Here is a 142,754-nt window from a genome sequence, read left to right as displayed (position 1 = left end):
AACATGGTGTTTGACGTGGAAGCCGTCCTTCGATTTCGTCGTCTGGCAATGCACCAGTTCGCTGGGCTGGTAGGAAAGCTCTTAATTATCTCTCCCTAGGGATGTATAAAGTCTTGTGGAATGTCTTGCATGGGATGTCTGCTCCTTTCCTTCGTAATTGCTGTTTCATAGGATATTTCTCCCGTGGGATGCCTAGCCGTGGCTGGACTGACTTTTTTCTGCTCCGGTTCCAGTTCTATGGGGACATTTCACATGATGCATGTTCCCCAGCCCTACTGTACTGGGGCCCAATCAAAAGGCAGGAAAAAAATGTTTCTTGTCTGCTTGGTTTTCTGTTTTTCATATTCTTTCTTTCTAAGGGAATCCCGAAGTCCTTCTCTGCTTTTACACAGAGGCAGCACAAGTCTAGAGCACAGGCATTACTTGAATAAAAGCTGATGTAGATCAAGTGTCAGATACCAAGAATGACCTTGGATTTGTGTTCCTAGCTGGTCAAATTTTCATTAAAAAAAATGTTATTTTGAAAGGCTGAGTACTGAAAACATGGAAATGTTGGCAAAGTATTTCCTAAGGGAACAATGTCACACAAAGAAAATCCTGAAGCAGTATTTTTTCACATTCAAAATCTGTCCCTGCCTTTTCCCTCTTCTCTCTCTCCCTCTCTCTTTTTTTTTTTTTTTGGCAAGAAAACAGTTTGTCAAGTGTAGTCCAAGTCTCTGTGTCAGACCTTTGTTTTGAGGAGGGTGCAAAAAAGGGAACGTATGCTTCCAATGAAAACATCTCTGCCAGCTCTATGTAGAAGGTAATATTTCTACTAAAGTTAGAGAAGATAATCACTGAAGAACAGTCTCCCTTGGTGGAGCAAAGAGAGGAGAGTGTTTCACTGTGGAGATAAGAAGGGCAGGTATCCATGGGTAGGGGGACAGAAGAGGAGGTCTAGAAATGTTCCTAGTCTTTGTGGAGAAAAGACAGACAAAGCAAAGATTTTAGGAAAAATTACCCGTGCGTGGAATGCCTCTATTGCCCATATATACCAAGGTGCTGAGGTTCACATGGGAAGCCATGGAAGGAGTGGATAGGTGTTAGCTTCCCATATCACCCATGGAATACAAAGCCAACTGTGCTGTGAAACAGCACACAGACACATTTCTCAATGTCCATCAGAAACCAAACTGTTAATGCGTTAGAAATTTAGAAAAACACATGCGTAGGAAGGATACTATATAAGACCCAGCTCCATGGCCTTTGGGAAGGACTGAACACAGATGTATTATTCCAAGGTAAGCTCGTGTTTGTTTTTTGAGCCCAACCACCACTTGCAGTGGGCTAAGCTACCCATTATGTATTTTTAGATACTGAAACAGCAGTTTTCCCCCCTCCTAATATAAGGTTTGTTCCTTCTGAAGTTAACTGTGGTCTAGGTTAAGGAAAACTCAGTCTCAAACCAGTGTTTTGGAGATCTAAAACCTCACAAACCTCCTGTCAGATGTCAAACTTACTTCACCAAACTCCTCTGCTGTGAAGAAACTAAGTGGTTTGGGTCTTGACTAAAACCAGGCAAGAATTCGTAATAAATTGCAAGGTGTTTATCAGAAGCCAAATTTCTGCTGGCGTACTCTTTATCTTTCAACATTTGGGACCTCTGATTCAAAGGAAGCAGATGCCTTTGCGGGCTGAGGACCAGCAAGCCAGGTTGCATCTTTACCAGGGGGCATGGGATGCTTCAATGAGTGTCCCAGGCTGCTTCCCACCGGCACAAAATAAGTCTACTCTAGGGGTGGAAGCAAAAAGTAAAGGGAAATAGCTGGGGCCTGGCAGAGGTGTCGCCTGAGATTGCTCCAAGAAGATCACAGGAGTTCGTCTGGTCACCCTTCAGCATTTATGAATACTCCTCAAATCAACAAACAGCATTTCAGGCTCGCAGCCAAAACTAATCTCATGATTAAATGAAGGACTTGTTGTTTTTCAGAAGGCAGTGAAATTGTCAGCTTCAGAGACACCTGAAGTAAATTTGAAAACTTAAATTATTCAGCCAGAAACAGTGAGAGCCATAGCAGAGGCAGAAGTGTTTTCTCCTTTCTCCTCCCAAATGCAGCTCCTCACAGCCCTGTGGCTCACAGAGCCGGCGTGGCAGACCCTTGGGAGCCTTCTCTCCTCGGCCAGGAAAACACACTGGCGTTTCCCTAGCACAGCACAGCTATTCAAGGGAATATGTAGAGACAAACAAAAATAAAAAGTAGTGTGTGTATTTATGCAGGCTGCAATGCTTTATCTCAAGGTTTTGCTTATGAAAAGTGACTTTTTGAAGAGCAGTGACAGCATTTCACACTCAAGAAGTCAAGCTTTCTGAAAACTTCCAGTTTTTAATCTGAATGAAATATATGTCCAATCCTTTGGTCACATGTTTTTTAATGTCAGGGGGCAAGCTCTCGCCCTGCGCAACATTTTCAGGTGTCCATTGACCACATGAGGTTCCTATCAAACAGTTGAACAGTTGAATACCAAGCAGCCTGACATGAAACATAGTCTTCTGCTAACAACCACTTAAAAAAAAGTAAGTCCAAATTTTCCAGATATGTAGGTTTCTGTGTTTGCTTAACTTTTTGAAATAATAGGCATTAAACGCCCCTTTTTGTTGAAAGGGGACTGCAGATCATTTTCGGAGTTTGATAGTCATTAGTTTCAATTCTTTTCCTCCTAGAGCCATATGTTGGTTTGAAGTTGTGGGAATATCTTAAACAGTGCCAGTGAAATATTTAGGATGGTCTAAATAGATTCTGAATAAATTTTCTCTAAAATATGCCCCAAAACAAAACAACAGATGGGTTTCAGTGCCGTGTGTGGTATACTCGAATACAGGAAGCACCCTCTGTCTCTGATAGTCTGTACTTCCTAAAGACGTGCAAAACCACAGCATTTGCTCCTCCTTGCGTGGGTATTTCCTCCTGACCCCCAAATGGTTTGGAGACCTTGCACTCTACTTCATGGTGAGTTTTTCCCCAGCCTGAGGACACATAGTTTTCCTAAGTAGCTATGAATAAATAACAGAGTGGCTCCGTAAGGACTGTAATGCCTGAGCTCTGGTACTGGATGAGTCTGCCTCCTGATTTATCAACAGTAGTATCCAAGCAGCTATGAAAACTGATGGAAAATTTGCCTCCGATTGAGATATTCACAGGAGATACAATGAAAGAGCATTTTTCATCTCTACCTGATCACTCATATTTTACAGTTCTTCCAGGAAGTGAATCATCTTGGAGTTACCTATCCCTTGGCCAACTCCAGTGGGAAACAGCCAGAGGGTTCACAAGTTACCAGACGGAGGAAGAGCCGGCAGGCTGACACACCCACGCACCTGTAGTGGGATTCAGCTGGCCACATTCCTTTAGGAAGCCAGGCTGGAAAATCCTTACGGAGATAAGTCTATGGGGCTAGAGTAACCTGTCGCAGATCTGCTAAAGCTCTGTCACTAGGTGTTCTTGCTATCTACATAAATGTCCAATTCATTTTTGAAGCCCGCCAAGCTTTCAACCTCAGCAAAATCTCCTGGCAATGATTTCCACCAGCTAATTGTGTGAAAAAAAGTATTTCCTTTCATCAATTTTTAATGTGCTGCCTTCGTTCTCAGATTACGAGAACAGAAGTTCCCAATCTGCTTTCTTTATTTCACAGTATATTTTGCATACCAGCGTTACCATGTATGGTATTACGATCCTGTGGAGGCTGTCTTGCATTGTCGGTATGAAAATCTGCAGCAGGTTGAAAACTGAGAATGATAGGAGAATATCAAATAAATGTAAAAGCAAAGCAAACAGCATTGGGACAGCAATACTGATGGGGTTTTCCCTCTGTTGAATTTATTTAACACCTCTATTTCTCATGAAGCTGCCACAGAATTTTTTGTCTGCCGCACGGGCCTGTGCTGGTATCCAGGGACTTGGCTCAAAAACAGAAGACCGGGTAGCTGTGAAGTAAGATGGGCCTCGTGTCTGGCAAATTGTTCTCTCTGTCTTTGTATGACCTTTGCGGGGGGGGGGGGTGGTGGTTCTTGTTAGACTGTTTCCCTCCTTTCACCTCCAACCTCTCTGGATATATCTGTCAAGTGTATTTTACACATGCACCAGTGCAATCTATTTCTCCATTTGTATTCCATCTGCCTTCAACAAATTTTGAAAACCTTGGCTGGGCTGCCTCATTTGTATGCACTTAATCTGGCTTTATCCTGTTTTATGGAGCGTCTTCTTTAAATTGATTCAGGCAAAAGCATAGCAGAGCTTTGCATAGATTTCGCATGCATGACATTTCTGCACAGTTGGTCCCATTATACACCATCCTGAGCACACTCTGCCCATAAAAATACCATATTACACAAGAAAAAAATGTTTCAAAATAAGGGGCGCCATGGTGGGAGGAGGAGGAAGATTGACGAGCAAAGCTAACCATTGTCCGCTTCTCCAGTGTTATTCAGGGGAGTAATTTTCCAGTCTTCAGTGTTAGAGCATACAGTTCATGTGGTGTCAGTTTTTTATGTCCTTCTGTGTCCAGGGCTGTATCTTACTCCGCTGAACCTCACAGAGCAGGATCAGACCCTGCCTGACTCCTAGATTTCCCCCTTCCCTTCCGTGAATCTCTGAGATTCTTGCAAGGGGCATTTTGCCCATCTTCGGTATGGGGAAGACCAGCAAGGTCACGGCCTGTGTCCTCGGGGAGCTCAAGGTGATAGCACGGAGAAGGTGTCAGGTGCGTCCTTGGCCGCACCTCCTCCGCACTCGTAATAAACCTCAGCATCTGCTCAGTTGTCCCCGTTCCACGCCTCACAAGGCGGCAGTGGCTCCAGCTCCCGGGCACACTCTCACCCTGCTCAGCCTGGAGCAGGCAGCTCCAGGGAGCCAGGCTTGGGAGTGGTGCGCGATGACAGAGCTGTTCGCTTCAGTCTGGCTCTCCATCTGCAAAGCCAGACTGATCGCACAGCATTCTACCAAAGACTACTAGTTAATTCATGTCTTTTGGAAGCCCTAGCTCCAGGCTTAAATATTCTTGCTTATGCAGAATTTTTAATGAAGGAAAGAGAAAAACCCTTGTATTAGTAGGAATTCAGCTCTCCTACCCTCTGTGATCTTTGCCTGCTCATACTTGGAATGATTGCTGAAAAGTTTGCATCTCTCTTTCCTTGCTCTGAACATAACTGGAAAATGTACTTATTAAGACTTCTGTGGCTGTAGCATTCATCATATAAAAGCTCTTTTGCTTCACACAGATCTGCATGTATAAGTCCTTATCAGTGTCAATATATGTCCAGTACTTTACCTGTCAGCACCAGGTCTGCCCAGTATAAAACCACAGATCATTGGTATTCCAGTTTTGCCATTCCCAGGTGCTGCAGGCACTTTAGAGACAACACATTCAGATTTCTAGATGTAGTTCACTGCATCTCTCTAGGGAGTGAAAGCAAAAAGGGAAAGGAAGGCTTCCTCAGATCAGATGAGAAGCAGCACTGTCAATACCTCTGTATGCAGAAGACTTGTGGGGGAGAAGTGCTAAGCAGCTGAAATAGCAGCTCTCCTTTGATGTAGTCCTACACTGGGGCAACAGGGTGTGTGCATCAGATCAAATCGTGTGAAAATTGGGGACTAAACAAAATGCGAAATGTAGCAGAAATGTGAGGGCAGGAGGGAGAGGGACAGAACCCCGATAAAATTTCAGCACATCTTAAAAGTCTCAGATCTCAAAGCTAACTAAGGCAAAGTACGCCTCAACTTGAAATACGTAAGCCTATGCTTTCTATTGCTGTAAAATCTAAGTAGTAGCAGGTCTAATCAGGTGAATACTGCTTATTTGATGTGACCAAGCAACAGCAAAGAGCAAAATTAATCAGCATTCTGTTAGGGAGAATTAATATTTTGCTAAAAGACTGCTAATGATTTAACAATATTATTATTATGTTAAGGTTGAGGGAATTAGAGAAAGAGTACTTGTGTTAATACGTCAACTCATTAAAAGCCCAGCTCCTTTTAAGCAGACACTGTTAGGTTAATGTGTTACATATTAAAAAGTCCGATTTCCTTTGCTGGCTACAAATAACAACCTAGATTATTGACACTCAGTGATTTGCAATGCACTGTTTAACTTTTCACGTCTTATATTTTTGCATTCTGCTTGATTTTTAATGATTGGAACTTAGCACCTATAAATTTTCTCTACTTAAAAGATATTAAACCATTTTTATAATACGCATTAAAAGAGAAAAAAAATCCATGCTGCCATGATTGGACATGAGAATGCAAGTGGGATCCGATCTTTTGTAAAACTCGATAAAGCCATTCTCATGACTGCATCAGCATTTCATTACTTCAGCAGGAGCCCACTGGCCCTACCCCATGGGGCCTCCTACACTGCTGACCCATGTTACGCGGAGCAGCTGACCTGCCCCTGCTTGGGATATCTACCCTGAGGAAAATCCATCCGTTCAGAGCCCTTCAGGTAGGACACAACTTACAAAACTGGCACCGTTTCAAGGCCACCATTTTCAGCGTGCCATGTTAACGGCAGGGAAAAGACAGGCCTCTGGGGTCTGGCTAGACGAGAGTGATGCAAGGCCGTGGGCTGGTCCCAGGTCCTCGTTAACCAGCAGTGAGGATCTCTTCATCCCGCTGGGACGATGGGACTCGCAGCCCTCCCTTACTTGCATTACCGTCACGCTCTCAAGCGAACTCTAACTTGCTTTTGGAGAAGCCTCATAAATCATGATCCCGTTGCTTGCTAGGAGTCAGAGAGAAGTCTTGTCATTAGCGGCCTTCTCCTGGTTGAGAGCTGAAGGTAAATCCAATATATTAACCAAATACAAATGGAGGAATCAAAAAAAAAAAAAAACACAAAACCCAAAAAACAGAGGCTGTTGAAGATAAATCATGCATGCGTGCAAGTTTTACAAAAAAGCTAAGGACAGAGTGAGTTTCTGAGTAACAAAAAGCAAACCGCCCCCCAAATCCTCAAGCTAATAAGAAAGGAAAAGAGGAAAAACCTCTCCAGTTTCTCCCATGACACTGGGAGAGTCAGACTCAAGAGTCACCTGGAAAATGGGAGCCATCCATGGCCACTCTCTGACCGTCTCCTTCCTCCAGGTGCACAGAGGGACACTCGTCTATGGGGAGGGCAGGCAAAAACCCAGCTTCACTGTCCCAAACATTGGGACAGGGGGAGACCCAGCTGGGTTTTCTGCCTGTGAATGTGGCTCTGGCAAGTTAGAAAAAAAAAAGAAAATTCTTTCCCAAAAGGAATTTATAAAGATGTGGAGGAAGAATTGCAGGTGACACGGCCGGGCTGAGGACCGGTGCCTGCAGCGCGAGGGAGGAGTGGAGGGCATTGGGCCAGCATGCATCATTCTCATCGTACATCTGCGACTTTGTAGGGCTTCTTGTGATAACAGAGCTGTCTCTGTTGCTTATTTTTAGCCTGCAAAACCATAATGTTGGGACTAAAAATTACTGTTTACATCAGGTAGGGGTGGTATTTTAATGCTGCAGTTTACAGAGTCCACCTGTTTCTGAGAGCAAAGCTAGGGAGAAACTTAGCATTTTGCCCGTATTGAAAAGGTGTTGTGTAATAATCTTATCACTGATTACTGACTTACCACTGATTATTTCTGACTTCCAAACCAGGTAGCAGAGGTTGATAACCTTCCCTGTGACATTCCTGCATCACATTCGGTCCTGGTTGCTAGTCCTCCAGCAGGACTCAGTCCTGCAGGAGACTTGAAGAATTCAAGAGGAACTTTTACATTTAGGTTGTCTTTAAAGTTTATTGATGAGAAGAAATAGATATTTATCTGCATGACTGAACTGTGTTTCAAAGCCTCAATAACTGCATGTACAGTGTAGAGATGAATTCAGTATATATTTCTGAATTGACTTTTTGTATATCCGTCATCAATAAATCCTCAAAGCCACTTGTATCAGAATAAAAAACAGCTATGGAAATCATTGGATCTACAGTCAGTAATTGATAACACGCATTTCAAATGCGGAAATGAATTAGCTTTTAGCTAAGGGGGGATTTCAGACTGTATCTAATTTCATTAGGCAAGAAATTCAAATGATGAAAAATAGCCTTTATTGTTCTACTTTTAAAAGGGAATAGTTTGTTATCTTTTCACCTCCTCCAAAGAGATCTTTTTTGTTGTCTAAAAAGTTTAAAGAGCTGAAAAGTAATTGTATGAATATAATGTGAATTTCTAATTTCACACATCTTCTACCTCTCCAGAGCTCAGGGTTTTCAGATCAGTTTTACTCTTAAACATAGACATGGTGTTCTGCACCTGGTTGTTAGCAGCTAAACTTCCTCTGTCAGTGCCAAGACATTCGAAGACCTCTTTGTCCAAACATTTGAAAGAGCTTTGAGAGGTGTGATATGAGCTGAAACTCTCTCTGCCATCCATGCATGGTAGCTTCTCTCAGAAAGTAACTGCTTAAAGGTCTTCTTTCTGCTCAGAAGCTTTCATACACTTCACAGTTCTTGCTAACTTCAAAATACACACCAAAAAAAAGTTTGCAAGGAAGCAGAGTTTCAAACTTCTGTGGAACTCAAAAGTTGGCCCGGGAGTAACTCTTCCACCCTATGATGAGTTTCAAGATGCAGATTTGCTCTTCTCCTTTCTCCCCCTCCATCTGCACCCCAAGCTGGGACAGCAGGAGGCTGGCTAAGTTTGAGCACACTTCAGTAAGCAGAGAATGTGAAACATTTGTTGTTGGGGTTGCTTAGGCAAGGGGATATGCTTCATCTTGGATTTCGATAGTTAAAAAAGGACACTCCCTCTCAGCATCATTTTATTTTATTTTTGTTCCAGAAGTATGCTGGTCTGAACACAGGAAACAGCGTTTCCATGCTCTGTGTGTCATGATACAACATTTTCACAGTTTGGGCTTGTTTTTCTTTTTTAAAATAAGAAGTGATATATTAGGAAAATCAGAAAATACATAAGCTGGTTTTGCAAAAAGTTTTATTTTTGACCAATATTCCTAAAAATTATTTATTGTTTCTATTGCTTCCCAAATTTTCCTGTTTCACTCAACCACATGTGGAATGGGGATATTTTCTAAATTTCAAAGCAACTTTGGAAGATACTACATTCTATAATATGTATCCCCTCTTCCATCCTATCCTACCCTATGCTCAGAAATTAAATGCAGGTTTTCTGTACGGCATCTAGCTCCCTCACATTCTTGCTTCCCAGAGCAGAGTATCCTGAATTTCTGCAGGATGCAGAAATTTCTGCACAGTGGAATAACTTGCAGCAGCAGCAGCTGCTGGGACTACCAGGCCATGCAGAAAGTCCTGTGTCCTCATGGCAGATTTGTTTTCAGACCCTCCTGGGCAGACTGAAGTGGTTAATCCTAAGGCTTTCTGCTTCCTGACGCTGAGTATCAACTCTGGGGTTATTCTGTAAGAGACAGCACAATTTTTTTCTTTCATCATGTTTGAAGAGTAAAGAGCTCACTCAGGAAAATGTGGGATAACAGAAAGTTAGGGCAGAAGGGAAGCTGACCTCAAAGGTCACCCACTATATCCATATCTCCCCTGGAAGAATCCCAGATTCCTCTACAAAGCCTCCCGTGATGGAGGCTGCACAACCTCTTCCTATGGCTTGGCAGAGATGCCTTTCTCCTTCTTCTCATGATCTCTTACTTTAGTCTGCAGCAGTGGATACTTTCTTGTCTTATCCTCTGTGAATTCAGCAAACAAAATATTCTCTTCCTCTTTGTTGAAGTATGAATTTATTCCCTGGCTGTGTTGTGGTTTCCCTTTAGTATACTCTTCTGTGAACTAAACAGCCCAAATTCTCTCACTTTTCCTTGTATTTTCTAGATCTCTGACCACTCCATTTGCCTCCTTCTGGACTCCCTCCAGCTTATCCACCTCCCTAATGAAATGCTAGATTCAGATGGGGCAGTGTTCTGGTTGGGACCTCTGCCCAGCAAGATTACTTCGTGGTTTTTGCCTCCTTGTTGTACATCTCTGTGGGGGTCTGGCCCCTGCTCATAGCAGTGGGACATTGCTGACCCAGGGCCATGTTATGTGGGATGACAGTCCACCTAGACCTTTCTTGACAGTGCTGGGCAGGAGATGCTCCCCAGGCTATATAAAAGGAATTGCCTTCTCCTGTCTGAGTGTAATGCTTTGCCCTTGTCCTCATTAAATTCTGTTCTGTTTCTATTTTTCAGACCTTTTTATTACATTATCAGCATCATTCTGAGTTCAAACCCTGTCCTCCAGTGCATCCACAGTCCCTCCCAACTCAGAACAATCCTCACATTTTGGAAGGATATTCTCCATCATGCAGAGCATGAACAAAAATGTTCAGCAGGACCAGCTGTAAAACCTCATTTTTAGCTTCTTGGAACACTTCTCAGAGGTAAGGAAATGGCTCATTTTTTACGTGAATATCTGACTCTCAGAGAGATGTGGTGGGATGTATATCAGTCTCAGCCATCTTCAGGGCAGTCACCTAGCTGCTATGGGAGCTAGAGGAAGAGGCAGACCCTTTGACCTCATGACTTATATGATCCTAGTGTATATGTCTTTGATAGATGGAACAAACTGAGCACTGAAAGGACTATCGTTTAGTTTTTTGTAAGCTGTTGGTAGTCTGGAGGAAGAGACAGTCACTCTACTGGAAGGCAGTGCAGCCCAATACTCAGTGTTTTCTTAGCAGCTCTGAGCAAGCTATTTCAGACCTGCAGCCATCTTTAATAGATAGAAAATGTATAAACTGCACTAACATCAATCTGAAATTCCTACAATTTATAGGAAAAAAAGAAAAATGAAAAAAGAAATAAAACCTCACAGCTTCTCTTTTGTTTGCTCTGGGCAACGTCCCAAAATCACACCAAACTGCAGGAGTGATCCTAGCTGGCCTGAAACCTCTTAGGCTATTAGAGAAATTGAATCCAGACCTTCCTAAAAATCATTTAAAATTACAGAGAAACCCATATGCTTACAGAGTATTAAAGTCACAGAGTGAAACACTCAAAAGTTAGGAAGTCTGAGATTTAAGGTTGTCTGCAAATGCATTTTCAATAGGAATGGGAAAAACCAGAACTCAACACAAAAACCACACCTTGCTACATTTAAATACCAGTACATGGGTATTTCTGAAGGAAAGATAATTTCTGAAAGCTTTTCTTTTAACCTGTCTTAGGCAAGATGACATGTTTTCCCATTCCCTTACTCTGAGGTAGAGTTGCATTATTTGTGCTGATTTTTTTTTTCAGAAAAAATATCAGCCTCAGCAATGTATGTGACATGGAAAAAATGAGATTGAACAGTGAAAGGCTAGTACACTCACAAACATCTGAAAATAGGAATTTGCCTTTGGAATTGCAAAATAATTTTGAACCAGTATAACTGCCTCCTTTTGAAATCTGAAATGGGATCGATTATGTTTGTCACTTCTTTTCAAATGAAGTTATGGGTTAATCTGCCTGCCAGCAGAGGAGCAAAGGTAGCTTGTTGTCACCTGCTTTTGTCAATTATTTGATGAAAACATTAACATTTAAAGTACACAAGGAGTATACCTTGCACGGAGGGAAGGCCCCTATGACTGCATTTGGGAGGAATGTCTTGCTCATTGGATTTGTGGGTGCCCCATGCCACCACACTGCTGTACTGCTACAGGATGAACTGCTCAGGCCACAGTGGCAAAGCAAGGTTATTCTGGTGCTACAGATTTTTAGGAGTGTGGGAGATTTTTAGCAATTCTAATTGAAGAAGACCCAGAAACATCAAAAATTCTCTTCAGTTGCTGAGAACCCCCAGGGTCATACCTGTATGCCAAAATCAATAGTACCCGCACTGTATTGATTCTGAAATTTGAGATTAAAGAACATCATTTTCTAGTGCCAGCTGCCATCTAAAACACCAAAGTAGGAATGAAAAATTCTCACCAAAAAAAAAAAAAAAAAAAGCCACAAAACAAAAAGAGAAGGAATTGAGTTATGTTCCTTTATACAAAATAATCAGCTTTAACCAAGATGAGGTTTAGGTCTTAACACACTGACAGCACAAACAGGACTTTTTCATTAACATCCAGCCAATGATTTTGGAATAAAGGATTAACAACATCTTAAACAGATGTTTCCAATGAACTTCCAAAAATATAAGATTTTTTTTCTCTACTAGGGATTAGGAGGATGTACAATAATTAGTTCTGAAATATTTTGGCTGGATTACTGTGTACTGCTGTATTAAGGATATGTAACTATCTCTCACTAGTCCGGATAATACGTTCCATTTTGTATTTCAGATTCATTTATATTGTCTGCGGATTTGCTAAAAGTATAAATAGAACAAAATCCCAATTTTCATTTACTGAGAATATGTCCGTGCACATTCTTTTGAGAACCCTTTATAAAAACCCAATTTTTTTGACTAGAGACTGCAACACTGTGGAGCCAAAGCTATGGCCTACATTTTCTGAAATGGCTCACAGTCTTGCATTTTTCAGTTCTGTGGAGTTCGATCTTGGTCAAGTTCAGAAGACAGCAGTGATTTTCTTGATGAAGCCATCAGGAAACAAGACTTGTAAGACTGCTAGCTATTTTCTGTACCTTGATATTTGCACAGGTGTATTGTTTTTATAAGTAAACCAAACATGAGGTGGGAGCCCTCAACACTTCTCAAGCAAGTCCTTCTTAGAGCTCACCATTTGGATACCTTTGCCTGAGGTATCTGCAATCCAAGATGCCAAGAAAGTGAGTCACATCAAGCCAGAGACTACTCCTAGAATGAGAAGACCTGTCTGAGCTGTAATTACCAACCTTTCTTACTGACTGTTTTTTCTTTATTTGGGATGTGTATGCTCAGCGCAGAAGTAACGACATGGGCTAGAGGCAATCCACCTCTAGACAGCTGTGTTTTCTGTGAAATACTAAAAGGCAAGACAACAGAAAATGACAGGATCCTGTCATACCTGAAGAAGCACCCAGGCTCTTTCCCAAGACTTAGGGAAGAATGGAAGTGCTAGCTGAAGTAGTCAGCTTAAGAAGAATAGTTACAAAATGTTAGCCTTTATTTTTAATGAGATTTTGGAATTCAGCAATATAAGAGAAGGGAAGGAGCATTGCCACCTTCCCATCTGATGAATTTACAAGGCCAGGCAAAACATTTTGTGCCCTTTTTCCCCAGGTTTTTATGGATTCTAGCTATAGGGGAAGAGGCTTAGTGTGAGAGAGCCCCAGGGGAACTGTAGCCCCCATAAAAGCCAATCTCTCTCCATTAGCTAAACCTAGTTGACTGGCTGAGACTAGGCAAGTACAGATGAGACAGACGAATCCCACCTTATGTGCTATGGATACAATGCCAGGCTAGCTGAGCACCAAGTGGAACTGCCACCCTGTCACAGCAACCACCTGGGAAAGAAGTCTAATGGCCAGCTATGATGTGTAGAAATTAGTCAGCAAGTGTTTGGAGCTGCAAGGCTGCATGAGAATATCAGTACAGTGCTCTCAGACATTTTACAAACCAGAAAAGAGGCATTAATTCATCATATAAGTGATTTATAATGAATTCTTAGCTCTTTGCTATTGGCTACTGTGTATCATCAGAATCTAGGAACAGACAGGGTTTCGGGAAGACTGTAAATCTCATTAAAAGTCAGCAGACATATGTTCTCGAGAGAGCGAATGCAGAATATGCCCCTTATTTCCTCTAGCAATGCTTCCATCTTGCCTGGATTGAGGCATCTGACTCCCGTTTGCCTGTCATGCATAGTACTTAACAGAAACATATTGGAACAGTTTAATTTCCATTTATGGAACCTGTCCATCAAAATGCCAACTTCTCAAATGGTAAATACCAGCAAAGCACCACTTGGCTATGTGAAACCCTGGCCCAGCCACCCTGACACTCTTTTGGAGTGACAAATCCCCAAATTTAGCCCTCCCACCCCCTGGGAACAGGACAAGAAGACCAATAGCATGCTATTTGATTTCACATATGATTTACAATTCCACTACAAATCTGGTGTATTTTGTCCTCAGAGAGCATTTGTTTCCAGGGACAAAATCTTCAATTGCTAAGATGCTGAAAAAATGCGCACGTCTTCTACATGGTAGTCACTCTCTGATACTGCCAGTCACCGTATTTCGCTTCACTCCAGCAACAGCAGTTGTTAGTCTTGGCTCCAAAAAGAAAAAGAGTACAAAATATTTACAACAATGCTCCTTTTATTTTCCAGGCCAACATAGTCATTCAGATTTGGAAAGCTTAAAAGAAGATGAAAGCAAAGTATCTTTATCACATAACATATAAGAATTTACAGTCCAAATGAGCCAATTTCAAGGAGCACGAGAAGGGGGCTCTAGAGGTCTTATCTGTTACTTTTCTGCATTCTGCTGTCTTGGAATAAAATGTAATATTTATAAAGAGGAAAACTGTGTACATTTAGACTGACATTTGGAGCCAACCTTCTTGTTTCTAAATATTCATGAAGCAAAGAAACTGCAAGCAGCTCAACAGCGAGAAACACACTTTTTCAATATATTTTTCGCATAATTCTCCTTTGCATTTATTACATTTCCCGTATTTTTGTTGCTTTAACCGTCTTCCCTTCATTACATGGGTTTTGAGATATGGAAATGTGTAAAATTGGCAATCTGCTGTAGCGAAACACAATGTACACTCATCCTGCGTTCAGTTCTCTGCAGCCGATTGCACCGGCTGGCAGCACGCCAAGCACCCGTCTTTCCCTAGCAGTATGTTGCAGTAACATGTGTGTTGTGTTGTTCACATCTGTTGTGCAACATCCTCCTGCTTTCAGTCTGTGTCACACTGAGGATGCAAACTGTTTATGTATTGTCTGAACACACGTGTGTAATCTGCTTACACCCACCCAAGAACTTGCCCTCCTAGGAGATTCAAAGGCTGCTGTCTGTGTGGGTGAAAAGTCAGAGTGGTTTACTCCTTCGGACTCAAATAGGGGTCAGTGAAATTCCAGATAAAAAAAATTATGGGAGGAAGGGAGAGATGTGGAAAGCAGAAGGAAAAGTTCAACGACTTCTTCCGCACCGCTGTGCCCATGACAGCACAGTCCCCAGCAAAACTGGCCTGGGGTCTCAGCAGGAGAAGAGGATGTGACGAACGCTTTCCTAGCCAGGGACGGATCCTGCTGCACCTTCTGGATGTGTGCCAACTGATAACATGACACTGTTTCCAGTCTTGCATGTGTAAAAACACCCGGATTGCCTCAAGCACCCTGTCCAAGAGCCTGGCAACTGAGTGTCCTGCCTCCCATCGTGACCTTCTCTTACCAAAAGTGGTTGAGAACACCATGTATCTATACACCATCCTTCTCTTTCCCAACAGCCTCTTTATACCTGGTCAGCTTAGAGAGTTCCTGAGCCAGAGCACTGTCCGGGCAGTCATGTTTCGTAGCCTCTCACCAACTTGTCTTCCATGAACGTGTCCCATCCCTTTGCTTGTACGTCAAGTACGTCAAGCGGCACAATATCATGTGGCCCGGGGTTTCGCTGCTGATCTGCGGGCTGAGTGAATGTGCTGCCCTGTAATTTCATGAGGTGAATGATCATTCCCTCTGTGCCCTCCTCGACCTACTCAGAATATTAAATGCTGTGGCCCAGCCACGCTCTGGCAGCTCTTTTCCAAACTAAGGAAATACCTTCCACTAAATAGACATGGGCTGGCAAGGATGTTGTTTCACTCCCGCGATTGCCTTTACCACCCTTTCTGAGTCTTTGCTTGTTCTGCTATATCCTCTGAAATAGGGTGACCATCATTGCACTCAATACCCAGATGAAAGCAGACTGTGGACTGATGTGGGAACACTGCACTTTCTATGCTGCCCTCTGTCCCTTCTCTGCTAATTCCTGCCACCATAGCCCCTTTGCTGATTGCTGCTGCATGTTGGGCTGACAGCTTCGGAGAAGCATCTACACCAGCTCTGAGATCTCTTTTCTGTGGTGATAGCTGATTTACTTCCTTTTGTGGTGAATGCAGAGTCAGTTATTTTCCCGTTATGTGCATTTCTTTGCTTTTAACAACAGTGAATGTCATCAGCCATTTTACTGGTCTAACTCAGCACCATGAGTATCTTCTCAGCCTTGACTGCAGCACTTTGCAGTTGGCTGTGGACTTGATTATGCCAAGTAACTCTGTATCACAAGGCGATGGGACATGCAGCCAGCTGAGCTGCGAGGCAGAACTGCTTCCCCTTTTCTTCCAAAGCACCCACCAATGGTTAAAGCTGTATTTAACTGAATGCAAACATAATGCATCTGAGCAAGGTAACTGCACAGAGAGCATGGAGCAGCCAGATGAGACAGATTATGCAAAAAGGTTGGGAAAAGGACTTATCACTCCTTTCCTGGAGGATGGGTCTTTCTCCTGGGTCTTCCCAGGAGCATCTGCATGTGCTGAAGAAACCTCATGAGCTCTCCTCGGCACCTCTAGCAAGTCTCTTGCTTTTCTGTGCTTCTGTGCCTTGGTGGGAAGCCTGAGCTTGGCTACAGTTCTTGCCCTGGTCTTTTGGGTCTTCCACACTTCGCACACCTAGTTGCATTTCTTCTTAGAGGTTTTTAGAGTTTTTTTTTTCCTTACTGTCCCCTTTGGTCAGAGGCAGGGCACAGCTGCTGGGGCATGGCAGACAGGCAATTTCTCTTCCAGCTCAGTGGCACCCTTAAAAATGTGAGTGTGGCCATGCTGGGTCTGATTTTAGGTCCCCTCACTCCATTCCTGGTTTAAGCAGTGGATGCCTTAGAGGAGGGTAAGAGCAAACAGGATTTTGCTCCCTGACACGCCATGCTGGTGGCTCCAACACTTTCTGGGCCAGGGGTTATATCTTCGTGCTTTATGAGTTTGATGGATTTTTGCTATACATATATATGTATGCCTACAGGTGTATTTATTTATATGTGATTGAATCTGCAGTTAATGAAGAAATATCCTGGTCTTTCTCATCAGGCCCATCCTTGTAAAGATGCTTCTTAGCATCTGGCTCCTGTGAGAAATCAGGAATAACTGTTCTGTTCATGCTACGAATGGTTTCACATGCATCTGTCATGTCCCCTCCGCTGTCATCTTTGTTGCAGGCTAATGGAGAAAACCCTGGTGCTCTCCACGCTTCCCATTTCCCTGTCATTTCCACTTCTGCAGAGCCCCTCAGGTTGCAGCAGAGTCCCTCTTTGGGTCATAACTGGCCAAATTCTCCTGCTGCAGGAACTGGTTGTTTCTTCCTACCCTTTTCCTCCTCAGCTCCTAGCCCCCTACTGACTGACCTCTCTCTGTGACAGATGAGGTTTTTTGGTGTAGGATGCAGCCAAAAGCTTTAGGAAATTTCAGGAGCATCCATTAGGCAGCTGCTCTCCTCTGCGTATTTGCACAGATCTGTGAGACATGAGTGCCAGTTATAGAAGATGGGGACCCTTCCCTAGAATATCTCATTTATCCATGGGTGCTAATTCTTTCCTTAATCATGTTTTCCACTGATGAATGCAAAGGCCAGTCTTGCTGGTCTGTGTTTCCACTGATTGTCCTGAGCTTGTTTTAAAGATTTGCCTTTGCCCATCTCCCTGGTACCAAGGCTGAATGAAGCAGCTGGCAACAGCTCAGGGCTAGGGCTTCTGGAGATGTGTTGCTCATGAAACAAAGAATAAAAAAATCTGTTTCTCTTTTTGGTCTTTCTTGATTACCCCTGTTCCTTCTCTGCAGGCTTCCTGTTTCTGCTGTGTTTGGAAAGTTCTGTGGTTTTAGTTTTCATGCTTTTACCATGCCTGCTCCATCTGTCGCAGGGTTTCACGTTTACCCTGGCAGGCTGTTTGCTCGTCTTCATCTTCCATGTTTGGAAACAGCCTCTGCTTTTCTCTTCTTTTTTACTTTTTACCTCTAATAGCCTCCTCATGGCTTGGTAGTGTAGCTTTGTTCCAAGTCAGGATGAAAGCAAAACATTCAGAAACCTCAAAATCCCTCAAAAACACAAAATTGCTGTCCACCCAACACCGTAACGCGCAGCTATTATTTTGCCATATTGAGTTGGTTTATATATACATATATATGATCTTGGATGGATTACAGCAGCAAAAAAAGTAAATAATGCAATAGTGAATTACAACAGTGAATGTCTTAAGATGAAACATTCTTTAGCGGAGCCTTTTCAGAATCATCATTCTGTAATGTGAAAGGCTGTGGCCTTTAATAAAGATATCCTGGTGGAAAAAACGATATACTTGCAGGTAGGCAGGAGAGATGTCACATAGTTTATACATTCTGAACGTTTATTTTGTTACTAGAAACATGTATATAAATGGCTGTTTATCAGAGCTGGGCAGAAAATGAAAATACTTTCTGATAACTTTAACACATTACGTCAATATTGCTGAGAAAGCTTGACTTTCCAGCAAGAAATTTCTGACCATCTTGTAAATATTTTTTCTTTCAAAATGTCTATATTTTTTCCTCTTTTTCTTCTGATACTCACAATAATGATTGCTATGCAATGCAAAATTTATTCTTAATCCATAGCAATGTGTATCAATACTTTTGGAAGATGAAGATGCTGGAGCCTTTAGGACTAGTTGTGATAAATTGAGACGACTGTCTAGGGTGAGATAATTATAAAACAATTATCATTGTTGCTTATTGAAAATCTACAGTAATTTGCATGCAAGACTCCTAGGTTCAGTTTCAAGAAGGTGAACGAGCTGGATTGACAAATTTGTTAAATCTGCTTGAGAAGCACAGTTTAAAATAATAACAATAATTAGTAGTAATATAATTGATCTATTTTGTTCTGTGCATGACAGGAATTCACTTTAAATTGAACCAGCAAATTAAAGCAACATTTAGCATACTAAACAATATTGCTCATGAAAACATCTATTTATATCTGCCAATAATTGCTGTCTAACTATGAAGTATGCAGCGGATTATACAGTAACCTTGTAGTGCATCAGAGGAAAGAGATTTAAATCGCTGAAGAACAGCTGAAATTTTCCGACAAAAAATATCATATCTAGAACATCAAGACAGCTCATTTCCAAGTAAATCACTGAATAATCCACTCCACACTGCATGATAAATCATGTTATCATTATGCACAATAGGTTAAAGGAAATTCAGCTCTGTGGACAAACATGCATTCTCATTGATATTTTCTGTTTTGAAATTAAATGAACTAAATGTGGAATTTTGAGTGGAGGGAAGATTTGCCGTAAATGCCAGTTTTGGGGAAAATGGTCTTCGTAAATGAAAATAATTAAAGTTGCTGCATTTTCCTAGGAAAAGTGAAACTAATCCCTTTTTTCTTACCCTCCTAGAATTCTCTGCAGAAAAGTAGTGGGCTTTTCCAGCCAGCTGTATCAATACGTGTCTATGACTTTGCTGTGTCATTCAGAGTTGAATTATAATAACCTGGAGCTATCAGAGCCAATCTTTGGAAACGATGGCCAAAGTCAGCCCTGGTTAAATGGATGAGACTCAAGACTCAGCTAAGTCTTGCTCAGATCAGGGTTGCACTGTGCCTCTGGTGAGGCAGAGTGGTCTCGTCCCAAAATGTTCATGCCAGAAAGAGCACGTGGGGGCTCAGCTCCTCAGCTCTGCAGGCTCTGCGGGGAACAGCTCTGGGCGGGCGGCGAGCAAATGTTGGCATGTGGAGAAACTCAGACAGTTTCTTCTATCAAAGAGCAAGTTAAGAGGTGACTCACTGAGGATCTAATATGGCCTGACATGGGGAGGTTTCTGGCTGAGAAACAGATCTGTAACTTCACATTAAAAAGCATAATGAGAACCTGGTAATTGGAAGCGGGAAAGAGTTAGAGTAGAAGTACAGCACAACATTTCAGCAGCAAAGGTAACTAACTAGTTGAAATGCTTTGCAATCTGTGGCAAAGCCACCCCATGCCTTGTTGTTTTAGATGAAAAAGCGCATTTTGTGGTCCTCCTGCCTGAAGAGGAAGTTTTGAAGAAATCCCATTATATTCTTTGGCCGGGAGTTCAGCTTGCCCCGTTGAAGCAGCTACTGTGGTGTGAGCAAATTCAAGTTAATCAGCCAAAATGCCCCCAAGAGCTGCTGTCTTGCAGTCCCTCAGCAACCCCTTGTTGTGTGCCACCCCCTTGTTGAGTGGTGTCCTTGTTAACAGAGCGTGTCTTTAATTGTTATTTATGGTTAATTTGATTAAGAATATATTTTTATATTTTGTGAATCAAACTCCTGATGGCATTCTGCAGCCTTGTCCCTTCTAGTTCTCTTGTCTTTGCAGCTCCCCCACCAACTCCCATAGTCAGGAAAGGCACAGATAAACTTCATTTGATCGGACCTTTGTATTGACAGGTTTGAATATCTTATCTTCTCTTTCCAGCAAATCCTGCTGTGATAGTCAGAGTTTCACTGTCCATGGAGGGCAGCTCTTCTCTGTTTTCCTGGTAATCTGCTTTTGATGTCACACACAAACCTCCCATGCAGAGAAACACCTCCCTCCATCCCTGGCTAGCTGGGAGACTTTGCAGGTCATGTTTTGGATGAAGATTAGTTCATCGCATCTAGGTATTTGCCACATCTGGTTAGATGGCAGGACAGACCTCCTTTCCTCCTGCTTTCTTTACATTTATAACTAAGCAGATTTGACCTGGGGTTTCCTAAAAAGTGTTAAAAAAAGGAAATCTTCAGCACCAAGAGCTTCTCAGAATCAAACTGCCCTTAGCACATGGGATCTAGTTGTCTTTCTGACGACTGTTAGGGCCACACTTTCTGCACAGCCCAGATAGCTATGCTGCCAGTATGGTGCTGAAGACTTTAAATTGTGTCAGCTACTGAGTTTGAATGAAATACTAAACCACAGTGGCTAAAACTGAGGACACCATAAGGAGCACAACAGCCCATCCCCTTACCCATAGGGCAAACTGGGGCCCAAAGTCTTTCCAGTCACAAAATAAGTCTCCTAGTGTCAGCTTCATCATACCTGACTTAAATATCTATGATGTAGGTGTCTTCAGGAGAGCTTGTCTCCCTTTCTACTCAGTGGAGTCTAGTCAATAAAGTTAATGGAGCTAGAGAGGGATTTATCCAACCTAATGTAAGTTGAGTTGTTTTTTTTTTTTTTTTTTTTATTTTAGGAAATGATGAATCCCAACGCAGATTTGGCAGATGATATAGCTGTCTGCCAGGACTAGCTCCTGGCAGATGCTTTCCCTGTGGAACCCATGTCCAGCCCATGGGAGGCCAGTCCCAACCCTAGCCCCGCAGTTATGTCTAAGCTGCATTATAGCTCCCAGGCCTGGTCCCCTCTCCATGCTGGGATTAGCCTATGTGCTTACCAAATCTAAAAATATCGTTTCAAGTGATCAGGAATACTGTAGGCTCTTAGGCCTGATTCAAAGCCTATTAATATCAATAAGGGTCTTTCTATAGACTTGTCCAAGCTGTATCTAAGACCTTGGAGGCTCCAGCTAATTCTTGTTTCTCCAGTGTAATATATCATGGAGTGGAAATATCCACTTAACTGAAGAGAAATGCCTGGCTGAAATAGTCTGGATGGTGCCAAAAAGTGAGATCGGAAAGTACTGACAGTTCTTGGTGGAGGCATGTCAGATTCTGCCTGACTGCTTCATTTTCTTAAGTGGCTTGGTTTCTCAGGGATGCATATTAACTGAACAAATGATTTAATTTTACTGATTAATTAACACAGAAAAAAGGTCTGACCTTGCTGTGGAGGTAATAACATTCCTCTTGCACCATCACAGGAGGCTGTTTTAATTTTGTGACCTCAGAACAACTCAGTCATTTCTGCGTGTTCAATATGTTTGTGAAATTAACTTTCCTAATGGGAATGTGGGTGACTGTGGATGAGCAGACCTCTCAGAAATGGAATTATCCGTTCTAATCAGTAGATCAAGAGATAATACAAAAAGTCATGAAGTACATGCCTGTTTCCATGTACAGTAGCGGTCATGTGCTAAGAAGTTAGTATCGGAGTCATCTGGTCTGTCAAAAAACAGAGTTAAAAGCAGAGAAAACTTTGTCTTTTGTTCTTGGATGATCGGACCATAGCAGCTGGGGACACAGGGAAGATACAGTTTTAAAACAACGTGAGGTTGTGGCAGGGCATGGGGTCTGTGCTCTTGCGGTTTTGGAGCCCATCAGAAGTCCTCAGATTGATTTACAGTCCTGACCTCTCCAACCCCACTTATTTCCCTGGGCGCAAAGTACATGTCTGCACTCAGCTCACAGTGCAGTGGAGAAGTTGCAGAAAAGACCAGAGAGAGCTGGGTTGTGTTTTTTTTGCTAACTTGAAATGCCTAGAGATAGAAGTAGAAATTAAGACAGCTCCTCAGCTTTTGGGATGGGTTTTATTAGTGAACCGGGGGGCTTTGGCACCTTCCTCTGAGGGGCATGGTGCTGGCAAGTTTCAGAGAGAGGTCAATGGAGAAGGAAACCTCTGCTCTGAGCAGGTGGGGGCAGTGGCAGGTTTTTAATCACTGAAGAAACTAAACAGTAGGGCTAGTCACTGAAGGATAGGACTTGCTATGATGATCATTATGAGAAATGAAGCCTTTTCACTTTGTCAAAGCTTTTTTGTTCAAACTGAATGGGAAGAAGGATGGATAGAAGGAGAGAGGTGCAGTGAGAGGAGCACTAGCTCCATCTCAGGTCTCAGTGGGCCTGCTCTTAAACCACATCTTTCCCACTGTCAATCTTTCTGGCGCTGGGCATGCACTTGCAGTGTGTCTCCTCAACCCTGGCTACCTGGGAGGTGCTTAGCCACAACGGTGGTGTCAGTGCTGCTGTGACCCGAGGAGACTGGGCAGGCTGATGGGCCAGAGGTCACTCTGTACCATGGCTGGCACCTTCCCCAGCATGGCATGGCTCACTTGCTGGCAGGGGCTGTGGCTCTGCACTGGGTGGTCTGTACAGCCTGGGTAAAAGGAGAGGAATACTTCCAAATCTCTCTGCCAGTCACTTTTCTGTCCCAGGGAGCTCTTCCCTCCCTCCAGGGGTGGTCTGGGATTAAAGCTGAGGTTATAAATCTGGTCACTGCTGTGATACGCTGAACATAAGTTCTTGGAAGTTTATTTCAAATCCTACCATTTAAATTTTGTCTTCTACTTTCCTTCTTCGTTTTCTTTCTTTCCTTAAGGACCTAGAAGACTTTGGTAGTTATTTATTCACTTTCTTTGGTTCCTTCTTTAGTCATTTTCTAATTCAAAGAATCATATATCCATGGGAATTCCTGGTCTGAGGTCCTTTATCCATACAGTGTCATCACATTATCCCTGCACTGAATTCAAGAACTATAGCTTCTGCATGATAGCACTTTTGACCTGATGGTCAAAGAGGCTGAGATGCCACCATCACCCTTGCCACTCTGGCCACTCTCCTATTCTATTGACTACATTGGATGCGTCTTCAGTATCTGATCTGATGGAACCTTCTCTAATCAGGGCTCCAGATCTGCTACAGTGTTCTTACAATCAGTTCAAAACTGGAGATGGTCGAAAACATTTTGGAAGAATGTTTTCTTTTCCCCCATAGGAAAATGCAGTCAGATTGAAATCAAAACATTTTGAAGGAAATGTGTTGATTTTGACTGGAAAGTATCAAAACAGATTGCTTCAACTTTCTCATTTTGTTTTGACAGTATCAAAATGTTTCATTTCCATGAGGTAAAAACATTTGGGTTTGAATTTCTGTCTTAGTTTAGTTCTGACTTTCACTTTACGTGCAAACATTGTATTTTGTCATGAAAAACATGAATAGAAGCTTGTAAGCTTCAAAATACCAAAAAGGAAACATTTCAGTATTTCCCAAATGACTTCTTCTGGGGAAGGTACAGGAGCGGAAGAGAGCCATTGCTCAAAAATGTTGATTTTGTTCTGTCCGAAATAAGAACAAAAACAATTTCAGGAAAAATTGAGAACTTCCTACAGAACTAAAGTTTCCTTCCATGCTGTCTCAGCTGCAGGATTTACTGCCATGGATCCTGCCAGTCCTTAAGTGCCAGGTGAGTGGCTGTTTGCTGTTCAACTGCTCCCCAGGCCTGTCTTTTGGAGCCCTCCTTTCAACTGGCTGGTCCCTGGACTACTCCTACAGGCTTTACAGAAACCATGAAAGCTATGAGGCTAGATCAAAACCACATCCTCATTTTTAACCTTGCTGTGGTTCCCCCACCATTAGCAGGCTTTTGTAACTGGAAGGAAGGAAGAAGTGTTTAGTGTCTGCCAGTGAAACTTGCTGGATAGCAGTGAGACAGGATAAATGAGTAGTGTAAAGAAAACAATTCAAGCAAGCTAGAACATAGAAATTAACCTTTAGAGGATAGAAAAATGTAAAATGAATCCTCTTTCTCAGTCTATCTGTGTCACAAGTTGGTAATTAGTTTCTCTATGCTGCACATTGCCATACTGTTCAGCATGGAGAAAATCAGTAGGTAGCTTGAAAAGTCCCAACGATTAAAAGATTTAATTTTCTGTGTGCATTTCCTGTTTTGCTTTCCCATTTGCTTGTTCATTTCTCATATAAATTTTTCTAGGCACTTGGGGATGTATGTGCTCCTTGAGCATAGTTTTGACTTGAAAAAATGTCAAAAATTTGGCTCAGTGTTTTAACCTCAGCCATGTCTGAATGACCTGCATTGCTTTGGGTCAGATACATGTCTTTTTTCCTCCTATATGTGGATTCTGTGATGTCTAAGATCCTGCCAGCTCAAATTATAGCTCTGCTATCAATGACAGTAGTGCTAGCATGCCTCTTTCTTCCTTCACCCTTGAAAATTTTAGGAGTTTTAGTGTTTTGGAGGCTGCTCACTTCTATGAACTTAGGTTAAAACTGGCCAACAGGCTAACAAGTTCCTAGGTGAAGAAAGATATTGTAAACTTTGCTTCTGCAAAAAGTGGAAGGATTACAGGGATGTGAGTGGTCGTGTGCCTGCCTAAGCTCAGAGAGAGGAGGAATGCCAGGCTCTGGCTGAAAAAATACCCGAGAGCAGAAGACAGCAAGTCAGAGGAGGAGGCCTGTAGAGGGCAGGGAGAGGAGATAAGGGCCTTGAAATGATGCATAGGATCCCTTGCCGCTAGTAAAAATATTCAGCTTCTTCACAGAGACAAAGCAGACCTCTGAGTACCTGGAGGTTTGCCCACTATCAGTTTAATGGGCCCAGTTCAGCACCTCATCCCCACACAGCTGAGATCAATGGGTCATATGGAGTGTAAGTGTTTTATGAATACATTAAGAGCATGATATTGGCTGGAGTCTATTAAACAAGCAAGTGGTCTATTAGTAACACCAGAGTAATAGCTTCTCTCTACTGTAATTAAAAAGTAGGTCCTCAATGTGTAGTTTCAGTCACGCTTTTGGACCTGATCCCTTGGCCATTCTGCTGCCCACCATGGGACTTGATGTCCAAGAGCATTGTACAAATTGTGGTGTAAAACCACATCACTGGGTTAAAATAATAAAAAAGCGTAAGAGAGAAAGAAATGGGGCTGGGGGCAGGAGAGGAAATCAATACCTCATTGTGCTTTTATTTTAGTTCTGGTGAAAGCCCAAGATCATTCCTAGGGGCCCTCACAAGTTCATAAACACCTTTATTTGTAGTTTCCAATTTGACTTTGTTCAAACTGGAGGGTACAAATGTGTTCCTGTCACTAGCTGCTGATTCTGCTACTTCTCCAAAAAGAAATGGCTTTGCCTTTTTTAGTGCGTGCCTCATAAAATAGGGATTAAGAACATTTTTTTAAAACATAGTTTTTGTAATAGTGCAGCCCCAAACCCCTTCAATCAGCAAACTTTAGCACAACTTGACAGACTAAACTGCCATTCCTTAACCCACAGGACAAGAAGCACCATTTGCACATGGTTGAGTGGCGAGCAAGAAAGATTCATGTCGCTTACTAATTGCCTTTGGCTGTACGCCACTGCACAAACGCTTCAGCATTGACTGCATTTCTTTTCATGATTCCATCTTTGTAAATGTCTTTTTCTGTATTTTAATGACTCAGGAATGCATGTAACTAGAATCCTTTTGAAAAGGTGGGCAAAAAAAGGACAAGAAGCTGTTGCTAGAAGGATACTGGTGGGAAAAGTTCTCCAGTAATGTCTGTGAAGACATCAGGAGCCAAGAACAGAGCTCCTGGGCACAAAGCTTGAACTGTACTCTACTCTGTGCGTGGCCACTTTGAGACATACTACAAATATCCACGTACAGAAATGCAGAGCATTGGATTTTCAGCGCAAAAGCAGTGTGGCTTGGTGCAAAAGCAGTGTGGATGGGAAGCTGAGCGCTCATCGCAATCAAAGGAGTTGTGGTAAATACAGCCAGATTAGTCTGGAGAGCAAATCTGCTAATCACATACTTACCTCAGGGGGAACAGAGGGCTTTCTAGACTCCCTGAGTTTTACTGGGTTAGATGTAGTGCCTTCAGCACTGAGATCCGTGACAACACCCTGCCTGACCTCCAGCAGCAGCTCCAGAAGGGCATAGGTTTTCAGAGGTCCTGGGCCATATCTGTCAGCCCATGCTGCCCTTGTGCATCTCATGGGGTGCCAACAGGCAGGCATGTGAGTTGAGACCTCTATCTCCATTGACTTCAGTATGAACTTGGATGCTTTGTTCACATGTGAGCACCTAATGTAAGAGTTTAAATTTGTGAGTTGAACCCTATACCAGGTGTCTTCTCAGACAGAACAGGGTAACAACATATTCCAGTGGGACCTAATAACTGCACTGCAGGTGAAAACACCTGTGTGGTGCGACCAGAGGTTCCGGATTTGAATCCTGCTATAGACATTTGCAGAGGATAGTTCCCATCCCACACAACTTCTTCCTTTGATATTCTACCCTCAGCCACATCTCCCAGTGCTATAGGAGATACCTGAGCATACCTGAGATGTCCACACAGGGTTGGGAAATATGATACAGGACTTATGAAAGACATACGCCCTTCTAGAGTGGCTTTCATCAGCCAGGGTGGATACTCAAGCCAGATACTCTTCAAATGACCCTGGGCATCTCTGTGGGAAACGGAAACCCTCCATCTTAGTTTCTTTGCTGCCTGAAAATGGCATCTCAAATGAGCTCAAAGCTGAGCCGGTTTTCATCTACTTTTTATTCCCTACCTCTAATCCCTCCAGGCTGTGCTAGGACTTGTAGAGATAACTCCAACAGCCCTTGTCCATTGTGAAAACCTCCACAGAAAAGGCCTGGGAAAATGAGTCATTCTGTGTTCACAGTGAGAATCTGCAGCAAATAACACAAAGAAAGATGTAAAATATTCAAAACCACTGACCATCTGTCCTTGAAATCAGCTACTCTGAGGAAAGGCAGGTGGGAGCCAACCTTAACATTCATTCAATGGAGAAATATCTGAAGAAGGAGCTGGCAAAAGGAGGAAGGACACGGTCACTGAGCAAAGATTGTGTTTGGTGAATTCAAGCTGAAGGCCAATGTGAGGCTGCAAGGGGATAGTGAGTTGTGTAATTGCCAAACGCCTGCAGTCCTCAGTGGACAATCCTAATATTTTATGCATATTTTAGCTGTATGAATTACTTTCAAAAGAGAATTGAAGTAGCTGGAATGAGTCTTACTGAAGAATATGTTGCATTTCCGGTTATCTTTAAAATCTCCTTTAAAGCCACATAACAGGCTGTAGCCATTGATAAAGTTTATCTGTTCATTTCTCAAGGGCAGAGTCCTGTAAATCAAAGGGACTTTCTTCTTGCTCTTTCTCATGTTTGTTTTATCATTCTTGTGGAGAGAATGTTTGATTTTGATTTCCTGTGTTTTTCCTTTTCATTGATGGTCTTTTGTAAAGAAATACTACTCACATGGGCTCTCTTTTAATGGCCCTAGTTGAAATGACTGTAAATGTCATGACTTGAAGTGCAGGATATGAAGCATGAATATATCTGTATATATATTCTTCTAACAATACAAGATGTATGATTATCTAACAATAAGTTTATCTGATGATGACTTAACCTTGACTTTAAGTACTGGTTTCAATTTATTGTGTGCTAAGTATCTTGCAGGCAAAACAGTACATAGAGGCCTTAAAGAAGGAGCAATTAGAATTTGGGAAGTTGACTGAAGTTTATAAAGGATTTAATCTTCCGTGAATGTTATGAAGATAATGTCAAAAAGAAAAGCTTTCTGAATCTATGCCAGCATGAGTTACAGTCCAGATGCCAAAAAAAAGAGGCTTCCTGTTGCCAGTGCCCTAGTGACCAAATATACATGTGGATGCTTTGGTAATTCACTCCCTAGATAACCCATCTGGAGCAGTTCAGTTGCAGAGAACTCAGCATGACACAGAGGTGATGAGAGACCTTCATTTAACATCTCTCTGAGTTTTCCAAGTACCATAGTAGTTTTGGAAGGGAAGAGCCTCTGTTTAGCAAATACTTGAGGCAGCAGTCGTTTAAGGCCTTTCACCAGACAGGCCAGTAGGTGCAGCTTAAAAGGCAGAAGTGAGAAAAACATGAAATAGCACCCCGATGCCCAGAACTACGAAGGCCAATGTTGTTAGCTAAGTGATGAGTTAGGCTGGGGAAAATCCATGGTGAGGATTGAACGATGGTTCCCTGTGGAGGATAGGTAAAGCTAAAGCACCATGTGCTGAGTGGACAGAAAGCTGGAGCTGGCCCACAGAAAAAACCTCTGCACTCTTCAGCACAGGACAGTACTTCTACTGGGTGGCGGTGTCAACGTCATGGTAGCTTGCCGTTTCAGAAGTAGCTAATGCTACTGTCTTGGATGGGCAGGGAGAGACTTCTCTATCCTGCAAAGGATTGTGAGAAGGAAGCACATCATCAAAGGCTCCTGGCAGCCTCCTGATTAGGGAGCTGAGCTCAAGGAGGAGTGTGAAATACAGGTTGCTGAAAGAATTTGGCTATGACGTAAATCAAGAAAAGTACTTTGGATTAGAAAGAGTACAGATGGTAGGAAATGGTTTTTTATTTTGTTTGTAAATCATTAGAATGAGCTTCTGTAAAGCTTTCTGAACTACTATTTTGTTTAAGAAGCTTGCGGCTCCACATTGCCATACTCAAACAGTTCCTCTTACTCTGTCAGTGGGATTATGCTTACAGAGAGCTTTGTTCGTGCTCACAGGTTGGAAGGAGATGATCCCAGATCTTCTTGTCCTCCTAGAATGAGTTGATTGCTAGAGCAGAAATCAAGAGACAAACTGTCCTATGACAAGCTCCTTATGTTTTCTTGGACTCTCTGAGGCTCTATTTTTCAGGCACCTGTCAGTGATAAATCTCGCCTACATTACTATTGACAGCTTGAATGTACAAATACTCAGATCTGTGTGGGTCTTCATCTTAGTATAATAACTGGGACCATATAAATAGTTAGACATCCAGAGTGATAGATACCAGTCTTAGAAAAGAGCTTGCTGTGCCTGCAAGATTAAACAGTATTAAGTCTTTCTTCATGTCTTTAACTAATTGTTATTAAATCTAAATAGTTTCCTGAATAGTTCAACCTTTTACATGCACATCCCCTTATTTTCAAAGGGAGCTGTATTTCTCTCTTCTGGAAAAAAAAGCTATTTTATACCAAAAAAAAAAAAAAGAAAAAAAACTACAGATGCTTCAATTTTACTGTAACTATTTAAGAAAGGAGCTTTCTCAATAAGCGTAAGAGGTCCATGCATAAGAGAACACAGATTTGGTCTGTGAATATCTGCTTGAAAATGGTCTTCTAAGGCATACCTGACCTATTTAAATCGGGTATCAAAACAGTATGTACTGTATACGGCACAAGGCTGTGGCTAGAGTAGAGAACAAAATCTGCAGTGGTAGCATTCACTGATAGCTAATGAATGAGTTCTCCAGGAAATCATTTGTATATACAGAAATAAGGGTACAGTTTCATATAACCAATTTTTGCTTTATCTTCCACCGAATAAAACTCCTGAAAGGGCAAACCAAACAGAGCTAGGGCATTTTCGCAACTGGCACTTAAGGGGTCTTCCAGGTGGCACTTTTCTCCAAGCAAAAGACAAAGCACCTAATGCCTTTTACATAGATTTCCACGGAAAACAGAAATCTAGTGAAACCTTCCTAGTGAAACCAGGATTTTTCATTTTAAAATAGTGTTTCCTCAACCATGCTTAAAAATAAGTGCTTTTTACGTCCAGTTTGAAAACTGCGCAGAGACAGTTTCTCACCGTGGTATTTACCTTCTCTATTTTTTAGCAGTTTTGCCATGTCAAAATATGCTGTCAATGACAAAGAAAGACTGAGCACAGTTTGTTCTGAAGTCCTCTTATATAACCAGGCTCGCCCAGAAGTCAGAATAGGCTCAATTTGTGTTTGCAGGTGCATCTGCAAACTCTCAAGTCTTTTCAGGATGTGGAACAAATACATTTATCTGGAAGGGAAACCAAACAAATGAGATAATAGCTTGCTTTATTTGTGGAAATACGAGATAGCATAATTGGCATTAGGAACACAGCTGCTCACCCAGGCAGCAGGCATAATCATTCTTCTTGAGGAGGCATGCCTATGGAGAAGGGCTGGTGCAGAGGGGCTGAGCTAGAGCCTGCCACATTCATGTGCTTGGCCAATTGCAACCACTGCCTGATGCGCGGATTACTTCTGTGAGACTCAGCTTTAGTCACGGGTTGGCAGCAAGGACGAGTCCAACTGAAAGGACAGGAGACAGTGTGAGGGATTATGGACCAACATCTTTATCCTCACAGAGTGGACTGCAGTTGATTAGTTCATTTGCATCAGGTCCTTGAGTTTTAATATCGGACACTGAACACATACAGTGAGTCTCTTTCTCAAAGCTCTTAATGTTGGACATGTCACAAGTAACAAAGAATATCATCCTGCTTCCAAAGGCAGATTTGTCGCACTGTGGATTCCTTTTCCCCTTGGATGCAGGCTCATGTGCTGGCTATTGCAGTTGGGGAGAGGTGAGTATGGCTTTGGGAATGATGTTAGTGTGTTCATTGAATGCTTGCTCACACTTGTAGGTTCTTGGGGTGAGTCTCATTTTTTGTTTGGTGTCTCCTCCAAGGCTTCTGGGACGAAGATTTGCTTTGACTCACTTATCCCTAGCCTTCACAGGCTGTGAAGAAAGTCATATGTAAGTCACAGCAGGAGTGTACCTGAGAGAGTGAATTTTGCACCTGAGATGAGATGCTCTGCACAATGTGTTCATAACGTATTGTGTGGTCCCTCAGATTCTGCCATTAGTCTGTTAACACAGGGGAAGGCTGAGAACCAGCTGCCCTGCACCGGAACAAGCATTAACACCTCCCAGGGATGGGTGGTCCCTGAGAAGCCACACGCACACACACACATACACACACGAAAAGTATGTTTTCATGTTAGAGGTGTAGCTTGTGCTCCTGTTTTCAAAAGCATCATCTGGCTGTTCTAAAAAGCACAGTGTTTTTGGAATGTGAGCAGTTGTTAGGAGGAACTGTAGTATGCAAAATGTCAATCTAGATGATTCAAGTTAAGGTCAGTGAAATCTAGATTTCAGGTTGCAGATCCCATCTGTGCTTGTAGGAATGGTGTAAGAAATGGTCTTTTCCGCTTCCAAGATTGAAGCAGTATCTGGAGCCCTCTTTGCCCATTGCCCATGAATGCATTCACAAAGTTTACTTTGGATATCCAACCTGAAGTGCCTGAGTTGGACCTCTGCTCATTGGAGAGAGATGGAGTCTTCCTGGGAATGGCTCAGAGCTGGAGTCAAAAAGAGACTCCCCTTACTACTGGCTCGAGACGAAGTCTGAAGAGATTCACCTGTCAGTTTGGGCATGAAAAGTTAAATGCTAGATAGTGGCAGTCCCTCATCCAAAGCCTTTATGAAGGATGAGGAAGCATGAGTCATTTATTATCTCCATTATAGAGGAAAAAAAATGGAGGGGCTGTAACTAGATGCTTCAGCCAAGATTGCATGCTGAGAGTTGCATCTTCTCATTCCTGGGTGAAGTGCCAAGTGCCAGAGGGACCTTTTCTGCTGTGAATATTGGGCTTCTCTTTTCCCCATCCTGCCCCAAACATGATAGAATAGGATCATATAGCAGATACATTTTTACTCTACGTGCTTCTATTGTTCGCATAAAAAATTATAAAATGCTAGTTTTGGCAGCTAATTTCTGAAGAGTCCTAGGGCTGCTTTTCCTTCCCAGTTGTATCTATGTACATCTTTTCTTTGGGAGGAAGTGCCTCTGACATCTGCCAACCTTACTGGCCGTGTATTAGAGGAGGAACAAATTGTGGTATGGCTAAGATAAATCGGAAGGTTTGCTTTTCCCTGCTCCTTTTTCCTTTGGTTTTAGAGACTGCTTACATTCTAGAGGCCGTGTTGCAGAATATTGAAATGAGAATGTCCTTCTTGGAGAAAATGAACCACAAAGCACAGCATGGAGCTATAGAACAGAATAACAGGAAAAAAGAAAATTACTCAACAGCCAAAAATTCAGTCCAGGTATGGCTGCATGTATTAGCAGGTGGTAAGAATAAAAGATGATGAATGCAGAGACAATTGTGATGTCTCCTGATATATTGAGAACAAAGCATGCAGTCTATAGAAAAGTCAAGCATTTATGTTTGTCTGTTCCCCTGGAATTTTTGGAAAAATAGTTCTGGTTGTGTTTTGTTGAAAGGGAAGCCAGACTGCATAAAAATAATTAGGAGCTGTTTTTTTATTATCTGTGATTTTTTCTTCATGTAATGGATCCCAGACCATTCTAAACCAAACAATAATAGCTGGGGGGGGGGAGGGGAGAGGGAAGCTGGAGGGATCTCTTCCTTTGCCAATGTTGAGCTGCAGAGCATCTAATCATAACCAGGAGTTGGGAACCAAGCCCAGAGCCCTTCAAAGGCCAGTTCCCAGAAAGAAAGAAAAAAAACATCACGAAATGTCCAAAGGCAGTTTGGATTCAGCCATTTCCAACAGGAATCAAAGATATACACACCTGCGAGACAGCTACCATCAAGATTCCTCCTATTGCATATCTAGAGTAATGAACAAGAGAGTTATGCTGGAGCAGAGAAAAGACTGTGCAAAGTTTTCCACAACAGCTTGAGCCACAAAGTCACTGATTTGCCTGGAAAAGCCCCCGTTGCCATAGAGGAACAAGTAGATACCAAAAGAAGATAGTAGAAGGTGGTTCAGACGAACAGAAGGACATGGTTTCCCCTGCATGTTGTCAGCACCATAGGATATGGTGACTGCTAAGGGTCTGCATGGACTCAAGGACAGGAGGGGCAAGCTTATGGTTGATAAACCCATGAAGGGCTGCTAAATAGAGAGAAATTGTATACAGACCATGAAATTTCTGTAGTTGGAATCTGGGGGAGTGACTGGAGAGAGCATTACCTGGCTCAGAATTTCTCTTTAAAATAGATCCTTCATCCAAACAGACTATAATATGCTAAGATGTAAGGAGAAGATTCTGCCTGTACAGACTTTCTCCCTTTTCCTGTTGGCCCGGGTCCTCACAAAGTCTATTGAAACTCCTGTGGAGATTGGTTAGCTCTTCTCTGGCTGTTATCTTCACAGCTGCGAAAGACCTGCACAACACACAAGTAAATACACGATGATTTCAGCAAAACAAGAGTGATTCTTTTGGGAGAAATGAGTACTTCAGAAAGCCAGATTAGATCCTCTATTAGCGAGGTCCGATGTTATGGAGGTTGTTCAGCACTTGGCACAGGGAGAAGGGGAACGCCTAAGGCGCACATGAGTATTTATGCAGCTGCAGAAAAGATGAAATCTTCCATTTACTGCATCTCAGGCTTCTGGTGAGCCAACTGCTCACAAGCATTGTTTGTATCCCTGTTTATTGACAGTATATTAACCTCTGGGTGAAATGATAGGCCTCAGCAACTTCACAGTGGCCTTTATACTATTTGCAGTGACTGCTAAATACTGCAGCAGATAATGTTATTTATTCAGCACATTGCTAATGTCGGATTACAACGGGACCCCCATCTGGAAATGGAGAGAACCCCCTGCAAGAGGCTGGCATGAATTCGTTTTAAATTAGTGCTGCTAGAATAAAGCATCTATTGAGAATATCTAAGCAGTGACCTTCATACAAAATGTATCACATAACACTTTCTATTAAAATAATCATAAACACAGTCAGTAGTAAACAAAACAATCAAAATGTGTCTTGAAAATAAATGCAGAGAGAGGATGGTAGATGGAAGAAGGATTAGATTTCCATTTAGGTATTAAAGGCAATGAAGGATTTTTTTTTTTTTCCTTTTCAAATAATGTTTCCAAAATCAATAACGGAGGGAGGGAAATGGTGTGATTAGTAACATGGTGAGTAATTGCACCAGTTTGTCACTGCTAGTGTTCAATTTTAGAGCATCTATTAAGAAAGGAGGCTGCTGGAAGCAACCTCAGTCAATATTTGTCCATACCACAAAAAATCCTGCAGTCTGGCTAAATTCTGTATGCTCTTTTGATCAGAGCTGCCTTGCTTCTGCCAACATCTACTTGTCTCATTGTGATTAGGCCAACAGGCTCCAAGATCAAATCACCATGATGCCAGATGACACATGTACACGCAGAGCAAGGCAATACCTTCCTGTGATCTGTGCAGATGAAGTAGTGTTACTCTCCCCTGGAAAGCAGAGCTATGGGCCGATTTGCCAAAGGGCAGCCAAGCTGGATGGCAGAGCTGAGCATTGCATGTAGACCCCCGTCTCCTTGTTGGGGGCCCATGTCAGAGCAGAAGCAGGAGAATAGACCTTTGTTGCCATTCTGAGAAGATACAAATGAAATCCCACTTTAATTTCAGGGGTAAGTTTTGCTATGTTCAGACCCATGCTATTAGAAAAAGTAATGCCCTGGAGGATAAGGCAATTTGCCTGTAAACATAGGAACATGTGGTGTCCTCCCTTACAATGCCAAAGGTATCATGTACTGCATAGAAATGCTAAATCCCAAAATCTAGTGGAAGTCCTTGGCTGCTAGTGACTCACTGCCATGTCAGACACAGCAGGCTGTCATTACAAATGGAGAGTTCAAAAGCAAGCCATGTGTGGGGGTTATGGATAGTCATTGCTGCCACATTATCCAATCTTGTATGCTCTCCTTCATGAGCAGCAACTCCACATGCAGTATTACCTCTAATCTTGCACCAGTGCCCGGCTTACTTTGATCTACTTAGAAAATCCCTTATGTTTAGAAGACATCCTAGCTTGAATAGACTCATGGCTTGATCTTTGTATCCTTGATTTTCCATGTGTTCAAAATCTTCAATTTTTGCTTCCTAACCTGTTCTACAATCTTGCATACAAGTGTGTTCAGAATATCGCGCCTGTAGTTGCAATTTTCTCTTTCTTACACACAGAAACTGTCTTTGCTCTTTAGGTGGATGATACTCCCACCAGGTGGACAGCCAGTCCTTACTGGGAGACCTGCAAAACTGTGGGAAGGATCCAGCAGGATTCAGGCTGGAGACTGTTCCCAGTGTCACAGTCCCCTCTCCCACCTTCACCCACTCAGTCTGAATGAGTTTTGATTCTGCTCCCGTCTCATTTCTGCTCCTGCGTCCCTGTTAGCCATTCTACATTTATCCCAGTCTTCAACATAATCCCTAGAAACACATTCATTTTCATTTTGGTCAAAACTGGATTAGCTACAATCTCCAGCTACACAAGGAAAGAACAAGGAAGAGTTGAGGCTCTAGAGAGAGTCTTTTGTTAGAGGTTTTAATATATTTTCTAAGTTCCAGTTCAGTTTGAATTTCACAGTTTTCATTTTCTCTCTTCATTTCCTGAACTCTACATAATACCTCTCTTTGATGGCCAGTCTTTACTCTATCCCTTATGTATGTTCTCAGCTTATTGCTAATGTATTTTTAGAGATAGTTAGCCATCCTTTCATATTTAAATTTTTTTACAGACATATTTTCCCCTTTTCAGATATCTTTTGACTGCCTTCTAACTTTTAGGCCCCCATAGTTTTCAGCAAGTTGCTAACAAGTTTCCTGGGGTTCCCCAAGTTTGCCCTTGCAAATTTGAGAGATATCTACCTTTATTTTCTTTCCCTTCAATTTCAAAAAACTTTCTCATAGTAAGTCACCACATTATCTTCTAAAATTAATTCATTAACAGAAGCCAAGTCTAAAATATTAATGAACAGTTGAATCAAAGCCTATTTGATGAAAACTTCTTGTCACATCCACAGATATCTGGCTTTACTGATGACCTCATCTGACCTCTAGCCAAGACCTGAGAAACTGCTCTCCCACAATGGTGGTTCCTGGTGGCACTCCTATTGCCCTCTCACCCTTAATCTGTCTCTCCTAAACGATACCAGTTCCTTGGTACCTGTGTTCCCATCCTATGATGTTTGATGCCTCATTCACGTTCCCCATCAAACCCTGTGTCAAGATTTCAGGATGCTTTATTTTATTTTCCTTGGAATAGCACGCAGACATTTCAGCTGCTTATTCCTGGCCATCTGTGCAATATTCTTACTGGGTCAGGTGAAATTCTTTTACCACCTACCTCATTTACTGAAGTGCTCTGCTTATCAGTACTCGTCTGTAGCACCTCCTCACTGTTCATCTCCCCTGCTTTTCTTCTGCCACTTGCCATATCTTCACCCACCTGGCTTTCTCCTCTGTGCACTAAAGGCGAGCATGGAGATAAAAGCAAGAAATGGAAAGGGGAGGTGGGAGGGACTTATATAAAGTCTTCTTTTAGGAGTAATGCTCTCACAGGCTTGTCATTCATGGGGGAGAGGAGAGCTGCTGTCCCCAAGTGCTATCCACATATCTGGAGTTGTTCTCTTAACCTTCATTTTCTTCCATGTACCAGGAGGTCCCAGGTCTTTCCTCCATCACTGTCTGCATCTCCAGCATCCACATCTTTTTGCTCAGGAGATCCACTGGTCAATGCTGTAGTTGTAAAACAGTGCATATCATGTACTTACTAAAAGAAATGTTCATCTATATCTTTGCTGTCTTCTCTGTTGCTTACACTATCTCCTCTGCTGCCAATATATTCTCTTCCTTGCCCTTATCCGTAATAGAAATATTAATTGTATGATCTCATCCAAAGTTTTTTTTTTCCCTTTAGTGGCAGTGCTCAGTAAATGAGGCAGGTTTGATATTTGCTTTTAGACTCTTTTTCAGTGATCCCATATCACTGAAAATCATTCACCCTAAGAAACTGCTTTTTTTTACTGAATATTATTAATGAATAACCATAGATGCTTTTCTTCTGATTAGCACTAATGAATCTAATAGCGTACTTTTATCAGTATGCCTTCACATTATATACTTTATTGATGTACTTTGGTGCCTATTTGCTATAATGAAAACTATGAAATTGCATATCTATCATGACTAAGTAGTGATGTAACTCAGAGCTGACTTTAATTGTTGATTTCTTCAGTGCGAAGGTGATCTTAGAAGCTATAACTACAAAAAGCTATAGAGTTATTTTTCCCTAATAAATAATCCTCTTTCCCATAAAGGTAGAAAATTCAGACTGATAAAGGAAAATAAATGTTCATATACAGCACAATTAGTTTGTGGGACTTCTTCCCACAGAAAGTCATTCAGCCCAAGAACGCTGCAAGATTAAGAAAGTTCAGGCGTTAAATGGATAGTTACAAGTCCACAGTTATAATAGTTACGGCTGAAAAGGTTTTGGAAGTGATATGATACCGCATACCCCCAGTTTGCTACTCTTGCAGAGGTTAGGATGAACCTTAAGGTGGGGCAGCAGAATATCTAAATATTGAGGGTCTGATACCATTTTCTAAAGTATCTGGTTCCTAACGGTTGTGAGAAGCAAGGTCAAGAACTAGCTGAGCATCTGATCTACTGAAGCTTGGATATTCATATATCCGCTATTTAACTGCAATTTTGGCAAACAGATTTCCACAGGGAAAAAAAGTCTCAATCATTTAAGCTGCCACTGCTGCATTCTCCTGTTTATAATGAAGAACTAACTACCCTTAGTTTCTACTACATTAAAATGAGTTTTTGTAATCCCTATTTATGAGACAAACTCAGCTTACAATGTTAGAATAAATCTACTAAAACAACTTTCACTTTTCAGAAAATTGTGCAGTTTCACCTAAATGCCATATTTTACATTATTTTTAGGCTAAAAAAACTTGGTGATCTTAATAAAATATGAGCTGTTTCCAAATTTTTCTCCCTCCAAAAAGTAGATTTTGGTGTTGAAACTTTTAGGGAGAAGGAGGGTGATTTTAAGGGCTGAGTGATATTGAATTGAAACATGTTTCTGGCCAAGGATCAGGACAGGAGAGTTGGGGACTGAGCAGTTAACACGTTCACAGTCTCAGTCAATGCAGAGGTGGGATTCAAGTGATGGCTTGACATATGGCCATCAGCTAATCCAAATCAAGGCTGGCTGTAAATGGTTTTATCTGTCCAGGAAATCACTGGCAGCCAATTTTTAAGGTACTGATGACTCCAGGGACAGGCTTTTGACTGCTTGGGGAGGCTGTTTCAGCAATGTCAATGGTCCGACATTCACTGAATGAACCAAACCATGCCTTGTGGTTCAAGAAGCACCCAGCAAATAGCTGCCGGAGGATGCAAATGCCTAAGCAAGCAAGGGGACAACGTCTTCATGCCCCTTTCCTACAGGTTTTCCCCTCACTCCTGGTGTGCCCTCCTGCTCCTGCATTTTGCCTTGACCTTGCCGCCCTTTCGGGGAGGAGGGGGTCGGGGACTCAGGCACAGGACCTCTTTTCCAGCTTCCTCCCAGGTGAGGCCAACTGTGCACACATCTGGCATGCGTCATGGCTGTGGCAGAGTAACCCTGACATCTAGTGGCTTCCACAGCCTGAAATCCTGCACACTGTCAAGCCGATCAGCCCAGGGGAGAGTGAGCCATGAGGGCTGGAGCAGGAGGCACAGGCAGGAGGCTCCAAGGCAGGGTCATCCCCAAAAGACACCCTTCTCCCACCATGGTGATGCTCTTCCTTGCTACCCTTTTTGTTCCTTCCCTGGTGTTGTCTCCTCTCCTAGCTGGGCTCCCACCAGCTCCTTCTCCAAGTTGTCTTCATCTTTCCCATCTCCCAGCACACTCCTGAGTTTGGGGCCCCAGTCTCTTGAGTCCATCACCCAGGAGAACAACTCTGCCTACTGGGATATTAGGGCCTCATTGCAGGGGCCGTTTTGAATGAATGCAACAAACAGCCTTTCTGCTGGGCATGAAAAGCCCCATTTCCAAGGAACGCTATTGGTCCCTACTTGTCCAAGGGATGCTTTTCCATAGCCTCCTTGGGAAGACAAAGTAAGGGACAGTGGGTTTCATTTGGCAACCACCTGAGCAGCCTCCCATTCCTGGAAGAGCTCCAGTGACGTTCCTGGAACAAGCATAAGGAACTACCAAGCAGGATAAACAAATGAATTTCGGTGTGACCCCTGAGCATATTAATATAGAGGCAGAAAGAAACCCTTGGTAAACCTGAAAGCAGGCCCTGGCGCCCTGCTCACGCTGCCAAGGTGGCTTTTACAGAAGGTATTCTATAACAAAGCATTGTCTGAATAAAAATACCTGCTGTCTGCTCTCAGCAGGATGTGTCTTTCGGAGGGCCCAGGCGATCTGGACGCTGTCTTGCAGGTAGTCAGGCAAGACGAGAGCACGCTGCCATGTCTCGGCATGCTCTGCCTTTGGCATCCAAATCTTCTGGCCGGGCTGCCCTGCTGGCTTTTCAAATCCTGCGCCCAGGCGTTGCCAGGTTCCCCAAACCCTGGTGGTGTCCCTCAGTGCCACTGCCCTAAGGTGAGCTGGAAACCACTTGAAAGGGTAGAAACAGCCCAGAAAAAGAAGCAGTAAGGTTAACTTTGTGGCAGGGCTGTTTTTTTTCACACAGCTTCCCATGTTCACAGCCCCTCTTTGTCCTCTGACAAGCAGAAATGTAGGTCCCACAGTCTCCCCTGGACCAAGGAATTCATACAAAAGTGGTTTGAAAGACAAAAAAAAGTGAAAAATAATCGCAGAGAGATTCATGAGGGTTGATGTTGTTTTCACAGTTCCCATGGTACTTCCAAGCACCGCAATATTATAAGCATGCAGCCAGTGGAAAGCTAGAAGTATGACGTTCTTGTTTTTGTCACCGTTTTCCCTGCTGGCACTGAAGTTTGCAGTGAGGCAGGAAAGGCACAATGCTGAACTTTCAAGGTGCTTTCAGCAACTTGCAGACGAGGTTGTGCTATGCTGCTGCCCATCCAGGAAGCCTGGAGATTGGCTCTTGCCCTGTGCTGTCCGTTCAGGAGAGCTCTCAGGAAGTTGTGCCAAGGAGGATATCATTGGTGAGAAAGGCATCTCAGAGTCGACAGGGACAAGAAAGCGCATCCCACTCCACAGCAGGCAGCAAGGACTTTAGTCAGATCAACGCTTTGCTTAAGTTCAAGGCATCTAGCAATAAGCCCTCCCAGATATCTCAGGAACTCTGGCACTGTGGCTCTTGCAAGGAACCACTGTCACCTTCTCCAGCTCTGCAGAAGACAGTGCTGCTCATGCTGCAAAATATGACTCAGGTGTAAGAGTCACGAATAATCCTCCACTAGATCCTCCTCACCATGGGCAGGAGCCGCGGGCAGGAGCCCTGGGCTCTGGGTTGGACCCACCATGTTACATGTGATGGTGCAAGTCCATCATCACTATCACCCTGCTTTTGCCAAAGGCAAATTTGGCCCCCAAACTATAACACGCTCAGACTGGCTCCCTCTCCCTGTACTGAATCTTAGCTGCTATTTCCTCCTTACTTCCAGCTGTGTTTACAGTCACAGGATTTCTTACTGCTCATGAAAGTCACTCCTAGGGTGAAATCCGAGTTTGTAAATTATTAAAATGTTATCAAGAGCATGCAGACTTACCCATTTTTTTCTGTTGGTGCATAAGCTGATGTATAATTCAATTTTTCTCCCACAATTTCTTCAGTAATACTTAAAAACTACACATACACACACGCCACACATGCACAGATTCAAACCTTATTTCCATTTATTTAGAAGTCTCTTTGGGTTAGAGGCTTTATCTCCCTCTCTTTCTGTACAGTGCCAAGCAAACTTAGGGTGTTGTCATAATATGAATAATATATAATAATAATAGTAAATTCAGAATTCTTAGTTTCTAAATGTATCTTCATAACAAATAATTTTATATGCTTATTTCTGAGAGACAAAAAGCTAATGAGAGCAATATCTGGAACGCTATCATTACTGCTCCTTACATAGGGCAGGAACCAGTACTTCTAGTTACAGTTTTCTCCTTTATAAAAATTTGCTTATAATTTTGCTGGATTTTAATTCTTTGGACTGAAACTTCTTTGGCTGGGTGCCTAGCAGGATTCAACTTCTCTTGAAAAATGAAGTAAGCAAAAACTTGGTTTTTTGTCTGTCATATTTAAACAATTTTACAACCTTGAGAAGTTTCTATGCTCCCAGGTGAAAAGAAAAAAACATGATATTTTGGCAGAACAGCTGAAGTCAAGGAAAGTCTCTTGGTGTCCCCAGGGAAATTCACACAAATTTAGTCAAAATCAATAGCTACTGAAGATGTCAGTTTTAAATGCCCATTGTATAGAGTTGTTGGAGACGGGAAGCTAAAACTTCAGCAGCTGGGTTAAACCCGGAGAAGAAAAACGATGCAAGAACCAGAATGAGGGAGAAGGGGCTGAAGGATGAAGGATTCGAGGTGGGTTGGAGGTGGAAAGGGTTCAGAGGCGGTTTGGGAGACGGTAGCGGGGCGTGAGGTTGGAGAGGGGAGAAGGAAGTCGAAGAGCACAGCTGGGGATGAAGAGCATTTTCCATGGCACAGACAGAAGCTGGGATGGAATGAAGGAATATGGGAGAAACAGGATGGGGCAGCACACTGGGCCTCACGCTGCGAGGATGGACCTGAGCTTGGGATCCCTCCGCCATTGCAAGGACTGGGGAGACCTGGCAGAGAAATCTCTCTCTCTCTTCCTCCAGGGACTGGTCTGCAGGGAAGAAAAATTACCTTCTCCTGTTTTCTTTCTGTTGGCTCAGGGGGATGCATTGGAAAGGGGGCATAGCTCTATGCATTAGAAGCTGCTCTTCCCACCTCCTATTTGCTGACTTCCTAAGCACACATGCTACCTGAAGAGAGAGTGATATAACAAAATATTCAGAAGTAAGAAATGAAGTTATCTAGGCTCCTTCCTTAGCCAGCACAATGTGAGAGAAGCATTTCTGGAGGGACTCATCCTACAAAGCCATCTTCTTACTTTCTAGATGTGAACAGGCTTTTCTCCACAGAAAACTACCTGTAATTGGATATTCAGCTTTCAGAGGGCTCCAGCTGTGCATGCAGCATGAGGATATCCACCCCTGTGCCCACCGAAATGCTGAGCTTTTCCAATTTTAAATGAGGTCTGCTGGAGCTGTGCTTTGAACCAGTCGCACTGAAATTGCAGAGAGATCTGATACCTAAGACACCCAGGTGGACAGACACTTGTGAAAATCCTGGCTTTGCTTTCTCTGGCTGATCCTTTGCCCTTTATTTGGTTTATCCTTCCTGTTCAGCAGATAGCTCCAAGATATGTTTACCACACACTGTCCAGATCCTAACCCAAGGCACTTCAAATGTTTACATATTCCGAGCTCCAGGATGCAGACATGTTCAAGGCACTCTCCCACGAGTTTTCTCTGCTGCCATGAAGGAGGACACCCTCCCAGTGGTGGTATTTCCTCCGTCAGAACTGCCCTTTGATTTCTACCCCAAAAATCTTTCTAGCTAGTCAGCCTCTTATTTAGCTGGGACCTGTCACGGAGCCCATACTATGAGGTTTTCAGCAATACTTACTTGTATTTCTCAGGAAACTGCTCTAATCCACTCATTACAACTGTTTAAGCTTTCACTAGGTCATCTAGCTGAGGAAGTGCTCGTGGCTTGGGAGCTGTGGTTTTCTCATCAGCATTAAGACTTTCTTGTGCTCCTAGACCTCCCAAGCAGGCCAGCAAGCATTTTGGTTGTGCACGCTCAAAGGACTGATACATACGCTCAGTCACTCACCTCCTGAGCCAAAATAGCATCCTGATGGGAAGCTGGAGCATTAGCAGAAGCTTTCCCCATTACACATCTGGCAAGACTGGCACTTTGGGAGCATCAACAACATGCTTATGTACAAATGCTACCCAAGAACACCCTTTATGGTGAAATGAAGCTTGCTAAATGCTCTCATGTGTTCTGCTTAAGAGGCCCCCAAACTGCCAAAAAGCTCACCAGAAGGTGTGTGCTGCTCATTGGCATATGGCAGTATGATGTTTGTGATAGAAAAAAAGTGGGAGCGGATGATATATGGTGTTGTAATTAATTTGAAAAGACTGGTTCCAGCTAGCTGAAGCAAAGAGCACCCGAAGGACAGCCAGTGAAGAACAGCTCTCAGGTCAAACCGACATTTCCTGTCCTGTGGGCAAACATTTCTTTCAAAAATTGGCCTCTAAATCCAGATGAGAATTCATAATCAAAATTGATGAGGAGAGGAAATTGTTGGCTGTCTCCAGCAACGCAATGGACACCACTATTAAAAACAAGAACTGATGAATTTTCTTTGCTCTTTCTAATGGAAACCAATCTATTGAGATGTTTTTCACGTTGCTGAGATAATAAATAGTCTTTTTACTGCTTCTCCCACCCTGGTTCTCCCTTTCCTATCTCCTGTTAATGAATCTTCCAGTATATGATAGGGACAGCAAATATAGATCACCAACAGGCTTGGACTCGAAACTTATTTTCCTAAAAACATATCCTTTTGACCTAAACAGGTATCTCCTCCTAGTAATAGACTGTTATCCTGTCAGGTGGATGTGCAAGAAGAGAGAGACAAATAGCATTAATGCAAGCCATTAATTGCCTTCCCATTTTATGGAAGGCAAACTCGAATGCAGACTCTATCTAAGCGTTTAATTATAAGCAGAAATTGCTTTCCTCTACTGAACATAGAAATGCTAAAACACACTAGCTATCTCTTATGAAAAGAGAGTAAATATTTTTGCAACCATGTCAAATTTTCACTCTTTTTTTTTTCCCACTCACTTGCTCCCTTTCTGTTTGCTAGTTTCTTGGCAGCCAGAAAAAATAATTAACCGGAACAATACGATGCAGAGAGGCATCACACGCACTAAAGTTGTTTAGCCTAGAGAGAAGAACGAGAAGTGATTTGATTGTGAAGGATATCATGAAAAGTAATAAGAATATACTGTTATTTCTTATAAGCAATGGGGATATTCAGCTGGAGTAAGATCTTCAGTTAAAACAAAGCGAAGATAATATTTTTAACTCGGAGCCTGGTGTTGGCATGGATAATGAGGAAGAAACCTAAGTAAAATTCAGTGCCCACCAGGAGCAAGGGCTGCTAGCACCCTTTTATATTTCATCGTTGAGTAATTTCTGCTTGAGATACGAAGCTGTTACGCTGAGGCCTGTCGTTCTACTTACCGCTCAGAAAAATGCTGATTTATTGCTGTGGACTTGCCTGCAAGTCGTTGTTTACTGTGATATCTGCTTTCCAGATAAATGGATAAATTGGATAAATGGGGGTTGTTCTTTATGTGAAGAAAGCCTTGTCAGTAAACATGCGTTATTGCTGTGATTAGCTCAAGGAATCATATACATTTTTCATGCTTTCCTAGTTCCACACTTCCTTTAATTCACTCCTAAAAGCCCATCTGTTTAAATGAGCTTGTAATGCCCGCTAATCAATAGTTCTCATTCCCGGGCTGCTCAAAGTGATTCTGCAGGGAGCAGTGGGCGCTGTGGCTCGCTGGGAGCCGTGGGACGGCGGGGGGAGAGCTCGAGGACGGGCCTCTTGACCGAATTGCTGGTTAGCCTGGGGCTTGACCCCCGCACCTGGTTACGACTCGCTTCCTGCCCACGTTGGACTTCCCTGTGCGGCCGTGCCGTGCTCCGACGGGGCAGCAAAGCTTCGTTAACTGCCCAAGGGCCAAAACCCTTGCAGATAGCCCCAACCAACAGGACCCACTGGCTTTAAGGCATCCTTGGCAGGACATGAGCCCCTTCCCAGACCTCCACGGGGGAGAGGAAAGCCTGGCAAGGAGAAGGACAGGGCAGGAAGACAAATGAGAGCAGTGCAAAGGCTTCGACTGGGTGCAACTCCCCCAGCCCGTGCACCAGCAATCCTCCTCTGCTCCAGCTGAACCTGTGGAACGTATAAAAAGATCAAGCCCTGTTTACTCGACCTTTTGTAAGGACTTTTGCTGTTTCAAAAGTACTTATTTGTCATGAGAGGCTGATCACAGAGGTAGTTACCACGGGCTGAAGGGCATTGAGCTGCTGCTGAAATATGCAACTTCCGCAGCATGAGAACGGGAAAGTTGGTCTCAGCTTACCAAAGAGGCAAAAATTAATCTAATGTGACTGCAGATCTAATGAGAACTCGTTTCTTTTTCCATCCCAATTTCGGGTTGCTAATGCCATGGGTGTTTGTACAGACTTAATTGAATGTCCTTGCTCTTTGGAAAAGCATACGTTTTGCACAAGTTTGCAGAATGAACAGAGCAGTTTTGGGAGACCCAGACCCAAAATACAATCTTGCGTTTGAATTAGAGCTTGCGCATGATGTTTGCCTCATTTGTTAAATGCCTGGCTTATTTGCCTACTCAAGCTCATCAGCGCAAATATTTGCCCTCTCTCGTCACACTCATTAAAGCTTTTGCATTTCATCTGGAAACGAGAGGAGGCGATTTTCTTCTGTGCACATGCCACAGTTCGTGTTTGTTTGCGCAGGATCCGTTTGCCCGGCCCTCGGTTCGTGCCGCGTTTGCGGAGCTGTTCGGCCGAGCGGCGGCTTTGCGTTCCCGCGAGCCGGGCTGCGCGGGGGGACCAGATTCCTCGTTTGCTTTGTCGCTTTGCTGCATTTGCAGACACGTTCAGGTCTCATCACACCAAGAGTGCGCAGGGCCATGCATGGCTTCAATGTGGACCTAACTTCCCTAGTCTTTCCAAACAAAGCGGATTTGGTGAGAGGCGCGGGAGCCTGCTGAGGCGGCTGAGCTCTCCCAGAAGGCCATGAAGGGAGCAGAACCTAAATTTGAGTTTAATGAAACATGACTGAAGCCATTTCCCTTTTCCTGGTATGTGCAGGAAGGTAGAAAGCCAGTCCGAATATCACCCGAAGGCAGAGTGAAATTCAGGCTGCTATAAAGCCTTGGCATTTCTCTGCTGGGTAGGTCTTGTGTTATTCTTGCAGAGGAAGGAGAAAGTCTTCGCTCTAAATCCTTTACACTTCTCCTCCCCTGAAGCATTTCATGTCCCTACTCCAAACTCCAAACTTTTTGCTGGGGAGGGGAGGAGGAGGTGTGTGCAGAAGCAACTGCAGCATCACATCCTTCTTCTCCAAAGGCCAAAGAGGCACCAGCACTGTCACTGCAAGCGCAAGGGACTATTTAAATGCCACAGCTGCTTCCAGTTGTTTTATGGGCTGCGGCTGTATGTGCCAGTCCCGTTGCCTCTGAGCGTGAAGGAGACAGATGGATGTCCCAGACGCAGCCTGCATGGGCGGCCGGCTCTTCGCATGAAACCATCAAGAGCTGAGGTGCCTTTCATGCTGCACTGCAGCACATTGATTCTTATACCCAGATTTCAAATCACCTCCCTGGTGCAAAACAGCCAACGCTTCCCTCCTTAGATACCAGACGCCACATCCCTCCCACCTTCCCAGCTAGCATAGCAGGATCTCTTCCCCTCAAAACAAGTCCTGTGGTCAGCACAAGGCCAGGCCACCTTGCATGGCTCCATGGCCAAGTTTCTGTCCATCTTTCTCTCCCCAGGAGATTTTGCAGCCTGCAGATGCTACCTAAAGGCCATAAGTCACCTTTGGTGCAAACTGTAGGAAGTCCAAGCCCAGGTGTGTTCACAGAGCTGGTAAAAATAACCAACGTCATAGGAGGAAATTTTCTCTCCTGGGCCGCTAACTTGCTGTAATAAGTACAACTAGTCTGTAGCAGAGTGTTCCCAAAGGTGTCATTTCTCAACCCAGATATTTTAAAGAACCAGTTGCACTTTGAAGATAGAGTCTATTTCCCCCACAGGGTCTGGGCCAGCATAGGTCTAAGGCAATACAGGATACAAGGGACTTTCTGATACCTCCGAGCAGCTGTTTCAACCCTAAGTCCAGACAGGCAAGATTGTGGAGCTCACTGAAAAATGTTAATTCTCTCTCTAGTGCTGAAGTTTAGCTGGGAAAAACTTAGAGGATTTTTTTTTTCCACCTCCCATTCAAGCTACAAACGTGTATTCCTTTCTTTGATGTGAGGTTTAGCTAAGAATAATTTACGAGGCAAGAAGTTTGACTCAGAGGATACTTTGAAGCTGAATAGCTTTTTTTTTTAATCCTTTTTTTTTCACTTTAGCAAAACCAAAGCACAATAGCAAGCTATAACATTAATATATCCCATATAAAGTTTTAAGTGTGTATTCATTTAATCCCTTTATGGCTTTCTTCTCATGATGGTGTGCATAAACATTTTGCAAGGGAGCCTGCTACAAGGCAGCCCCCGCCGCCCGTTCCCTCGCGGTCGGTGGGTGCGTCTGCCACGCTGGAACAAATCAGTGCTGTGCACTCCCTGACCTCAGCAACATCACTTAGAGAAGAAATACTGCTAATATCATTTCAGAAGGTGAACTAAGCGATAACAGCACCATTAAAACGCAGAGAGGGTAGGCAGACGAGTGCATCCACTCCCCTCCGCTGCACATCTGCTGACTCTGTGCATGCACGGCGCGAGGCGGACTCCTTCCCTCTCCCCGTCTCCTCTACGGCAGCGTCTGGAGCCACCACCTGACTTCGTCCGCATGCTGCTCACGTAGCCCGCGCGTTATTTGTCTGATTTCTCCGCAGTCCCTCCCTGGCCTCGCTCTCAGCTCCACACCTCCAGATTTTCCATACTTGTCCCCCCCCTTTCCTAAACCTGGTGTCTCTGGTTTTCCTTCCCCAGGAGGGCTCACACCAGGCTGCAGAGCATTTGTTCCCACTTGACCAGACGAATGCACGTGATACGACCTGCAGTCCCCTTTTCTCCTTGGTTTGCCCCCCCTTTTTAGAGGATTTCAGCATCTATGGGCCCTTTTATTTATCGTTCTGAATATTTGCCATCAGTGCTAATGCTTCTGGGGAAGTTTTTGCTCTTGGTGAATCTACAGGAACAATTTGTCCTTACGGAGCTGCCTCTCTGCCCACTACTCTCACATCCACCTTGGGGAGCCCGCACCTTGTCCCCACCAGGTTTTTTCATCACATCAGGTGTGTTCAAAGGGTTTTATAGCCTGCAATGAGAACAGACCAGCATGGTGGCAGCTTCCCTCTGCATGGCTCAGGATAGTCCCCTCACGCAGCCCCTTTCCCCCTACCCCAACTTCAGCTTTCTCTACCTAGGGCCACATTAGGCCAAGGCCCCCTACTCAGAGCTGCACCTCTGATGGAAAGGGTACCTGGAAAGTGCTCATCCACAACAAGGCCCCTCCCAACCCCCCATGCTAATTAGACAAAGGCTAATTAAAAAAACCCCTTCCCCTAAGACCCCAAATCCCTGCCCAAAGGCCTCCTAAGCACCTCTCCTGCTGCTCACTTCTCCCAGAACCACCTAGCCCTGGGCTGCAAGCTTTTATAGCAGCTCTTCCTAATTAGCTACTTAGGCGTAACTGGGGAGCTAACGAGCCCCTTCATTATCACCCTCAGGGCTGCTAGTGTCTGTGATTCAGCTCTTTTGTCACAGGTCCCTGTAGAACCTTTCTTGCCCCCTCTTTCCTCCTTGTTCAAAGGCACTTTTTGCCTTTAAGGTAAAAAGAAGCGTTTTCAGGAAAGCAGCTACAGTAGCTAATTCTGCGTTGTTTACCAGGCTGAAGTAAAGGCAGAACATCTTTTCTTCGTGAATGTCGGGGAGCTCTTTAGACGGAGCCCTCTGATCTGATCGTTTGTTCGTGTTGCAGCCTAACGTCCTTGATGGCTGGGCATCCCTTCAAGCTTTTGTCCATACTCTAGGTGATCCTGGAGGAAAAACAATATTCTTCTGTTAGTCCTGCTGCTAAAATGTCTCTGCAGAGTCTGCCACGTTGGAAATGGCATCTTCCACGAATGCTATGTTGAACCTGACAGAATAGTCTCCATTCTCCAGAGAAAGCACTACATAGGGGTGTTCTCAGAGCTGGTCAGCTTGTATCGTGAGTACATGACTGCTCTTTCCCTCAGTCTGTGATCTTTGGGTTATCTTTCATGTCCTGAGATTTATGGCTTGTGACTGGCTCCAGTCAGAATTTTCTGCTTGTTTTGGGGCCATCTCTAAGACAAAAGGCTAAAACTGGGAGCTCGCACGGGTCCGTCCTCTGCAGCACAGGCCGTCTGGAAGGACTTGGGTTGTGATCTGTGAAGGTGATCTTAATCTGTAGACTGAAGCATTGCTGTGTAACAGTTGGCTGCATTAAATGTGCTTCACCTTTTGATTATGCTTACAATGAGAGTGAAAACTCTTCAAGATAAAAATCTCTAAGTCCCACTCTCCTGAGCGCTGGAGACAGGCACAAATGGGAGAAGAAATCACCAAAGAGATTTCTTCAGATGCGTAAGAAAGTTTCCAAGGGCTGCCTATGATCTCTGGTGTCAGCCGTGGCACCCTGGAGTTACTGTGGCCAAAAACACAAAGCACCACTGTTTGGTCTGGTAGTGGTAGATGTGGGAGTCCTGGAGAAGGAATATCCCCATTTGCGGATGGGTGACTGCATAATGTTCACACTGGTCTGACAAATCACTACCTGGACTCTTCTGTTCTTCTGGTGGCTTTCCTCCAGCTTTCACAAGCTCAACATGCACCACCTTCTTTTGAGGTGGTCCTGAGAGCACATCTCCCATGCTTGCTGCTGCTTCCACGGCCACTGTGCGATGAGACGTTGATCCTGCTTGCATTCACATTCCCCAAGCATTTCCTAACCCTTTCCCACCCACCTTGGGAGGTAATCTTTAAGTGACCATTTGGGGATTGCATCCAAAAAAAAAAACCCTAGTTGATATGCAGGAGCACCACAAGTGCTTCTAGAATTAGCAGCTACTCCAGGTTGCCCTGTTCATTTTGAAATGTGCCACTTCAAATCCCTTCAAGGGCTTGATTTGGGAAGTAAATGGGATTCAGAGCAGGTGAAACATTAAGTAATTACAAATTATTGGAACACTTCATGTTATGAAAGCCCTTCAAATAATTTTAAATTACTTTGTACTAATTGTGATCAGTGCTCCATTCATTTCCCAACCCTCTTCAAATGACAAGTTGTGGTATATTTTGGGAGCTGGAACCCAGTGATTAGTTAAAAAAAAATAAATAAAATCCCAAATTTTCTTCTTGGATTAATGTGCTTCTAAAAAAGTATCTGAAAAACCTGCTTACCAGTTGCATTTCACAGGTACTTCCATGTTGCCAGGAGCAGCATATCAAAAACAAGGCCAGTGTATACAGAGGGTGCCCCTTGAGCAGAGGATGTTCCCCAGTTATACCACTTGGGAATAATTTAAAAAATAAGATGGAGGATTAGAGTAGAGAAGAAGAACAGACAACTGTGCTCCTGGCAAGAAACGCAGATGTAACTGGAGTGTGGGAGAATGCAATAGGCACGCTACTAGAGCATCCGTTCTCCAGGACAGCCAGGAAAGGCTTTCTTATCTCTGAGCCAGCTCCAGACCACAGGTATCAATTTACTTTCCATTCTAACTTGTGCTGGAGCCCGTGGCAGCTCTTCAACAGGCCTTTGGGAGGTCAGTGCTGCTGCAAACTGGGCTTAGGGGAAGATGTATTCATAAGCCTTCCTTCTGAAAGAGGTATTTCGGTTTGGGTGGAGGCCTAGGCACCGTAGGGTTGTGAAAGATTAGTGACTCTCATGGGTGATTTCTTACCTGTCTAATGTCCTCTCATTTTAGAGTGGGATAGTTCATCATCAAAAATATCCCCAATGGTACATTCAATGAGCAGACTATGGAGAGCTGAAGCTACATACGTGCATATGACCCACAGCACATAAGAAACTAGTGTAAAAGTTGACCTAGAAAATAGTTTAATTTCTCCTTAAACTAATAAATCATCATATCTGATGAATGCTTAAGGAAATTTGTCTTTAAGTAGCAAGCATGCAGATAGCTTATGGAAACTTTCACCCTAAACTAGAAGGGAATCGGTGGTTCGTCCTCTTAAGTAAAGAGCAATCTTACTGAGTAATACGAACCTAAACATCCTAAGCAAAACTGTGCAGCTTTTTGCATGGTTTTATTAGTTTTTATTGAGAATGGCAACAGAAGAAAGACTTACCAAATCCCAGTGCTTCTAGCACCTCACCTCGCCTCTCTCCCAGCCTGGCCTTTCTCTGCTGATTTTTCAATTCTCAGCTTTCTGAGTTTGACCATATATCTACATCCAACCCTGCAGTGCCACAGGGATGCTGCTTTCATCTGAAAGGCTTTAGCAGTAATGAGTACTTGGTTTCCTGTTTAGCAGTAAAGGTCTGACTCATGCTATAATATTTTTACCTCTTAGTATTTATACATTTTTTTTAAGATTTTTTTAAAATGTGGTACTGCATCAGATGTTACTTGTATCCAAACACACCCTGGGGCTCTCTAGAAGGGCCTTGGTTATAATGTGAAAGCATCCTTCTGTGCCCACCAAAAATGGTATCAGAAAACATGGTGATTTGGGTCTTCCCACCTCCCTGCACCTGGAGAAACCTCCTCTCCCTCCTGCTGCTGCGCCTCTTGGCGGTTATGCAGCTCATTAGTCATTCCTCTCCCTGTGAAAATGCTGAGGACTTATGAGGGCAACGGTTTGAAGTACCAAGCCATGTTGATAGGCTCCTTAATGTCTCCTCAGGGAGGCCGAGTTCAAATTCCTGAGCCCTTGCATCTGGGCCCTAACTCATGATGTGGAACAGAAATGAGTGTTGCCCGTTTGCTCCCTTCCCAAGTGAGATCTTCAAGGCTGAAAGGGGTCCACCTACTGAGCTGGGATGAGGATATCTGCTGAGGGACCAGCGTGATGGTTGTGTGGCTGGATGTGGCTGTGTCAGACGCGCCAGGAGTGAAGCATGCTGGCACTAAAGCCATTCTGAGCACTGCGAGTGAGCTGCCTCTTTGCTTTCATGATGCAGCAACCCCACTAAGTACTTATTTTAAAATAATGCCTTTTAAAGAAGGCATTTAGTGGGATGTTTGTCCCACCAGCTGTATCCAGAACAAATCACACTGTGATGGCCCAGGCAGGCTTTACAGGTGCTCAGCTCTCATTTGTCTTTTCCACCAGCACTCCATGGGGCCCATGCTCAGCTGGAAGCAGCACGTATTTGTGGCAGGGCTGCCTGTCTGAGTTTGCAGAGAGTCTGAAGTGATAACGCTCAGACATGAGCGGTCTTCATCGGCCTGCCACTTGGAAGTACCAACTCCTAAGCAGAACGATGCTTAAACATCCCCCTAAGCTCTCTTGTTGCTAGACTAAATGTGGTCGTATGAAGAGAAGTGGATGAGACGCTCAAAGTAAGATGTGAGGAGGGACTGCAGGTCACTGAACAAAAATAGAGGGAGAAAAGAAAGGATAGAGACAAAGCTAGGAAGAAAGAGAAAGAGAGGCAAAAAGGAGTGGAAGCAAAAAGCAAAAATAGGGTTTCAGAGAGGAGCAGGTTGCATGGGCGGATGAAAAATGATTGCATTTAAACATTTGATCGCCCCTAACTTAATTGCTCTTTCCCCGATACTAGCACAAACTTTCTCCATTAACATTGTTTGCAGCTTTGTTGTGACTTGAAAGAGGACTTCATTTTTATTCTCTCCTAAATGTCTTAATTAGAAAGCAGCTGCAGAAGTAATTTTGCTGACCAGTTCTTTCAGGCTGCTTTGGCCAGCCAGCTGCTACCAAATCCAGCGCATGGGGGCCAAATTCTGCCTCCCTTCTACTGGTGGCAGTTGTTGAAATCTCTCCTCTACCCAGTTGCCAGTTTTCCCAAAGCTTGCAGGACCTTGCTTATCTTAGAGACATCTTCTGCACATCACAAATTGGTTGGAATAGGCCACAGCTTAGAAAGGGCTAGGGGAGATAACTGAGAGAGAACCAGCCAGTGTGACGGAGCCAACCTCATTTTCTTAAGAATCTAGGCTAAAAACATGAGGGAGAAACAACACAAAATTGGAAAATATTCTAATTTACTAATTACAATAGCAATAAAACTCAACCATTAAAAAAGAAACAGTTAAAGTTGCAAACTAACAACTGCTTAGATAGTTATCGGTAACAGCATTTGCAAGGCTCAAGTTCTCGAAAACCATGAAAACGAATAGTTCAGGATATCATAAATTTTATACTGCTCCCATAACAAACCTGCACACGATATACAAGAAAATGCGTATTTCATTACCGCTCAACAGTCTTAACTCCCATCCAGACTACAGACATTCTTTTCAGTATAATTTTATAATATGCACACAACTCAAAGCCTCTTTGTAAAAGAAACATAAAAATGATGCATGCGCATATTAAAGACTTGTATTTATCAGTCTCAAATGTAAGTTCACGTACACGGTTAATGTTATCATAAATCAACATCTCTCTCTGTTAAACCATATATGCAACCTTATTATCGAGAAATGCTATTTATGAACACTAGAGCAAGTAATCCAACTGTCATCTGAAAAAATATTTGTTAAAAATATTTCCTATCGGAAAGAATCACTCGAAGGATATATCATGAAAGCAACATAAAAATAAAACCCACCAATTAAAAATATGCAAGGACTTGAGGCTCAAGGAGACAGCATTAGGAAGGAGAAACATGTATTTCATATTAAATAAGAGCAGTGCCCTTAGCTAGCCGCACTCCTCAGGTGCATGCCTGAGACTTTGAAGATCCTCTGTAACATCAGAGCAAAAAGAAAAAGTTCTGTCAAAACAAATTTTGACGAGAAAATTGGGTTTTCAAGCAGTGCGGCAACCCTCTTCCCTTCTGTTGAGAATTTAATTCTTAGATTTCAGACCAAAGAACACAAAAAGCGGAAGAGCATCCCCGGCAGCCTGTTGCTTCTTCATGGGGTGAGGATGGACAGCAGCAGCGGACGATCCAACTTTGGCCGCTCTTTGCTGTCAGGGACCCGTCGCCTGCTTCTCCCGCTGCTTCGGGACGGCTCTGGCCGCGGTGAGCAGGTGAACCGCGTCTCCCTTCCGTCCCGTCCCCGCTCCGGCTAAAGGTTAACGCAGTTTTGGTGCTTGTATTGAAGGAAGAGCGGCACCCCATAATCTGAACGGCAACCTCTTGCTAATATTCGGTGGCTGCGTGGCTAACAGCTCATTAGTATTGAAATTGGTTCATACATAGTTCACTTGCAATTTAGGCTCCAATAAGCTTCCTATTTAGACTCCGCAATGCTACGAATTTATGCTAGGCTGAAATCTGTTACAATGCTGCTGCACAGACATGCAGTTTCATAGAGAGATAAGATATAGATCTGCTGTACTGTGGTGATTCTCTTTCATAAGTGTACCTTGTCAGGCCATAATTTGATATTCCTTCACCGTTTCGGGGGGGGGGGAGGGAGAAGACCCTTTAATTTAAAAAAAAAATCACATTTTCACCCCTTTGTTCAGTAATGACACAAATAGTAAAATGTTCAGATTACATCAGGGAATGGAAAAGCCCCGTGGAGAAAAGAGTCTGACAAAAGCTTCATTTTCAGGTAAAATTGCATGGAGCTTGGGGTACTGCATACACTCAGTGATGTTTTTTTTCCACTGCCTTTCATCCCCATGCATCCCTCTGAATGTTAATAGATTTTACATGGGGGCATTTAAAAGGAGTGCATAGAAATGGGGTTTTATCCTCTGTAATGTCTTCCAGAAATCTCAAAGCAATTTACAACTGTGAGTAATATACAAGTAGTTTGGTGAGAGCAGGGGCCAGCAAATCAGATGCTGACTCCAGCTGCAGCTCACATCCTGCTATAAAATCAGTTTTAATCAGGATGCTTTTTTGTAATATATATGTGTATACACACACACACACATATATATATGTATGATTTTTTTTTCCTAAAGCCATTTAATATTTTTTTTTACTCCTGCCTGGACACCCATCAGAGACAAAGCGAAGGGGTTACTCCAGAAGATGAAGTCCTCTGCCGGAGGATGACGCAGGCTCGGATTTGAGAAATGCTAGGCCAATGTTGTGTATCAGGATGCCATGCGATGAGGGCAAGCTCTGCCCACCTGCAGACCCTTCGAAGCCAGGAAAGGGCTGTGCGGAGCGGGTACGTGCATCTTCATCGGATCTAAGGGAAAACGTGTGCCTGGATGTAAAGAGGGAGAATCATTTCTAAATAGCACCTGTAGGAAGGGGGCCATTTGTGGCCCTTGATTTTGTCAGGGCGGCAGCTGGAGCACAGCATTTCCAGGTTTGTGTGCCCAGAGGATAAATACCTACTAGGGGCCCTTCACCTCAGGCCGTCTTGGCCAACCTTCAGCACCAAAATTCCCATGTTCAACCCTCTCCAGTAGCTGCAGATGAGGGAGTGTTTTAAACAAGCAGCAGATGGATATGTAGCCAGAACCAGCCTAGAATAGCCCATGTGAAACCAAAACAAGAAGACCAAATGAGACTAAGACAACGGCTGAAGCCGGCTTTGCAGAGGGAATAGTGAGAAATGTGAAAATGACCCACAAAACCCCCAAAAGCCACTTTGGTTTCATTGCCATGGAAAGGATTTCAGGACTTCTCATCTTGAAGTAATGAAATTTTTGGTGTCCCTTTTCAGTTTGCATCTAGCCGTAAGATGAACTACTGGATTTTGTTTCAGATCTATGTCTTCTCCAAGGGTTTTCTCTGCTCCAGGAAGACTAGGAAAACGTCAGACAGAGGAGTGGGGACCTTCTCATGGAGGCAAAGTAGCCAAGAGCTTGTTGACCTTAGTCCTAAGCCACTATGGTGGCTAGGATTTCTGTAGGACTACAAATGATTTCAGCTGTGGCTCACTAGCAGACTTCCTCCTCCTTATGTCAGGCTGTGTCAGCCAGGATCACCCCTAAGCTGATGACATTTTGGACTCAAGCAGGAGAGATACACTGGAATAACATGAAGCAAGAGTCTTGACTGGCTGGCAATTGTACATGTTCAACGGGAAACCTGGCTTGTGCCAGTCTGACTTGGTGAAAGAGAGGCGGATTAGGGGGCCCTGATTAGGGCGCTTCACGAGCCCAGGAGATCATTAGCCTGTCCAGGCTATAAGTCCTAAACTGCCTGGCCTGTGAAGGCTGCATGCAGCTGGGCTTCCCACGGTGTGCTAAATGCATGAGGGCTGGAGGCCAAAGCCCTGCCCCAGGTCTTGGCACAGCAGAGGGGGAAGCACCCAAGGTCATTAGAGCAGTACCTGCCTGCAAGGTCCCCCTGCTAGATGCTGCTGAGACACTGCAGTGCCAGAAGCTCTGTATTATAAGCAGCCTCTTTTTCTTCTCCATCTACAGCTCCTGATTTAAACCTCATCAATGCTACTAAACTTTTTAATGTATATCAATTGGGTAAAGTTCACAAACAAAGCAGGGATCGATTGCTGGAATAATAAAGTTTTGATCACGTTAACGCTAACCGATGAACCTTCAAATCAATAATAAACACAGATCACTTTCACAAGCACATTCAGTTACTGTTAACTCGGTGGCACGCTCTTTGGCACGGCAGATGGGAAGGCAAAACCATTTTGTATCTCCGCATGTTTTGAGAAACAGTGCAGCAGGTACTGCTGAGCAAATACGTTTCTCTAGGCCCCAAGCTCTTCTCTTCAAACACTCTCTGCGTTTCTCTCATCACTCTCATAGCCCTTTCCAAGCCTGTTCTAGATGGAGTTTCTCAAATGTTGGCAGGGAAACACACTCCATTTCAGAGGGTGTCCTGTCTGTCCAGTGTTTGAACATTTGCCTACCACTATCAGAAATTCCTCTTCTAGTATATTTGAGGATTGCATTTGTGGTTTCATGGTAGGATCACATCAAAGATTTGTTATCCTAGACTAAAAACCTGGTCTGCTGTCAGGTTCCCTGCTTAAGGCAGATATTTTGGCTCTGGGTTCCCAAAAGAAGAGGGGTGTTGATGCTGATACTACTTTTGATTGCACAGTATTGATTGCACCTGTACTAATTGGTACAATTGTGTATAAACTGGACTTGCATAGATGTAACATGGAAATCCAAAAAATGTTTCTAATTGTGAGGCTCTGAAAGTGGGGCTGCTAAGGGGAAGCCTGAACCAGAGTAAGGTAGGTCTGGTCACTGTGAGCATGAGGTTATGCGTTGGTATCGCAGGTGCCTGGAGCTTGTTGCTGTCTGTTACTGCTGTGCCTACGCAGCCTAGCAGTGCTCCTGGGAAAACGCTCCTGAGGCTTCAGCTGAGCTGATCTGGGGTCAGAAACCTTCTCCCTTCCATGTGGGTACAGCACAGCAGGATCCTGGCCCACTTCTGGGGCTCTGGGCACTGCTGGGATAGCCCCTATAGACTGCCAGGAGGTGACTGCGCTCGGAGAAACGTTCCCAGAGGTACACAGGGAACGACGTTCCTGTAATTCCCCTGCAGCGCCACGATTCACACCTCCCGGGCAGCGTGGCACGGCTAGGCTCCACCGACAGTCCCCTCCAAAGCACGGGAAACTGCACAGATTTCCCCCACCGACGGCCTGATCCATGAGATTTTACACCTCACGCTTCCCGCAAAGTACGACAAGCCAGAGCACGAAAACCAGGGAGGGGAGATTTACACCAGGTGATGACTTCCCGCTGCTGTTCAGCTCGCTAAAGAAGCGGGGGCATCTTTCCTTTTGCCCTTTGTCACGCCCTATGAAAATCATGAGCAATTTTGTTTTCATACATCAGAGAAGAAAACTGCCCCCCCACCTCGTCTAGACAGGGCAGAAATACCAAATTGTTCTTTTTAGAAGAGCATTTACTGTTTCCAGAGGTTTAAGAGAGCAGGAGGCAGCTCATTCAGTTATTCACTTGGACTCGGAGCTGTTAGACACAGATCTTAATGGATAGTATTGACTGAAAGAAATAAAGCAGTGTTTTTCTTTTTCTTTTTTTTTTTTTTCTATCAAGGGATTTCTAGGCAAAGATGAGAAGAGTTTGCGGCTTACACTCTTAACAGCAAAATACCATATTACAAGATCCCCAGAAGTCTCGCAGGATAGCACACTGGTGAGCGAAAGACACATGCAAGGTGTTAATGGGATAACAAATTAATAGTGAACAGGATTAGCGAGGGACACAGCCTGGTGCCAGGGCTCCTGAGGTCGCTGGTGTTGAGATTTAATCCATTCTTGGTACTTAGTCCTAAATGGCATGCGAACAGAACGGGAACTCACCTGGTTCCTGGTACGTGCGGGATCTTTGGTGGGAGAGGGGACAGAGATGTCATTGTAAGTGGCCAAAATACAATTCTAGAGGGAATTAGTGCCTGTGTTACCTAGAAAGCTAAATCGTGTCCTCTAACATCTGAGAACAGTGACAAAGCAGCAGGCTGGGAAACTGTTTTAAAAGTCATTACCTGTCTCTCTATCCTCCCACACAGTGTTTCCATCCATCTGCCAGTCATTTTGTATGGTCAAGAGCAAGGACATGTAAGTTTGGGATCCTGAGACTCAATGCTGCGTCTAATACTGTTTTGCTGTGATCCATGAGCAGATGGCCGTGGTCACCCAGACTTCCTGAGCAGACCATCCCGATCCTGAGAATAGCCCAGGTACAGAGGTGACAGGTGAATCCAAAGCTGAAGTGCCGTGGTAACCTTCCTCACCAAAAGTTTTTGAGCCACTTCTCCAGCTTCAGGAAAAGCCTGGACTAGGCAGAGCCTAGTTTTATCTACAGAACACCCTGACCTTTTTTGTTGCCCTTGAAGGTTCTAACACCAAAATATCCGGGGAGGCAGCAAGAGCCAAGATGTCTCTGCTATCAGTCGTATTTGATTCCAGATTTCCAACCATTTGAATCAGAACTGGGTATACAAACCCCACAGGCAGCTTTTCACACCTCAGCCCTCTGTTCTAACCATCTTGGGAGCCTTTGAAAGTTCTCCTGTCTCTCATAAAATATTGATCTCAGGCCTTTTAAATGAGTGAGAGACCGTGATATCACACTGCTCACAAGCTGTTCATTCCCTTCTGGCATGAAAACAAAAACAAAAGGGCTTTCATTTCTGCTCTATTTTTGACATGGAGAAGAGAGATGGATCACAGGATAGGACATTTCATTGCCTTAATGAAGCTTCCGATTTTGGATGGGCCTCGAAGGTCACTAGAGTTTTGGAGGGGTAACTGGCCCCCTGGTCTGCTTAATACTGGTGCTTAGTTGTGATCGACATAATGCTCTTTAATACTTTAGCCCATGCTGAAGATCTTCCTTGACAATATTCTGTCTCCCTCTTTGATGAGTCATTTATTACCTCTACTTTTTTTTTCTTTTAAAGGCCTTCTGTCTTTCCTAGATCACGTTAACAAGACAGCTATGGAGAACTGTGGCCCTAAGGGTCTTCATTACTTCCTCCTAGATTTATGTTCCCTTCTAGTTTAATACAGTGTTTTGGGCATGGTTTCTCAATGATGAGGTCACAGAAAGTTGTCAGGGGTCAAGATCTCACTCCTTTTATTATGATTATATAGGAGAGGAGCTCTAAAACTGTGTTTAGTTGCAGCAGGGCCCCAGTATGGAACATGCTGACAACTGAAGTGATATGAGCACAACCGCATTTGTGATTTGCCCAGCGCTCCAGGTGTAAGGAGGTGCTGCAGGGTGTATAGAGCCAGCTCCAAAGGGTTTACAAAGCCAATATTTGCTCCTACAGGAGAACATGTGGAAGGCAGAGACCAAATGCTCACAAAGACTCCCATTGCTCAAGGATCAGTCAAGCCTATGCTGCCAAAGGTTCATCTTTCAGGTAGATTACAAGAGGGGAAAAGTGTTTACAAGAAGGCACACAGATGGAACACCTCACCAAAGAGACTTGCTTGCTGGGCTGTGGCCCTGGCAAGGTTGGACAAAACAAAATCGAGTCCTTTCAGAAACTCTCTGGTGGCAACAGACCCTGCAGTCTAATAGTCCTCATTTTCTTGGGGCTCACCCTGCTGCTAGATGATGCTCAGCCCTCCCCACCCCCCAAGTCAGCAGGCTCAGAACTGCAAGATGTGCAAGGGATTCCTGCTTCCTGTTGGAGCCCCATCTCCTCAGGAGAGGAGCACTGATACCTCCTCAGAGCAACACCACTGTCCTTGAGGACGGCCTGTGGGTGAACTCAGCCCAGGCAAGCTGGGTCTGCAGCTTCCTACAGCCTCGTGGAGGAGCGCTCTCTGAAATACCCCATTGCAGCCCTCACCCACATCTGGGACTGAAAAAGATCTCTTATGCCGAACCAAGACCCAGTCTCCTCTGATCTTCCCTTACAAACTATGAACCTGAAAAAAAAAGTCACCTCCCCAGCTCAGTGATCCACCTTGGCTTAGCACCTCCAGGTCTGCACTGTCCTTTTTCTTAGATGATTTTCCTTTACTGCTAGCAGTAGGCTTGCTCATAGTTAGCGGTGGAAATACTACCACCTTCAGGATCCCCCCCACACCTTTCCTTTCTTCTCAGTACAGAGGAAGAAGCTTGCATCCTGCAAGCCCAGAGGGCTCTGCACCACAGGTTTCCTGATAAGCCCAAAAGATGATTAGCAGGGCAAGACCTTCTACCAGAAAAAGCCACTGTCAAACACTCAGCTGGGAAAAATAATCACAGCTGCGTTCAAATGAATGCACCCTGATTTACACCACTGGATCCACACTAATTTAGACCAGCTGGTGCCAGCCTTTTGCAAGACTACTATAAAAAGAGATTGGGACTACCAGCCCTTCCTCTCACAACTCTAATCCATAATTTAGTAATAGATGACCTAAAAAAAAAAAAAAAAAAATCCTGGGTATCTGTAAAGTGAAAGGGAGAGAGAAGCCATTTCACTATGTAGGCTAATAATGGCAAAGAAGTGATTTCAGCAGTACTAACAAAGGAAACAAGTGTAGAAAATAATAATACATCAATTTCCATATTTAGGAGCCATCATAATGGCTAATAATCGAGCAAAGGGTTGCAGCGGGCTGTGAAAGCTCACCTTTCTCTGAAAGAGGTCGTTTGACAACTTCAAAACTTAAAAAAAACTCTGAAAACCTATTAAAGCTAACAGAATTGTTCTAATTTTGAGGAATAATGAGCTCTTTCAAATTCTTTTTAAGGGATTAAACAGAAGAAGGAATTTCTGTGGCAGGCCTACCCTTGGCTAGTTCTCCATCACACCGCAGGTACAAACTGGTATTGGATGGTTTTCCTATTAGGTGTCCTGTCTCGACTGCTGGATCTTCTCTGCTCTACTTTGAATTAAAATGTTTACAGTACATAGAAAGAGCCTCAAACCATCTGCTTTGTGTTGCTTTGCTGGTGTGAAACCAGCTTTGAAATCTTGTCTAATAGGCCAGTTAGAAGAGTTTTGCAACCAGTTTGTATCAGTCCACCCTTCCAGAGCCACTAGAAATGTTTAGCCTAGAGCAGACAGGGAAGGTCACCTCTGCGTAGGTACCGAATTTTGCGAAATTTTTAAGCAAAGATTTATTGTACATTCTTTAGCTTTCATTTTGAGAAAGAAGGTGGAGCTGGAGCGATTAGCAGTGATGTGTGGGGAGAGAATGCAATCCAAAGCAGTTCTTGGCCCTGTCCAATTTCTTGTTTTACATTACATTTTACATTTTTTAAAGTTAGATACATTCCAGAGAAATCTAAATCCAGCTGGTTAATACTTAGCACAAACACATTGCCTACTGTTTCTTAAGGTTTGAAAAGATGATAAAGAATTATTAAGATTAAAGGCTGATTTCAGTTTGAATAGATCAGGTGGTATTTGGTTGTAATCTAAGCTAAAAATTTAGGGGAGGCATAAACAGATTTTATTACTGTATAAAATAATGTCTTCTCCTTTTTTTGCAAACCAGGAAAGGTTGTTTGGACTGGGTATGTGATGAAAATAACAATGTTTTGTTTCTCACCCGACATATTTAAACATATTCCCTTCCTGTGTCACCTGCATCTTTTCACTTTCCGGAAATGACTGCCTGTCCTGAGCCATGCGGGAACCGACTTCGCTTCTTCTGGCAGTGGCGGTTCACAGTTGCAGTCACTGATATTTCTCAGACTACATACTAAAATGTGTCCAGACACTGCGAACTGGTGCTGGAAGATGTGGAGAGAAAATGAGATGCTCTTTGGTGGAACAACATTGCCACCTCATGGTGCAGGTGAATCTCTACAAAGTCTGCACTGATGCTCCCACAAACAGTGTTCAAGGTCGCAAGCTCCAAAGGCTCGTGCGTCACCCTGCAGAAAATCCCAGCCCTTCCAAAGAAAGTCAGCAAACATCTGCTCCCAATGTTGTGCCAAGGCCAGAGGTGGAAGGCCCTTAATTGGTCAAATCGGAGTTTTTGAGGCACCCATCATAAATATCTCCCCAGTTCCTGCTCTCCCGTGATGATCCTGTTGCTGCCTCTCTACTAGCCGCTATTTTCTCCACTTTAGAGTTCTTCTGCTAATTCTCATTTTCTCCAGCTTCACTAATAATTTCCCATGCGGCACCATATCAAATGCTTTATTGAACTCTAGATAGATTAGATCTACCAAATTTCCCTTGTCTGGAAAACCAATTATCTTATCAAAGGAAGATGTCAGCATAGTCTGGCACAACCTGCCTTTGGTAAACCTATGTTGCACTTTATCTCATTTTTCTCAGTGCCTTTAATTAATGTTTCCTTCAGAATTTGTCCTACAATCTTATGTATAACTAAAGATAGGTTAACACATCCGTAGCTGGCTAGCTCGTGTTTTTTTACCTTCCTTGCCTTCCCTTGCTTTCCTTATAATCTGTTTGCTTTTTGGCCAGTCAGTGTCATCCAATCCAAAAGATTCATTAGAAGTCTCTGCTTTCCCCTTGGGACATCGTGCCCCCACTAGTTATTTTTTATGGCCAGCTCTTCTATTAAAAGCAAGTTGAAAGCAACATCCTCTCCCCTTTCACTGTCCTCCTTGTGACACAGCAACCTGGTAAATGGGATTGGGTAAGTGAAGCCGCTGGCCACAGTTTTCTGGGAAGCTTGGAGAAGCTGTTTAGGATTGATGGAGTAACTGACAGTGTGGGGCAAGCAAGACCTTTAAGGAGAAGTGCTGAGTTCAGAGAAAGCTGGGCCTAGCTTGAGAGAACGGCACGAGATCTGGTGAAGTTTGACAATTTTAGCAGGCAGTCTTTCAGCTATATCATATTGATTATATCTGGTTTCTTCACTTCATTAGAGAGAGCTTTTCACTAATTTTTCCTGTTGCCCAATTATTGCTCTTATCCATGTCAGCACTTTCCTTTTCATGGTCTATCAGCCCACATCTGGCATTCCTCCAGGGCTCGCCTCATATTACGTGCTAACTTCAAGAAAGGAGATTACATGAGGTTCTCCCAGACTTTCCCCTGGATTTCTTAGCTTAGAGCTTGTCCTGATGTTGTGCCAGCCTCAAACCCAAAAGGTGCATCCTCTGGGAAACACGTGGAGTCCCTTTCTCTTGTGAGGAATCCTCTTTCCGTCCCAAAGCCACTCTTCTCATTCTAATCCATGAACCACCTGTTAGCCTTCAGCTTCAGCAAATCAAGGGCTTCTGAGTCTAAGCATAATCTTCAGAAAAAGGATGACTGGCCAGAGTTACTGCAGGCCAGTGGACTCCTATAGATATCTCATGCTGTCTCCGTATGTTAGGGGCAGAACACAAAAGCAGGTGGTGCAAGCTGTATGCAGGACAGATAGGGTCTGAGCTACACCTCCGCAGCTCCCAGGTAGTTGGAAAAAACATTCTTATCCTTGGGAGTGGTCCTATAAACATGCTAGCACAGAGTACTGCTCACGGAAACGTGTCGTACTGTTTCTGACCTCATGGACCTGCAGGTCACCAGAAGAGAGAAATGAGGGCAAGTGCCCCATGAATTTTATCTGTCAAAATGTAATTCTAATTTTTCCCATCAGATAATGACATGATATGACTGGAGTTAAGGTAAAATGGAAATGACTGGTTCCAGCAGATATTCCTTGCAGAATTATTCCAAAATATTGAGGGGAAAAATCCTGAATTTTGAATAGTAATATGCTGAGGGTATTGTACCGTGCCAGTAGAGTAACTTGCCATCATACTGCGGCTATAAATTTAAATGTTACCCAGCACTTGCGATATATGTGCTCTCTGGCTGACTCAGCCATTGATGTATATTTGGTCTCATAGGCTGGGGAGCTAAAGATGCTCACAATGATGGTATCATCTTGGCATCCTCTTTGGCACTGTGAATGCTTAAAAAAACTGGAGAATGCAGCTATCCCAGCTGTCAGCTAGTTAGGCTCTGGCAGATTCTCAACCAAATGTTGCATTTTGGCATGGTGGGATCCCCTCTTTTTTTAATCCTTCCCATTGGACGCATGTCAAAATTTGCTGATAGCTAGATATGCCCTCTGGGAAACTCTTGCATTTTACTAACTTTCTGTATACAGTGCTGTGGCAGCTCCTTGGAGGGGGGCACTGTGTTGTTCCCAGGAAAAAAGAGAAGTCAGAATGGTGGCTAGCAGGGACAGAGTGCCGGGACTCACCAGTTGCAATGGGGAGGAAGTGACTGGGATGAAGAACAATTAGTTACTTCTGCCACAAGCCTTGCTCAGATGGTAGGGGATACCTGGGCTCTGCTAGGCCAGCAGCTGTGGCACCATGGGGTTCTCAAAGTGCCTCCCCAGCTTCCTGAGCAGCTCTGCATCCCCCTCTGCCTTCTTTTCTGTCATTATCAGATGGTGATCAGGCCTTCAGTTAGTTGGAAGAAAGCCATCTCTCGTGGCTGATCAACTCTATCCACAAGCTGCCTAGATTTAGCTTGCAAGTGCGTAGTTTATGGGTAGTTGGTTCATCTTGTCTCTTCTGCTCTATGTCAGTGCATAGCATTTTATGGACCTGGTGTGAGAATAAAAGGTACAGTACTGAAGTCACTCAGGAGCAGCGAAAGCCTCACCTCCGAAGTACGTGTTATAGCTAACTAGTCAAAAAGGCACAAACACAGCATAGCAATGAATAGGCAAATAGTCATCGATAAGGGCTTTGTAGTGGAAGTTTCCAGGATCTGAAGCAAATAACTTTGTCATCCTCCTTTGCAATCTTTGGATCAGGAGGCCATTCTCCTGAGATTTGTTTTGCTTTCCTTCCTCTGTACATAGGATAAAGCAGGCAGAAAGTGTGAAGCTGTTATTAGAGGCAGAGCTCCAAGCAATCAAGAAAACTCTGAGAGAGAAGTGTGAGTCATACACCCAAAACTAAATGTACCTGAAGAAACTAGTAGTGTTATACACAACCTCATAATGACTTTATTGCTATTATGATTGTTGCTGTTGTTCTGGTTATTACCTTTCTCACTTAAAAAAAAGCCCTGTGGCAACAACAACAAAAATATTATTTGCTTGCATTATTCTTTAGGTGGTGCCTGTGCTGGAGGCACAAGTACTTACAATCACTCAGTACATAATGGAGAAATTCATTCCAATAATAATAATAACAACATTTATTATTTTTGAAATATAAGTCTGATGAATGCAGAAGCTGTCTCTCTGCAAAATGGTAATAAAATCAAGTGTGATTTTCTGATAGACTTCTGCTGCGAATTTCAAATGCACTTATTCCAAAAGTGCATCCATCACTGTTCAGCTCCTGGTGCCTGGGTCATCCTAGGAGTTTGGAGAGGAGACTGCTGGAAGCAAACATAAGCCCTAGGCAGTGACTGCATCATGTCGGGAACGGTTTATATGCCAGGGGCACATTGCAGAGTCTGTCCCTGCTGTGCCTTTTGATCCACCCTGTAGCAGTGACAGCAGTTAGATCAGGCATGCCTACCCACAGTGTGCAGGCAGTGTTGTCTTGCTGATGTTATTCAGGAGATAGCTTCAGCTGCTCCATCCCTTATGGAGCAGAGCACTTGGAGGTCACGGCAGAGCGGGGGTTCAGCTCCGGGCAGATCAGCCTGCCCAGGCTGCTGTGTTGGCAGAGCATTTAGGAATTTTGTTATCCTATTATAAAAAGCTGTGGGAATGTGAGCTGGCTTGTGACACAGGAGAGGAGGTTTTCTTGGAGGCCCAGCGATCTCTTGCCTGGAGTTCTACTGTTCTCCAACATGTCTCTTCAAGGCCAGAGCTGGGGAGCTGTTTGGGTATAGAAACCTTGACATCCAGCAAAATAATGCGTGCAGTAATGGTAGGACCTGGAGGGATTTGCTCTCAGCTGCCCTGCTTGGATACTAATGGCGTGTGAGGAGCTGATGGACTCTGTTTCTTAGGGACTTCTGCCTTGCAGGGACTGCAGGATTGACATAACCTTAACTGCAGTGACTAAAATATCATTTGTAGTGTGTTAAACTGGTAGTTTACACTGGTTCTGGTTAGAGGTAATGGAACTGGTTTTAATGGGAGGGAAATTTTTAGAAAATGATTTTTGCCAAGTGAGGCCTAAAAGGTCTAATGGTGTTTGCCTTCCGATACAGCTTTTTAAAAACCCTGTACTATGTAATGCCAGACTTAAAAGCAAAGAATCGCAGAATGGTTAAGGTTGGAAGAGACCTCTGGAGATCATCTAGTCCAACCCTCCTGCTCAAGCAGGGTCACCTAGAGCACTTTGCCCAGGATCTCATCTGGACAATTTTTGAATGTCTCTAAGGAGCAAGACTCCACAACCTCTTTGGTCAACCTGTTCCAAAGCTCAGTCTATCCTTAGATAGGGGATGCTCAGAAAGTCTATCCTTATGCTCAGATGGAACTGCTTTCAGTTTGTGCCCTTTGCCTCTCGTCCTGTCACTGGGGCCACTTAAAAGAATCTGGCCTCGTCCTGTTTATGCTCTCCCTTCGGATATTTATACACATTGATAAGATCCCCCCCTCCATCTTCTCTTCTTCAGGCTGCACAGTCCCTCCTCTCTCAGCCCTTCCCCACAGGAGAAGTGCTCCAGTCCCTTCATCACCTTAGTAGCCCTTCTCTGGCCTCACTTCAGTAACTCCCTGTCTCTCTCTCATATTGGGGAGCACAGAACTGGACCCACTCCAGGGGTGGCCTCAGCAGGGCTGAGGAGAGGGGAAGGATCACCTCCCTCAACCTACTTGCAACGTTCTTCATAATGCAGCCCAGGATACTGCTGGCCTTCTCTGCCACAGGGGCACATTGCTGGCTCATGGTCACTTGTCATTCACCAGGACCCCCAGGTCCTTCACTGCACAGCTGCTTTCTGGCGGGTCAGCCCCCAGTCTGTACTGGTGCTTGAGGTCAGTCCTCTCCAGGTGCAGGACTCTGCACTTGCCTTTGTTGAACTTTGCGAGGTTCCTCTCTGCCCAGCTCTCCAGCCTGTTGAAGTCCATCTGAAGGGCAGCACAGCCCTCTGCTGTATCAGCCACTCCTCCCAGTTGTGTATCAGCAAACTTGCTGAGGGTGCACTCTGTCCCTTCATCCAGGTCGTTGATGAGTACGTTGAACAGTATTTGACCCAGGACTGACGGCTGGGGGATAGTGCTAGCTACTGACCTCCAACTACACTTTGTGCCACTGATCCCAACCCTCTGAGCTCTACCATCCAGTCACCTCTTAATCCACTTCACTGTCTGCTTATTTAACTTGTACTTCTTCATCTTGCCTATGGTGATGTTATGGGAGACAGTGTCAAAAGCCTTCCTGAAGGCTTTTGACAAAAAACAGGCACTGCTTTCCCTCATCTCTGTTACCTACCCAGCTTTCCCTTTTGTGGATCCATGCTGACTACTACTGATTGCCTTCTTATCCTTCATATGCTTGGAAATGGCTTTCAGGGTGAGCTGCCCCATCACTTTTCCAGGGATCCAGATGAGGCTGTGTGGCCTCTAACAAAACTGTCCTGTTCTATGCAGAGCTGACAATAGCATTTCTTCAGTGAATAATTTGGGGTTTTTTTTTTTAAAGGCTTTCCAATACTGAAAAGCAGTTAAAATCGTATCAGGATTTTAGGGAACTAACTGAAGATATATAAATTAATAACATATAGGCTGTTTAAATTAAAATGAAGGAAGGCTATAATAATGCACATGCATTTGCAGAGCGTGATATCATCAGGAGCTGGTGAGTTCCAGAAAGCTTAACAAAGTAAAACTGGGCATATAAAAGTAAACGCTTCTATTACAGCAGATATGACGACTGCCTTTTTAATTATTCTGCTTACTTTATCACTAAAGCTCTATGAACATTACAACCATTAGAAATATAAATATGGAAACATTTAAGCACAAATACATTGCTTCACAATAGCTTGTGACTTGGCACAATTCAGCTCCCTGCATTCCTTTCTCCGATTTTTTTTCCTCCGTATTTCAGTCCCTACTGCCCTGCCTTTCACTGAATTGACCGACAAGCTCACCTCTGGGAGGTGTAACTCTGAGTCTCTCTGTTTACAGACAAAGTGATACGAGCTTCACTCCTTCGCTGTCCAAAAGCTCATAAGCTATAAGCAGTTTAATGTTTCCGAAGCAATAGCTATTGATTTTTGGTAGACTAAGAAAGCATTATTTCATAATTTCTCTGTCACTCAGAAGGACCAAATGTGATTTTTACAAAACTGGCATAATTCTAAAAAAAAAAGTCAAGCTTTTAGTAAATTGCAATGTTTATGCATGCCAGCAATTCACAACAGCAAGTGAGATGCCTAACGAGATTAGTGTTTGAAGGGAATAAGAGCAAATCCATGCGCATTTCTCTCTGTATTAGTGAAAAATCCCACTGGTCCTCCAGAGGCCTTACTCACAGAAAGGCACCTAGGGGCAAAGAAGGACAACCTTGTATGGGGCTGCATTAGCAAGACCTTGCCAGCAAGTCAGGGGAATTGTTTCTTCTCCTTCTCTCACCACTTGTGAAGCCCTAGTTGGATAGTGCATCCAGTTTTGGCCCACATCCAAGTAAAAGAAAGATGTTTGCAAACCAGAGAAGGTACTGTGGAAGGCCACCAGGATGATTATGAAGCACATGGTGTGTGAGGAGAGGCTGAGGGACTTGAGTTTGTTCAGCCCAGAAAAGGAAAGCTATCTACCACTATTTAATGGAGTTTATAGGGAAAACAGAGACAGACTGTTCTCAGAAGTGCACAACAACATGGTGAAAAGCAAGGAAATCTCCCATCAGGTATAAGGAAAAGCTATTAATCATGAGGGTGGTGAAGCTGTGGTGCAGGAACTCAGAGAGGTCAGGGTGTCTCAGTCCTTTGGACTAGTCAAAGCCCAGCTGGGCAAAGTAATGTTGGCCCAGCTTTGAGCAGAGGGTTGAATGAGAGACCTCCAGAGGTCCCTTCCACCTTCAGTTGTTCCTTTAAACCTTAAGCCCTGGTTCTACTGTGGACTATGTGGAATAGGAAGCTCACTGCAGAGTAGTGCCCTGTGAAAGCATATGCTATTGTCAGAGTGATAGAATAGGAAAGGAGGGTTTCACCAGTTCATAAGGGAGAAGAGCTCTCACTTCCTGCTGCTCTACTGGCCGTGGACCACCAAACACAGCTCCCAAACGAAGGGCACCGGAGTGACATAACCAAGAAACAATATGCACTCTTGTCTTTTTTTCCCTACATGAAACATCAAACCCAAGAGCTGGAGAAGCCTGTAAAGAAATACCAGGTGGTTATACAGCTAAAGAGCCTTAAGTCACGTCTCCCACTTGATCAAAACAGAACGTGGATGGTGTAGCAGTTTCAAAGGGATCGTGCTCTCTCCCTGATCCCTCCAGGGCTTCAGCTGCACGAGGACAACCAATCACCCGTTGGCATCTCCTCTGGTCAGCCTGCTGGCTGTGCAGTGGGAGGCTATCCAGGAACAGCTGCCTGCACAGCTGGGCTCTCTGCCTTTGAGAGCCTTCGGCAATATTACAGGAATACAACAATACCGTTTCCAGATTTTAAGTATCATAACGTCCCGAGATGGCTGTCAGTGGGGCTAAAATTTTCTAGAAAGAGGTTTTTGTTGCCATTTATGCAAATGACAGCATATGTTGACTCATTTTGAAAGACTGTCTTTGTTCAAGAAGACATGGGAAGTGTGAATGCCTGATAAGGTGCTAAGGAAGTTATCTAACCTCTACACTTGGCAGTGGTCACAGGCACAGACCTTAGCAGGTACAATGCCTTTGGTAAATGTTAGGAAACAAGCTGTTATTTAATACTATTTAATAACCTGTTCTTGGCAGTGCTGAGAGTACGTACAGAAATGTTCTGTTTTAAACTGCAACGGGAAGGCCAGTGCCCATGTGGGGCATTCAGGCCCCGACTTTTCCATTCTGAACAGGTGAAAAAATCATCCTTTTGAATATGAAGCCCAATGTTACTACTCCCAAATCCAGAACGAAGGCTGGTGGGTTTGCATAGAGCAGTGTTCAGCCACTGCTGCAGCATCCTCAGGCAGACAGACCAATGCATCTCTCTGTTTGGAGGAGATCTCCAGAGCAAATGTGTTTAGCATTTTGTGGAGCAAAATCAAAGCTGATTGCCAAGCTCAGGATAAAAATGAATCATGTATCAGATGCTGAATGTGTGTAGTGCAAGATGCTGGATAAACTACTAGAAGTGACCAACATCACGTTTGAGCCAAAACTGAGCAGGTAGGCTATGGGGCAAAGCTGGGCAAAAGTTCTTCTGATAACTATGGTGAGTTTCCCATGCCTGCCAGGCAGTATGCGACATGGCTAAAATGTTGCTTAGAATTTGCTGGATGCGTGGAGGAGTGAGGAGGAAGCATGTCTTTTGGGCTAGTCCACCTTGCTGGGGGCTGGAACCTCTGGATCTGGGGCCCTGGTTTGCTACAGGCTGTTTGTATGGCCCCGTGGTGGTGGTTGTGGGGTGATTTTATCGCTCTTGGCTCAGCTGCCAAGACCTTGGAGAGGCAGAGGGACCTGAGCCAGTGTCAGCCCATGGATTCCCATTGCTCTGGGAAGCAAGAAATGGGCTTCTCTAGAGAGCAATGCAGAGCAGGACCAGGATTTCAGCCACTCCGTTTTATTTCTTTATTTATTTTGTGTGTGTGTGTGTGTGTGTGTGTGCACATGGGTGTGAGGCATGTAGGGATCTCAGCGTGACTAACTTGGCGGTGCACCATCCTCCAGAGCATCTCGGTGCCTGCAGCCCTAGCTCAGCAGGCACCGTGCTCCCTGCTGTGTGGATGCCAGCTCTCTTGGGCCCGCACAATCATCCCAGTGCCTTTCCGACTGGCTTTCCAACCTTGGGTTCATGTGCTGGGTGGTGGCCAGGCCATCACAGCGGTTTCTGCCCCGTTGCACCCTGGAGTAGGAGAAAGGAGCAGAGGCACAGCAAGATGCTGGAAGCTGACAGGATCCTAACAGCAGCAGGTAGAGAAGGGGGTGCAAAGAGGTTTACCTCAATTAGCGTGGCATTTTGCTGAGCGACAGGATGAACCGAGTCCAAAAAAGCAGATTTCTAGTACAAAGATCCCTATTTAAGAGAGCAGAGCCCTAACAAATCCTGCCTATAAAGTCTACAGAGAGGTGCAGTGGGTAGATAGAAGAATGACCTGAGACAAATAACCCTATTTTTGCCTTAAAATGTTTTCCTAAATGCTCCCTATCCAAGATTATGGGTAGCGTAGGATGTATTCCTATGCAGCCACCGCATTCAGTGTGTTCGTCTCTCTCCTGCAAGCTGAGCCCTGAGCGCATTTCATTTTTTCTGTGGCAATTAATTGGGGTCGTGTTGACTGTTGTCCTGGCCGCTCCATCTCCCCCACCATCCTCTGTGCCGGACTCTCGGAGCAGGCAATCAGCGGCCACGGTGCCGTCTCCGTCCTGCTAACTCCAGCTGTGCGTGGACCTGCACCTGCCCGGCGTGCTGCCGCTGCGTGCACGCTGCTGGCTGACGCACCCGCGCTCGCGGAAAAGCCTTCGCCTGCTCGTACTTATCCGAATCTGAAATAACTGTTTCCCTCATCAGGCCGGTGATATGCAAAGCTCCGGGCTATAATTTGACATCGTCCCTTCTTGCAGCGGTGGGGTGCATAAGAAATTCCTCTTCTAACTCCGGGGCCAGGTGGCTCAGTGGCGCATCGAGGTGATTAGTGAATCGGTGTAGTATGGGGACGCTTTCATCTTTGGCCAGCGCTGTGCAAGATAAAAGCTGAGATGAAACTTTTAATAGTAGATGCCATCTGTTTCTGTGCATGCCCCCATATAAATGTATTCTGTAGGCTGGGCAGACACTACATATGTGCACCAAGAAAGGACAGTATTCATATCTGGAGGAACTCGCTGCTCCAGGGTCTGCACGCATATCATCCTATTTGCTTGCAGATTAAATTGGAAAAGATGGGCCTGGCGAAGCGTTTGGTGAAGCAAATATGCCCACCTAGGTATTTCTGATTCCTTCCAGAGGAGAGCTGAGGCGTGTCTGTCAGGGCTCCTTGCCGACGTCATTGCCGGAGGAATTTTTTTGTAATTCGAGCCCTCCTTGCATTTTTGCCCAGGACATTATCTGCTGATTAGGCCCAGAATATCTAGATAGCTTTCCATGGGAACTGTTTGCTTTACCTCGCTGCGGCAACATTAACCAGTTTTACATCCTCCGCGAGCTTTCTGCAGCAGGAAACATGTACCTGGGAGCACAAACAAAGCTGGGGGCAGGCCCTCAACGCTTTGCTCCCAGAGGCTGGGCAAGGTGGGGTGCCCGAGAGCTGGCGAGAAGCAGAGCAAACGGGCACACCCTGGCAGATCAGGTGGCTGATTTTTAAGGCAAACCGACGTTTTGCTGCCTTCCCCTCCACTGTCGTTGCACCACCAGCAACTGTGGAGAGGATCAGCTGGGCAAGATGCAATTGCTAGTGGTGGATAGATGGATATTCCGGGTGGCAAATAGGCCGTCCTTACCTGCATGCTTCACTACCCCTGTTTTGGTCCTTGCTGGGGGAAGATTCTGGTGTCACAGAGTGGCTGGTTCTGCTGAAACCCTTTCGTGCAACGTGCAGGGCCATTGGCAGCCGCTTGGCTGCACAAACCTTCCAGCCTTGCTAGTAGATCTGCCCCGACACGCATCCTTTCCCCAAGTCGGCAGGAGAAGAGGCAAAGGCGCTGGAGGGGAGCTGCAGAGAGGCAGAGCAGAGCTGTGCGCTGGCCCGGAAATGCCGCGGGTGACCGCGAGTAGGGGTTTTGCAGCGCTGCCCCGACGGGTGCTCTGGTCTCCTTGCACCTTGCAGTGCTAGTGCAGCTCAGCTAAAGGCATAGGGTGCAAGCAGCGCTCAGGAGCAGCTATGAAGCGGATGACCTCCCCTTGCAAGTCCAGGACAGTGGAGGGGAGATGGGGACCATTCAAGATTGCAAGTGCAGTGGAGCAGGGGGGCCATGGCACCGCAGCTCCACATCTCCATTACACGTTCTGCTTCCAAAAGGGCTATCCCAGCACTGGGCGCTTACTGCAAGTTAATGAGCTGCTGCTGTCCTCCTGAAGGGTTTCGGAGGTCTCTCCTGAAATGTCAACACAGACACGCTCAGTGTCCAAACAAACTGAGTCTATTTAGCAGCAATGAGTTAAACATGCCAAACTCCACAGCCTTTTCATTCAGAGTAAAAGTAGTTTGGCTGATCCTTCATGTTTCCACAGTGAATTAATCTTCATTAAGCCCAGCTATACAGGCAGTTAACGCTTTTAGGCTAATAGTAAAGTGCCACTTGGATTAAATAAGCTCTGAGCATGCTGACAGAGATGAGCTCAAACCTGCTAGATCACAGTGCTGGGAAAGCCCTGGGGGGGGATCCTGGCAATCTGACGTGGCTTGCCCCAGCCCTGGGGTGCTTGATCATGCTCCTGTGCCACCTAAGGTGTCCTCCACCATGTAGTGAGGACAGGCTGTGGGAACAGCCAGGGGCTCTGCCCTGTCACTGAACCTGCCTGCCTGAATGATCTGTAACCAGGAGCTGGGCAGGTATCTGACCTCATTAGTCCGTTAAGGGTATGTGTCATCTGGGATGTATTTGTGTGTAAGGCCCTGTTGCCAAGCCTTCCTTGGAAGTATTGATAGCATTGCATGATGCTCCACCAAAGTCTTTCTGTAGGGCAAAGAGATCTAAGATCTGGTGCAAAGCATCATCCCTAAGCTCAGTTCTAGATACAAAGCAAAAAGGCTAAATACTCTTTAAATACCTGCAGACACAAGTGAAAATAGCACCCCAAAAGCTGCAAGCAGTCCACCTTGTGATGCCCACTTGGCTCAGTCCCACCAGTATCTCGTTACACTTGCAAAGTGCTGGGGCTTGTGCTTGCCGATCCGAAAGACCTTGCTGCAGTCGAGGCATGCGTGCCTCTGTATTCCTGCACCTTTGGAAATGCAGCACTAGCTGTTTCCTCGGCGTTATCTCAGCACACCACGAGTGCAAACACCAGAGCTGGTGGAGAGCAAGCCATGAGTTTGCTCCAAGCCCTGGCAGATGAAAAGGTAGTGGAGAGGCAGTGCCACTTCTCAGGCACTAGCAAAGGACTCTCTGCTGGCTGTGGATATTTTCCAGTGCGGTTCAGCTTGGTTTTGCATCCCAACAGACTGCACGCTTTGCCTGGCTTTTCTGGCCAAGAGGTGAGTTTTGATTTCTCTATAAACATGTCAGGTTGTAGAATCGGAAGGCAAACAAAAACGGTGCAGTAGGAAGCCCCTTCGCTTGCATTCTTTGCTGTGGGTTTAACCTGCTGCGTTAATTACACTGTGCGATGCATATGTTATAGTCTAGAGGTTTCCCATTTGACAAAGGTTTCCAAATATGCCTGGTGCTAAATCTGGAATGAAGCTGGCTTTGAAGTACAGGCACGTGCACTAACTTGATTGTAGCTGTAATTTACTTGAGCAATTTCGGTAAGGACATGAAAGTATGCCTGTGCAGGTTCAAGTGGTGCCATGTGCATTATAAATGGTGACCGCCTTGGGCTCATGCTCTGCTGGGAGAAATAAGGACAGCCACCAAGTCTGATGAATGCAAACCCAAACGCAAAACCCACCGAATCTTTCAGGCTCTTTCCACAAAGTTTCTGTTCTCAAAGGAAAGCTATTGGGGACAGGCAAGAGTGGGAGAATCTCTGTTTTGAATAAGAACTTTCGAGGGATGCCCAGGAACCGTGCGGATGAGGATTAGGTGATAGCTGAGTCTTGTCTGGCCGGACTTGGGGAAGATTCCTCCATGGATCGAGGGGCTGGCGAGATGCGGGTTGCTCTGCTGGCTCCGTTTGCACCCTGACAAAGCACTCAAGCAGCCTCATCGACGTGCTCCAGTGCCGTTTGCTGAAAAAATCCTGCTCTACCTTCCCTCACCTCATGTCTTGCAGGTGACTTGGAGGAATTATCACACAGCACTGACAGTGCTGTAACGCACCGGCATTCGTAGTAATCTTGCTTGTAGTCTCCCACCCATTTTCATACTGCACTTGAAATACTGAAATTGCCCAGAGGAAAGAAATATCTTTACAAGGAGGGCCATCAAGCCAGCATGCTGTCTGCAGCATCCAAAAAGCAACCCACTCGGCAGGGTAATCTATTCAATGCCTGGGATTTATTTTTAACATGCAGTTCTGCAGTCCTTTTAACTTGAGCAGGGAAGTGAACATTTTGATAACAGCAGCCTCCAGGTCAAATGTGATGAGAATTCATAACTCACTACGTAGTGGTTTTGGAAAACCAACCAAGCAAAACAATTTCCCAGAATAAGACGATGAAGATTCACATTTTTCTTCACAATGTTGTACACAGAGCTGATATCTGTTGGAGTGTCTACTTACTCTCTCTCCACAATTTGCAAATAAAATGCCTTCTGGACTGTTTTAAATTTGAACAACTATTGCAACCACAGCTTGGCTAGCTCCTCATAAAGAATTGAGACATCAAATCTTTAGGCCATCAAAGAAGAAATATTAATCCAGTAATGGGAATATTCTAATGTTTCTGTTTCTAATGAAAGCAAACCCTTGGTTTTCTGCTTCAAGCAAATAGAGCCAAGAGCGTGGCATCAAGGTTTCAAAACTGCAGGGAATACAGGGAGGGTGCTCCAGTCCCTGAGCTTCCCTGGAACAACACAGGAGCAGTGATGGACCCAGTATAGGTCAGAGCTGGGATCTGGGAAAAATAATAATGAAGAACTGGCCAAGTTGAGATTGATGAGGGAACTACAAGGAAGCAACTTTTTTATTTTTATTTAATCTTAAAAGAACCAGAAATATGTTGGAGGCATGTGACTGAGAAAGAGAGAAACAGGGGACCTGGAAGAAAATTTTACATTTCAAATAATGAAATTGAGTTTAATTTTGTTTCTTCTGCTGTTTCCTGTACCCTCTTATGCTCAGTCTCACCATTAGGCTCAGTAACTGGTCTTTCTATTACACCTAAAGGCTGCTAGGGTTGTTGTGCTCTGCAGCCTGTTCTGCTTTATCTGGAGGCCCAAGAACAAGTAATTTCCAAACTCTTTGTATTTGCTCTCTGTTCCAGCTCTCTGTCCAAATTCGATATCTGAAGGGAGGCCCTGGTGACAGGAGGCTGGCTGTTATAGCAAGGGCAGAGGCTCCTCTGTAGAGTGTTGGAAAAATGAGAAAAAAGAGAAGTAAACAAAAAAATTAACCCTGCCATTTTCTCCCATGCTATCACAGGAGCCTGGGGCGTAATGAGAAAATCTGTATGCTGTGGCAACGGAGAACAGCCAAATTTTCTATGCAGCTTGGAAAGCTGTACTGATGGGAACAATCATTGCTTTTAATATTTAATTCAATGACATCAGGCTCTTAAAAATGGATCAGAAGCTGCCACAGTTTCAAGCACATGCTAAGCACTTCCAGGGGACAGTCCGCGGGGTCTGCTATGCTGTCGACTTACCTGTATTCTGACCAGGTTTCGTGGCAATGTGTCTCATTAAAAAACTGAGCACACAGAACTGTAGCGCCTTCCATTCCCTTCCATTAACTAGGCTTTAAACATTTTCAGGGTGTCACTCGGACTTTGGGTTGTCATTCAAAGCATCTCCCCGCTTTTGGAGCCTGGATCACCAGACCGGGCCGATCTGCGGAACAAATATGGGCTGGTGCAATGCAACCAAGTGACATTTCAAGAAGGATTTTCCTTACAAGCTTGTCAAAGAGCATAATGCTGATAAGACTTGATCCTGCCTCTCACCTACAGGAACTCCTGACTTCCTAGTGCCATAAGGTCTTGGGTCACGGCGAGTCCAGGAGCGACGAACTGGGCCAGACCAATGGATGTGCTGGATGAGTCTTGCCTAAAACTTTTCCTTGCTTCACCCCTTCAGGTGAGTCTCATTAGTCTCAAACCCTATCTGGGATTGAGCAAAACCTATCTGGGACTATCTGACCGCAGCAGAACCAGTTTCGCTCTGTGCATTGGTCTCCTAGCTGTCCTTCTTACCTTCAGAAGTCCCTTTGTGGGCTCCAAAGGGTTTAAGTGTCTTCATCGGGTTGCTGGGCATCAAATAAGCCTCTGTGACCACCTAATTGCCACCATGGTGGCAAAAAATTGAGCTAGAAATGTGCGTTTGTCAGAAGTACAACCCAGGTACCGCCTATATTCTTCACTGGTGCAAAAACACATAAGCCACTTTCTGTCCTTATAGCTGCCTCTTTCTGGTACTTCTGCAACCCCCATAACTGCAGGATCCGAGTCCCTCTCAGCCTTCAGGGTGAGGATTGAGGTGTGAGCAGACTGGAGGTGGACTGAGAAAAACAGACGTAGGTGCCAACAGGCTGACGCTCCCTTTTGCTGAGACATCCGAAACAGCGATCGCTACCTCCCCCTCATCGGCACTCACGGCTCTGGAGCCATATAATTCCGTAAGCACATCACGATTTGGCAGTGAAATCGTCTGGACACCTCCTGCTCCTCGATGGGCACCTGAGGACGCAATGGCGTGGTATTTGGGAGCCACTTGCTGTAACAGCCTGCCACAGGAGAAGGTAAGGTGGTCCTTGCCTGAACGTGACTAGACAGCCTTGCCTTGCTCTCCCCACTCTTGCCCTTGACCCTCTTGTCTCTGCAAAACCAATGACGGTGTAGCTATGCCATTAGATGTAGGCCTGCGTCCCTTCTTCAAGGCACATCAAGTGCCTTCTTTATTCCCCTCTTTTATTTCCCATGATCGGGATAAGGAGGTGGAGACAAGAGGGACATGAGCGCTTGCATCCTGCATGAGACTTAGCTTCACTGTGCCTTGACCCCCTCACCAGCCTTGTCCTGGGGAGGAAAGATTTGAGCCTCAGCGCTGGCTTGGAGGCAAAGCCACCTTCCACCTTCATACTATGTTGTCCGAAACCCTGTCCTGTCATTTCCCAGCCCTGATAAACTGTCACACTGATGTCAGCTTTTTGCTCTTCTTTGTCTCTCCGCAGTATACATGTCTAAGGCACAACTTCAAAGGCCAAAGGAAAACAAGAATGATGAAGAAAATCCAGATATGCCTCTGCTTCTTCTTCGTCTCTGGCATTTTGTATGAGATATCCTTGCTGTCAGGCTGCATCTTCTCCTGTATCCCTCTGTCCAAGCACTTCCTGACACCTGAGCAGGTTCTGAGCCTTGGTAAAAGCATCATCTTTCTGGAGACCACGGAGCGCCTGGAGCCCCCTCCACTGGTTTCCTGCTCTGTGGAATCTGCTGCCAGGATTTACCCTGACAGGCCCATCATCCTTTTCATGAAAGGACTTAATAACGAAACAGCGTTGGACTCAAACTCCAGCTACACCGCCTTCTCGCTTTTATCATCTATGAACAACGTCTTCATTTTCCCCCTCCAGATGGAAACTCTCTTCAAGGACACCCCTCTGCTCCAGTGGTACAACCAGGTGAGAGTTATAATTTGGGGAAAATGGCTCTGAAGCAGGCTTAAAGCGAATGGAGGAGAACAGACATAGAGGGTTTGCCCAGCTATACTAAATTGCAGTCGCTTTCATTTTATTTGGTTCAGAATAGAACCATTTTTGCCATATGTTGCAATACACTCATATATCTTTTTGCTGAACACATTATCAGTATTTTTTCATATCAGTATTTTGATTCTTCACTATCTGGAGAATCAAATCTTTGGCAAACACAACACTGGTAAAAATAGACTACGTACGTATTTTGATAAAACATCAGTCATCATATTAATCACTTATTCAACAGATACTTGTTTAACAAAATGCGCTGTCCAAGTCCTCTGAGTGCTTGTTAATGCTGCCACACACTGATAAAGCCTATACTAGATTAGATGGAAGAGCGATTTCAATTTTCACAAAGACGATGGGCAAAACCAGGGGTGGGAACTTTCAAGCTCCACCCAGAAAATAAGTTCTTTGCAAATTGCTTGCAAGAACGGTTTGGGAAGGTTGTTCTGCCCCATCTCTGTGCAGAGCAAACACTGAAGGCGTATTTTCTTCAAGCTCCTGCAACTCCTAAGAAAAATTTGCAGCAGATGATAGAAACAAAGCGAGTGAAAGCCCTTCAGCCTGTTTCAAAGAGCTGTGAGTGATGAGGCAGTGAGTGTGTTAAATGGGTTGTGTCACGCTGAAATAGCAGCCCATGATTCATAGCGTTATTGATTTAACATTTTGAGTTTCCTCAAAAAACCATTAAATGTTCCTACATTCATTTATATTTACAAAATCATTGTTCTGAGCTCTCCCATTATCCTATTCCAATAAAATTTAATAGCTGTGAAAAGAAAAGGCTGCCGCTGACATTTATAGGCATTCAGTTCAGTTCAGTTTTACAATGCAGTTAACTGGACAGGAGGATGCAGTTCTCTGTCAGCAGCATCACCATTTCACATCTCCGACTCTTGCAGATAAACCCAGAGCAGGAGAAGAACTGGGTTCACATCAGTTCTGATGCCAGCAGACTGGCACTCATTTGGAAATACGGGGGGATCTACATGGACACGGATGTCATCTCCATCAGGCCTATTCCAGAGGCAAGCTTCCTGGCAGCACAGAAGTCTCAGTTCTCCAGCAATGGGATCTTTGGCTTTCCTTCCTATCACAGATTTATTTGGAACTGCATGAGGAATTTTGTTCTAAAGTACAATGGGAAAATTTGGGGCAACCAGGGGCCCTTTTTAATGACAAGGATGCTGAAAGCCATCTGTAATCTCACAGATTTTGTGGGCCTTGAGGATCACAGCTGCCAGAACATCTCCTTCTTAAATCCCCAACGTTTCTATCCCATCCCGTACCCAGCCTGGAGAAAGTACTATGAGGTGTGGGACAAAAGCCCTAATTTCAACCACTCCTATGCACTGCACTTGTGGAACTTCATGAACAATAACCAGAAAGCAGTAGTTGCGGGGAGCAATACACTGGCAGAAAAACTGTACAAAACATACTGCCCCACGACATACAAGGATTTGATTCAAAGAACAGAAGAGAGAGAGATCACACAGTATAAAGCCTCTGCTTGATGTGACATAGGAAAGCAGGATGATCCTTCCAGCCCTCCCCCGTCCTGGAGCGATAACACATTGTGACCATTGGTAGCAGCAGCCTGTTCAGTGGTAGAGACCCTTCATAACCTCTCTCCTTGTTGCCTTAGGATGCTGAGGCGCATACGCAGAATGGTGGTGGGTATCCATCTGACGTCACATTAAGGACTCCTTTGCCTGAGTGGTTTTGGAAATTCAGTTCTGTTTTCTTATAGCTGTTTGCAGACCAACCCTTACTGAATCAAAGGGACTTACAGGCATTTCTGGTGAGCTTTTTAAAGGAAAAAGTTCCAAGGAGATGCACAATCTCCTGGTAGGACATTCAGAAGCACCTCTGCACCCCTTTGCACTATTGGCAGCTATGCATTTCATCAAAAGTCCCAAACACAACAAGCCTTGGGCTTAACTGAGGACTCCAATGCAAGTATAATGCAAGTGTAACGCAAAGGTATAGCAGCGTCTGGATGACATACACAGCCCAAACTGCTACTGTCTTTTCATTAAGACAGGCTCTTTTTTTTCTAACACAAACCTTATTTTACACCCTACGTTTTTGAGAGGGACCTTACAAATGTAAGTAAAAATAATATGGTTAATAAACCACCATGCCTCTGAAATTCCTTCCCCCTGCCTTCCTCTGGAAAATGATTGTTATTTTTAAAAAAGCTTTTCCTCCTGCACTTTGACTTTAGCTTCTTCCAGGAAGGGCCTGTATTTCTCCATCCTCAGGAGTCAGCCCTGTCTGTCTCCTGTTATCTCCTGACCTCCCTGGCACAGAAATGAAGAGTCACATTTCCCTTTTTACCCTCCGTTGGAGAGGAAGTGCTGAGACACCAAGAAGATGGCAGGACTGACCCTCCAAAGTTCCCTGTGCAATAAATGGATGTCTAATACCTTTGAAAATACGGTGCAACAGCCCAGCAACAGCCCCAGTCACCCTCAGCTGGCTGTGCCACCTATGCTGCCTTCTTATCTCCCTTTTGGGTTCTCTGACGCACCACTCCTTGCCTGTGTTTTCTTTTTTACGTCTATTCTCCTTCCCTCTCTCTGGTATTTTCCTTTCCCACACCCAGAAGGTGCCTGTCCTGGACAGTTTGCTGAGGCCCGGGTGTCAGCATTCCTGCAGGCTTCTGCTGGCTCCAGCATTGCAGTGCAAATCCACCCAAACCCTTGAAAAGCTCAATTTACGAATCCCTTCCGAGCCTGTCTCGACAGCTGTTTATAAGCCTGGAGCTGGGAGCAGAAAGGTGGGGGTGGATTGGTAGTCCGTCATCAAATGTTTGCCATCTGCACAATGCTATCTTTTGTAAATACAGCGGCTAATGAGCATGCTGCAATCTGCAGCCTCATTTCTGCGGCTAGAAATTACGGCAAGATTAGCTGGAAAAAGGAAGCCTTCTGCACACAGCGGGTCCACGAGCGCTGAACGCCGCGCCGGGACGCGACTCTCCCTCCAGCCCCGCGTCAGCCTGAGTAACCCCGCCAAAGTCAGTCGGACTGCAACGGCGTGAGGGCAGCCGGGGCCCGGCCGAGTGTTTCAGGTTGTCAGACCAACAGCGTGGCGCAGGGGGAGGATTTTGCCCCTTCTCTCTTGGGGGGGGGGGNGGCGCAGGGGGAGGATTTTGCCCCTTCTCTCTTGGGAGGGCGGGTTCCCCCCGGGGTGCTGCCCGCGGAGGTTTGGTTTTGCTCCGCGCTACCTTAGCAGGGAGGTAGGTTTCTCCTGAATCTGGCCTCGTGAACGGCTTTTTCTGGACGGCTTTGAATTTCCCGGGGCAGGGGGGAGATAGCGGGAAGGAGTGTAGGGTTACAGCCTGGAGAGCCCTCCCTGCTGCGCACACAGCTCTGGACAGCCCCTCTGGCTGCTTTGAGCCACTTCTGACCGTCCACGTTCATCGGTCTTGTCCTTGTAGACTCTCTGCAGTTGCTCCCTCTGGGAAGAAGTAAGTATTTTCATCTTTTCTGCTCCTGCTAGAGCTGGGAAAACGAAGGCAGTGTCTATGCAAGGGAGGGACAGTGCTGGGGGAAGTGTTTCGACTTGAACTGTTTGAGGTTTCTTTTTGCATTAGCTCAGCAGAGAAGCATTTCCGAGGCTCTGCTTGGTTACGTATTAGCTCCTCTGTCATCTGCCTAGCGGGCTGGTCGTGCCCAGGCTGCCTGCTCTCCCTTGGCTGCGTACGCGGTGGGGACGTGCAGTGAAACGCCAGTGACTCCAGCAATAAGCACAGCCGGTCTCAGCGCTGCTCTCAAGCGAGGAGGTTCTCCCTGCGTCTGTCTGAGAAAGACATTGCTACTCAGAGCGAGTCCCAGCAGCCAGGCTGAAAGCGATGTTGCTGTCGGGAACACCAGATTTTGGTGAGAGGAGAGGCCGAGAAAGGGGGAGAGGTGAAGGCTGCTGTCATTCAGGGTGCGGAGGAGCTAGGGAAGCTGCCCACGCAGTTCGCACACACGGAGTCCAGGTCTCCTGACACCTCTCTGCTCCATGGTAGGGCGTTTCCCAACATTTGCAAACTCCCAAATAAGCAAGGGAGCAGAAGGATGCTGGCAATGAGGTGAACTGGGGCACTTTGTAGGGAGTGAAGAAGTCCATGAAACGTTCAAACAGGTGAGGGAGGCCTCAAGGTGGAGGTGGGGAAGGGTGGGAGAAAATGAGAAAGGGATGAGATTTCCCTGCCGGAGGCTGTGAGTCGCAAAGAAGAGGACCACACGACAGCTGTTAACTGGTAGAGCAAACGTCCTGGCTTCCCTCCGCTGCCTGGTTTCTGCTGGGGATGTTGTGAAGTTGGCATCCCACCTGTGTCCCCTCCACCTGACGATTGCCTGCACTGCTGCACCAGAGCAGCAAGTCTCTGTGCTGCATGGCTCCCTGCTAAGTGCAGGGCTGGAGCTTTAGGGTGACCCTTTTGCCAGCCAACCACCCTTATAGAAAACAGTTTCCTTTGCAAAGAAAGGGCTGAAGTTAACTTCCTAGGGAGCCCAGGAAAAACACTGGTCTTCAGCTTTTTCATCATGAGGACATGCCCTGTTTCAGCCCCCTAATCTTTTTGCCAGTCTGGGATACGAAAGCTCATCACAGTTTCTGAAAGCCAGCTCTATCAGCATTTTGATGGAGCTCATTTTTGCACAGTGGAGTGGAAATGTTGCATCTGAGCTCCCTGAACTTTAGGTTACTCTGCCTGGTACTGGTTGCTACCTTTATGATGGACTCTGTATCCCTCAAAGCTGCTGCCCTCACCATATACGAGTAAAATCTTAGTCCTAGTGAAGGTCATAGCCAAATTTCCCTTGTCTGTGATGGGGAAGCCTTTTGCCAACAGCTCCTTCACGTCAGCTGAAGTAAATTAACATTGCACCATGGAAGTCAAAATGCATTTACTGATTTACACCAGCTGAGCATATTCAAGTAAGAACTGAAGAGAAGAAATAAAACTTTGGAACCAGGTTCCCAGGTTGCCTGATGCTTTGGTTTTATTGTGTCAACCAAAGTCCTACTGAAGCCGTGGTGGCACTGACTTAGGTGTTATACGTGGCACCATGCATGAAAGTGTTGGAAGAAAATGGAGGGGAAAACACGCCAGGCAACAGGATGTTCTCTGCCACGCTGCAAAGCGACAAGGCTGCAATGATGGCTGAGGTAAATGCCACTGCCTTTGGTGCATGAAGAAGTTGTTAATATTAACGAGGTTGTGCAATGGCACCTGCCCTGGGGGAATGCAGTAGATCGTTAGGGGACTTCAATTTGTGCTCTGGCAGAGAGCAAGGTGGTTGCTGGGGGTGAGGGGAGGGAGCTGCAGCCAGAGCAGGGCTGGTTCCCCAGCTAGGACTTGCCTAAAGGTTTAGCTCTTATGCCTCCTGCTTTATTCCAAAAGGTAGATTCCTCCTCTGCTTTGCTAGCCCATGGCAGGAAGGATCTGTGCTGGAAGGTGCTCCAAGGTCAGCTGGCAACCCTGCCCAGGGCAGGGTTTATAAAACTGCATATCCCCCTAGCAGTTCTGGGATCCTGGCTAAGGACCTGACTCCAGAGAGCAGCAGAGAGGTGGGATGTGGGATCTCCCTTCGTGGGCTGCCCCATAGGATAACCCTTCCAAGAGCAGCTAACTCACATGACAAATTCTCCTATGGCAAATTCAGCCCAGCCCTGATGTGCTGGATTTATGCTCTGAGTGGATCCTGTCCCTATCCATCGGGAAGGTACATATGTATTTGCATATATGATACTCCTCAAGGTTTTCCCATGAAAGAGCAGATCAGTATTGTGCAGCCTGGACAGCTTCGGAGGCCCGTGGCTCTCTCTGCCAGATGGGAACCGTCCCGTTTCCTCCCCAGGCAGCTGCAACAGCGGGAAGCTGATAACCCTGGGGTAGAGGCTTTCCCTGGAAGTTTCTGTTTCACGGCGTGTGAGTAAACAGAGTGCTGCGCCGCTCTGCGTAGCAGCCTGCTGCTCGGACCGGGCTCACCCTGGGCTGCCGGCCAGGGCTCCGGGGTCCCAGCGCTGCAAGGGAAACCTCCTGCCCAGAGTGGCAGGACCTAGCAGATTTATGCAACTTGTAGCCATGAGTCTCTCTCTCTGTATGTATTTGGGCACCTATATACATACATAGGTACATACACAAATTTTATATGCATATATATATATATATATACATGCAGTTGACTTTATCTGATGCAATGACTTGAGTTGTTAGACAGTACAGTGCTGCTAAAAGTGTATCACCTGCAATATTAATAATAATGACCTTTCTGGATAGAATTACTGGCTATACAAGAGGAGTTCAAACAGGATTTTGAAGCTCAGGGTTGTGAACCTGTCCTTACCATGAGTAGAAGCTCTGATCCTGAGTATTTTTTTTTTTAAATAAAACTGGGGAAGGGTCTTGTTGATGGGATGTTTTCTAGGTATACAACAGAAAAGATGAAAAACGAACCAAAGCCTAAAGCAAAGCCAGGGTTAAGCTCGGTGCCCCCCTGATGCGCAGCTGCTCCCGAAGGCTCGCAGCGCGTTTGCGCTGGGCATCCCTGCGGCGCGGGCGCAGCTACAGCCGATTTGCAGGGCAGCCGGGCGCCAAGGCTTTCTTGCATCCTGCAGGGCTGAGGCAAGGAAAGAAGAGAGCAAAGGCAAAGGAAGAAGTTGGGCGGAGAGCTAAAAGGCGCTGGAAAGCGCGCGTGTGCGGCCGCGGGCCGGCGGGGGAGGCGCGTTGCTGCGGTACACAGCGCACCTAGTAACGCCCTGCGCACCCGGCCGCGCGCGGCCGCTCTGCTCCGCGCCCCGGCCGGGCTGGCCCGAAAGCATGGTAAGCAGCCTTCCAGCAAAGAGCATTTTTTTTTTTAAATAAAGCTAAGCATTTTTAAAAAGCTATGCATTTTCTAAAAAGCTACCTAAAGGTAGGGGTAGCAGCCAGAAAATCAGCACGTGGTGGGCAGCTGCAAACAGGGAGCTAGACTAACTCAGAGAAGCCTGATGCTTGCTCTCAGTTGAACTGCATTTCACAGCGTCCTCTAGATGACGTCCTCGTTACACAGCCTACGACCAATATAGAGCCAGTTAGAGGTTTAAAATGGTACAGTTTAAATATGCTTATGTAATTATGGTTTCGGGCACAGCTAGGGAAACGAGCAAAAAGTAGAAGCAGTATCACTAGTATTCATTGACTTCTAGTTATTCTTCTGATTGCAATACACCAATAAACTGGTAGAGTTTTTTCCCCCCCCCAAAATTTGGCAAAAGCAATAGATACCATTTTGCATAAGGAGATCTCTAGCATGTAATACAGCTGTAGCATATACATGCATGTGCAGACTGACCCATTTATGCACCAAGCATATGCCAAAATTTTAGTGTGGGGCTATGCATGCCTTTTTTCGGGGTGGGGGCGGGAAATGAGTTGAACAGATGCTCCGTATCTCTGTTTGTTGCATGGATATGCATGCAGACGTGGCTCGCGGGCCAGTAGATTTGATATTATTCAATTTATTACGCTACTAACAGCGTATTTAGAAACCTCAACGTTTTCCGTAGGTGCTGAATACAGAAGGGTTGGTACAAACTTTAGACATAACTGCAGGCAGGTAAGCCAGTAAGACTGGATATCAGCAGGGCTAGCTGAAAGGTATTTTAATTTGCAGACAAAACAAGAACTTACTTTAAGGGGAATATGGGTGTTTCTGTTCATTTGAAGAAAAAGTTAGAAGAAGGAATAAAGAAGGAAAAGGAAGGGTTTTTTTTTGTTTTTTTTTTTTCTCACGTAGGATGTGCTCTGAGAAGTTCTATGATGCTGCAGGTGTGTGCAGGCTGGTGGAGTCAGCTTGCTGTAATGCATCCTTCTTGCTTTCCAGCCCTTTTTTGCAGACACTTTCCATCCGCCGCATCCGCCTGGCACCCCGGCAATGCCAGGCTGTGGCACCCCACTGCCCTCTGCCACCGATGGGGCCGCGTTGGCCGGTCTGGTGGGAGTCCGCCCCTTCCAGTTCCAGCCCCGGCGGGCCAGCGTGGACTGGCGGCGGTTCAGCGCCATCGACGTGGAGCGCGTGGCCCGGGAGCTGGATGTGGCCGCGCTCCAGGAGCACATTGCCGGCGTCACCTTCTGCAACCTGGACTCGGAGCGGTGCCCGTCCTGCGGGCAGCCCGTCGACCCCGTCCTGCTGAAGGTGCTCAAGATGGCCCAGCTGAGCATCGAGTACCTGCTGCACTGCCAGGAGAGCCTGAGCGCCGCGCTGACCCTGCAGGCTGGGCGCCTCCAGGCTGCCCTCGACGAGCTGACCCGTGCAAAGCAGGAGGCAGCGAGGCAGGCGGAGGAGCTCAGGGGGGTGAAGGAGGAGAGTAGGAGGCGCAAGAAGCTGATCGCCACCCAGCAGCTCCTCTTGCAAGCTGGGGCTAACAGCTACCACAAGGTGCACGGCGGAAAAGGGATAGTGGGTCCCTGTGGGTCTCGGAAAGCCGCTGTAAAACTCATCCCAAGGCTCCTCACTGCGTCTGTAACCCACTGGTGTCTTTGGACTCTCAGAGGGTTGCCAGGATCAGACAGGTTTCATGGCCCAGCTGAGTGTACGGAACAGTAAGGGCCATAAAACTACAGCTAGTGGAGCATAAAGTCAGTCCAGTACCAAAGCAGTTACTGGGAAAGGTTGCTGCTGGCTACCTGCACTGACTCACGTCAGGACCCCGCCTCTCCTGCCCAGCAATGCTGCAGGTAACTCGAGGCTTGCTTTGCCTGAAACCTGCAACCAGCTGAGCACCTGCTGCTGCTCAAAGAAGGGGACTTTTCACGGGTCACCTTGACCCCAGGAAAACTGTGGCCAGCCCTGCTGCTTTCCCAGTTCCCCGTTTATCACATCTGCTCTGGGTTTGCTCTGTGGCAGCTTCATGGTGATTGCAAAGTCCTTGCTGGCCAAGAGGGAAGTTTCATTTTTTGGGGAAGTGCTAAGTCAACTACAGGTAGTCAGAACAGCCCAGATCACTGAGGAAGGAGGGTGCAGAGGGAGATCTTAAAACATTCTTGTGTCCTGGAGGCCATCTCGTGGCAGGGAGACTTTAAACACCCTCCAGCCCTATGAAAGATTTCCAGAAGCTCCTGGGTTTGGTGGTCCTTGGACTTTAGGAAGGAGCCACTCTTAACAGCTGCGATCTAATATACCGCTACTGTGTTAGGCGAGTCTCTTAGGATTTCCCCTTTCGCTTTAAACTAGCAGAATAATCCTGTTTCCCTTAGGTCAGGGACATGGGGAGTGCTTCTGTCTGCAGATGCAAGTCCTCTCACTGGCTTGCTTTCTCTCCCCAGTGCCAGCTCTGCGATAAAGCCTTCGTGAACTACTCCTTCCTCCAAGCCCATGTTCAGCGCAGACACGCTGAAGCCAGTGAGGCTGGTGAGCACAGGCAGAATTTCTCCCTTCACTTTGTTAATGGGAGGGTTTTCCCTATCGGATGTGGATGCTGGAAAATAGAGAGTGACCGTGGGGGTTTAAAGGCAGCTGCTTACGTCGTGTTGTTCCCATTTCTGTATTTCCGTGAACATTTATTAAATTATTTTTCCCCTCCTTGCCCCTCAAAGCAAAATCGCAGCAGCAGGACCTTGCAAGCATGCCCTTTTCAGCATGCCCCTGTTTCCCTCGGCTTTGCAGAGAGGCAGCAGAAGAAGCAGGTGGAGCAAATGGAGGATGAGATTCAGGAGCTGAAAGTGAAACTGAGGGAGACGCAGCAGCGCCTGGAAGCGGAGAGAGACGCGGAGAAACTGCGCCGGGAGCACGTACGGGCGCGCGGGCGTTGCTGGCTGTTTGGAAAAGAAGGAGGGAGGAAGAAGGAGATGAGATAGAACGTGGGGCAATTTTAAAGTGCAAATGAAAAATATAGCGAAAAATTTTTTTTATAGTGGGAATCATTTTCTTTGGAAATATTGCCCAGAAAATTCCTGTGGGAAATGTTATGTGGAAATAAGCACTATTACACACAGGTAGGAGTGCCTGCCCCTGGGAGGATGTACTACCTTAACCTTCCTTTGGTGTGCAGGCACGGTCTAAGTTCTGAGCAGTGACTGGGGTACTGAGGTTGTCGGTGCTCCTATCGCTGAAGCCGAGGCAGAAGCCCCAAACCGTGTCCCAGCCTTGCTGCTTCTGCTCTGCAGCCAGGAAATGTCCAACTCTGATTCTCCCCCCTCCCCCCCATTCCCTTTAGGAAACAGAGAAAGCTCGTCAGAGAGAAGAGGAGGGCAGACGAGATTTTGAAAGGTGGAAAGAGGAGGAGAGGACAAAGCTCCACCAAGAGCTGGATGGCTTGAGGCAGCTGTTCCTCACCGAATTCAAGGACATCGCCAGCAGGAGCAGTGCCGTGGAAGGGGTGAGCAAGTGTGCTGGTGTGAGATCCTACAGCAGAGGAAGAGACGTAGTTTGCCTCAGGGCACGTGACCCAGCCTCGTGCATGTCTTGTTGAGAGGTGCAGAGCATTGGGGACATCTAAGCTTGCTGCCCTACCTGGTCCCCACAGGCTCTCGCTTCAGCTTCTCAATTTCATAGCCCAGAGAAACCTCCCTTCCGTGCTCCTGGTGCATCGCTGGGATTTGGGGAAAGAGGCAGTGATTGCCCAAAGTGGGAGGAGCAGCACTTGTGCTGCTTCCCCTCCTTAGCCCACTGAGGCACCAACAGCTGCTTCTTCTTCCTACTACAGAAACTGCAGGAGCTGCAGGCCAGAAACGTGACAGTGTCCAACCTGGGGACCCTGCAGGACGATGACTACAAGGAGAAGCATCAGTGGGCAGTGACCCAGGCAGAGCTACGGGATGTACGAGAGAAGATGGACGTGCAGGTGAGGAGTGGATTGCAGGTGTCTTCGTTATGCTCCCTCAGGGGTGCATTTTGATGGTGATGGACCCGTGTTCGTGCACCTCTGTGCACATCTGCTAGTGTGTGCATCAGCAGAAGTCTCGGCTTGGGTTCAGCTAGCAAAAGGGACCAGCAATGAGTTCCTACTGAATGACAGCACCTGATATACTGAGCCCAAACATGGGACCTGAAGAGTTTAGAGGGCATGATCCAGTCCCAGGTGAACCTGCTTCCTGCAGGGAAATCCATCTCTACAGAAACTCACCATGTGGAAAAGCATTTCAAGTACCAGAGAAAAAAAAATTTCCTCCGCTGTGTATTGATTATCTCCCTCTATAAGGGCTAAAGCAGCAGGAGCTTCAACACATTTGGTGCCTCTGAACACCAAAAAGGTTGGAAAAAGCCTGTGACAGCTCTGAGGCTCCCCAGCACCGCCATTACAGTGCCAGAAGGTCCTCCAGGACCTGAAGGAAAGTTAGATTTCTCAAAGTATGGGCACATTTGGGTGCCCCCGTTAGTGAGGAGCCCACAGCCTGTGGACTGAGAAGGAAGAAACAGCTTTGTGTTTAATTTGGCAGAGGGATGAGTGGAAGCAGAAGCTGAAGAAGCTGCGGAGGGAACACCTGGCTCAGGAGGCCCAGGTAAGTGCCACGAGCCTCCTTGTGAGCTCCTGGGCACCTCACTCAAAGACCTGGACTCTTCCCTGCTTTTTCTCCATCTTAGCTCCAAACCCCAGAGATATTAGGTCTCCTCAGAGAAAGAGGACCTATATCCAATTGCAGCTGATGAGAAGGCACAAGCTTGCTGACACAAGGTCAGTTGTACATCTTCTGCAAGGTCATGGTTGCCTTTGGGAGGACATGTCCCCACAACTGCTGGGTGCCGCCCCTAACGGCAGTTGTAGGTCAGGTTCTACTCAGACTTACATTGAGTTGTGATCCAGAGGGAAAAGAGAGCACTAGGAGTCTGCCAACAGGCCTCAGGTTGCTTTAGCAATTCAACAATGAACAAAAACCTAAAGAGTTTCCTCAGTTTTCCCAACTGGTTTCCCCAGTTAAGATGCTAATTTCAGCATCTTAAACTCTTCTTGTTCCCTTTTCATTCCTCTCAGCTGAAGAACGAGAACGAGAAGCTCCGTGCCACACTGTTCCAGGACCACCAGGCAGTTACAGACCACTTCCGTCAGGAAATGGACACGCTCAGCACCCGGCTTAGAGACCAGACTGAAGTCATTAAGTCACAGGAGAAAATGGTATGTAGCAATATTGCTCCAACCCTGGCTACAGCATGTGGTGTCTCCTGCATGTAGGACCTGGGTGTTACGTTCATGTAAGCTGCTCACATCCATCTGGGATCATAACTTGGAGAAATGAAAGGTGATGAAAGGTGGAGAGATCGTGTCAGGAAATGGTGGGCAGTTATATATACTGGCAGGCCTGGAATGGGCTCTGACTTGGTGATACCAGGATGCTTGATCCATCCATCCAGGCAGTCTCCTGTCAGCGGGGAAATGCACTGCACTCCCCACCCAGTCTGCCTGACCCTAAAAGCAGGTTCAACACATGTAGTATGGTCAGAAAAAAACATGTTGGATGTATTTTCCTGACTTAGTGCTGGGCTTCCCAGCAGGGACCCCCAGGCAGTGCCTGGATTGTACACCTTACTTATCCCTCTTCCCGTTTCTTGACTCTCCTTTTTCACCATCCTTGTGCCTCCCTTTCTTTGTCTCAGTCTCCTGACAGATAAAGAAGGTTTCTGCAGGTTTCTTCACAGCCCAAAAATGCTCAGGCTAAAATAGAGTGGGGGGTAGAAGTGGGGAATTTTGATTCATCAGAGTATTTAAGCAGAACTTGTTTCTTTAACTCTAAGCAGGCTTAAAACACTTAGTTAAGCCTATGCCTTACTTCAAGCTCATTGCATAATGTTCTGCTACTTTGGGGTCTATCTCCCACTCATTAAGCACAAAACGTTACTTGAATATTGGCCAAAAGGAACCATGCCGCCAGGGCGCTGGATCACCAGCGCAACACTTCATGTTGTGATTTGGAGCATAGTTTAGTCTTTATCCGACCTGTGAATAATGTGTGGGTGTAACAGGACGGCATCCACTGTGCTAGTATTTGCATTACGGGAAAAGGAAGAACCTAGGCTGACCCCTTGGAGGTACGCTTCGTTTGCAAGGAAAAAGGTATTTGGTGGATGTATTTGACCAATTTAAGCCTCTGCTCTCATGCATATGCCCATACTGTGGCTGCTGATGGGCTTGTCTTTGACTCGGCTTGACCAGTTGGACAGAGCTGAAGCTGGTCTTTCTCACTGGTAATAGGGAGTCTGTCTAGGAACAAGCTATATTGTGGTCTCAGCAAAAAAAAAAAAAAAAAAAAAAAAAAAGTCTTTTATCCTGGTGCTTCAGTTTGTCATAGAACTATTTTTTTTCTCCTTTCGTGGTGCTTTTAATAGCAATATTCCACTGAGAGAGGATAAGTTACCCCCAGATTACAAAGAACTGATCTTTGAATGATGCCTAGCCTATTTCTTTACAGATAAAGCTGCTGTCTGCAAGCAAACCTGAAGGTAATGATGATTTATTTTAAGGTGAATCAGTTTGGGGCTAGATAAATTTTCCGTAGTTGCCACTAGCCATTCAGAGGACACTGTCTTCTTGCTGTCCATCTACAATATCTTCGCTGGTTCAGGCAAGTAAGCGAGGAAAACATGCTGTGTCTGTTGCAGGGAGCTGGCTGTACGTCTACCCACGTGACCCTGGAGCAGCTATCTTCCAGACCCTTTAATATCAGCTGCGACAGCACAGACCACAGAATTGGCTCACTAGCAGAAAACTAACTCTCTCGGGTGCCTTTTGCATTGTAGACGTACCCCAAAGGAGTTGGATTTCAATCAGGAGCTCGCAACAAATGAATGACCTCTTCCTTCCCTTGCTGCCTCCTTCAAAATGATGCCAGTAGTTATTTGCATGAAAATAGGGAGTCAAAACACACTGTGGTTTCTTCATTTATCTGGGCTTTCTCTAATCAAGAGCCAGGGTAAGAACACAGGGACTTCTCAGCTCCCTGATGTCTGCAGCACAGCAGCAAACCCAGATGTGTGATGCTGCTGTCTGCTACTTTTCAGGAAAAAAAAAAAAAAAAAGCATCTCTACTTTAAGGCTTTTTTCTTTTTTTCCCTCCTAACAGAAAATACCCAACAGGTGTATTGCTCGTTCCAGACCCAAGGGGTGGCAGAGGGCTGCTTGCGAGCACCACTAGGTTTCCCTCGGGGACGTTCTCCAAGGGCTTGTAACCAGGCCCGAGCCAGTGCTGGGTCCCCAAGATACAGCTCTGTCTGCTCTTTGCTTATATGAAGAACAAGCTGGAGATCCAAGTCTGCTCCCACATCAGGCCCTTGGTTTCTCTCTCAGCCCTCACCGGCTCCTTTTTGTCTGTGCAGTGACCCGGGAAGCACCCAAAGTCGCGACTGCAGAAGAGTCATCAGAAGAAGGTGGGTACTGGTGGGACCCGTGTCCTCAAAGGGCTGAAGGGACCCATCAGCCTCCTCTCTGGCAGGCTGGGGCACATCACTGCACTGATGTCAGCACTTGACTCCCCAGGCCTTGTTTTACTGCAGACACAGAGGATATCCTGCATGGGAAGCAGAGGCTCCTGGAAGCTCTTCAGAGAAACCCCAACCTCCTGAAGCAGTTTCGGCCCATCCTGGAGGAGATGTTGGAGGAGAAGCTGGAGAGCATGGGTGTGAGGAAGGTAAGCCTGCTTTTGCACTGCAATCCTGAAATGCCAGGCCTGAGTGGGTACATCAAGATAAAGACTACTTTGGACTGCTATATTTTTTTTTTCTGCACTAATAGGTAGTAAAACAATCCTTGTCAGGAATAGTTGCAGGCAAATAGCAAGGTGGAACTCAAACCACGCAGCAACGGCACAGGCAATACAATGTGGTGCTCCTGTCTCTGCTCAAGGAGTGTGACTGTATCACCACCTTGCCTCCTGCTCGTTACAGCTCTCTCTCCAGCAAGTCCTTCTTGCAAGCAGTCATTCATATGCTAAATAAACCAGGCCTTGCTGTCTTTCAGGAAAATGCCTTGTAAAACGAGGGTTCGTAAGGGCACAGTAGTCTGTATCACGGGGATTTCAAGGGGACTTTTACAGTCCAAGCCCTTTTCATGCCGAGTATATTAAATAGTGTCTCCTGCAAGTCTCCCTGAGCTCCTAGCGATGCAACACCACCACCTAGCACCTCGCAGAGCTGGTGCAAAAGCAGTGAGCACGCATGGCTGCACCTCTGCTGAAGACCTAAGCGTCTACCCCTTGCTCCCTCAGACAATGTTTCTGAGCAAGGCAGCGCTTGTGTTCTGTCCATCGGGATTTGCAGGTCCTGAAGGCACAAAGAAAAAGGAGTGAATTAATGACTCCTTGTGTGATAGTTTCCTGCAGGTGCTTTTAAGGAGTGAAAGCCTCTGACAGGAGACCAGAGTGAAACTGAGTGCTCCTGGGTTCATTTTACACAGGCTGTGGCCCTGGCTTTCCCCTCCTTCCCCTAGCATGTTATTAGGGAAGGCTGAGGTGGCCATTTGTGAGAGTCAGGAGCATCTGAGGTATCTTAAAACATCTTAAAACAGATCCAGAGGCATACAACCCTCCTTCACTTTCTCATCATTTCACATCTCTACTGCCCCAGGACATTCACAGTTGCAAAACCTGCTGGAGCTATAAATACCTCCCAAGTGGACATGCTTGCACTTACTCTGTAGGCTAGAAATTGCCTGAAATAGCTGGATTTACTGCTCAGTGGTCATTTACCAAAGCAGAGGAGGGCTTTGCAAGCAGAGGACTAAAGCCTCTTAGTAGCCTGTTTGCATGGGATAAGAGCATCTGTACTAAGGACAGGGTGGGTATTGGGCCTGTTGCAACCTTTCTCAGCTCAGGTGGGTTCAGTGGGCTTGGAGCTTGCAGAAAGCTCGCGTGATAGGGGAAGTGGTGGTGAGGGCATGTTTCAGTGTATAATGCTGTGGGAGAACAACGTCAAGCCCCTCAGCTACCCTCTGCTCTAGGTTGCCAAGGGGATCTCAACTCAGACCTACAAAAACCTCCAAACTCTGGTCAGAATTCAGCAGCAGCAGAAGGCTGAGAGGTTTCCAGAGCTCCTCCACTTGAGGGACAAGTTAATCCGAGCAGTCATGTGGAAAGTCAGGCAAAGCGAGAAGCCCAACGGTAATTTCACTGCACAGCTCTGTCATCTCAGGTGAAGTGATCTCCTGTTCTTTCTAGAAATGTAGAGAGGGGCTGCATGACCCCACCTACCCATGGCTGCGGGCTGCCGTTCCCTCACCCAGTGGGGCAGTGAGATGGAGAAAGGGCAGCAAAGGGCATTTAGGGTGATATAAGTCTTTGCAACTGCTCTTTGCATTACTGACCCTGCCTGGGCTGGCCTTTCATGGTCAAAAGATATCAGCTTTCCCAAAGATGACCTCTAAAAGATCCCTAACCTACCCAAAAGCTCACACTTAATGAGAGTCATTTTGCCACTAAGAAATGAGGTTACAAAAAGTCACAGAGTCCAACTGGTCCCATAAGAACGGGACGCTTTGCAAGGATTACCAGCAGACTGTTGAGTGGTGGGAAAGGTCTACCTAAGCCTGCTTTTTCTCCCTTCCCATTCTGAGCTGCTTGAATAGCTTGGGCAGGGGGTTTGTCTGTCTGCATGTCTCTGGGGAGAGTCAGTCTGTCAGCCTGCAAGGGCAGGGGGGTGGTGTGGCCCTGCCCAAAGGGCTCCCAGGAGATTCTGAGCCAGGGGATCCTCTTCAGCGTTGTTCTGAATATCCTTTTTTCTCCCTTTTTCCTACCCAGTGTTGCTTCCTCAGGCCAGGTGGGTAGCGTGGCTCCCCCAGGAGCTGCACGCACAAGACTGGTGGTAGGTAACGATTTTTCCTTGCTCTTAATATCACCTTACAGTTAAAAGCCAAAAGAGCCCCTGGCCACTTCGTTGGTCACCGCCATCTTCGCAGCCTGTGGTGAAGCTAGCTGCACTACAGCCTGGGGCCTCAGCAGCCCCCCGGCCGGCTCCTCGGAGCAGAGCCCGCACCACCCACAGCTCTCCAGGGACACTCCCAAGGACCACCCAGACCCTTAAGGCCAGCAACCCAGCAAACCCTCACCTGGGACCTGTCCCACAGCCAAGGTGAGTCCCACTGTCTCCTTTGGTCTCCTTTGGGTGTGAGAGCCCAGGACCCTTAGTCACAAGCCTGGCCCAAGCTCTACTAGGTGCTATACAAACACAAATGTTCTCGGGAACTGCTGACTAGTGGGTGATGTGACACCTTAGAAAGATTTGTTTGGAAAAGGAGTTTCCCTGCCCCTTTGGGCTGACTCATGCAACCCAGTAAAGTCAGACCTTAAGTTTTGTATCCCACCCTGTAGTGCTGGAGGTAAACATGGGGCATTTTACGCTTGTGTTAGGCTTTGAGGGGATGAGGAAATTCTCTTGGGTTTTGGGAGAACAGGTGAAGAAAGAATTACTACTTTACTCCAGGAGGAAAGAGGAAGCCAGATATAGGTCTTAAACTCAACCCAAGCAAGGTCTAAACACAAGGCAGGTATGTGAACTTGGGTTTGAGTATCTGTTGGAGAGGCCAGAAGGAAAGAGCTTGCAGTAGGCAGGTGCGACTGATTTGTCCGTGGCAGCAAGAAACAGGATGCATCTCCATGCAATGCCCTGCTTGAGGACAGATCATTACAGCCCCCAGACTGTCACAGGACTTCCACGTATCCAGTGCAGGAGCTGGTAGCAGGGGTACTAGAGGCAACAGGTCTAGTTTTTTTCCCCTCTGTGTTGTGGGTCTGGCGATGAGCACTTGTCTCCTGCTGTGTGCAGTGTCCAAGAGCTGGGTGCCCTGCCTGCCTTGAGTCTGAGCCCTCCAGCCCCAGCTGTGTGGGATACAGCCCCAGCTGACCCATCTCTCTCTGTGCACCCTGCTGCAGCCCACGTGCCCGCTCAGAAGTGACACTGGGATGGGAGCAGGCTGGCCTGTCCCCCACGAAGCTGAGACCTCCCACGAGCACGCAGAAAGAACAAATGCCCTCAAAAATGATGCCAGATGATGACACCGAATCTGATGAGTCTGCCCTGGATTCACCAGAGGAAACAGCTGGCCCAGGTACTGCTGGTCATAGCAACCGCTGTAGGTCATGCCTAATAACTGCCCATTAATTCGAATGGTGCCTCCAGCCATCTCCGCTGTGGTCAGTGCCATGGCTGTGGGCACGTGGTCTCAATGTGCTCTGCACTCTGGGCCCATGATGGGTGGCTGTTTTAATGTCAGGACAACTCTGCAGGGACAGGCCTGGATGGTACCTCTGGTGCCACCGTGTCACTTTATTGCTGGGGCTGAAGAGGGAGAAGTCTAAATTCTCTATCCTCGTGCTAGGACTGGTGAAGAGGTGCTGGTAGCTTTATCCTTTGGCAACTTCTGGCCCTGCCTGGAGGCCTGCGACACCACCCCTTCCCACCAGCGGTGGTGGGTAGCAGCTGAACTGTGCTCAGCAGGACTCGCTGTGTGATTGCCTGGCTCCAGGGCTCCCATTTTAACCTTCTGTGCCCTGTGCAGGGACAACTGTGTCTGCCATGGTGAAGGTCTTGGAGAGACGCCTGGACACAACAGCACGGAAACCAGCCGGAGGTGTGAAACTCTTCCCCGAGAGGAGCTCTGGGTCCCCCAAAGCCAGCCAGCCCACCAAGAAACTGCAGGTATTACCCAAAACAACAAAGAGAGAGAGGGGGAAAGCCTGAGGACATCCATAGTGAAATGCTTGCCTTCACAACCACCCCCTTTCCCAATGAGCCTTGAAGATCTGGATTTAGATTTAGACACAGTGATGCTTTTTAACACAATTTTAGAGAAAAAAATGTTTTCCCCTTTCTTAGCATAGTGTCATAGGACACAGTCTGTGCAGCAAGGAGTTCAGGCAGTGACAGAGACGTGATGCTTGGCCCTTTCTCCAGCAACAGACATGTCATGTCCTTCCCCTAGCCAAAGAGGGTCCAGTGACCCCCTTCAGGAAAAATCAGGATTCATGCAATTGGAAGAACAACAGTAAATGCTAGAGAACCAAAATGAGAAAAGGTCTCTGGAACAAATGCAGAGATAATTGGAGCGATGCAATGGTGAAATTATTAAATTACTAAACCAGGACTTAAATGTAACCTCAATTTATGGGGGAGAGTTGATGTAATTAAAGTAATGGCAGTGTTGGAATCAAATTGCTTTTTTAGGGAGGAAAAAAAGGAGAAGGACTTCACCCAAGAAAGGCCCAGTACAAAAACAAAAAATTTTTTTTTCATTGCAGTGAGAATGAAATTCTGGGCCTTCCTCTAGCAAATTTCTTTTTATGAAAAGAAAAGAGAAAAGAAAGCATGACATTTGTGGAACAATTTGCAATTCAGAGAAAAACAGAGAATGGGTCTGACCAATGTAAGAATTATGAAAAGTTAGAATGAAGGGCACTAAACCTGGTGCATCTGGTTGTCACACAGATGCATCATGAGATAAATCAGGAAATAGCCCCAGAAAAGCAGTGAAGCAGCTCATCCCTTCCCGCGTCCACCCTTGGGCCCCTGCACCCACAGCCCATCCCTGGGCACCCAAGCTGCCAGCTCTGTGTAGCCTCTGACCTGCAAAAAAAAGAAAAAAAAAGGGCAGCACAAATTCCGGTCGCTTTTGACTCGCTCGTACGGGGCTCTGGGTGCAAATGCCACGTGTGGCCTGACACTGCCGCTCCCCTCGCCGCATCTCCCTCACGTTCCCCATCCAGGTTGTGGAGGACAGCACTGACCTGGATACATCCTCCCTGGAGGACCTCGTGGCACCCCGGGAGCCGCCGGAGGGCCGGCGACGGCCGGCGGCGAGGCTCGGCGGCGATTCGGCAGGTTCCCCCGGCACCAGCGCCTGGAGCTCGGGCAGCGCGGGGACCAGGGGTTGGTGATTTCCACCCCCCCCCGCCCCACTGGCACGACTGCCCTGGGGAGCCTCGCTGCAAGGTGACACAGGAGGAGAAATGACAGTCCTCCGCAGGAGCCAGCAGCCACTTGATGGTGCCACAAGACCAGGAACAGGCAGCCACCGCGCGGCAGCCTCCGCCGGCTGCTGCCCGGGCTGCAGCAGCTTCTCTTTCCAGGTTGGGCAAATTACCCCAATATTGGGGCTTCTCAAGAGACACAAGGTTTGCATCCTCCCTGGCCAGGTGCTGTCATTCCAACCAAGGGCTTTGCGACCAGGAGAGCAGCAGCGATTTCTGCCTTCCCCTTGTGCACGTGTCTGCATGAGTTATAACACGGCACAGAGCCCGTCGTAGGGTGCCACGAGCCTGGAGAGCACCAGCAGCTCTCACTGGCTGTTGAGATAGCTCTTGCTGTCCCTGTTCTCCACCGTGGTCACAGCCTGACCCTTGAATGTGCCTATTTCATTTTTTTTTAAACAGTCCATCAAGCAGATTTCTATCCAAAAGCTGATTATTTGCCTGTTTGATTATAGGCATCACATCAGTCAGGTTCTACTTATAGCATTTATCCATATAAATGAAGTGCGTTTTTCTAGATCTCTCTATTTTTTACATTTGTAGCTGTGCATGAGACAATCTGGATCCTTGCAGAGGCCAAAAGTTTGTAGGTTTGAAAAATACAACAGTGCGATTTTTTTTTTCCCCTGACACTTCACAACTCACCCTAGCATTGGCTAAAACTTCATGTTTGTGGGGAATTTAATGTTATGGGCCGGAAAGGCCAGCCACTGCTGAGCAGAACAGCAAAGTGAATTCATTTCACTTCACTGAATGGCCAAAATGCCTTCCAGATAGGTGACTGCAGATACGCATAAATGTATATGCACACATCCCTGTGTATGTATGTGTCCGCGTGTGTGCTCTGTATATATAGTATGTCTCCATATACTGCATACCTCGAAACTTTGAAAGGGAATCTTTCCACTTCAGTCTTTCAGTTTTAAATAAGAACTCTGACTGACTTGTGTTATTCATTAAGTTTACAATACTCTGGCCACACATGTTACTTTACAGTTAATTTAAAAGACATTTTTCTTTTTCGTTAGTGTTGATCATAACAAATACTGATTTTAATAAATTAACTGAAACTGGATCGATTCATCAATGTCTTTTCTTTTTTTAAAAAAAAATATGGTTCACCCTCTTCAGGCTGCTGGAAGGGGTATCTGGACCTTGTACTGATATATATATGTACAGTACAGGCTCGGGGGGGAAGGAGTGTTCACCTCTTCTGTGCGTAGGGGTGACGAAAAGCTAGCTGCTGCAGTCAGCTTCATGCACTCAACTGAGAGCCCAGCTGTGAGCAAAAAACACCAGAAAGGTGAAGAAAAATGTCTCCTGAGTTTGGGGAAACTCTGAAAATGCCTGTCAGCCTTCTGCTAAGAGACAGGCAGAACAAATGCCCTACCAGGTTCAGAGCCTGGGTTTCCCCTATTGCTGATTTTTGTCTCTGGACTTGTTGCTGGTGTCATGGGAGGCAGCATGAGGATAAGCACGAGCCTCAGCCCCATCTCCCTCTTGCATCCCTCGGCCGCCTGCGTCCTCCACTGTCTCCTGTTAATCCATGAGCCCTGGGGGGGAGCTCGGGCTATGCTAACCGAGCGTGCCTACAGGTTGCAATGTCCTTCAGCGTGGACCGAATGATGGTATGGGACTTTGGGAAGCGACACCCAGCTCCGCAAGCAATGCCTGGTGCCTCTTTAAAAGCACAGTCTGGTAGTCTGATTTTACTGTTTTTCTTCCTGAAAGCTGCAACTGGTCAGAGTCTTTGGGCTAAAGATGAACACCAGTGTCTGGTGGGTTTTAGGAGATTTAGAAGAGGGTCACTGCATATCAGAGACTGCCACAGCTTATTTTATATTGCTAAGCTTTGACTGAGTTTAATTTATTTGAGCAGGAAGTGATTAACTCTGAATATATGAATAGATATACTGACAAGTCATTTTTGTTTCAAATAGGACATTTTGAGCCAGCAAACTGGAGGAACTTGCTCCCCAAGTGCTACAAGCTGCAGCTAGGTACACCTCAGAAAATGCACTGTGGGCGTGTAAAGATTCAGTAAGGCGCTTGCGCTTGGGCTATCCCAGGTGACAGGCTATGTCTCCAGACATTGTGTCAGAGAGGAAAAGAGGTGGGGGAGAAGAGCCTCCAAAGCCACCAGCTCCATGAGCAGGGAAGCAGGGCTTTTGCATCAAGTGCTCTTGCCTTCCCTCTGTCAGAAAGGAAGCTTTTAGACAATTTTTTTTTTCTTTTTCTTTTTTTTTTTTTTTTTTTTTTTTTTTTTTTTTTTTTTTTTTATTTTTATTTTTTTTTTTTTTTATCTTTTTTTTTTTTTTATGGAATCCTTCTCCAGAAAAGAACCTTCTCTTTTATCCCTTACGGTGCTGTGTTTTTTAACCTTTACTTGATGATGCCAAATTGGGCTACATCACAGGGTGCCTGTCGCTAGGCTAGTGCCCGTTAGCATTGCTGAGTGCTCTTGACGTGCTACACAACGAAGAAGCAGCGGAGAACAGAAGGGAAGCTCCCCTAGCAGACGGATTACTGCGTCCGAGGGAATTAAAAAACAAAGCCAAACAAAACAAAGCCAGTTTAAAGTGTGCAGCGGAAGAGAAAGTCAGAAGCGGGGGGCTCTCACTTGGAGTCGAGCGTAAATAGACAGACAGGTGTCCTGATAATTCCTTTGCACAAAGATTTATTTGTAACAGCATTAAGAAAACAAATTCAGCTTCTCCCATGGGAGTTCTCCCATTGTCGAACAAAAGCTGAGTCCAAAATGAATTTGCTTCTCTCTGTAAAGACGAGATGCTGCAACAACACGAGCCAACGTGACTTTGTTAACAGCAAAAGCAATGCGGAGGCAAGAAGGCAGCGCTGCCATGAACAGGGACGGCCTGTGCAAACCACGGGTGCCACGAAGCAGTGATGCACGTGGCCTGCCCCTACCCCGCTGTGTCCGTCACTACCTCGCAGGGCCTGAAACTACCTCTCTGCTCTCTCATGCCTTTGCACCTGTTCCTCCACCGTTTCTGCTGGATGTGGGTCAAATCCTGCCCACTGCCATGGAGTTACTGTGCACCATGGCTGTTGCATGCTAGATGGTCACAGTGAGGGTGGTGAGAGCAAGGTTGAATCTATGAAAGAGAGTAGATTTGGGGGGGGGGGGGGCTCAGCACCAGGATACAGCTGGTCGCATGAGGGTGGAGGCGCTAAGCCATGCTCAAAACTCAGATACCTACTTGAATTGTCAAAAAAGACCTGAAGCCCTCCCAGGTGCTGGCGCTTGGAAAGACTCCTCCACGTTCCTTAACGCACAGAGACTTTTCCTGAAGGGTTAAAAAAAACATAGTTTCATTAAATGATGGAAGTTAAAACTCTAGCATCACTGCATGATTTGGCGTACCGGGGCCTGGATATGTGCGGTCAGTACCTGTACCTTAACCAGGGCGTGCCTCGTGCCTCAGTTTTATATTTCCTCCACTGCAAGCAGCACTGTCCTCACCTCTCTGCCCTGACCTGTGACTCCCCTGGTCATGCAATCCCGCTCCTCTCATTACCAAACTGCTCCCTTAGGTTCCTGCAAACTAAAAAGGCTTGATTTTTCACCACCTGAATTTTTGACCTTGTTTTCACTTCAGTGAAATCACAGCTCTGCTAGACATCTGCAAGCAGGTGTTCAAAACCCTGCTGCTTACTTGCCTTATTGGCCCATAGGACCTAGGACCCTACTCTCTTTTACTGCTCCATCACAGCTATGATGAAACTGTGATTTATTTGACTTTGGACATAGCTTACCACATGATACTTCTTCACTTAAGGGCAATGTGAGCCTGATAAAAGCTCTACCAGCCTGGCCAGATTTCTTTCATGTTGTGAAAAGTTTTTCCTAAAATCTAGTGTCTCTCACTAAAAAATGCCTCCCCTTGCTTCATCCCCTCTCCAGAGGGAACAGGAAAACACGTTCAGAATCAGAAACATAAGGAACTGGCCAATTTCAGAAAGAGAAATCACAGAAATCGGGTTCCTATCTGCAGACTGGATCTTTGCACTACCATGACAAATGAAAGGGTCCAAGAGAAACCTAAGGCCTGGCTAATGCTAATCTAGCTGACCTCTGCTCAGTTAGCTTCCAGATTACAAACATTATAAGCTACGGTCCTGCCATTTAGGATATACATGGGATGTATTAATGACCCATTTCCCATGGGGGACAAAGCAGCACAACTCCAGCGAGATCGGTGAGCCAAGCCTTTGCCCGGAGTGCAGTATCACTGGAGTCTAATGCAGTTCAAAAGAATGTGTTTTGCATTTTGTTTTTTTTCTCAGTGACATTTATCTTTGTTAAACTGGACCTATTGATTGTACTTTTATAAAGCATGAGTATGTGTAGGACAATTAGCAGCTAATCAAAGCACAGCACTAATGATCTCTGAATGGAGCACGATTCTCCCAAATAATACACAGCTGAAGAAAAAAAAAGGAAAAGAAAAATCCTATCAAATTTATTCAGCTGGAATATCTCACCCAGAAAGCTATTCTCCCATAATATTTGGGGCAAGCACAGTGTCATAAATCTTAGTGCTATTAATTCGTAGACTCATTCATCTCTGTTCAGCTATATAAAAGCAATAACCTTGTCACTATAGGAAGGAAGATTGGGCTTTTAATTGCATATAGATTTCAGGAGAGTTCTTATCTCATAGTCCAATTTGTAGCTTCTGATACGGGTCTTTGCTTCCCTTGGTCAAAGTCCATGCAAATCTGCCATGCTCTCAAGTAGTTATAAATGTTCCAGAAGCTCAGAAAGAACATATATAGAGCTCTACTGGGAGATAATGCACTCAAGCTTTTCACCATGTGTTTTATTAGACAAGACTATATTTAATTAGCTGCCCTGAAACAGTATATATATTTTCACCGGATGATCAAATTTATGGAAACAAAACCCTTTCAGAAGGGCTGTGCACATGAAAGTTTAACCAAAATTTCCCTGACTCTCCTCTCTCAGCCCTTCAGGAGCTACCAAATTGGTCTTTTGCCCTCCAGTTCAATGCCTATAGAGGCAAAGTAACTGGAAGGAGGTCTTCCCTCCTTCACTAGTGACAACCTAGGAGGAAACATCTGATTTATCATCAGTGGCCAAGGGATCTGGAAGAGTTGTGCCCATGGAAGCATTTGGTTGAGTAAAGTCTGGGACTAGGAGCTGATTATTGCTGTACAAATGCTCGAACCAGCAAGCTAGCACATCCTGCTCGTGCCCCCCCTCCGCAGTTTGGCCCAGAAAATATCTAACTACCGCTCCCAAAGTGGAACCAGACGGCAAAGCGGGGTGGTGAGAGGTTTGTTCTGCAGTGCCTCGATGGGGCCCTGCATGCTCCGCGAGTGTGCTTCCCGCTGGGCGGCTGGGTAAAAGCTGTGCAGCTCTCCTCTGAGCAGCTCCGGTTTGCATCAGTGCCAGATTTCAGAGCCTAAATTCCCACTCTGGGGCAAGGTGGTGCCTCCCTGCAGCCCTGGTCAGGGAGCCAGGCACAGCACGGGGTATTGAGGCTGTGTTTTGAGTGGGTGGCCTCGGGGTGCTCCCCTGGCAGTTTGTATGTCCTGGTGTTTCTCGTGTCCATGCGGCGGGTGCTTAGCACTAAACACAGGGCTCTGGACGCAGCAAGGACCGTAACCCTACGGCATCCTCTGGGTGATGGACCCCTTCACCACGGTACAAATCAGCAGCTGAACCCAGGAAATAACTTCAGATAACTCTGATCTCCAGGGCAGCTTTTCATCTCTACAAACGGCCTTGCTTGGCCACGGCCTCTGCTCCTGTTTGCTTTTATTCACTTGTGTGAAATTCCTGGATACAGCTCTGCTTCGGCTCCCTGCCGTTCTCCGGAGTGTGCCGGCCTGCAGTCCGGTTATCTCTACGCTCACTCACACCTAGCGAAACTGAGAGAGAGTCAGTTCAGCGAGTTTGTCAGAGTGTTTGTGCTGCATAAAAAGAAAACATAACTTTCAAAGATGTTCCCTTGTGATTTTGTGCGTGTCCCCCTTTGTTCTAATGCACTCAGAAGCCTGTATTTCAAAATTTTCTAGCTTTCTGTATTATTCGTTAACCTGTGTACCTCTACATAACCACCACTTATGTGTTTCCTATCTAAATTAAACATTCCCATGCTTTTCAGTCGCTTTCCAGTGGAAGCTGGCAGGAGTGAGAGCATACCAGCGATTTTTTTTTTTTTGCTCTCCTAAGAACAGTGAAGCATTTAGAAGTATTTAATAACTACCTTGAAAGTCAAGCAGATGTTGAACCAACTAGAGTGGCCCCAGACCCCAAAAGGCCCACATGCTTGCCTAACTTTCCTTCTCAGTCAGCCCAGCGAGCTCAGGGAAAACGTTTGCTTGCATATTTTTAAATACAAACTTAATGTTTTCTGAGCAAGGACCTATGATTTCATTGCCTCAGTGAGTTGGGGTCTCCTGATGCTTATTTAACTTCTCTTCTGATAATATTTCTGTCTCAGATTATCACTAATGGTAGAAAAGTGAGAGCTTGACTGTTTCTAGTAGTTAAAAAAGGGTGATCCTTACCAGTAATTGACAGATGAAAGGATCAAACTAATTATTTGGAGGTTATAACTTGCGATTTCCAGCATAATGGGTGGTAATTCCTTGATTTTTCAGCTGCAAAATCCAACCCATAATGGGACCTAGCAGCCATCTGCAGCTCCCCTAGCAGCAGAAACCTCTCGTGGTTTGTGTTGCAGGATCTCCATGTGCTTACAGGGCGAAAGAGCCGTCATGAATAGATGACTTACTGCTTTTTAATAGAAGGTATGAACATGTCTTATTGTCCGGGTGATGGGCTACATTAAGACTTTAAGATTTCTTGCAGCATTATTCTGGATTTTAAACTGACACCTACTGGACTCTGATCCAATCATTAAGTTATTAAGCTTCTGGAAGCTGAGATGGCAGATTTTGATACGCACTCCAGGATCTATACCAGCTCTTTCTAATATAAAGATGATCCTGGACAGTATTCTTACAGTATTCATAGCACCCTCTCTAAAGAAAACTGACTTTGCAAAATGAAAAACAAAGAAGCAGAAAAGAAATTCTGGAAAAATCTGACATTATAAATTATGTTGTTTTTCATAGTTTATAAAGGGGGAAAAAAAAACTTCCCCTCAGCCACCCATGCTTGTCCATAGCACTCCCAAGAAACTGCAGAATCCAGGCAAATTCGTGGCTTCTGTTCATGACGAGGAAAGAACAAATGAAAACAGTGATTTTGAGTCTTAAAGACTTTTCCTTTTTTAATATTCAAGTACAAAAAATAAACAAACAAAAAAAAAACAAAATAAAACAAAATAAAGTAAATCCAGCATGCAAAAAAGGGCAGAAAAGCTACATCTTTACTGAGAAATGGGGAAAAACCCATTGAATAGATTTTTTTATTAATTTTATTTTTTGTAGATCATTTAGAACTGCACAACTAAGCTGTTTTTTATAAAATGGTCAAGTTCTCCTGAAGGGACGGACTGGCCCTCACATCAACAGCAGTAGTGATTCAACTGGGGTGGCCAGACCAAGGTGGGACCAACCCTTTGTGGGAAAGGAAGCTCTTCGCAGAACTCTACATGGTGGCTGTCTTCTCTGACCCATCGACCCCCAGCATTGCCCCCTTGCCACCTCTGCTATTCCACACCAGGTGTTCCTTCATCCTGTCACTGACATGCCCCAGGACAGAGTCTCCTCATCTCCTGGACTCATGCTGGAGCTGCATCTCCACCTGCGGGTGGAGAACTGGTGGCAATGGATGGTGGGTACAGTACAGCTGGTGGGTGCAGTTCAGTGCTGACTGAGAGCAGTGGTGTTGAGCAGGACGGCCAACCCCTGCTATTCACACAAGCCACAGGAGATGCTTGCTAGGCAGCAAAGATCAAACTCTGGGGAAATGTTCATCTCCAACTTCTGATCTCTCTAGAATGTGAATGCACTTAAGGGAAAATCAGTGTTTCTCCAGACCAATAGTACTGGTGAACCCCTGCAGGGAACTTACAATTCCTACAGCAAGAGAAGCAAAAATCCTTTGCATACATCTATCAAAATGGCTACTTCAGAGGTTTTGGAACTTTTTTTCTCTATTTATCTTATTCCTCAGTACCCAGTACTCTGCAAACAGGCATTTTTGAGAGCTTCACTAGAATGTGCCCTGGAACTAGGTGGGAGGGCTGGCTAATGCAGTGCACAGCACGCCCCTCCCACCCTTCACCTTCAAATACACATCTTCTCAGGTGGATTGGCTAGAAGAGGCAGTGTGCCATTGAAGAGTTAATATTCACGTAATTTGGGGAAGAATTAACACAAGAAAACTAATGCTCCCTGGGATTTCTGCTCCAGATGTAACTCTAATTAATTCTAAATGAGAAATTCTTCTAGCTTCATTAAAGATGACATCTGCAGGAACACCAGTAGCACACAGAGGTTTTCAGCTATTACAGCAAATATCAAGCATAGTAATAACAATGGATTATGTATATTCCCTGATGAGATCAGAAGAAACAAATACACTTTGGTGTCACGGGTAATAACAAATGCCTAAGTAACATAAATCAGCTCAAATATCACAGCAGATGAGCGTCATACAACAACCAGCAAAGCAAAGATGTATCTGCATAGAGATAGTCGCTGGGGAAGAAAATCCTGTCACTACAGGATCTATATGCACTGGCCACACTCAGGAGACACCTGGATTTACTTAAAATACACATGAAAATAACAGAGGAGACTACCTGATGATTACTTTTGCTGTTCAGCCTGCTGTGATAAGATCAGATGGCAAAACAAGAGCAAAGATACACCACCATTTCAGCAAAGCATTGCTTTTTCTGATGAACGAAGGACACCGAGGTCACAAGAGAGTGTTCACCTCTCTAAGCTCCGAGAAAGTAGAGGACGACGTTATGCAATTGCATGAAAACCTGCTCAAAGAGGAAAAGGTGTGGGGGTAGTATTGCTTTTACACACTGGTCTTAAGTATTTATCTGTTGTGCTGTAGAAGCACTTGACCATTTTAACAAGGCAGCACAATAATTTTGGTTTAACTTCTTTTTTATACGCTATCTCACTCTCTTGTTTTCAGTCACAGACATCTAAGTGTCTGCAATGGATTTCCATATAACTACTAACTCCTTCCGAGCTGTTACGAAATGGGAATCCAAATCTATTAGAAGAACTAGAAAATGACACAAGGCAGAATCCTGGCGCTGGCTATTGAAGTTCATATTTGAAATATGAGCAAACTATTCTACCCTAAGAGCACAAGAAGATGTGACTTTTGTTACAAACTTCCTCATGCTGGGCATATCAGTGAGCAGTCAAGTAAAAGCAGTGTTCATAACCAGTTAAAATATTGCTTCGGAGTAAGGGAAACACAACAGCAAACACAATCCTATTTACAGGCTGCTTTGCATACACTTTTCATTTCGGTACTGAAAAATGTTCTATAAAAGATAGCGCATTTCTAGCCTTGGAAGACTACTAAACATAGTCGTATTTTGAAGGGTATGAGCGTCTTCCGTCCTCGCTTCGAGCAGCTTCTTCATATCCTGCACCTTTTCTAGTCTTTACCTCAGGTTCGTAACCAGACCCAACCTTGTATGGTCCAGTTCTGTAGGAGATGTTCCTTCCCGACGCGTTGTAGGACACTGCCTTGTAACTGAAAGAGAAATAAAAAATGGCATCAGCTACTGGGGGCTCTGTAACAGCCTGAAGCATTGGCCCGTTTGTTCCTGTTTGCTGCTGGATTTGAAGCAGGTTTGTACTGTGTTAGCACTTGGAACCACTGAAAGACCTCAGAGCCAACTCTCCATAGACAGGCTGCAACAGTGTCTTTCAATGATGTAGTGCATAGACTTCCACTTATTTTGCCATGAATAAATCCTGAGCTGAGTGAAGCACCTGCTTGCAATAATCAAATATGGTGGTGTACAAAGCCCTCGCTGATGGAAGTCATTGTTCAGCTGCGGCAACTTGCTCCCGCTGATGATCTGCTACGCAATTTGCAATCATCTAAGCTGCAATTAACAGGCTTGATTTAGCCAGCAAATACACTGGCTGTAAATTTTAGAATCATTCACTAGATTTTAGAAGTGCTCTCTCAATTTGTTGTGCAAGTCAGGAAAGAGAAACACTCATTGATGACCCCTGAAACAGATGTATCGTTCTGGGCACACAGGTATCATGATAACTTTCGCAACCTGGGTGTTACGCATGGGTCAGTGGCTGTATGCTGTCTATGCTCCTGATGCCCATGGCTTCACATAACACCTTTTGATGTCTAGCATGGATGGACTTACTGGGATTCTTCTGGAATGAGCCCTCGGCAAGCAAGGCACATCATAATACCTCCAATGAGGGCCAGGCCGCCCGATACCCAGCCAACAAACAAGGCTGAGCCAAAAGTGTACCTGTAAAACAGGGAGATATGTCTGGTTAGTGCCGTGATAAGGTTTCAGGAAGTTTCATCTGAGATGCTTTGAAAATTGGCACTCTTGGCACTTCAAAGGGTTTCTAGCTCCACCATGCTGCCCTCTCTGCTGCACGTTTCTCCCCCCACCCTCCCTCTGGCCCTGCAGAAGTTCCTGTGAGGGCAGGCCCATGTACAGATTTGTCTTAGATGGAGAGAGGTTCTCTATTTCCTTGCTTTAGCTGTGTGAACAGAGAGATCTCAGTCAATTTTTGTTGGAAAATTTGTCTTTATCTCCAGCACAGATAAGGAAGTGACTCCATAAATATCCCAAATCCTCTGTCCAAACTAGTTTGCACACAAAGTCTGTTTTTCTTTCACCAGCCTTGCCTGCAGCCTGCCCCAGCCCTGAGGGAAATCTCACACTGTGGATTACCATGAGCTAGAGGAATAACCCACCTCGTCTGGATGTTCTGCATTCCCTGGTACATGTTGGCAGTGGACATCCAGAAGTTTGTCACCAGCATGTTGGCAAACACAGACACTCCAGTGATGGCACACAGACCTGTGATCAGAGAGAAGGGCAGTCTGAGACCCACAAACAACCACCTTGAACTTTGGGGAAGCAAGTTACAGCTCTGAAAAAGATGAGTGAGACACCGCTTTGTGATCTGACATGGTATGTTCAGGAAAAACAGGAAGCAACAGTGTATTCATGTTTCTGCCTAGATTTCCATACATTTACTTTCCCGCAGCAAGAATAAAATGTTAAACTATAAAATCCCAAATCAGACCAGTACAGGTCTTTCTAGTGATGTATTTTGTCACAGAAAATGAGTTTAGCAAGTAGAGTCTTTCAGCTGCTGGAAAAACCTAATAGTTGAGTTCTCCAGATTTGTTTCACAGTGAAAAATGTGAAAGAAAGATTCCATATCCAGAAATATATATATATATTTTGAGTATGAATGCACACTTCTTATCACAGGGAAGAGGAGATATCTCTGGTTCACAACCCGAAAGCTAAATGAAGTAGTAAAGTCTGCCTGGGTCTGCTGGCAGCTGAAAGATCTAAGAGGCAGGATCTTCTACCTTCCATCTGTACAGATGGTCACTTTAATTCCTTGCAATAACAAGCCTGTAAAAGTAGCATTATTGTTCGATATTTCACTATTGCTCAATTTAGCCGTGTGATCATGCACATGGAGGTCACTGATGCGTAGAGGAATGGATATGAGAGAGTGCAGCAGGGTCACTCTTGTGAAGGGCAGAACAGTGCTGTGAAGTGCTGTGGGCCTGCTAGGGCTGAAAGGAAGGAAACCAAACGCCCCTGTGAACGTTTGAAGTCAACCGCGTGTCTACCATAAGTGTGGCAGGAGGTGCAAAACACAGCTAAAGGTCATGTCATGTAGGTACCCTGCTCAAGACTTCCAGGTACCTAACTCCTCACCTAGCTGAGACTAAGGACCTCATTTGGAAGTAGGTGAAGCTGGCCAAGGGATGTCCCATCCCAAGTGTCATCTATGTTTTCAGCCACCTTCTGGGAAAGTGTGGATGGCACTTTCAAATATTCTTGTTGGCCAACTTATTCACTGATTCAAATCAGTAAAATGATAGATTTTAAGTGCAAAATCAAAGCTTCGCTGCATATGCGTCCTTCCGTCTAGCTTGTACATCTTGAATTGTGTGTTGTATGTCTGATAACCCAACACCGGTAAGTGCTGCTCAAATACAATGATTTTAAATAGGGACATTCCACTTGCCTACAAGAGGGTATGATTATTTATCTAAAATAAATTCTGGGAAAATCCGTAAGTGATGTTCTTAAGCATTTGCAGTTTAGAGGTAGCTGGGAGATACCGAGCGTTCATATACCCTCCCTGATAACCCAAAGTACCAAAAAATTATAAACTAGGCTACTAAAACCCTGAAAGTCTTAATAAAATGATTATAAGTAAATCCTGACACTCTTCATAAAACAACTATTTTGGATAAATAAATTATGCTATGATTCTTAATAATAACACACACAGAAAATGATCTAATTTCTTTTTTATCTGCAATTTGTTTTTTCAGGCCTCCGCATTTTTAGCCCTCAGAAATGAAGACTACAAACTTTTGGTTTACTTTTACTAAACAGAGGTAGAAATTCTCATAGAATCACTTGATCCCAGGAGCCAGGCTTTAAGGTAAAGGCCAATAACTTTACCCAAGCAGCATTGCTTTGAGTTGCTCCAGAGCATCTGCTACCTATGACAGGAAGTACATGAAGATTTGCCCAATCTTCAATTCCTCGGTTCAACTGTACATGAGAGACAGGACACCATTCACTTACCAGCAACAATAAACATGATGCCGGAGGTCAGAGTCATGTTGGCTTTTGCAGAGTCTTCCATGCTGCCGATACGGATGCATTTTAGAGCAAAAATGCACACAAGGAGGCCAAGGATACCCAAGACAATGCCCACAATCATGAGGGCCCTCACTGCCTGGAACATTGCTGCAAAACAAAGCGACAAGAGCCATGCTTAGCAACTAAACCGAGATTCACCAGAGCCTCGAAGGCTGAAACACAGTCGCAGCTGTTGGAGGACTTCCCCTCAGGATGTTTTCTCAAAGGCAATGCTCCTTCCCTGGATTTTTTTCCAGATTTTTAAAGATTATTTCTCGCGAAAAAGAAAAGTATTTTTATCTCCTATCCCCCCCAAAAGCTTTGCACTTGTTTTACTGAAGGCAGAGCCCATCCCATGTAAAACAGACCTACTCTCAGCCTTATCTGGGGCTCCTGCACAAGACCAACTGTTGGTCTCAACGTCCCAAAAAGCTGCCTTCTTTCAGGGCTTAAACATAATTTTTTGTAAATGCTCATCAGCACAAGCCATGATTTGCTCAGCCAAAAGCCGAGGAAGTGGATGTGTGAAGTGTGAACCATGTTTGTGGGTCCTTCTCTGGCACTTCTCAAAACGAAACAGCATCACTCTCATGGGAGTGGAGGAGTCGTGACTTTTATAATGTGCAAAAGCTGGAACTCTTTGTATTGAGCGTGAGTTAAGGTAAAAGTCTAAGTTAGCTTAAGATACTGATATTCAGATTCATTCTCTGGGTGAAAGGGGATATTTAACATTTTAAGAGTATTTCAAATTCTTCATTAAAACATTTCAGATATCCCAGGCTATGAAACACGTACTTATTGCTGGACATATTGAAGTGTTCTCTCTACACCTCCGAGTGGAATAGAAACTTGCTTTCTTTAGCTTTGTTTTTAAGTATGTGTGTTCATTCCATCTGCCTCTATATTCATGTGCGTCTCTGCTTCGCCCGTAACTTCCAGTTCCCAGGCTGATTTCAACCAAACTTCAGAAAGGGAAAGACAACGAGTCTGAAACATTTCGAACTCTGGAGTTTGTTACTAATACTAACCTATTGACTTGGCTGCAGTCAAAGGTGGCAGCTTGCATATCAGCGTCAGATTTCTCTAAGAGAAGAAAGTCTCATGTGGAAAAGAAACACGTTTCACAGTGAAACATGTAAAAATTCATTAAAAAGTTCAGCCAAGTGACAGAAATACGGAGGAAGCCAGACTCCATCATTCTGTTGCTCCTAAACTGCGTTCTAGAAACATCTGAATTTCCAGTGGAAGACAAATTCTGTGTGATGTGTCCTCACTGCTCAGAGATATAAGCCTTACACTATTGTTACATTATTGCTGGGCTGATTGGTTTAAAAAAGCATCAATTATTTTATAACTGAAATGACCGGGAAAGCTGCTATTTTTTTTTTCTTCCACTGGGCAGTGAAAGCAGAAAGTGCCACCCAGCTATCCATATAATTTCTAACAGCTGTGTGACTTGGAGTCCTGTCTGTTCCTCCTTTACAATAAAGTACATGGAGCAGAAGAGAAATCACCTCGCTGAACACAGCGCATATGCTAAAGGGCATCAGCAAAGCTTCGGCAAAGGCTTTGCATGTCCTTTGTGTGGCTATTTATAATATTAGTCTGGTATACATCTGTACGTGTGCATTAATATAACATACAAATATCCCAGCCCTGAATCTATTTAGCAGCCTGCCAACAAGACGGGAATGCCTGGTTGGAGGTGGGTTGTGAAGCTGGTGGATAGCACCCACGGGAGCTGAGTGCTGCTGTCAATCAGTCCTAATGTAGCAACAACCCTCCAGAGTCCTCTTAGCTGGAGTAGAGCAGTAGGAGAAAAAGCAAAGGGAAACTTGCACCTTTTAAATGTGAAAAGAGTGAAGCGAACAGGCCAGGCATTTGAATACCAAGGTGGTTTTTTAATAAGATGGCCCATATCCTATCTTGCCTGCAACTTAACGTTGTCTCCAGACTCTTCTTATCCGTGCCTATGCGCGTGGCCCGGGCAGAGACAGGAAGGCGACAGTGCGGGCACAGAGATGGGAACGGGGCAGTCAAAAGCATTTCAAGGGCTGCTGCCCTGGCATTGCGTGGGGAGGGAGAAAGGAAGCATTTATAAACCCTCCTTCCTCAGGAGGGCAAGAGTGGGTGCTGGGAACCCAGCACTCAGCGTAGGCTGTCCTTGCTCCATGGGGTGACTGCAAGAACCGCAACCATGTGGGGTCTCACTGCTGCTCGCCACGACGCATGGGAAGTCAACATTTTACTGTCCCATAGGCTGGGACTGCACTGCTTTCTCCCCTCTGGCAGTCCCATCGGGGCTGCTACTCTTATGACTCAATTTGCCCTTATCAGCTGATAACAAATGCTAACGAGCCTGGGATTTTCAATCTCTCATTCATCAGCCCCCAGGTGCAAGCTCATTAGTTATTTTTCATCGGAGAAAAAGAAGCTGACGGATATGCCTTATCAGCCCTCAAAGGGTGTTTGTGCTGCACCTGATGCAAAATAGGAACCTGCAAAGAGGAAAAAAATCACAATTCACATTTGCTGTTACAGTTGCTTAAGTTTCTTTCCATATGCTTTGGTTTCAGGGAGGGATAATTCAGGGCAGTGTAAGACACTATGGATTGGGATAGAAGGTCCTGTAGCCATCAGGATCTGTCCCCAAGACAATCTTTCTTTCCTGAGATGCTTCCCACTGATCTTAGGGTTCCTAGGTGCCATCACAATGATGGTCTTGTTCAAGAAGAAGCAACCCTTAAGATTTCACAGAGATATTGTGGGCTGCCGAACAGAGACGTTCCCAGCGCTCGGAGTGCCAAAGTCAAAGCATGGCAGTTCTCCAGGGAAAAGGAGGGCTCTGCCCTCTGCAGACAGGGGAATAGGAGAGGGAGACAGTGGGGCACAATGTGCAAAGTAGCCATTGGCACGCCGTGGGACGTCGGTGCCCCAAGGCTAACTTATGCGCCATCTCCACGAAGAGACAAGCGAGTAGAGGAAAGTGCTCCCAGCTCTCCTGTGGCTTTAACGGCTCTTCGTCTGGCTCGTGGAATGGAAGGCGAGAGCAGTTTGGAAAAGGAGTACTGCAGTTTTGAAATGAATTTTGGCAGGGATCAAAAGCCCTCTGAACAGAGCTACTTTTCAAAGGCCAGCAGTCTGCCCTAGAAGGAAAGAGTAGAAGGTCTCAGACCAGCAGAATAGGAGAAGTTTTACTAAGGAAAAAAATTTGCATTAGGAGCACCGAGTAGTATACAGCCCTATCATTAAAGTCAAGCACAGAAACTGCCTGCACATCTTTGCATGCATATTTTGCATGAGATATGAAGTGTGTCTACGCTCGATATCTGCACTCATATGGCTGCTCATTTTGCACACCTGATTTCCATACACATAAGGGATGATGTGCACGGAAAACTGTATCTGTGCAATCACATTCATCAAAATAAACTTCAGTGATCTGAAACCATAGTTTGCATCACTATGTTTTTGAGGCCTAAATGAAACTGCAGAGCTGTCTTTTCCGTCAGTGTTGCTGTGAGTAGTGAGAGGTGAGTGAAATAAAGCAATATAAATTCATCTAAACTAACATCACTCATGTATCTGTTGCTAATACAAAATTCAAAGGTGGAAATATAACTTTATGTCCAGTCATGATTAATGGAACTTAGAAAGTTTAGGGGGAAAAAAAAGCAATTTTTTTTTAAATTATGAAATTCAAGCTAGGACATTCCCTCTTTATCTTTCAGGATACTTACCAACTAAATGGACATGTAAGTAAAATAAAACTGGTAGAACATCTCCATGACACAATAAAAAATGTCTGTGAATCATAGAATAGTGAGGTTGGAAGAGACCTCTGGAGATCATCTAGTCCAACCCTCAGTGTAGCCCGTACAGGGATTGGACCCGTGACCTTGGCATCAGCAGCACCATGCTCTAACCAACTGAGCTAAACCTGCCCCCCAATGTTTTGTGTATTTCTGTATTACTATATAACTTAAAAATAACATAAAGAGCATAATCTTAATAGTGATAAATTAGCATCAAAATGACATCAAACTATTGCTTCATTGATCCTTTAAAATATAGTCACCTACACACAATGTTATAAGGATATATATATATTCATTGACATGTGTATATATATATTCATTAAAATATATTCATATTTTTTCTTTAAAACAAAAGGGACCGTAGGAGAGGTGCATTCAAACATTTTTTTATACTTCAAAATGAGCAGAAAGTTGCCTAGCAGTCCTGAAGCCGGCTACACACAAACACATTTATTCCATCACACCCCTCAGGATGGTCACAGCCCTTTCCCCGAAAGCGTAAACCTCAGCCAACATATTCGTCTTCCGCAAAGCCCCCCAACACGCCTCGCGGGAGCCAAGCGAGGTGAGCATCTGTGAGGACACTGGAGCTGGAAGCCCACCTCCGCGCTCCCCTCTGCATCCATCAACAGAGGCGAAAGGCCTCCGTTCACCAGCAGTTGCTTGAACGTGGCGGCACCTACGCGCAAAGAGTGAGAAACGCTCTCTAAGCCGCGGTTCTCGCTCGCTGGCATGGCGCAGGCTGGAGGGAGACGTGGCGAGTCAGGCTGGGCATTGCCCTCACCCCTGGGGTCCCACAAGCATCCTAGGACCCCCGGTAATACGTGCAGTGGGGTGGGAGAGATGGCTCTTTTCTAAAGTTTGGGTGCTACTTCACAGAGTGCTGCAGGAAATAGTAAGCAAACCAGAAAATAAAACCCTTCCGCAACCTAATACTGCAACCACAAAAACTCCCTGGGTAATGTAAAGTGAAAGATAATTTCTTATCCTTCCAGCCCTTCCTACACACACTGTTCAAAAGCAGATTTCTTCAATGCAAAAATTAAGAAGATCTTTTTCTCTTTGGGGAATATAATAATTCAGCTGGTTTCTGTAGAAGCCATTATTCTAATAACAACACAATAATTACATGCAGCTGTTTTCCTTGTGTTTAGATCCAAAGGGACAGAATTTACAGGTTTTAAACATCCTCAGTCACCCAACATCAATGGAGCTGTGCTGATTTATGCCAGCAACGGAGCTGAACCTGTGACACTCATCCAGAGATCACATACACATGCTCCAAGTTGTAATCTCTACCGCGTAAAGGTATTATTTTGGTAACAAATATGCACATATTTTTATGCTCATACACTGAGTGCCCTGGAAATTTTATTCCTTGCAAAGTGCTTTAAGATACCTGCTCCTGCTTTTTGATGAAAGCTGTACAGAATTACAGGAGAGCTCCCGGGTTCGACCCGATGCATCTTTTGCCCCTACCTGGCAGCCCGAGAATGGTGAAATAAGGCCGGCACTCTGTAAAGCCAGAGCTCTGCTTCACGCAGCTCCTCCACAGTCCCTGATATTGGAAGACGGCTGTGACTGGGTTGTCATACAAGTCCTGCGTGCTCCACATATCCATGGCCGTGGACACGATGCACCCCGCAATGCCTAGCGACGACACGATGAACCCCATTACCTGACAGACTGTTGTGGACATGGTGTCTCCCCCAAAGAGAGGAGGTGACGGCCCTGATGAAGCTGTAGACCTAATGAGAACACTGAAGTCCTCTTGACTGAGCCACCAGAAAATGCAGCAGCTCTTATCAGATCATTTCCACTGAGTAGTTTGTTTGCTCAAAGTGTTTTTGCAAGATAGTCCAGTTTCACTCTCGCTGGGTAGGTTCATGCTGGTTGGGCCAGAGATATGAGCCTTTGTCCTTTAGAAGTGCTTGTCCTTCCCCAGCTAAACAGCCACACTTGGTCAAGTGTTGGGCAACCCACTTGGAACATGCGCCTTCCCACCTCTCCAAATACTTAGATGTCTGCTAGACTTAGCCTGCATGCTTGGCATGTTACGAATGCTCCTGAGTGGAAGGAGAGGAAAGCATTTTGTTCACAGGGGAACTCCTCACCATCTTCACAGACACAACTTTTTGCTGCAGCATCCTCCTTTCCTCAGGGCACCAATGCTCTAACCCAGCTCACCGCTTCCTTGGCCCTGGCACTTCTCTGACCACTTCCACAAAGTGGGAGCAAATCTGCCATGAGGCCAAGACAGGGGACACTTCTAACCCCAGGAGAGGGAGGACCTCCCTAGTCCTTGCTTTGTGGGGGCACCAGCTCAGTCCTCACAGCACCCGAGGGAACAAACAGGGGCCATTCCTCCCCTCTTCTTGCTCCTGCCCCCAGCATTGCCAGGAAAGTGCAGCCAAGGCTGCCTTGATGCACACCCCCAGGCACTAATCCAAGAGTCTCAAAATGACCTAACAAACCTCTCGCAACCTAAGATAAAGCAATAGCCAGAAGACAACAGGTTGAAGGTCCAAGTTAGACCCTGTGGAGACTCCTCCTGATAAGGAATTGCTCCTTTACCAACTCACCCACACAGCTAAGCGGGAGACCTCGTCTCCTCCCACCTACGTCCGTGTCATCCATCACGCAGCCCCAGTGAAACCCACACAGCAACATGAGGAGAGGCACCCGCAGATGTTTGTGGTGTGCATAGCAGAGGGGAGCAGGGAAGGGAGGGTGCAGAGGCAGGTCAGAAAATACCTTTTTACGGGTGTTTGCTTACACTGTCTGGGGGTGGCAGCGGTGGTCTGTGAAACAGGATGGGGGCTGTAAGAATTAGGAAATTAATTATCTCTTTCACAGCAGAGAAGTGCTGAGCTTGTGGGAGCAATATAAATTTGCCATGCTGCTCTGCCAGTGCAGTACAGTGAGTTACAAGGACCTTCCATACTTCACGCTCATCAATTCTGATCTAATACACTGTTCCAACTGATTTACTTCAACCCTGACCTAGAAACAAATTCCTGCTTTATCCAATCCTGATACCTTTCTGTGCCACAGACACAGTCAATACGATCACCTTATTATGAAGCAGTGTGAAAGCTACCAAGAAGAGAGGTGAGGCTGATTTCTGCGGATGGATGAGTTACAGCAGAGTTATGTATTGACTGTTTTGTCTATGTTCTGGAGAATGACCACCTGGGACATATCTTCAAGACTTACTGGGTCCTATAGCACTGCAGCATAATATATTCTGTATTTGACAAAGGTTGGGTATACAGAAGGGCAAAACTGGAGAAAACTAACCCCCTTCAAGGCCCAAATTTATAAGATGAGAACAGTTTGCTTCGCTGGTCCAAGCCCCAACACTTGGCAGCTTCTGCTTTTCAGGCTGTGCAGTGAGCTGATGGGCAGTGAACAGAAATCCCTTCATGCTAGTCTCTGCAATCTCCTGCTGTAGCAGCCAAGACAATTCAAGTGTGTAGGGCAGGGCCACAAATCACAGCCACAGAAGTCCTCCTGGATCGGGTACTAATTGTCTTTGCTTCCAGTAATTTTATCAGATTTACCCAATTCCATTGATTTTTGCAAGTTCACACAAGCGGAAGGACTAGTTCCAACATATCTAAAGGTCAGAAGATGCTAGCAAAATTAATAGCGTGGACAAAAGTACAGAATTGAGCCCTCAAAACCCAGAGATGATAGCAGCTGCTCTGCTAAAGCACAGGCTAGGCTAGGAAAAGGGCATACTTATAAATATACTATGTCTCAGATGATTCACTTTGAAGAAGCAGGATTGGGGAGGACTGAGAAGCCTGGAGAGCAGCCAGTCCTCGAATAGGTAGTATGGACAAGTCTCTCTCCCATACTTTGCTGCCCAACAGCCTGTTGCAGGTGGAGATTCTGGTACTGGGAGGAAGGAGAGCCTCCAGTTTGGAAAGGCTGATTGCACTCAAGCCACAAAGCTCCCCAACAACTTTGAAGGACTCCTCTCTTTCTTCAACCATGCTCCAGGGCTTATCTTCTTGCCATCTAGTGGCAAGAGACCACATTACTCTGTTACCAGGCTAGACCTCTTCAAACCTTGTCCCAGGGATATTCCTCTGGGATGTAACCCCAGCTTCCAGGGCTAGTCTCACCTTGCAGCATTTGTATACAGCTGCTCACAGGGCTGCACGAAAAATGGGTCCAGGAACTGGTTACAGTTAAAAATAAACCGTGAGGAAAAAAAGGGAGCGGGGAATGAAAAGAACGAACATATTATTTTCCAAAAAGTCTTTATCCCTCAAAGATAAGGGCACTTTTTAAATGACTACTGTTTTTCCCCTAAATCGAACAGTTCGAAAGTTGTATGAAAACATGCTCCATAATTGCTTCAGGTTGTTCAGACTTCTTCAGGTGTGACCAAACCAAACCAAACCATTATAATAACTGGACTGAGAGGAGATAGGAAAGGAAATGAAAGTTGAGGTGATTGTTTGTCTTTTCCCAGGGGAGCAGCACATTTCAGGAGGGTGGTGCTTTCTCCACGAGACCTATGATCTGGGACTAACTCAGGCAAGAAACCCCTGACGTATGGGTCCTGGCCCCTGTTCCCTGCTGAAGTGGCCTTCCTGTGCACTCTGCCCAGGTGTTTGCTTTGCCAGAAGGGGAATAACCTCTTCTTTCCTTTGAACCCTCTGCTGATATCAGATGTGTGTAGCTGGAGCAGCTCTTCAAGTCAACAGAGAGATCTGCTTCTCCTTCTTTTTCCTCCACCATCATTTCACCAGGCTTTCACACTCTCAAGCTCCTTGATTCAGGCCTGGAAGGAGGATAATCCTCTAGATGACATATTTTGTCTGAGTCATGAAAAATCTGCATATCTGGGTGCAATCCTCTGCACACCCCCTTGCTCACCCTCTGCATCAACCTGGCCCCCCAGCAAGCCTCCTCTCCACTCTGTCTGACTGCTGTGTCCTATTTCCTTCCCTAGTGCTTTCCTTCCTTGCCTTTAAACTTCCTCCTCTTTTTTCCCTTTGCAAAGCAACGTGTTTCTTCCCTTCTCAGGCTTAGTCTTTTGAGCTTTTGCAGTCTCTCTTCCATCCCTCCGCACTCACATTGGTTCCTATCAGCAGTGGCTTCTCCATACAAGCATAATGACTCAAAACTGGACAATAAATAGTATTTTGAATGAAAGATTTATCCAACTTCCCACACTTCCCAGCAGCATAAATATGCCACGTCCAGCAACACAAGGTACGGATGTGAAACATTTCTATCTCTAATCACGTCCTGAGCCAGCAGTCTGCTATCTAGGCAGCGCTGTCTTGCTTTCCTCAGGGGTATAGTTTCCTCCTGCTGATGGGGCTTCCCACTTCCCCCTGTCCCTCTTATTGAGGGGCATCAAAAATCCCCATGCACGGTAGAGGAACCCAAACATACCACCAATAGTCTCCAGGGTTGTGAGAAAGCACAGAAGAACCAATCCGTCTTTGATTTTAGGGGGGTAAATTTAACCATGTCTCTGAACATGATTAACTAACCCAGTGGTTAATTTATCCTCCTTCACCTCCCACCACATGGCTGTTCTTGCTTCCTCAGAAAGTGGAGCTGAGCAAGCATCTTTAGTAATAAGGGTCATGCGGCAGATCTTTAGCTAAGCAGCAAATGAACACCCAGCAGACTTCAGCACTCCAGGCACTGCTGTCTTTGAAGGATTATTGCATTTTGTGGGAGTTTATATTTGCTCATCCCTAAGTGTATTGTCAAAAGTGCTATCCAGCTAGCCCAGCATAATGCTGCTTGCCATTTCTTATGCTCTGATTAGCATCATACTTGTAAATACTGGGGACTCAAAGCTTCCACAGACACCATCCTTGGTTTCTCATCAAGGAGCAGAGAGCAGGGCTGGTTCCACTCTGTACAGGAACATCTTTAGGGATTTGCCCAGATTGGAGAAAGGAAGGATATTTTGTGACTACTCCCCTCTGCAACCTTTATTTCAGCTCATACCTGCATTATCTACCCAGGCGTCAACTCTGTATTATCTCAAAATTGTTCATGGGGCCCACTGCAGCTCCTGAATGTTATCACCGCCTCTCCCATAAAAATCACCTACTGCTCATATTTACTTTCTAAATTGCAAATATAGCTCACACCCTGCAAGTCATTTCCAGCTTGTCCAAACTGAAATAAAGTACACCCTCCTCTCTTTCTCTCTTTCCATTGCTATGATGACCACAGCCTCCAGGAAAGCATGGAGAGCTACCAGCCCACAGTAGCCATAGGACTGGCTGGGCTTTATAAAACTCTGCAGGGAAAGGGGATCATGGTATCACCCGGTTCCAGCTCAGCCCTACTCTAACCTATTCACCTCCAGAAAGTGTTAATTTAGGGGTTGCAGTTTTATAGAGCAAAGGTGGTCCTTTTTAGGGGGCTCATAGATCACAGAGATTGTGATGGCCCTAATGGTATGCCAGCTCAGAGTCACATAATAAATCCAGAATATTTTGATATTTTTAAGTCCTCTTTCAGATTTGGTAATAGCTGGTTCTCTGGTAGTCCGGAGGGGCTTCCCTCGGCAGAGGTTTAACGTGTAGAGCTGCTTCCTTCCCCACGTGTCCTTGAGCTGTAGCCCAGCCCCATATCTCCACAGTCTGTTGCTACTTCCTCCACCTTGCTCATCTTCTGGTCCTCAGGCCACATCCTTTAGGATTATTCTTTCATACCTCTAGTCCTTTCATGGTGTAAATGCGTGAGACAGTGACCTCTGGATTCTCTGCCACCTCTCTGCATCCCAAGCACCAGTTTTCCGTGGCCACTGGGAATAGAGCCATAGAGCTCCTCTAAGGGTCTCTTGCCCTGTCACTACACCTCCTTCAGCTCCCACTGTAGGTACAAACCCCATGTGGCCTCCCAGGATAGGTTGTGTCGGGTCCCCAGCCTGCCTGGGCGCTAAACCTGCCCATATGCAAGGCTAGTCCTGAAAGATTTTAAGCAGGTTACAGCAGTTGCCTGCAGACATTTCAAAACTAGGAGCTGAACTGACTAGGTTAAAGGATTTTAAGCATCAAGCAAGCAGAGCTTTGAAGAAACTCTGCCGCAGCCATGGCCTGTTGAGGATCATGACACGGCAATTACCAGTCTCTGCCCTTACATACTTCTAGCAAAAAGCAGTTCCAGGGAGTAGAGATGATGTGTTTCCTTGGCCAGGGGGCCAACTCATGTCCCAGATCCCCAGACCGAGAGTTTTACTACGGCTACGCTGCAAAACGTGCATCAGTTGCATCAAAGAAAAAGCTTCATCAGAGCATCATTAATAGAGCAGAAAGAAAATCCAGGGAATTTTACACTGAGGCTCTCAAGACATGGCTTCTCCTCTGAGAAGATGTACTCAGCTCTGCTACCTTACACCAGCATAAGTGAAAACAATTGTCCTCTGCAAACGTCTGGACCTTCACGCCTGCATTTCCATGGCCTGTTTAACACCGACCCCTTTAGCAACGCATACCCCACAACACCCCTTGTACACACACTGCCGTGTTGCTGCGACACGATACCTCTTCCACCCTTCCCAGACTGATTGCAAAGCAGCCACCAGAGTGTAAATAGGGTTTATCACGAGTTTCACTGAACTCCCAAAGCGTGCGAAAAGCATGAAAGCTTGTACGGTCACCGAGAGTTCCCGATTATGGAAGTTTAGCACGGTGCACTCTGATTTTCATAAGTTTGCTGTTACGATAGCTAAAATATTCTAATATTTTAAGTCCCCAGCCTTTTGCCCTAGAACTGGGAGATGCCTCAGCCTCTCTGAAAGGGTTATAAGAGGTTTTGGTTTGTGAACAAAAGGCGCTTTCAAAAATGAATGAACTGATCTAGCTGAAGAGGTCTGAAAAAAGAAAAAAGAGACCAAGGCAGATGACAGGAAAATTATCACCCATGTTATTGTAGTTCAGCAAAGTTATAAGCAACTGAAAAATGTTCCTTTTAACAGAAAGTGTCTTGCAACTTCAGTAATAAGTAAAACTATCAGCTTTGCCATTGCTTAGCTATTGCTATTTCTTTATTATTTGGATGTTCAAATTCAGATCGTGTCCTCCAGACAATCAGAGTGAGGTCTGCCTGCACACCAAAGCAAGCGACAAAAATTAATAAGTGAGAGCAAAATCAGAACAAGTGGGTCTAGTTCTCAAGTGATATATTTCACCATCAAATGACTGCTTATAGCTGAGCAGCTAAGGTGAGAGCCATAAACTACCTGTGTTATTTCTCATTTTCATCTATTATCTTGATTTTTCCTCAATTTATTTGAAATTAAAATTCCCAACTAAATTGAAGATAGATGATAGGCAAGGCAAATTTGATCTTTGCTATGGGAGTGAGGGACTGCAGAAAAAAAAAAACAAACCCTCCGAACCCAAAACTTCATTGATGTACTCAGGTCACCTAGATGCTTTGCTAGACTCCTATTATTTTTATTCACTCTGGCACTATTGTTCCCAATATAAATTGCTATTGTCAGAATAATAAATAGGAGTTTATAATGGAAAAACTGACAAACCATTAACTATGATGTGGTTAGCAAGGGGGTTTTAATGGAGATCAGGGTGCGGCATGGTTAAAATAAACACTGGGATGATCTGCTTAAATAATATCTTTTCAAATTAATAATTTGATTTTTAGCACCTTTTTTGCCTTTTTGGTTGGGATGCAGTTGCCCTTCACTAGTAGGGGGGGGAGAATGCCTGTAGGAGCAGAAGAATTGAGGAGACTGAGTCAATCTAGATGGCACAGCAGTGGGGAGCTTACTTTTGTACCAGTTTCTCCAGAGACTGGAAGTGTCAGACAATATATAACAGGAGGGAAAAGGGGGGAAGCATAGCAACAGAGTGACTTAAAAAAAGCAAGTCCTGTAAGAAGAAAATCCACCTCTCTTTACAGGGCAGTGCTGATAGCACTGGCCACAGCGTTGAGCTGGTCAGCACAAAAGCACATAAATAATCATATATAGACACACCAGTGGGGAAGGCACCGGCCCTCCAACGCTACCGGGGTTTTGACAGCAGCCTCAGGCTGAGGGGGGCAGGATCCCACCCACCGTTATTTTAAAGAGTTGTTCTTTATTCTTCAGGCTTTTTGTCGGCGACTGCATCAAGCCCAGCAAATCGCACGCAGTAATTCACCCGTTAAATCTTTTGACCCTCTAAGATGACAAGTTTATTAGAAATCCGGGCATCGAGTTTGGGATGCCTGTTTCTGTCCCCGGCTAGACGGAAGGCGCCGAGAGCGCTGGATTTCGGCGGGCGGCTTTCTGCCGTGCCTAGGTGGGACAGACCCACCTCTTCCCACAGGTCTGATAGATGAGCGAGATCCTTCCGCGCGCAATTGCTGTGTACTTCCACTCTCAGAAAGGAATACTCACCATACAGACACCAGCCTGGGGGTGGGTAGTCAGGGGGACTGGCAGTTGCAAAAAAATGTCTTTTCTCTAGTGACGGATGTGTTTTGAAACAAACAAGCGAACAAAACCCTCGGGTATTCTCCTGGTTTCTTCAAAGGCTGAAGTAGTTTCCAGAGAAGAGCAGTTGAAAAGTTACAATTGCTCCTTCTGCACAATTGAATTTGCCTTAATTTTAAGCTTTCAGAGCTCAAGAACTCAGGAAGCCCTGCCATACGTGATGAGAGAGTGTGTGTGGCAGGGGGGAGATCTGCTCTTTACACTGCCGTACTTTACTCATATGGTAACTTTAATCTCTTTATCAATAAGCAATTAAGCTGCTAGCGTCCAGTTTTGCTAATCTATCCTATCCACCATCTCACGCGTTTTCCCTTTGTGAAGTTGGTCAGCGTTGCTAATTGCCATAGCTGTGTGTGAATGCAACATCCTGTTCCTCTTCAGATGGTGCCCTGCATCCACTTGTACCTGTTACAACCCCTAGATTTTGCTAAAGACAGCACAGGTGGGCCCTCAGGCAGGATCAGGCCCATGTCCTTCTAGGAGATAGGGGAAGCGCACGCCACGTCCCAGGGCTTTGTGTGAACCAACCGAGAGCGTTCAAAGCCACAGCTCCTGCAAATGCACGGAAGATGCTCAGGGACAAACCCTGCAGGGCACCTGCCCGGGGAGGCTGCAGCAGAGCCAACACCAGAGGCCAGGTGGGAGCGAGCATATAGAGATGACTGACGTGGTAATACTGCCCAGGATATGATAGTCCTTGTACTGGTGTCTTAGGCGACACCTGCTTTGGTTTATACTGGTTTGATTTGTGCAGAGATAGACTACTTGTGAGAGAAGCAATTTTTGTGCACAATGCCTATTTCTGTGTGCTCTGGAAATGCTATTTTTCAGAAGTTACGCACTGATTTGCTGATAAAATTGACTTCTTCCCTCCATTCTTGCTGTGTCAAAGCATAGAGAATAGATGGATACGATAGTCTATGAGCTCTTTTTCTCAGTGTATTAAAGCAAGAAAGGAGTCCAGATAATCCTGTTATAACCTAATTGTTTGTACCTCTAGATACGCCAGGCACAACCAGGCTAGAATGATTTCTATGGGAAAGACACTGGAACCAAAGGAGAATTAGGGAGAAATCAGTCTGGTGTTGTTAGCCCATACAGAAATACAGCGAGCTGAACTGTGACACATCCTCTTTGAAAAGGATCCTCTGTGATGCCCAGCATACTAGCGGCTTCTGCCAAAAAGCCACATATAGCTGTGTAGCTGGGGTGACAGCAGACACCCAAGACTGCTGTTCTGCTGTGGCAAGGTGAATGAATCTTCTTAGGGAGCAATCCGTCTACCCTGGGTGTACGGGGGGCCTAGACAACAGCTCGGACACCGAACGCCTAAGCAGCTCTGATGATCTGCGCTGAATCGCAGTGGAAAGGCCGGGCTACATGAGGGCACCTTTAAGCGGCTTGTCCTTCAGAGAGGTTGGGTACCTGCTCCTGGGCAGCAAGTCCCCTTGGTCAAAACTCAGATTCCCAGCTCAGCACCAAAAATCACCCATTGCCACCATGCACACGTTTTTTTTTTCTTGCTAGAGATTGAGGGATAGTAGGCCTTTGGAGTCCAGCAGACTGCCCTCCCACCTCTTTGCCCTTACTGCATCCGACAGTGAGCAAGCCCTACCTGGCAGCCCAAGGATGGTGAAGTAACCGCGGCACTCGGTGAAGCCGGAGCTCTCCCTGACGCACGTGCGCCACAGGCCCTGGTAGTTAAATACAGCTGTCACTGGGTTATTGTACAGATCTTGGGTGCTCCACTGGTCCATGCACGTTGATGCTATCATGCCTCCTATTCCTAAAGCCGACACCACGAAGCCCATGGACTGGCATATCGTCACAGACATGGCCGTGGGTTGCTGTCTGGGCAGGTCCTAGGCACACACAAACCACTCCACAAATCAGGTCTGAGGCATGCGGCCAGGGCAGAAAGGACTTTTAGCTAGAGGTGCTGCCTACGTCATGGACGGGAGTTAGGAGAGGTCTCGCCTGTGCCGTACAAACCTACTCTGTTCCCTTTATCTGTTTCGGTGAGATAATTTTTCTTGCTCGGTACCAAGAGCCGTTTGTCACACATGGCGTGAACGCCTTGCTTTTCTGTTTACCTTTTCCCTCAACGCAGAGGTGCAGCCAGCTGCAGCAGGTTCAGGGGCAGAGGGAGACCGATGGATTCCTCCAAAGCAGCCGGGGGAGAGCTTCTGCAGAAGAGACTGCATGCTTCAGAAGGCCCAGCCCAGAAAGGCTTAAATCGGATGCAACAGACAAAAATTGCAAAGAGGCTAATCCTTTTTCAGCAGAGATGGTGCTTTTGAGCATTTATTAGCATGCCTCTATCTGGAGGACATTTACAAATATGTAGGACAAAACGTTTTACAAACCATCCTCTTTGGAGCTACAAGCGATTGCACTGAATCCAGGACCAGGCTCAACGTGGCCAGAAAAGAGTGGCACCTCATCAAACTAATTAGGCACACTCCCAGCCCAGCCTGGCTTTCCCTGGGGACCTGTGCTCCATGTTGCATTACCCTGGGCAACTGTGGTCCAAATTACTCACTCTTGCTGCCTCTCCTACCCAGCTTGACTGAAACCTTTAAGCAAAGGATAGCATATAATGAAGGATAGTTCATAGCAAAGGATCATGCACTGCAGGGGTAAACGTGCAGGTGGACCTTGCTACTTGGTGAGTTCAGCTTAGGAAGCCACAGGAAGGGCAGCAGTTGTGAACAAATGAACGATGTGACCCAGCGATTTGCTGTGAACAGAACCTAGGGGGTTTATTTTACTCTCTGGTCAAGTCTGGCAGATAGCCCAAGGGAAAAAAAAGAAGGTGCAAAAATCTATCTTCATTTGCTTTTTCTCCCTTGTCCAAATATGAATTTAGACTTGATTTAGGTGGACAGCAACAGTAAGGATAAGGCAGATATGTGACTACATATTACTGTGAGACAAGAACACCTAAGAGACCTGATTTTGTCCCAGAACATCACTTTGTGGAATATCTTTCTTGATTGTTCTGCTGCATCCCTCAGTGCTTCCCTCCTATCCCAACTTTCCATGGATGTTCACCTATCTGCAGTTGGAGAATAAACAGAGATAAGGACTGTTTCAGACTCACACAGTGCACATGGATGGTCTAGGCAGGGGCCTTCAGAAAAAGTAGAGCCCAGTGGGGTGAGGTTTGGGTAGCGGAAAGTCATAGAGAAGCATGAAAAAGTGACAAATAGCTGCATCTGCCTAAATTCACCCTTGCTCAAGGGACATCAGGTGCCTCTCAGAAGCCTGATCTTGTGCATTGTGTGGCTTCTCTACAAAGCCAACTGCTTTGAAGAAGATCCAAACTAATGTTTGAACATTGTAGTTGGGTCCTAGCGGGTTTGTTTCTGTGTTGCATCTTGTAAAGTGATTTAGTTCATTTCCACACCCAAAGAAGAGCAACACCATTTCTCATTAAACCCTAACCAGCCTTCGGAGAATGTCAGCGACAGAGATTCCACCCTTGTATAGGACAATTTATCTCATTATGTCATTGATCTCCATGTTTAGGATTAATAAGATGCTGCGGAGGATGAGATTTTTCTTTACACCTCTGCAGTGGCTTTTGCTTGTCTGAAGATTATTCTGTCCCCATTTCCTTCTTTTCTCCCTCCATGCAGAACAACATCCTTTCTTTTAGTCCTTCCTGGCAGGTCACGGTTTCTCAACCTTTGTTCTCATACTTCATTTTTTGAACTTTAACTAAGCCACATTGTTCATGAAAAGTAGACATCAAACAGAAAAGATGACTTTGCATGCCTCATAAAAAGTCTTCCTATTTAAACATTTTATCATATTACCTTTTTTTTTCTTTTCTCTTTTTTATTTCCCAAAGGAACAGTATTGTTGATTCACATTCAGTTTCATAATTCACTCTCACTTCTGGACCCTGTATAGACATAGTGATACCTAGTCTCAGTGACACACCTCACCATCTGCACGTTGTGGCTGTAATTACTTTCGGTATCAGTCAACATAGCTTAATCACAGAAAGCTTTCCTGGTACCACATAGCTAAATATAGAGCCTAAAATGAGAGTGCAAACACACTCAACTCTATTTGTCACAACCAGGATTACCTGGCGATGGGAAAGACTCATGACAGCCGGGAATTATTTTGTATAAATTAAGTAAAAGGGTGGATTTGCCTTGCATCTGATCAGTCTTTGAGGCCCCAGAAACACATGTTCACTCAATACGTTTTGATCCCTGGGTGTAAAATGCTATGTGCATGCTAAGGGACAGGTTTTAGCTACATCATCGCTCCATTTCTTTCAGTGACACTGCCAGTTTAAGCAGTCATAAGAATCGAGCCCAGTCTGTGGATAGCATCATTCACAAAGAGAAATTTCACAGCTGTAACCAAAAAGACAGTTTTATCTGCTGACAGTGTTTCACGGTGAAAAGAATCAAGGACTGAACTCCTTCAACCACCTAAACCTACAAACTTGACATGAGAGTACCACTTACTTTCCCCATTGAAAATTCACCAATAACTTTAACAGCTATTTCTCACGCTTGAAGTGCAATCCACGGTTCTCTCCTGGGTCGTTCTAGGAGACTCAAACATCAGCCTCAGCTCTTCCTCTTGCTGTTTCTCCTCCTCTGCCCACCTTTTACAGTGCCTCTCATTGGAGTAATTCCTACTTGGTTTCCCACTATTGAAACAAAACACATAATCCCACTTAGGTTTGCCATAAGAGCTTATTCCTGGATTTTGGTTTTCCTAGAGCAGAGTACAGGAGAAAGGTTTGGTCCACCCTCCAGTGAACACCAGTATAATGAGATTTGCTATGAATACAGGTACTTTTAATCAGCAGAATTTTTTCGTTGTGAAGGGGCGGATTTAAATAAGCAAGAAAGGAAAAAGGATTAAGAGTGGCTTTTCTTTCTTTCTTTTTTTCTTTTCTTTTTTTTTTTTCTTTTTTTTATAGCTTCAACCAGAAAAATTAAGTCCATGCCAACCTTTCCCCTACACCTGCTGGATTTCTTCCATAAAACCAAGACGTTTTGGTTTTTAAAAACTAAAATGGTGGTCTGAACTCCTCTGAGGAGCTGTAACCTCTGATATGAAAAAAACATGAGGAGATGAAAGTACCTCCATAGGGTCAAAGATCTCACAGTGTCCTTACTCCTCTCAGGATGAAAAGAACTACAACAGATTCGTAATTTATGAATACATAGCTGTACACATATACACACATACTACAAATAAAATTAAAGCATAAAGATATGTCTATAAATATCCATGGACTAACTCAGCAGGTACTACCAAATCTCAGCAATGGTTTGATTTTGTTTACACTCTCCTTCTCTGAAGGGGACTAGGCCAGGCAGGATGGTACTCAGCGTAGGGGTACCCCCATTTTCATAGCTTTCCCTGAGTGTCCAACCCAAGTGAAATTTGCACAGTAATAGCTTAGGAGGAAGGATAAGAGATGCTGAAGTTGAAGAAGATGTTACAGTGAGGGGGTGAGCTAGAATTTGTCTCTCTACAGGAGTTAAAGGCCCTGATGTGATGTAAGGTATCAGATGAAGAGACATATGGAGAGGTTCCAGCCATGTTGTTGCCTCTTTTCAGGACTGCACGCTCAGATGGACCTTGGGAAGAGAGTCTAATGACTACTGGCTGACATTGGCCCATATGCTCAGCAGGGAGCTGGCTGGCTCTAGTTCCTCCTGTTTTCTTGCTGCTTGAAGTGGAACCAAGAAAACTTTCCTTGTACTGAGAAATCAGCACAAAAGGAAAATAGTATCAACACTATCTTCAACAATGTGATTTTCAATTAGTCTACGTGGCAGTCATTTTTTTTGTGAAACTACCTCACAATATCCATAAAAAAGATAAATAAGTAGTAAATATAAATAATGGAATACATATATATTACAGTTTTGAATTAATAAAATGTGATAAATTAATAATAATTTATATAATGATTAAAAGAGTAAACTAAATAAAAGTTTAAGATAAAAAGACTGTTGGAAGAAGATCAGTTTAAAAATAAACAGAGCAGGAAAGCTGAAGGGAGCAGGGCACTGGGACCTATGGGCCCAGCTTGTGTTGGGCCTAAAATTGTGGCTATTTCCAGTAAAGACTAAATGGTCAAGTCTCTTCTCAGTCAGTTCATCTCCCATGAAATGGATACAACTTGGGCAAAGACTTCTCCCAGGTGTTTCTCCTAAGGGCCTGAACATGTATGATGCCACAAGCTGCTCTTGTGAGCTGAAGTCCACCCAGCTGTGCCTGCCGCCTGTTCCCACTGTCCGTCTCAGATGCCACAACTGCTGGAGGGAAAGTTACTGTCTGCTTCAGAGCAGAGTAAACCAGGCTTGCTAAGTCCTGGTTATTCTGGAGATCTAGGCAGGCTTTAGTCATCACTACAGCTCCAAGCAAGGAGACTCCTTGTGGGACCATACACAGCCGACGTGGGGCCATCAGCCCCTTTTCGGCCAGCACAGTTGAGCCCAGCAGGGTCTGTGCTTTGTCTGACACTGTGACTTCTGTGTCCTCTTGCCAGGTTTCACAATCCAACTTCCATGTCCCCTTGCCAGTCTTCACAGTCCCATTGAACCTCCCTCCTCCGTCACGGCAAGAGTAGATTTCTCCCAAATACAGGATTTGTCCCTGCCAAGGAGGACGCCTTGAATGACTAATTATTTTATTCATAAGCCGAGCTGTAATTTCAAAGACATCTAGTTGACCTATCTAAAGCTAAGTGAATCCCTCACCCCAAAGGAGGCCACTCTTCTTGATCCCCCTGGGGAGCCATGGTTGGGTGGCGGGAGAACGGCCGAGGGAGTTATAGGCAGCTGGACAATGAGAAACACATTGACAAAGTGTTCACATTATTGGCTGATAGGTCTGCATCAGTCACTCATTCACAAGCACAAGGTCTAAATTGCAGAACCAATTAACGGCACTAATAGCCCTTGCCTGAATTAATCTTTGAGACAAAAGAGGAGAGAAGTGGAAGAGCTATTAGCAAATCAAGCTGTACCATCCCTGCTTTATTGCAGGAATCTAAGTGTCTGTATTTGGCTATTATGAACTGACTGCAATTACAGCCCTCATTTAAAATGATTAAGTGGTTATAATTATTTTTCAATTAAAACTTAGATCTTCCATTTATACAACATTGCAGGCTTCAATTAAAGTCCTCTTTCCTCTTTTTTTTTTAAGAGGAAAAAAGTACCACTGTGCCAAAAGAATCTTGCATTTTTCTACCCACTAAGAGGCAAAAAACATGCTAATAATGTGTTTGTTTGTATCCCTCCATCTCAACCTCACTGAACTGGTGCATAGTGAAGGAGATTAACTGGCAGGCACAGCGCTTGCAGTACTTGCCAGAAGTCAATAAAAACAAGCTTGAAAAGTAGTACAGGCCTCCACTGCTCCCTAGAAACATGATATGGCCAAGTAAAAAGGTGGGTTAGCCATTTTCCGGGCACAGCAGCAGTGTAAGTGTCATTTAGAAATACGTTTGGATTTGGGGAGCTGGAGGGATTCTTCTTCTTCTTCTTCTTTTTTTTTTTTTTTTTTTTTGGGGGGGGTGGATTTTTGCAAAAAAATTATCTCCCAAGAAAATGCAGAATTCGGGTGAGTGAGACTGCAGGCAAACTCAGGACAGCTTTCCTCAACAGTAGTGGTTTGGGGAGAAGGAAATCAAGGTTTTCATATTCAGATTTTGCAAAGTGAAAATTTTCTACTTTTCTCTTCAAAATGACATCTCTGTTTACTTACAGGGAAATACAGAAAATAGAAAGAGGAAAAGAAAGGGAAAGAAAATAACCCTCCCCTGAAAAATAACCACCTGAGATTGAGGTGAAATGCGTCAGCCCAGCCAAAAATGATTTTTCCTGATTTTTTAGTTTAGCCACATATCTGAGAAATAGATTTTGGTACTTCATTACCTGTAAAAGAATACAGGTGCAGGTTAGAGAAATCCAAGATGTTGCTACTTGCCCATGTCCACTGCTGCTGAGTTTGACCCAGGAGTGTTAGTCACCAAGTGAGAGAGAAAGCTACCATCAGATTTAGATAAGCCACATCAGGAAATAATTTCTTCTATTAAGGGATAGCCTATAACGTGCGAAAGTGTAGTAGGCTTCATCTTAGAGAAGCTGGGCACAGCAGGAAGTTTTTCATAGTGTACGTTCTTCCAAATAGCTAGGGAGGACTGGGTGGGAGGAGCTGACTCATGAGGAGAAGAATAAGAATGGATTCTCTGCCCAACAGGATGCAGGCAGCAGAGCTGCTCTGTATGTTTTTGTTTTTTTTCCCCACAGTGAGAGCAGCATCTGCAACTTCGCACTATCAGTGTCCTCAAGGAAAGACTCAGAGGGGCAGCAAGGATCAGTTTCCCTCCATAGGTCCATGGCTCCGCTGTCATGCTTCCTTCTAGGTGGCTAAGCAAGGAGACCAGCTTCTCAGGAAGGATGAACTTCATGCAACTTCTCAACCCTGTTTCCTAGAAGCAGTGAAACTACACTCATCGTGCTCAATAACCCTGTTACATTAGTAAATGTGGCTCTTACAGGTATCTGTGTGTGGATTTTATAAGAGAAGGAATCACCTACTGATGGTAAAGGATGGATGGATGTTGTTTCTGATGAGGAGCCCATGTGCCTCGCTGTAGCCAGGCACACAAAGACTGGAGATGCCTAGCTGCAAAGCAGAACCCTCTGACCCAGCGCCATCCTGACTGGCCCTGGACAGGTGAGGGGAAGGATTCAGGCCTGCCAGCCCAAGCAAATGAAGGTTAGAAGAAAGGTTAAGCATTTTCACCTTTCACAGGTCACTTTGCGGAATGAAGCAGTGACACCCTGCAACGCAGGAGTGGGTTTAGAGAAAGAGTGAACTGAGCACTATGTTAGCTCCCATCTCAGGACCTGGGGTACCCAAATAGGTATTTGGCACCTAGATACGTTTATGAATCTAGCTGGCAAGTGTCTTTTGCTAATACTTCTTCTGTAATTTTGTTAAAGATTGAGCATAGGCTTGAATCAAGTCCCTGGAGGAAGAAGGCCCAGTGATCTCTGTTTGGGACCCCAGGCAGAGACTTTTGTGAGCAAGGAAGGCCAAGCAATAGATTGCAGATGCAGGATAGCTTGTTTCACTGACACAAATACAGGCTAAGTGTGTGCTTAAAGTTAACTGTGCAATTAAATACTTTCCTGCATAGTGATGCTCTCCTGGAGTTAGAGCCATACAACTAAGAATTTAAGCTCTGCCCGAAACAATTGATCTAGTTAGGCTTGACACGGTGGCTCTGAGTGGTGATGGAAACCTTCTCAGCATGGCTAAGTGTTATGAACCAAGGCACAGAGGTACTCCTGATAACAGAGGTGGGAGTGGTTCCTGGGGAAGAGCTCCCACAAACACACAACACCATTTCATAAGATCCTTCTCTATAAATCGATGCTCTTTCTTAAAACCAACTTAGGTTCCCTTTCTTTTCCAGGTTTGGATCATTAAGCCCCCTTTTTCCCACCTTAAGCAATTTCTTGATCACTTTGTGCTATTTCCATTCCACCATTTGTATACAGATATCATAAGTTTCTCTTTTGTAATTTTTCTTTTGGGTGATATGGGACTTATTCCTTAATCTCACTTCATGAATCATATCCTCTAATACTTGCATCATATTTATTGCTCAACTTCAGCACTCCCTCTGCAGTACATCAATGTTTTCTTTTATAACTAGATGCAGATCCATTCCCCCATGCTGATAAAATGCTGAGGTTGTGAGGTTGTGTATAGAGGTACTTAAAAGCCAGGAAGAGTGAAGGTTAAGAGCAGAAGAGAACAATGATCTCTGGCATATATGTTGTGATACACACACAATTCCTACAGTCTTCAGTCAAAGAGTGCTTCTTTTAAAAGGTCAATAAGTATTCTACATGCACAAGGACTTCAGAGGTGAGGATGCACACTACTTCCAAAACAATCCAAGGCAATGTAGTGTACTGAATCCTGCTGCCTTCTTTTATTTCTGTGCTGAAAGTAATCCATGAGAAGGTCTTCAGCCTGTGAAAGGTAGCCTTATCCTTCAGAGAAATTTGCTGTTCAAATCAGTGAAATTGGCTGCAATCAGTGCAAACTCCATTCACCTGATGAACCAGGGCAAGTTTAAAGACTATTTTGAGCCACAAAGCAATCATCAGCTTTACTTACATATTTAAGATGTCATTAATGATTTCTCTGTATAAAGCGATAGAAGCAAACGCTGTACTGTTTAATTGACCCACTGTCGAGAGCACCAGGTTGCACAGAGGTTGCAGAGAAACCTGAGCAGACCTATTCCAGTTGCCCTCACTATGGCATAAGCAGAGCTGACACTGAGTGTCCTTGTAAGGATGATGCTCCTGTTCCATGGTTTTATGATGCAAAGTGGCTTTCTCTCTTCTTCGCAGAAGGCACAGGATAGCATTTCTCTCCATCTAATGCTATCTGTTTTCGTTAGTGTGATCCAGTGATGCACTAGCTGCCTCTCTGCCATAGGTCCTCGTGGTCTGACAGAAGCACAGTGTATTTCACCCTCCTGATCACTCCTACCACTGACAAAACTCCACTTAGCCCCAGTCAGCCATCATATTCTCAGACTTCAACTCCAGTCTTAACCCTTCTTGGTAAACTCCCTTTTATCTCCAAGTAACCCTTCGTAACACAGACATTTTCCAAAGTAAGAAGCCTGGAGAGGTGGAGGTGTTACTGGGCAGGTGACCCAAGGTAATCTGAAGGAAACCAGTGTTGGCATGACATGCACCAGTTCTTCTGACCTACCCCTGTGCCAACTCCATACTGACCGACATCCCTCACCATTTCCAATCACTTCTGCATCGTATGGTGTCATACAGCTGGATGCTATTCAGCAGAAGCTGGACAGGCACAAGTGGGTGATTTACTGAATTACCATCCATGCACATGCTAGTCTTGTCTCTTCTTACGCATAAGAACACTAGTCCAGCAGCAATTAATTTTACAGGGGGGAGGAAGGGAGGAGATTTTTAACATCTAAAGCCCAAACAGATGGTAAATTCCTGCCTCAGATTTTGTGGCAAAAATCTAAAGGCTCAGACACATCTGTCACTAACACTGTTTCAAGTCTTTCTTCTCCAAGCCTTTGTTTTCTTCTCATTGCTTTGACACCAACAGATTCCCTCTGGAAATCCAGGAATTGTACTTACAAATAATAAAGCCCCAGCTTTCCCAAGACATAAAGCCTAGCACTGGAGGAAAACAATTGTGTCTGTCTGCAATTTCTTTGGAAAGACAAAATTTACTTTGGCAATGTTCCTCTACATTTGGGGGCAGAAAGTGCCTTGGACAGTCTTCTGTATCATCCTCTTTTATTTTTTTTCCTTGTGTTTGTTTCCTACTTCCAAGAAAGTCCATGTGGGCCAGACTAGAAGATCTTTCAAGGTGCCTTTCAGTCCCATATTATATTGCTCTGGGTAGAATGAAAGAATCAAGGAGGAGATTTCATAAGCCTCTGATTTTACGTTGAATAAAGGAGGAAGACACGGCATGTAAGAAATAAGGACAGATGTCCCTGCAAGGTTTCAGCAAAGTCCAGGCAATGCTAGGGAGAAAGGGTGATTAATAAACTGTCATATCATCTTGTGCATAGCCATTAAGACTTCAGATTTTCTTTTCTCCCTCCTTGAGACAGCTTTCTACACAGTCCAGAAACTCAGAAGGGATAGCTGTGTTGCTAGCAAGCGCCCACATGGCACAGGACCTTCCTTGTAAGGAATGAAAATAAGTCTCCAGCCCATTAGTACTTGCAGATCCTTTGCTTCCCAATCCCCTGCACAAAAGACCTTCATTTTCCCTGCACGACCAAAACAACTGCCACTGCTTCAGTTTCTGGCAAAGACTCACATTTTTATATATTAGTCAGCATGACTGATGATTTTTTTGCTAAAAAAGTCTTCAGATTTCTCTGTTGACCTTACCTGTAGCTGAATGATGAAGTCGCGAAGTTCAGTTTCACTTGAGAAAAATAAAACTTTTTTTCTCCTTACTTTCGCCTTGTCTGTATCCTTTGCTGCTGTCTCTTGCTCTTCCAAGGAAAGTTGACATTCTCTTTTTGAAAAAGACCCATTTTTCTATTTATAGAACTTTTTTCAAGTCAGTTTTTAGGTAGACTTTGTTGAAAAAAACAGTAGAAATGGAGCTGGAATATAGTTCTGGCATGAAGAATAGATATTTCTAAGTAATGTAATTAATGGAAAGCTGTACGACCCCTCATTTCAGAGTCAGGGAATGTCTAATACATGCCTACTGCTAAAATGCAAGAGAGGCTTTAAGACCTAAGAAGTAAAGTGATATATTGGTTGCCTTTCTGAGAGCACTGAAGGTGCCTACTTGAAAGTTAGTGAATTAGCTTGCTAGCTCTGACTCTGCCTTAGCCTTGAGTTTGAAATCCTTCTTTAGGCCTTTAAAAAGTGGTAAAGCAGATTTTTAAAGGTGTTTTGATTCCTGCAAAAAAGGCTGCTCTCTGATAGCTCTCTCAGCACTCTAGGCCAGCTCAGGCACTTTTTTTCTGGAAGAACTGGAGAAAATTTGGAGTGGAAAAGGAGTCTTTGAGAATTGCTTATTATATGTATCATCTGATTTACTGGTTTCAGGAATCTCTGGTACACTTATTCTCCAAAAATGACACTCTGTGTTAAAGAGTCATTTTGGTGACTCTCACCAGTGCTCCAAAATGGAGCTGGCTGCAGGAGCTCAGTATTATTTAGACTTGTCTCATAGTCCTATTCTAACAGGACATAACGAAGATACTATGAGAAAGCAAGTCCTGAGTTTCCACGCTGGAGAGCTCAGGGAGCTCTAGAAAAGACCGGGAAGGTCTCAGGGGTGCATTTCACCTAGACGCTGTGACTCAACCTTCTGGAAAATTAAGACACCTCCAAATATACATGAAGTGAGAGAGGATTTAAGTTATCTGGAGACGAAAGCAGAACACCTTTCCTGAAAGCAGCAATGATAAGAAGACAGACAGGTGGCAGTGAGTCAAAGCTCTGGTAATCCAAGTAAGAGAGGACGCCTCAAACTGTGTTATTGGCAGAATACGGGCTGAAATACGTCGCAGCTTTCCTGGGTGCTGTGGGGGCTGGACTCTTCAGAAAAAAATAGGAGTGCCAAATTACTGCATTTTGTATTGGCCGAATCTCCTCCCTCGAATAGAAATTTCAAGTTTTTTCTAGAGTATTGGCCTGTTCTCTTCAAAGTGGCCTTTCTCCCACCTCCTCCTCTTGCTTAGGCAAACCAGAGTAAAGCTCCAGTTTTCTCTTTGGCTTTCCCACTGATCAGTGAAGCTGTTTTCTTCTCCTCCTTCTCATGTACATGCCTTTCTCAAGTTGCTTCTGATACAGTAGGTAGTGAAGCTGTTAAAAATGATCGCATTCAAAGCAGTGACAAAGGTTTAGTGTAATGTGAGTCAATTACTTTAAAGAGAAAGAAAGGTCTATAAATATTTCTACTGGCAATATCAAACATATTTACAAAGCTTTGTGTTTTCACAGCAGTGCATAGACATTTGACTTATTAATTTTTATGTGATGCGCAGTCTGCAGGAGAGCCTTCTCCTGCTTTGACCCCAGCCTCTGGGCAGCCAGCACTCACCGGCACACTGGTCCAGGTGGCACAGGGCCAAATCCAGCCCTGCTCATGATGCTCAGCATGGCAAACCTGCATCCTGCAGGTCTGCAGCGCGACGGAGGACCTGGACATGCTGCACATGGGTTCAGAGCAGACCTCAAACACGCGGTTTACTAGAGTGTTTTAACCTGTCCTTGCATTATCCTGAGAGAGCCCTGACCTGACTCTATTTTACCCTATTTTATTTTATAGGGAGCTCTGTGATCATTGGGGCTTTCACAGATCTGCTGCTGTCGGAGTCATGGGAGCATATCTAGCTTGAAGAAAGTAACATCGTGGTGGTAGAGAGTGCACAGATTAACCATGCAGATCTAAACCCAGAGGGCAACTTCCACAAAAAAAAAGAAAAAAAGAAAAAAAGAAAAAAAGAAAAAAAGAAAAAAAGAAAAAAAGAAAAAAGAAAAAAAGAAAAAAGAAAAAAAGAAAAAAAAAGAAAAAAGAAAAAAAAAGTTTTTAGGAACTCGCAGGCTTGGGGAAACCAGCATTTAGCGCTGGTGTGTGAATGGTGGGGCAATCACAGTGGCAGGGCGAAAAGAAGCAGCACCCAACCCCATGCTGGCGCAGGTGCAGACTGCTACCTTGGGGGGGACATGAGGAACACTTGCCTCCCACCGTGTTCACATCAACTCCCGCTCTGACACAGAGATTTCACACGGCAAGCAACTTGTACCATGACCACAGGATGGCAGCAGAAACTCGCCGATGGCCTCCGGCTCCAGTCCTGTCCCGAATTATTTTTGTGCTTCTGGGATGGACTTTCTCTATTATAGGCAGTAAATTGAACCGTTTTATTGTTTGAAGGAATTTTCTGCAGAGGCCTGCTCTGGTGTTTCAAGGAGATGGTATGAACATAAAGGACAGCAGTGCCCATGCACATGTCCTGCGCCCCGTGGCACACGAGTTTCCTACACCTCTCAAGGGCACGTTGCGAAGGGCTGGATGGTTAATTGGTAGGAGAACTCTGCTACCTCATCTGAGACACTGCAGTGTCACTAACCTCAGATAAAATAAATAAATAAATGTATATATTTATATACATATAAGGGCCTCTTGGTCACTTTGTCCACGCCTCTCCTTCTCGCTGCTCCCCTCACCAGCTGGTTTTCTTCTCCAGGTTGTTCCTGGGTATCTGGATTCCCAAATGGGAATTTTCACTTTTTCTTTCTTTTTCTTTTTCTTTTTTTTTTTTTTTTTTTTTGTCCTGGCCCTCGTCAAAGCCTGTTCCTCGGGTCATTGATGGCAGGTTTGCTTGAGGAGCACCAGTGCCTTCGACAAGGGCTCTCAGGCTATCATGGCTGGCTATTTTTTTGCTGGCCCAAGGAGGCATATCTGCCTCAGGCACTGGTTAGCCAAGCTTTACATACTTAGGCTTTTCTGTCTTTCCAGCTCATTTCAGGTTCGTTGTTGCTCTTCTTTGTATTCCCTCCTTTTTATTGACATGTAGGGCTCCGCTAGTCAAAAATGGCTGGGTGGCTGGTTAGCTATAAAGTACCTGAACACACAGCTGGGCCTCTTGAAAACCTGCTCAGGGCACTGTAATATAAAAATAGCCTCCTGCTCCTCCTGCCCGTTATTCTCTCTGACGTCCCTTGACTCTGCTCTCAAAGGCAGGGACCATCTTTCAGCCACAAGTTTATTAGTGCGATAGCGGTGCTTGATTCGCATGAGCTCCTTTCCATGTGCTGTTGCTTTACAGTGCTTTCATCTGAAGACAGACACTAGTCGCAGGCAACCAGCTCAGCACAGAGATTGGTAGCCCTGGGAGTTTTGTAGCCTGGTTTAAGAAGAGTCGTCTGAGCCAGTTATATGGATGGAGAAGTCAAACTACTCCTTCCTTCCTTTGAAAAAGAGATCATTGGTGTCAGGAGTTCTGCAAAACTCACGAGCTCTATGGACAGATCAAAGGGGCAGCTCCATGCAAATGACCTGGAGTGTGCGGAAATGAGGATACTCCCTTCGCGACGATGTGATCAAGCCTGAGAGATGAAGCCTGCTGCCGCTCTAAAGGGGGGAAACCACAAACATCGGTGATTTAGGAACTTTAAAGTTAAGGCACTCACATATCTGAAATCTGGGCCAATGAGTCCCATTAGGAAAAAAAAATGAAATGTTTTGTTTAGATATTTGCAAAGCAAAATATTCTGATTTTTCTATCTGACTTCAAAATTTCAGCTTGACATTTGCTTCCATGCAATTTAAATAATATATAGTTTAGGGGAAAAAAACACTGTTGAGTTATTAATTTTTTCCATGGTTTTGGTGAGCCTGAGGTAATTCTTTGCCTGATTTCACTTTCATAGTTCACTCAGCAAACTAAGACATAAATTACAAACACAGATCTCCCACGGTGACCTCCTAAACAAACATGCAGCTAGAAAGTTGGCTTGTTTGTTTGATGGCTTTTCTTTTTCAGCTACTTTTCAGTATTGAAAAAGGCAAACCATGCACTTTTTCTGAAGACAGGTTTGGTCTTCTCAGCGAAGTCCTCTATGATCCCTCTTGAGGCCCTGACACTTTGCCTAAATGTATAAGGAGATAACACTTAGTATAGACTCCTTTGCCCCATTTTTCCTATCTCCTTTGCATCTTCCAGTTCAATCCCTATTCTCTGCTCAGATAGGAAACAGCACCCAGATGTCGTCCACTGCCTAACTGGGAAGAGCTAGAAATTTGGAATAGTGCCCTTATTCATTGCTCCCGGAGAGCAACAAGTAGATGGGCCCAAAGAGACAAAAGTTAATGTGAGTGATAAAAAACAAGACAATTCAATGACTGCTTTTCCCCAGTCAAATCTGGAAGGGTTTTCTCACCCAGAGCTGCCATGGGGTAAGAGGGTATCTGGAAGTGACCGGGAGGATCCTGGTTAGGATGAGGTGGCATGCAAAAAAGCAGCCAATGGTCCTCAAAGTGGGTCTGCAGGAGTACGGAGGGAGGAAAGCTTTTCCTCTGCATACTTAGCAAAGGCAGGTCTGGGCAGTGAATTTGGGTAGACGATATTCAGGCAACTGGCAGAATGCATCGTTTAAAGCTGTGGCTTATGTCTAGACTTAAGCAGTGCCTTTCGTTTTAATTGTTTGCTGCAGGTTTTGTAAAGAGACCAAGGAAATTGTTCCCTTTTGAGAATGAGGCTCTGGGACAGTCTTACGGTTTCAGTGTCCTGGGGATTACAGGAGTTCAAATGGCTACCTGCAGAGTTTATCGACAAAGGATCCCGACAGGACTTTTCAGGACTGTTAGGTTGTGGATTTGCCACTGGCTGGACTCCACAGTCCACCTTGGTGTAAGCTTTGTAGCAGATTTGAGGGACGGCTTCCTAATACGCTCGTGAATGCTTCTAGGTTAACAGCGTTGATACTGCTTTTTATTTCCTTCTCTTCTTGTGCATCATGTGTCTTAGTCTCTTTAGCAAAAAAGAAATCTGCTCCCCCCTGCAGGTCACTAGCATTCACCTGTGAGCAAAACTTCTTCAGAAAGCCTCCAGCAGCAAACAGGGCTGCTTCTTCTGCACAAGGCTGGGGGCAGGGGGTCATGCTCCCACAGATGTGGGGGGCTGTGTTACAGTAGTAGCCCCAGACCTTGAGTGGGATGGGGAATTTCCATGTCCCATGCCTATAAATGACAGTACGTCTGTACGTAGTACTCCTGGGACTACATTGTCCTCATTGAGCTCAGGGCTGAGAGAGAAGCCAAGCAAAGAAAGTGTAATCTGAGAGCACAGCTGGTGCTGGAAAGCCACATTTCCTGGGACCTGCAGAATTTTGTACCTCCTCCTTTCTCAATGCTCTCCAGTGATCTGTAGCTGTAGCAGGCAGAAAATGTCAAGCTGCAGCACCTTTGGAGCCTGGGAGGAGAGGCAGGGAGACAACAAATGCTTTAGTACACTTCCTGAGGAGTATCTGTCAACCTGATGGAGGGCCTGCACTTTGTAACTCATGGCCTGCTGAAGTGAGCAAACTCCTGC

The 142,754-nt window shown here is 45.2% G+C and overlaps 3 protein-coding genes across 5 annotated transcripts; 2 read left to right on the top strand and 1 right to left on the bottom strand.

The window, feature by feature from the left end:
* The first annotated feature begins 74,537 nt into the window (after window positions 1-74,537).
* On the top strand, window positions 74,538-80,547 carry A4GNT (alpha-1,4-N-acetylglucosaminyltransferase). The gene is made up of 3 exons (XM_085303935.1): window positions 74,538-74,705; window positions 78,503-78,952; window positions 79,936-80,547. The coding sequence occupies exons 1-3, from the start codon at window positions 74,538-74,540 to the stop codon at window positions 80,545-80,547; spliced, it is 1,230 nt and encodes a 409-aa protein (XP_085160061.1).
* A 1,903-nt stretch (window positions 80,548-82,450) lies between these two features.
* DZIP1L (DAZ interacting zinc finger protein 1 like) lies at window positions 82,451-99,956 on the top strand. 2 transcript variants are annotated; one of them, XM_085303888.1, is made up of 16 exons: window positions 82,451-82,508; window positions 86,899-87,453; window positions 88,341-88,425; window positions 88,681-88,805; window positions 89,231-89,392; window positions 89,720-89,857; window positions 90,453-90,515; window positions 90,986-91,126; window positions 92,418-92,448; window positions 93,322-93,372; window positions 93,499-93,632; window positions 94,940-95,099; window positions 95,841-96,066; window positions 96,867-97,042; window positions 97,493-97,632; window positions 98,697-99,956. In XM_085303888.1, the coding sequence occupies exons 2-16, from the start codon at window positions 86,950-86,952 to the stop codon at window positions 98,865-98,867; spliced, it is 2,307 nt and encodes a 768-aa protein (XP_085160014.1). In that variant the 5' UTR covers window positions 82,451-82,508; window positions 86,899-86,949; the 3' UTR covers window positions 98,868-99,956. The 2 variants fall into 2 exon arrangements, with proteins under 2 accessions (XP_085160014.1, XP_085160015.1); XM_085303889.1 differs by lacking the exon at window positions 82,451-82,508 and adding an exon at window positions 84,191-84,281.
* An 8,520-nt stretch (window positions 99,957-108,476) lies between these two features.
* CLDN18 (claudin 18) lies at window positions 108,477-126,939 on the bottom strand. 2 transcript variants are annotated; one of them, XM_085303934.1, is made up of 5 exons: window positions 126,720-126,939; window positions 111,737-111,901; window positions 109,864-109,969; window positions 109,295-109,405; window positions 108,477-108,654 (listed from the first exon to the last, which is right to left on the bottom strand). In XM_085303934.1, exons 1-5 carry the CDS (start codon window positions 126,937-126,939, stop codon window positions 108,477-108,479), a joined length of 780 nt encoding a protein of 259 aa, XP_085160060.1. The 2 variants fall into 2 exon arrangements, with proteins under 2 accessions (XP_085160060.1, XP_085160059.1); XM_085303933.1 differs by lacking the exon at window positions 126,720-126,939 and adding an exon at window positions 117,091-117,310.
* Window positions 126,940-142,754: the final 15,815 nt, after the last annotated feature.

The sequence above is a fragment of the Rhea americana genome, unplaced genomic scaffold (genome assembly GCF_003343005.1).
Source record: "Rhea americana isolate MKP2758 unplaced genomic scaffold, rheAme1 scaffold_200, whole genome shotgun sequence".
NCBI classification, from domain to species: domain Eukaryota; kingdom Metazoa; phylum Chordata; class Aves; order Rheiformes; family Rheidae; genus Rhea; species Rhea americana.
This window is presented reverse-complemented; position numbering and strand designations above follow the sequence as displayed.

What these genes read in the sequence shown, in the direction of transcription:
- A4GNT (XM_085303935.1), top strand. Translation starts at nt 74,538, where the DNA reads ATGAGTTTGCTCCAAGCCCTGGCAGATGAAAAGGTAGTGGAGAGGCAG. An exon ending in CTGGCTTTTCTGGCCAAGAG is followed by an intron (nt 74,706 to 78,502) that starts GTGAGTTTTGAT and finishes GTCTCTCCGCAG; the next exon opens with TATACATGTCTAAGGCACAA. An exon ending in TGCTCCAGTGGTACAACCAG is followed by an intron (nt 78,953 to 79,935) that starts GTGAGAGTTATA and finishes CGACTCTTGCAG; the next exon opens with ATAAACCCAGAGCAGGAGAA.
- DZIP1L (XM_085303889.1), top strand. Translation starts at nt 84,204, where the DNA reads ATGCCACTGCCTTTGGTGCATGAAGAAGTTGTTAATATTAACGAGGTT. An exon ending in GGGCTAACAGCTACCACAAG is followed by an intron (nt 87,454 to 88,340) that starts GTGCACGGCGGA and finishes TTCTCTCCCCAG; the next exon opens with TGCCAGCTCTGCGATAAAGC. An exon ending in GTCTGCAAGCAAACCTGAAG is followed by an intron (nt 92,449 to 93,321) that starts GTAATGATGATT and finishes TTGTCTGTGCAG; the next exon opens with TGACCCGGGAAGCACCCAAA.
- CLDN18 (XM_085303934.1), bottom strand. Translation starts at nt 126,939, where the DNA reads ATGTCTGTGACGATATGCCAGTCCATGGGCTTCGTGGTGTCGGCTTTA. An exon ending in CACCATCCTTGGGCTGCCAG is followed by an intron (nt 111,902 to 126,719) that starts GTAGGGCTTGCT and finishes TTTGTTTTGCAG; the next exon opens with CAATGTTCCAGGCAGTGAGG. An exon ending in ATGCAGAACATCCAGACGAG is followed by an intron (nt 109,406 to 109,863) that starts GTGGGTTATTCC and finishes CCTGTTTTACAG; the next exon opens with GTACACTTTTGGCTCAGCCT.